The sequence below is a fragment of the Saimiri boliviensis genome, chromosome 10 (genome assembly GCF_048565385.1).
Source record: "Saimiri boliviensis isolate mSaiBol1 chromosome 10, mSaiBol1.pri, whole genome shotgun sequence".
Classification (NCBI taxonomy): domain Eukaryota; kingdom Metazoa; phylum Chordata; class Mammalia; order Primates; family Cebidae; genus Saimiri; species Saimiri boliviensis.
The window spans coordinates 27,180,454-27,314,742 of record NC_133458.1 but is presented as its reverse complement, the minus strand read 5'-3'; the positions used below and the strand labels follow the sequence as shown (position 1 = coordinate 27,314,742).

The 134,289-nt window shown below is 42.9% G+C and overlaps 3 protein-coding genes and 1 pseudogene across 6 annotated transcripts; 2 read left to right on the top strand and 2 right to left on the bottom strand.

Annotated features, from left to right (window-relative positions):
- Positions 1–25,012: 25,012 nt before the first annotated feature.
- Positions 25,013–67,672, bottom strand: TMEM209 (transmembrane protein 209). 4 transcript variants are annotated; one of them, XM_003921001.3, is made up of 15 exons: positions 67,597–67,672; positions 66,254–66,390; positions 66,075–66,133; positions 65,179–65,310; positions 64,488–64,729; positions 55,822–56,026; positions 49,083–49,258; positions 48,241–48,312; positions 45,611–45,707; positions 39,742–39,867; positions 37,311–37,408; positions 34,950–35,064; positions 34,756–34,853; positions 31,267–31,340; positions 25,013–26,670 (listed from the first exon to the last, which is right to left on the bottom strand). In XM_003921001.3, exons 2-15 carry the CDS (start codon positions 66,388–66,390, stop codon positions 26,616–26,618), a joined length of 1,686 nt encoding a protein of 561 aa, XP_003921050.1. In that variant the 5' UTR covers positions 67,597–67,672; the 3' UTR covers positions 25,013–26,615. The 4 variants fall into 4 exon arrangements, with proteins under 4 accessions (XP_003921050.1, XP_010341412.1, XP_074235163.1 ...); XM_010343110.2 differs by lacking the exon at positions 67,597–67,672 and adding an exon at positions 67,313–67,588; XM_074379062.1 differs by lacking the exons at positions 31,267–31,340; positions 67,597–67,672 and adding an exon at positions 67,313–67,588.
- LOC120365537 (U2 spliceosomal RNA) lies at positions 43,823–43,904 on the bottom strand (annotated as a pseudogene).
- A 2,774-nt stretch (positions 67,673–70,446) lies between the features above and the next one.
- Positions 70,447–78,825, top strand: SSMEM1 (serine rich single-pass membrane protein 1). The gene is made up of 3 exons (XM_003921293.4): positions 70,447–70,629; positions 76,085–76,139; positions 78,338–78,825. Exons 1-3 carry the CDS (start codon positions 70,447–70,449, stop codon positions 78,823–78,825), a joined length of 726 nt encoding a protein of 241 aa, XP_003921342.1.
- A 29,369-nt stretch (positions 78,826–108,194) lies between these two features.
- Positions 108,195–129,999, top strand: CPA2 (carboxypeptidase A2). Its single transcript, XM_003921000.4, has 11 exons — positions 108,195–108,259; positions 110,302–110,383; positions 111,049–111,183; positions 112,063–112,158; positions 114,779–114,880; positions 116,888–116,986; positions 118,660–118,770; positions 119,905–119,995; positions 121,542–121,741; positions 124,211–124,295; positions 129,776–129,999. The coding sequence occupies exons 1-11, from the start codon at positions 108,195–108,197 to the stop codon at positions 129,961–129,963; spliced, it is 1,254 nt and encodes a 417-aa protein (XP_003921049.2). The 3' UTR covers positions 129,964–129,999.
- The last annotated feature ends 4,290 nt before the right edge of the window (positions 130,000–134,289 follow it).

The following is a 134,289-nucleotide window of genomic DNA, read 5'->3' as shown; positions in this document are numbered from 1 at the left end:
TGGTCCTTTCCAGAAGACCCTTCCAGGGAGCAGCTCAGCCTGGGGACAACCACAAAGGTGGGACCTAAGACAGGTGCTGCCCAAAGACAGGTGCCGCCTGAAGCAGGCCGCTGTTGTCTGGCCGCAGCGTGCTGGGAGGATGGGCTCACTCTCTGCCCTGCGCCCCTGGAAGGAAGGCTGACTCCTGCTTTGGAGTGTGTGTGACTGCTGGAAAGGCATCCACACCTGTGGGTGTGATGGGACAGCAGAGTCACTCCTGCATGGGATTCTAGGGCTGGGGGTTCCAGAGGGGTGGCCCGCACCCCTCCTAGGGGCCAAGGACTGTCACCATGTCACTACAGCACTCCCCAGACTGCTGACCGAAGCCCTCACTGACCACAGCCCTGCCACACTCGGGTCTTCTTCCCTCTGCAGCATCGTGAAGAGACTGCAGATCTCTTCTGATTTCATTAGCAACTCATTCCATGACAGGAGTCAGCCTGGGCACTCGAGTGTGGGATGGGTTTCACCTCATTTAGCTTTCACCTGCATGCCCAGGGATAGGAGAAAACTGGGCACAGAGGGAGGTTTTAGGGGGTAAGCATCCTGCCCTGGCAAAGCTGAGTGAACGTGGGTTGGGTAGCCTCAGCCCAGAGAAGCAGCAGGAATGCCTGGGGGAGCCTGGGTGGAGGTGCCCTCTGACCTCGGTCTCTCTGAACCAAGGGGCAAATGCTTCTGGCAGTGGAGCTTCCAGGCCCAGAAAACCCAGGCCTCAGGTCGGGCGGGGTGGCTCACTCCTGTAATCCTAACATTCTGGGAGGCCAAGGCAGTTGGACACGATCAGCTTGGCCAACATGTTGAAACCCCATCTTAATTTAAAAAAAAAAAAAGAAAGAAAGAAAAGGCGCTCAGTGTACACTGTCAGGTGGAGGGGTGGAGGGAGGGCTACATGGAGCCTGCCTCCATGCGGGGTCAGTAGGTTGTGTCCTTCATCAGTTCCCCTTCAAACAAGTGGCAAGTGTGCTGCGGCCTTAGAAGAAGCTGGCAGAGTGGCTAACACAGTGGCTAACACACTCCTGGTGAGGCGCACAATAGGAGGCCCAGGGGTTACAACCAAAAAGAAAAACAGACTGGCCTTAAAAAATTAGCAAAAGTGGATGCTGCTAATTCCACCAGGTCTAGTAGCCCCAGCCAGGCTTTAAGAGTACTTCTCTGTCGGCCGGGTGAGGTGGCTCACACCTATAATCCCAGCATTTTGGGAGTTCCAGGTGGGCAGATCACTGGAGGTCAGGAGTTCAAGACCAGCCTGGCTAACACGGCGAAACCCTATCTCTACTAAAAATACACACACACACACAAAATTAGCCGGGCGTGGTGGTGTGCGCCTGTAATCCCAGCTACTCAGGAGGCTGAGGCAGGAGAATTGCTTGAACCTGGGAGGCAGAGGTTGCCATGAACCAAGATCCGGCCACTGTACTTCAGCCTGGGCAATAGAATGAAACTCCATCTCAAAGAGAAAAAAAAAAAAATGCTTCTACGTGACAACCCCTAGCACAACTGGAGAACTAAATTCATCCTGAGGCCAAGACCCTGCCCACTGGGACAAGCAGGGTGGAAGGCAATTGCCCAGGTGTGCTCCCAGCCCCTACCCCACACCAGGGACTTTTGGGGATTGTGCAGGGGCGGTGGCAATAAGGCAGCTCTCTGTGGGTTTAGCCCAAGTGGGAGGTGCAGGAGGCCTCCACCACCACTGAGAGGCTCAGCCTGGCAACACACTGGGAGGGGTTGGGGGAGAGGAAAGAGGGGAGAAGACTCTGTTAGAACCACACTAGCACTTCTCAGACAGGCAGCCCTGACTCCTCCACGGGGGGTGGGGGGGGGCTTCATGCGCCCCTTTGCTTCCTGTTCCTCGCTGTATGTAACCGGCAACAACAGGTTTTCACAGTTCCGTCCCTCGTCCCTCGAAACCCCCACTTGCAGTGTGAGTCACCTTCAATTTCCTGCCGGCCTGCCTCTTTCCTGATTGACCTGATAAGTTCAGGACAGCTTTTATTGCTTTTGGAGAAAAACTGCCATTAAGATTTACAGAGCCAAAAGCTGGTACAATGTAATCTGCAGAATAATTTACACAGTGAGTTTAAAAAGATGGAAAGTTAGCATTTCAGAGGTAATTTCATAAAAAGGATTATCAGATTAATCACTATGTCAATTTAATAGTGGTGTCTCAAATTATTAATTAGCTTTCTTCAAGTCAGCAATGCAAAAAAGGACTCTAAAAGGAATACAAATGGCTGTGTCAGACAGTAAGTATGTTTTGGGCAATCGATCTTGAGAGAATTCTTGGAATTACACCGATGAAATGTCAGGCGTGCGCTCATTGGCACAGAGACAAAATCAGAAAGTGAGAAGTTCTTGGTGCGCCCAGGTCTCCCAGAGAGCCTTGGGACGTGACTGCTGGAGGCTTGTCTGTACCCGCAGAGCAAAGGCTGACCTGCCACGTGTTGGATTGCCCTGTAACATCTGGAAAATGTGTCTAACCATGCAAGCTGCTTACAGTTTGCTCTAATGGGAGATCCACATGTGAATTGCAGCCCGCTTGTGAAATTACCTGTGCCCTGAGGTGGAATACCATCAACGCCTGGGCTGGTTATAAACATAGCCCCTCACTGTTTTATAGTAACCACACTCCAATCAGCTGCCACATGGCAGGGCAGGGCTGTGTCCTCCGTGGATGCTATGGATTGAATTGTGTCCCTCTTATCCCCCCCCCAAAAAATATATGTTGGAATCCTAACCTACAGCATCACAGATGTAACCTTATTTGTAAATCGGGTCTCTATAGAGGCAAATTAAAATGAGGTTCATGGCTATAGTCCCAGCACTTTGGGAAGCCTAGGCTGGCATATCACCTGAGGTCAGGCATTTGAGACCAACCTGGCCAACATGGCGAAACCCCGTCTCTACTAAAAATACAAAAATTAGCCAAGTGCGGTGCAGTGTGCCTGTAATCTCAGCTACTCGGGAGACTGAGGCAGGAGAATCGCTTGAACCCAGGAGGTAGAGGTTGCAGTGAGCTGAGATTGTTGCCACTGCACTCCAGCCTGGGCGACAGAGTGAGATGCTCTCAAAAAAAAAAGACCCAAAACAAAAAATGAGGTTATTAGACTGCCTTAATTTAATACAACTGGTATCCTTATGAAAAGGGAAATTTGAGGCTGGGCACAGGGGCTCACGCCTATAATCCCAGCACCCAGCACTTTGGAAGGCCGAGGCAGGTGGATCATGAAGTCAAGAGATCAAGACCATCCTGGTCAACATGGTGAAACCCCATCTCTACTAAAAATACAAATAAATTAGCTGGGCATGGTGGCGTGTGTCTGTAATCCCAGCTACTCAGGAGGCTGAGGCAGGAGAATTGCTTGAAACCAGGAAGTGGAGGTTGCGGTGAGCTGAGATTGCGCCATTGCACTCCAACCTGGGTAACAAGAGCGAAACTCCGTCTCAAAAAAAAAAAAAAAAAGAAAAAGAAAAGGAAAATTTGAACACACACACACACACACACACACACACACACCATTGCATGAAGATGAAGGCAGACATCTGGGTGACAGGTCTGTCTATAAGCCAAGAAACACCAAAGCTGCCACCAGACCACCAGAGCCAGGAAAGAAGCATGGCAGATTCTCCCTCACAGCCCTCAGAAGAAGCCACGCTGCTGGCGCCCTGACCTCGACTGCCAGCCCCCGGAACTGTGAAAGGATACAACTCTCTTGGATGAGCCGCTCAGTTTGCGGTACTTTGTGTTTGCAGCCCTGGGGAACTCACATGGCGGGGCCTCGGGGAAGGAGGCAACTTGGGTGCCTTTGTTCTTACCGTTCCTGTGTTTTTCTAAACTTTTTTTTAAACATAGGCTTGGGACAGAATGTAAAGATGACGCATCTCAGTAGTAGGTGCAAGAGTATTCTCTATGTTAATCACTTTTGTCACTTTTTTTTTTTTTTTTTTTTTTTTGGTGCCGTGACTCATTTTCTTTTTCTTTCTTTTTTTTTTTTTTTTGAGACAGAGTTTTGCTCTATTGCCTGGGCTGGAGTGCAGTGGTGGGATCTCAGCTCATTGCAACCTCCCCCTCCTGGATTCAAGCAATTCTTCTGCCTCAGCCTCACGAGTAGCTGGGATTACAGGTGCCTGCCACCACGCCTGGCTAATTTTGTTTTGTTTTGTTTTTGTATTTTTAGTAGAGACGGGTTTTCACTATGTTGGCCAAGCTGGTCTCAAACTCCTCATCTCTGGTGATCTGCCTGCCTTGCCCTCCCAAAGTGCTGGGATTACAGGTACGACCCACCATGCCCAGCCCACTATACTTTTTTTTTTCTTTTTTGAGATGGAGTCTTGCTCTGTCACCCAGGCTGGAGTGCAGTGGCGCTATCTCAGCTCACTGCAGCGGTGCGATTTTGGCTCTCCGCTTTCCCAGGTTCAAGCAATTCTCCTGTCTCAGCCTCTTGAGTAGCTGGGATTACAGGCACACGACACCACACCTGGGTAAGTTTTATATTTTTAGTAGAGATGGGGTTTCGCCATTTGGCCAGGCTGGTCTCGAACCCCTGACCTCAGGTGATCTACCCGCCTCAGTCTTCCAAAATGCTGGGATTACAGGTGTAAGCCACTGTGCCTGGCCCACTATACTTTTTCTTAAAGAACTAAAAGAGGGCTGGGTGTAGCAACTCACACCCAGCACTTAAGGAGACATGCTGGCAGATCAGTTGAGTCCAGGAGTTCGAAGCCAACCTGGGTAACATGGTGATTCCCCATCTCTATAAAAAAATACAAAAGAGCTTTCTGGGCCTGCCTAGTGATGCACTCTTGTAGTCCCAGCTACTTGGGAGGCTGAGGTGGGAGGATCACTTGAGCCTGAGAGGTCAAGGCTGCAGTGAGCCAAAATCACACCACTGCACACCAGCCTGGGTGACATGAGCAAGACCTAAAGAAAAAAGATTCCAGTTCTTTCTCCTGGGGTTGCTGACCTATGGTTCTCCGCCTGGAGCTGACGGGAGTGACCTCCGCTTGGGGACAGCCTGCCCTGAAGAGAACAAGCCAGCAAGGCAGAGCAGATTCTGATGACACATGCATACCTGGACCCACACCCTGGGCCAGGTGTTCTAGTTGCATGAGCTCCGCAGGAAAGCCTCTTTGGCTTTAAACAGCACTTGGGTTTGGGTCTCAGCAATTCTGCTTAGAAATGTAATATTCTGGCCTGTTGTGGTGGTTCACGCTTGTAATCCCAGCACTTTGGGAGGCTGAGGCGGGCGGATCACTTGAGCCCAGGAATTCAAGACAAGCCTGGGCAACATGGTGAAAGACCCATTTCTAAACTATATATATATACACATACATACACACAAAAATTAGCTGGGTGCAGTGATGCTCCTATAATCCCAGCTAGTAGGGGGCTGAGGAGGATTGCTTGAGCCTGGGAGGCAGAGGCAGTGGTGAGCCGAGATGGTGCCACTGCACTTCAGCCTGGGCCACAGAGTGAGACCCCGTCTCAAAAAAAGAAAGAAAGAAATATTCTGGGCCTTTCGTACCTTATTGCCAAAGAGAAAATCTACCCTCAAAAGGCTATGCAAATCAAGCACACAGATTAAAGTCAGGGTGAGCGGGAGACTGCCAGAACAATGGTACGTGCCTGGTTAGATCCCCCAGGCCACTGATGCCACGCTGAACAGCCTGAAAGGAGCCACGTGGTTCCAGCCTCCTGAGCGGCACCACCCACTCGGGCACCTTCAGCCCTCACTGCCTTACAGGGGCTTTTCCCAGGGTGCGCTTCCTCCCTTTTGGGGAGCTGGTTCTCACCTCACCACCACCTCTTCCCACCAGTTTGGCCTCCCCCGCCTGCCTTTGTAGCCTGGAGTGCTCCCTGGGAGGATGACGATGGTCCCTTCAGGAGGCGCACCTGAGGCCAAGAGGCCGATGAACCCCGGGGCCTGCATGTGACACCCAACCAGTGCCCAGCCTGAAGCTTCCATGGCTGGGAAGCTTCCATAGGAGTCCGAGGGGGGCAGCGGGGTGTAGGGGGGGCCAGCCTAGCGGCTCCAGGCTGCCAGCGAGCCTTTAAAGGGGAGATCTACCTCCAACGGCCTCCTCCCCATCAGCCCTCTTGGGGAAGAAGAGCCCAGCTGCTCCCTTGCTATGTTTCGGAGAGCAGAGCCCAGCTCCCAGCTGCGCTTTCCACTCTGCCATCCTATCCGGTCTTCCCGCCTGCCGGGGCCTCTTTTTTCCTAGGGCCACACCAGATGGGGCAGGGGCCACTCCACCACTGCCAGAAAAGAACGTACGGGAACCTTCCATGGAGACATTGCCCTCCCAGCTCCAGAAACCTAGGCTCCCTTGCAGCGGCTCCTTGAAAAAGGGCCAGCCAGCACGAGCCACGGAAGCTCTCTCCTCTGCTTGACTGTCACTGTGGACGGTGTGCCTTTTCCCCGCCTTTCCGCCACAGACTTGGGTTCAGGCTGTCCCTGGTGAGAGCATGGTGGCTCCAGGAAGAAGAGGTGTAAATCGTAGACTTGGGCTTCAAAGAAGAATTAGACCCGTTTTTTTGTCTTTTCTACCAGTGTAATTTTTAATTTTTTTTTTTTTTTTTTTTTTTTTTTGCGAAGGAGTCTCGCTCTGCCATCCAGGCTGGTGTGCAGTGGTGCAATCTTGGCTCACCGCAACCTCCGCCTCCTGGGTTCAAGTGATTCTCCTGCCTCAGCCTCCCAAGTAGCTGGGACTACAGGTGCGCACCACCATGCCCGACTATACCAGTGTAATTTATCTCCTGCTCCTGATGTCTGCACATTTCTGCACTGGGGCCTCCTGTGGTACCTTGACCTGCCGACCCTTCCTGAAGATGGTGTGTTGAGATGTTTGGCCTGGAATAGGGAACAGAGGAGGGCTGGCAATGGGACAATGAGATTTTAAACCTAAGCTGCTTAGGGGTATAACTATTCTTCATTTGCAAAGTCTTTTTTTTTTTTTTTTTTTTTAACTTGGGGTCTTTGAATGATGAAATTGCTCACTCTTCCCTGGGAGGAAAGTCAGGCCCAGAGGGTGTCATCCATTTCCCATCCAGTCTGGCAAGGTCATAGTAAGGGCCAGCTGGTGGCTTCCTTGTCGTTGTAAAGTTATTTTATATTATATATATATATATATATATATATATATATATATGCGCGCACACACACACATATATATATATATTATTTATTTATTTATTTTTGAGAAGGAGTCTCACTCTGTGGCCAGGCTGGAGTGCAGTGGCACGATCTTAAATCACCGCAACCGCCACCTCCTGGGTTCAAGCAGTTCTCCTGCCTCAGCCTCCTGAGTATCTGGGATTACAGGCATGCACCATCATGCCTGGCTAAGTTTTGTATTTTTAGTAGAGAAGAGCGTTCACCATGTTGGCTAGTTTGGTCTTGAACTTCTGACCTCAGGTGATCCACCTGCCTTGGCCTCCCAGAGTTCTGGGATTACAGGTGTGAGCCATTACACCCAGCCTATTTTTTTTTTTTTTTTTTAAACATTCTACTAATTAAAGTTTTGAAGTTTCAAGAGGCCAGATGGGAGCCAAATAATATGGCCCTTTTGGTTTTCTTTTAATGAGACCAGGTTTGGGAGAGAATTGGTGGAGCCGTCTGCTGGGTCCCTTGGTACCTGTTGCCCAGCGGGCTTGGCAAGCCGTGAGTACTTTCATCCTCCTTCCTACAGGGAGAGTTGTCTCTATTTTTCCAGAAGATTCTTGTAATGGTTTCTGTAGGACCGTGCACTTCACAGGCTTCAATTAAAATTGGACTCAGCTTGTGGGTGGAGAGACTAAAGCCCTATCAAGACATTTTGATCCTGTGAGTCTTCCAACCCTCCTGCTCCCCAAGCAGCGGTTGGTCACAGGCGTGTGCTGCTGCCCCTCCCAGTCCTGCTGCCTGGGGACCAACAGTGAAGCCCTCTCCCTGCAGAAGGCCACTCTCAGTCTTGCTGGGCTAGTGGAGGAAGCAGCAGGAGTAGTGGCGGCAAAGGGCTGGGCACAGAGACCTGGCGAGGTGACAGGGGAGGTGACCGGGCACACAGGCTGGTACCTGTTCCAACTCACTGTCAGCCAAGCAGATGGAGGGGTGGGGGCCCTGCCTGCTGCAGCCACCTGCCCCTTGGCCTCTGCTGAGCCCATTTTTGCTCTGGGTCTGCCAGGAGGCGCTCAGCCCTCATCCTCACGTTCATCTAGTGAAGTGGGGGAGGCAGTCATCCCGGGCAGGTGTGGGTGTGAGAGGCGGCCGCAGGTGTGGGGCCGCTAGTGAAGCGGGGGAGGCAGTCATCCCGGGCAGGTGTGGGTGGGAGAGGCGGCCGCAGGTGTGGGGCCGCTAGTGAAGCGGGGGAGGCAGTCATCCCGGGCAGGTGTGGGTGGGAGAGGCGGCCGCAGGTGTGGGGCCGCTAGTGAAGCGGGGGAGGCAGTCATCCCGGGCAGGTGTGGGTGTGGGAGAGGCGGCCGCAGGTGTGGGGCCGCTGCAGCGAGGGGCCCTGCCCCAACTCCAGGAACTCCCACAGGCTCTCAGAGTCTCTCCACGGTCTCAGAGTTGTCACAGTTTCATTTCCGCCTGCAGTTAGGCACCGGCTGTGTACGGAACACACATTGGAGCCCGGGGAGCAAAAAGGAAACAAAACCGGGAAATTCGTCTGCTCTCAAGGATATCATTAAAACGGTGAGAAAACACAAATCGACCCACAAAATGGCCAGAGAACAAAATGCACCCAGTGGCCATGATATTCACACTACTTATACCAGGAGGCTCCGGAAGGGACCGTGCAGTGGGGCTGAGGGTGGATAATCAGAGGTGATATTAAATTCTCAAGAACACTAGCATTCGAGGACAACTGTGACCCAGGGAGACATTTGCTTCTAAGTATCCTGTGGGGCCCCACCACCCTGGAAAAGGCGCATCAGCAGGTACTAAGGAAGACCGGGCCGGCTCCCCGAGGTGGGTGTTGTGTGAACCCACTGTATGTAGCAGTGGCTCTCAGGAGAGTTACCGGGAAAGCTTGTTAAAAAGGGCAGCTTAGGGCCGGGCGTGGTGGCTCACGCCTGTAATCCCAGCACTCTGGCAGGTCGAGGTGGGTGGATCATGAGGTCAAGAGATCGAGACCATCCTGGTCAACATGGTGAAACCCCGTCCCTACTAAAAATACAAAAATTAGCCGGGCGCGGTGGCTCAAGCCTGTAATCCCAGCACTTTGGGAGGCCGAGGCGGGTGGATCACGAGGTCGAGAGATCGAGACCATCCTGGTCAACATGGTGAAACCCCGTCTCTACTAAAAAGACAAAAAACTAGCTGGGCGTGGTGGTGCATGCGACTGTAGTCCCAGCTACTCAGGAGGCTGAGGCAAGAGAATCGCTTGAACCCGGGAGAAGGAGGTTGTAATGAGCAGAGATGGTGCCACTGCACTCCAGCCTGGTGACAGGAGAGCGAGACGCCATCTAAAAAGAAACAAAAAGGCAGGTTAGGAGGCCCTAGGTCTACAGCTTCTGATTTGGTAAATCAGGGTGGGCCTACATCTGCATTTGAAGGAAGAGCAGGTAGCTGTGGGAAGGGCTGAACCCATACCATACTTACTCTCTTTTTTTTTTTGAGTCTCCCTCTGTTGCCCAGGCTGGAGTGCAGGGACGTGATCTTGGCTCACTGCAGCCTCTGCTTCCAAGGTTCAAGTGATTCTCCTGCTTCAGTCTCTCGAGTAGGTGGGCTGACAGGCGCCCACCACCATGCCGGGCTAATTTTGTATTTTTAGTAGAGATGGGGTTTCACCATGTTTGCCAAGCTGGTCTCGAACTCCTGGCCTCAAGTGATCCACCTGCCTCGGCCTCCCAAAGTGCTGGGATTACAGGTGTGAGACACCATGCTCGGCCAAAACCACACTTTTTTTTTTTTTTTTTGAGATGGAGTTTCACTCTCATCACCCAGGCTGGAGTGCAGTGGCACGATCTCACTGCAACCTCTGCCTCCCAGGTTCAAGTGATTCTCCTCTCTCAGCCTCCCTAGTAGCTGGGATTACAGGCATGTGCCCCCACACTCAGCTGTTTTGTATTTTTAGTAGAGACAGGGTTTCACCATGTTGGCCAGGCTGGTCTTGAACTCCTGACCTCAGGTGATCCTCTCACCTTGGCCTCCCAAAGCTGGGATTACATGTGAGAGTCACAGCGCCGGGCCTTGACATCACACTTCTAAGAGAATTGCTCTTCGGAAGGCATCAAGGCCCTTCCCTGCAGCACCTCTAGGAAGTACAGTACGTCAGGTTTCCCTTAGGGAGCTCCACTGCAAGGCCATGCCAGGCACAAGCCATACCACATCATATCACACAAACACACACGCCACAGGCCACACATACCACATCACACAAACACACACCACAAACCACACACACATCACACGCGCCACAAACCACACACACCACAGCAAACATCACACACACCACAAGCCACACATCACAAACCACATACACCACATCACACACACCACAAGCCACAGACCACATCACACACACCACGACAAACCACACACACCACATCACACAAACACATGCCACATCACACACACCACAAACCACACACACATCACATCACATACACCACAAGCCACATCACATACACACCACAAACCACACACGCCACATCACACACACCACAAACCACATCCCACACAGAACACCACAAACCACAGACACCACATCATACATCACACAAACACATGCCACATCACACACACCAGAAATCACACACACTGCATCACACATACCACAAGCCACACACCACATTACACACACAGCACCACAAACCACACACACCACAGGCCACACACACATCACATATACACACATACCACAAGCCACACATACCCCATCACACACACCCACAGGCCACACACACATCACACAAACACACACCACACACACACACATACACACACACACTCTACAAACCATGCTCACACCACATCACATAAGCACACCACATCACACAAACACACCACAAGCCACACATGCCACAAGCCACACACCACATCACACATACCACAAGCCACACTCACCACATCTCACACACATCACATCACACACACACACACCATAAGCCACACAAACCACACACACAAGGCACACACACCATATCACACAAACACATCACAAGCCATACACACATTACACACACACAAGCCACACACTACATCACACACACAAGCCACAAAAACCACATTACACACATCATAAGCCACACGCACCACAGACTACAAACCACACACGTCACATACACATAGCACACACCACAAGTCACACACACCACATCATACACACACCATAAGCCACATGCACCTACACCACATCACAAACACCACAAGCCACACACATATCACACACAGACTACAAGCCACACACACCACAGGTCACACATACCACATCACACACATACTACAAGCCACACACACCACAAGTCACACACACCACATCACACACACACTACACGCCACACACACCACAAGCCATACATCACACACCAAAACACCACAAATAACATATCACATCACACACACACATTGCAAACCACACAAACATACCGCAAAACAAACACACCGCACAAATACACATCACACACCACAAGCCACACACACTGCAGAAAACACACATACAAGTCACACATACCACAAACCACACATCACACAAACACCGCCCAACACTCACCCACACACCCTGCTAACCTCACACACCATATACCATTCGTACACATCAGACCAACACATACCACATACACCACAAACCAGAAACACACACACACGCACACACACACACACACACACACACATACACAATGTACTCAGTCCCACACAGGCATCGCACACATCACATGCACCACACAAACACACCCTCACGCCCCTCCACACACCCCACACCTGCACAAACCACATATACCACAAACCACATACACCCCCCACAAACACACACACGCACCACGCGCCGCACACCACACCCACACACTGCACCCACATTCCCCAGATACACCAGAGGCCCATCACCCCCTGGCACAGGTGGGAATCTGTGACCAGGACTGAGGAGCTGTGACTCCAGGCAGGGCACATTTGCCACCCACACAGGCAGGCAGCGTGGGCAGGATAACAGTGGCTCCCTGAGCCCGTTTACGCCACTGGAGACAAACTGTCCCTGCCTCCCTCAGCCTCGGCCGCGCCGTGCGGAGAAGCAGAGGCCCCTGGCCGAGGCCCCGTGCCGGCTGTTTGGTGACAGGGGCACTGACTCACAGCTGGGACTTACTGATCTCATTTCGCAGAGGGAGAACATGGATGCCGGGAAGGAAAGAGATCAGCCAGAGGTGGCAGCCACTGGGCCCTGAGCAGACTCTGCGGTCCCTGCGCCAAGTGGCTCCGGCAGGGAAGGGCCTGGCGCGCTGGGAACCAGGGTCCTCCTGGGGGGCACTCGGGCAGAGTCCCCGGCCGGCCGGGGCCAGACCACACCAACTCCTCCCTCCCCACCCCAGCCAGGGCAGAGAAGCTTCTGGCAGGAGAGTGGCACCTTTTGTGACCACCACAGGGGTGCAACCCTCTCCGGCCTCTGGGGCCGTGGGCTCAGCTGGGAGAGGCTGGGCCTGGCACTGGCACCCGGGCACCGCCTGGCTCCAAAGAGCAGCTCAGAGAAGGCAGTGGAGCCAGTGCCTGACCAGCCACGGGCCCGGGAGGAGGACGGAGGAAGGAGAGGCCGCTCTTGACCTTTCCTCCGTCTCCCTGCCCGAGTCCAGATGCACAAAGCCACTGCCGTGTGGAGGGCGGGGTTGAGGCCCAGAGCCCCTCGCAGGCCCCGGGGTCTCCCTCAGCTCCAGGGAGGTGCCGCCTCAGCCTGCCATCTTGTCTGGGGCCTCGGGCCCTCTCTCTGGCCGCGGCCGCCCTGCCTCCCTCCTCCTGAGCCCTGTCAGGCCCTCTCTCCAGAGCTCAGAGAGATGCTGTGGGGGAGGAGACAGAGTGGCAGTCAATTCTGCAAAGCATCTTCTAGAAAGAGGCCACAGAGGCCGCGGGTAGGGCTGTGGGCATCCAGGCACCGCGGGCTGAGGGGTCCTGGCCACTTAGACCCCTCACAGCTCTGGAGCCGAGGGAGCAGGTGAGAAACAGTCACGTTTCTTTTGCCCACAACGCCTCATGTTACAGGAACTGGTGGTTATCGGCCTCCATGTCCGCAGAGAGGCAGGACAGCTGTGCAGTGTGGTCCTGGGCCGTCGGGGCCTCCTGGCAGGGCCGCCGGGCCTCCATGTGAGACGGAAAGAGGCGACTTCTCACGCCCGGCCTGGGCTCCTAGGTTCTACGTGGTGCAGGTTTGGCCTGGCTTTGTGCTGGGCCCGGGGGTTGTCCCGGGCCAGGCAGTGCTGCCAGAGCGGCCAGGGTGTGAAGGGGACACAGAGCCTGACTGCTTCTGCTTCAGTCACAGCACTTAGCACCTCAGAAGCCAGAACCCTCAGTGTGTGGTGGGGACGGGGGGTGGCAGGCAGGAGTGTAGGGGGTGGCGGGGAGGGCTAGGCCTGGTCAGAAGTTCGGAGGCAACCCAGGCCCGAGGCTGACACCAGCCAGCTCTGGGCTCCAGCCAGGAGCAGGTGGCCACTAGGAACCAGGCTCCCAGCCCCTCCTCAGGGGGCCCCGCTGGGGCCCTGGCACCTTTCCCAGCTCCACCTATGTGCCCGGCCGGGGTCCAGCCCCAGGAGGGCCCACAGCACCTGTGGTTGCCTGGGGACAGCATGAGTGACTGGCTGGCCACATGCTCATCCCGCTTCTGTCCTCCTCCTGGGCCTGGCTTTGTGCGCCTGCCTGCCCTCGGAGACAAGTGTGCCTATCTGACACCTTAGCACCTGCCTGCCCCCCGGGACGAAGCCATCTGGCTTCGCTGCTGCCTCTGTTCCATGCAACCCCCATGCCCCGGCCTGTCACCTCTTGTTCCAGCTTCCGCCAGGACTGTCCCGTGCGCCCATCAGGGTGTCCTTGGCACCTGGCTGGCAGGCTGTGTATAGCCAGGAAGTCCTCCTGTAAGCTCTCCCTGCAGCTCAGTGCCAAGGGCCACAGCCCTCTGCGAGGAGGTGGCCGCAGAGGGGATTATTAGAGCTCAGGGGCCCAGCTCTCCCTTTTCAGGCCACCATCAGGCCTTCCTGTGACCCTCCCAACAGGGTGACCTCTGGTCTCTGCTTTGACCAAAGGCTGGAAGAAGAGTCTGACCCAAGCAGGCAGCAGGAGGTGCAGGGAGGGTTAGAGGTGGGAAAAGCCCAGAGGAGTGGGCAAGCCCGCCTGCAGCGCCGCCAGGGGCTCCTGTTGCGGCAGCATCCTGAGGCTGCGCTTCTAGAAAGGCCTGAGACCCCCGCCCCAGCAGGGCTCAGGCACCCACAGGCCCACGCTGGGCTTCTGGGCCATCTGTAAAGCAAGACGGTCCAACTGTGTGATCTCCGAGACCACTTCTAAGTCTTTCAGAGCTGTGGCAAGGACAAAGTCTCGCCGAAAACCTGAAGCAGCCGGAAAAGCCAATGCTGCTGGCATGGGGTGCTTCGTAATAAAACGGGGTTTCACCATGTTGGTCAGGCTGGTCTTGAACTCCCAACCTCAGGTGATCCACCTGCCTTGGCCTCCAAGGTGCTTGGATTACAGGTGTGAGCCACCACGCCCGGCCCATAGTAACTGTGCCTGTTCGTGTGGGGAGGGTCACAGAGCTGGCTTCATAGGCCTGCAGCCTGGGAACTCTCGTGGGCCCCATGCTGGGCGTCATGCCCTGCTCTGGCTGTCCTGAAATTCTTGAACCAAAGTCCTGCATTTTCATTTTGCTCTGGGTCTCTCACAAATTATGTAGTTGGTGCTGGCTAAAGAGACTTGGAATGTTGCTCCGGAAGCACTGTGGACATGGCTGCAATGTTTCAGGTGCGCAGGATTTGGAAATGTTGACCATTCTATTTCCAGTGCTTGGGGAAGGGACAGAAGAGAAACCAATTAAGGAAGCGCTTGGTGAGAGTTGGGTGTTTCAAGGGGACTGGTGAGTCCTCCATCTGCAGCAGTGACCATCCTTGGACTCAGGTGTAGCCAAGGCTCCGTGAGCTTATTTAGGCATCTCCTGCAAGGGCCAGGCGCCATGGCTCACACCTGTAATCCCAGCACTTTGGGGGGCCAAGGTGGACAGATCACAACATCAGGAGTTCAAGACCAGTCTGACCAGCATGGTGAAACCCTATCTCTACTAAAAATTCAAAAATTAGCCGGGCGTGGTGGCACGTGCCTGTAGTCCCAGCTACTCGGGAGGCTGAGGTAGAAGAATTGCTTGAACCCAGAAGGCAGAGATTGCAGTGAGCCGAGATCGCACTGCTGCACTCCAGTCTGGGCGAGGGATTGAGACTCTGTCTCAAAAAAAGAAATCTCCTGCAGGGGTGGGCTGCAGCTCTTGTCTCATAGCCATCCTCTTCTTCCGTTGTGTTAGAATCTTAGCTGGACACGAGCACAGAGACCAAAATGACTTTTCCCAGGTTCCCCTGCAGCTAGAAGCATCTGCGTGATCAAGTGCAGGCCACACAGGATGTACGTGGAAGCATCTGCCACCACGCAGGAACCTTCCTTCAGAAAGAGCTGGTGTGGGCTGGGCAAGGTGGCTCATGCCTGTGATCCCAACACTTTGGGAGCCCAAGGCAGGAGGATTATTTGGGCCCAGGAGTTCAAGACCAGGCTGGACAATAAAGCAAGAACCCCATCTCTACGAAAAATACAAAAATTAGCTGGACATGGTAGCATATGCCTGTAGTCCCAGGTACTCTGGAGGCTGAGGCAGGAGTATCACCTGAGCCTCGGAGGTCGAGGCTGCAGTGAGCCATGACTGCACCACTGCACTCCAGCCTGGGTGACAGAATGAGACCTTGTCTCAAAAAACAAATAAAATTTAATTTTTTTTTTTTGAGATGGAGTTTCGCCCCTGTCACCCGGGCAATGGTACGATCTTGGCTAACTGAAATCTCCGCCTCTCAGGTTTAAGCCATTCTCATGCCTCAGCCCCCTGAGTAGCTGGGATTACAGGTACCCACCACCACACCCAGCTAATTTTTGTATTTTCAGTAGAGATGGGGTTTCAGCATGTTGGCCAGGCTGGTCTCGAACTCCTGACCTCAGGTGATCCACCCGCCTTGGCTTCCCTAAATGCTGGGATTAGAGGCATCAGTCACCGCACCTGGCCAAATTTTTTTTTTGAGACAGAGTCTTGCTCTGTCGTCAGGCTGGAGTGCAGTGGCGCAATCTTGGCCCACTGCAACCTCTACCTCCGGGGTTCAAGCTATTCTCCTGCCTCAGCCTTCCGAGTAGCTGGAACCACAGGTGCGTGCCACCACACTCGGCTCATTTTTGTATTTTGAGTAGAGACGGGGTTTCACCATGATTGGCCAGGATGGTCTCGATCTCTTGACCTCATAATCCGCCTACCTTGGCCTCCCAAAGTGCTGGGATTACAGGTGTGAGCCACCACGCCCGGCCCAAATTTTTTTCTAAAGAAAGAGCTGGTTTGTATTCTTCCTTCTGAGTTGTATGTTTGATCTATAACTTAGCAGGAATGTTTAAACCTTTAGACTAAAGGAGTCAGAAAAACGTATTACTTGTATCATTTCACAGTATAAATTTTGTTAAGAGTGAATTGGTTGCCTTTTACTTTTTTGTTTTTTAATCCTGAATATTCTTTTCTTTTTTTTTTTTGGTGTGGGTGGGGAGGACAGTCTTACTCTGTCACCCAGGCTGGAGTGCAGTGGCACCGTCAGAGCTCACTGCAGCCTTGACCTCCCAGGCTCAAGCAGCCCTTCCACCTCAGCCTCCGTGGTAGCTCAGACTACAGACATGCACCACCACAAAGGGGTCTTGCCACGTTGCCCAGGCTGGTCTCGAACTCCTGGGTGCAAGCGATCTGTCTGCTTCCACCTCCCAAAGTGTTGGGATTATAGACCTGAGCCACCGCGCCCCGGCTTTCATTCTGAATATTCTTGACATGGTTGCCTTTTAATGTTCAGTTCTTCAAACAGGTAGTTGAGACTAGTGTCCCAACTCTCAAGGCAAGGCTCAAGGAGGGGAGCAGATAAGAAGCAACATCTCAGGCAGATGCCGAGGAAGAACTGAGCGGGGCGAGGGCAGTGGTGCGTGTGTGACGGGGCATCACTGCAGGGTGGCAAGAAAGGATAAGAAGGGGTGCTTGAGCAGAGACCTTGCTGAGGAACGAAAGGAGAGAGCTAGGGAAGGGCACTCCAGGAAGATGGGATATGTTCCAGTTTTTCTTGGCGAGTCAAGATCGCGCCACTGCACTCCAGCCTGGGAGCAGAGCAAGACTCCGTTTTTCTGCCAAAAGTGGAGGTTTCGTCCTTAAGGTTAAAACACACATTTCCAACTCTCTATTTAATCTCCACGCTGATGTTCCAAAGCTGCTCGAATGCAACCCGTTTAAAATTTCTCTTCTGCTGCAAACCGGTTCTTCGTCCTCACTGCCCCGTTGCTGGTATTTGTGCCATTCTCTTCCTAGTCACCTAGATGTGTGCACTGAGCTCTCAAGTTGTGACCATTTGTCTTCCACGAATGCTCTCCACTCTTTTTTTTTTTTTTTTTTTTTTGCCACCTCTCACCTCTGCAGCCCAGGCAGGGGCCTCCTCACGGGTCTCCCCTACTTCAGCAGCTCCAGCTCTGCCCTTCTTCAGGACTGCCATCGCTCATCTGCCTCTAGCACTCTTTAATACTCTGCTCAGAAAGCTTCGGAGTCTCTCGGAATACAGTCTGAAATCCTGAGTCCAGTATCTGAGGCCCCCTCTTCCTTCCAGTCCTATCTGTGTGCTCCTCTAAACCCATCTCGGTTTGGATTATTTGCAATTTTCTAAAGACATCTCTTCCTTCCAGGCTGGGCGCAGTGGCTCACGCCTGTAATCCTAGCACGTTGGGAGGCCAAGAAGGGCAGGATCACCTGAGGTTGGGAGTTCGAGACCGGCCTTGACCAACATGGTGAAATCCCATCTCTACTAAAAAAAAAAAAAAATATATATATATATATATATATATATATATATATGTATGTGTGTGTGTGTGTGTGTGTGTGTGTGTGTGTGTGTGTATATATATATATATAAAATTAAAATTAGCTGGGCATGGTGACATATGCCTGTAATCTCAGCTACTCAGGAAGCTGAGGCAGGAGAATTGCTTGAACCTGGGAGGTGAAGGTTGCAGTGAGCCAAGATCGCGCCACTGCACTCCAGCCTGGGAGACAGAGCAAGACTCCGTATCAAAAAAATAAAACACCAAAAAACCCACAAAAACCCATTTCTTTCTTCCTTCCCTGTCTTATGTCTGTATGCCTGCTTCTTCCTCCTAGTGAAATCCAAATATCACCTTTTAAAATTTTTCTTTTTGAGACGGAGTCTTGCTCTGTTGCCCAGGCTGGTGTGCAGTGGTGCGATCTCGGCTCACTGCAGCCTCACCTCCCAGGTTCAAGTGATTCTCCTGCCTTGGCCTCCTGAGTAGCTGTGACTACAGGCACGAGCCACCACACCCAGCTAATTTTCTTGTCTTTTTAGTAGAGACGGGGTTTCACCATGTTGGCCAGCCAGGCTGGTCTCAAACTCCTGACCTCGGGCCTCCCAAAGTGCTGGGATTAAGATTATAGGCGTGAGCCACCACCACACCCAGCCCAAATTTCACCTTTTTAATAAAGTCTCTCCTACCAGCTTCCCACTCAGCGGCACTTTCTCTCCCTTTGACCTATACAATTTAATTTGCACCGTATTATTATTTTTTCTGTAACTTTTCAATTATAAAAGCAATATAACACTGTAAAGTACTTTAAAAAACTGTAAGGATAATCATGCATATTCCCATTTCAACAAGTGAGTTCACATTTGGATATTCTCTTCTAGTCCTTGGTGATATGCATGCATATTTTTACATAATTGTAATCACAGTAGACATATGACTTTGTTTTCACTTCTAGCCAACATTTCCCCCATCTTTCCACAGTTTTTTCAAAGCTGCTGAGAGTTTTAAAAAGAGGTCAAAATAAAAGTCCTTAAGTGATGATAGCATCTCGAGATTGTATCTCCTAGAGTTTACACAGAATTTATTAACCATCTTATCACTGGACATTTGGATGGCTTTTATTTTTAGCTATGATAGACTGGAAGCTGTTTGAAAGGAAGAAAAATAGATGTTATGTTTTCTTTGTATTCCTAGCATCTGGCAAAATACTTCAATCAATATTTATTGGATCGACCAGGCACGGTGGCGCACACCTGGAATCCTAGCACTTGGGGAGGCCAAGGTGGGCAGATAACTTGAGGTCAGAAGTTTGAGACCAGCCTGGTTAATATGGTGAAATCCTGTCTCTACTAAAAATACAAAAATTAGCTGGGCATGGTGGCAGGCACCTATAATCCCAGCTACTCGGGAGGCTGAGACTTGAGAATCACTTGAACCCAGGAAGTGGAGGTTGCAGTGAGCTGAGATTGCACCACTGCACTCCAGCCTGGGCAACAAAGCAAGACTCTGTCTCAAAAAAAAAAAAAAAAAGGTGTTGAATCTGTGGGTAAATAAATGAGTAAGTGCTCACAATGGATACCTTTAGGCATAATTATTTTTTTCTGTTGAATATTTTCCTAAGATAAATTTTCCTGAGATCAATGAGTCAAAGGGCATTAATATTTTTTTGACACTGCACATTATGGCAGATTGTATTTTCCAAAAATGGTCACACCAATAAATGTTCCATCTGACAGCTGTGATGTGGCACATTCCTCCATTGAGTGGGACGGTCTGTGTTCCTTCCCCTTGACATTGGACAGTTCTTTGTAGCTGCCTTGACCAAGAGAATGCAGTTACTGGAAACGTCACTTCCAGCGGGCATGATAGCTCGCACCTGTAATCCCAGCACCTTGGGGGGCTGAGGTGGGTGGATCACAAGGTTAGGAGTTCTAGAACAGCCTGACCAACACGGTGAAACCCCCGTCTCTACTAAAAATAAAAAAATTAGCCAGGCGTGGTGGCACGTGCCTGTAATCCCAGCTACTCAGGAGGCTGAGGCAGGCGACTCGCTTGAATCTGGGAAGCAGAAGGTGCAATGAGCTGAAATCGTGCTCCAGCCCAGGCGACAGAGCAAGACTCCGATCAAACAAAACGAAACAAAACAAAACCAAAACAAAACATGGTACTTCCAAAGCTAAGCTATAAATAAAAGGCAACATGCTTCTGCCTCTCTCACTTTTTCAGGACACTGACCCTTGGAACTCAGACACCATGTTATGAGGAAGCCCAGGCTGTGTGTGTGGAGGCCGAGTGTGGGTGTTCTGCCAATATCTCCAGTTAGGCTCCTAGTCAGCAGCTAGCATCAACTGCCAGACACGTGAACTTGCAGACATGGTGGAGCAGAGAGGAGCCATCCCCACTGTGGCCTGTCTGAATTCCTGGCCCATGGAGAGAGGTACTAAATGGTTATTGTGGTTTCGGGGTGCTTCGTTTAAAGAATTCACGCAGACCATTTAACTGGAAGGAGAGTGTCATACTAAATTTAATTTTGGGATAGAAGCCACGTAACACCTTCTCAAACTGCCAGGTTTGGGGCCTGGCAGCTTAGGTTCAGATTTCCTTCTGCCCAGTCTTTCCCAAGTCAGGGGACTCTTCAGGCTGTCCCGTGGATGACACTCCTCCCCACTAGGAACACAAGAGGCCTTTCTTTGGAGTTGGAGCTCATTAAGCTGGTGCCTGTATGCTGGGCCAAAACTATCACAGAGCTGCCTGATTCCAGTCTACACACCATGTGTTTGAGAAAGAATCACGCCTGGCTGCTGCTCCTGAGAAAACAAGCTTTGCCCCCAGTGGAGCTGATCACCACCTTCTGCCTTTCCCCCTATGGGCTGCAGTACATGAAAGCAGAGTCTGATTCGGGAGTGTTATTTTTTCCTTCTAGTTTAGAAACGGGAAAGGAAGGAGACTATGTTTTCTTAGTATGCCAGAAAACCCAGCCTTCAGGATACAAGGGTGCTTCTGTCTATGACTGGGGAATGAATGGCCAGGTCTCGGGAAGGGAAGGACAGAGGGAGCAGGAGACAGAGAAAGCTGGGCTAGCACAGTTGGGGTGGAGTGGGTGTCAAGGCCGTGAAGATCTGCAGCTCAGCGTGATCCAAGGATGAGACCGTTGCTTTACAGTGCCAAAGGGGCCATTTCCATTTTATACTAATCTGCTCTTTTTTCCTTCACCTAAAAGCAGTCCATTCATTATTTTCACTTTGAGCTTCTCAATTACCTCTAGGTATAAAGAGTATCTTTTCATTTATCATTTTTTTAAGAGATGGGGTCTCACTATGTTGCCCAAGCTGGTCTCCAACTCCTGAGCTCAAGTGATCCTCCTGCCTCAGTCTCCCAAAGTGCTGGGATTACAGGGGTGAACCACCACATCTAGCCCATCTTATCATAAATCAGTGTAGGGTGGGGTGCAGTGGCTCATGCCAGTAATCCCAGCAGGTAGATCACTTGAGGTCAGGAGTTCGAGACCAGCCTGGCCAACATGGTGAAACTCTGTCTCTACTAAAAAAACACAAAATTAGCTGGGTGTGGTAGCAGGCATCTGTAATCCCAACTACTCGGAAGGCATGAGAATCGCTTGAACCCAGGAGGCAGAGGTTGCAGTGAGCTGAGATCATGCCACTGCACTCCATCCTGGGTGATAAGAGCGAGACTCAGTCTCAAAAAAATAATTAATAAATAAATAAATGTGAAAGACTAGTTGTCCCCTCCCAATTAATGACAATGCTCAGTGCTTTGAGGCCAGTGGCTTTTCTAAGCAGACTGATTTTGAAATACTCATTTTGATTTGAGGCAGAAAAGGATTTACATACAAATCTCATCCACAGTAGTGCCTGGGACTGTCTGCGTGCAAGTTTGCTAAGAAATATCCTCAGGGTTTCCACTATCCGACGCAGGGCTGCAGTGCTGTTCTCCACACTCATCCACCTGTTAAGACTTTCCTTCCTAACTCCGACTGAGGTGCCGCCCTCTGTAAAATCCGTAACCTGTCCCATCCCAGGTCAATGCAGTTCGTTCAGTGGGAAAATGTTATTACTGATGAACATCCAGGGATCAAATTATAATGTGGCTCAGAGCTAATGCCTAAGAATCCTGCACACCCAGCAGAAAGCTACTGGTAATACCCAGTGAGATATGGCAATGCCACCGGGGTCCAAGAGGTGTAGGTGCTGACTGTAAAAAACCCTCATTCTAACTGGGCAGAGAGAGCCCCACATGGGTCCTTCCCTGAAACCTTCCTGCCAGAGACCCCAGCCGTGTGCTGCTTATCCTTGAAGACTTTTGACCTCACCACATCCAGGGACAGCTGTGACTAAAGCCACCCAGGACAGACAGGCCAGCTAGCCCTTCCTGCCCTCCGCCCCGCAGTGGTCCCTGTAGCATTAAGGGCAATGTTGTGCTCCTGCACATAAGTGCAGTGCCCTCACCCCCATTACTAAGGAAGACCCCCAGAAGCACTGGAATGAGTTAAATCATTTTCCTAACACCTTTACTTTTCTTTTTTTTTTTTTTTTTTGAGACAGAGTTTCGCTCTTGTTACCCAGGCTGGAGTGCAATGGCGCGATCTCGGCTCACCGCAACCTCCGCCTCCTGGGCTCAGGCAATTCTCCTGCCTCAGCCTCCTGAGTAGCTGGGATTATAGGCACGCGCCACCACGCCCAGCTAATTTTTTGTATTTTTAGTAGAGACGGGGTTTCACCATGTTGACCAGGATGGTCTTGATCTCTCGACCTCGTGATCCACCCGCCTCGGCCTCCCAAAGTGCTGGGATTACAGGCTTGAGCCACTGCGCCCGGCCACACCTTTACTTTTCAAGTAGTTTCCCTGCTGCAGCTGTCCAGGCCCAGGAGTGCTTCCTCCTTCTTAGGTCTAGCCACAAAAGGAAAATCAGTGTGCTTGCAGGGATCAAAAGGTGTCCTTTGGAGATGAACGTGAAGCTTTCCCAAAAAGTAGTTTTAGCCATTGACAAGTAAACTTGAACAGTGGCACAGCTCAAGACTAGTAAGAAACTCAGGTTCTAGTGCAAGGATGAGACAATATGAGGACCTAGTGTTCGACTCAGTCACTTCTGAGTCCATTCATGTAGCTGCTGAGTGCCAGAAGAGAGGCATAGATCTAATCACTCACGAGGAGAAATGACTGCCATCTGGAGTGGTCAGGACTAGCTCCAAATAGCAGGTTTAATTAGAGTGAAGTCTCAATGCAGGGGAAGACAGTAGATTGGGAGGGAGCATCCCCAGAGAGTGATCAGGATGGGCAGGAGGTAGCCATAGAGAGAACCCAGCTAGCAGTGAACAGCCTGCACCGGCTGGAGCCAAGGCTTTAGGTGCACGAGGCCAGGTTAGGGCCAGATTGTGTAGAGCTTTAAATGTCAGGCTAAGGAATTTATCAGGGGGATGAAATGATCAAACAGGTGTTTTAGGAAGATGAATTTGAAGAGAATGTGCAGGATGAACTGAAAAATCTGGAAGCATGGCAACAATTAGAAGACTGTGAGATTAATTAGGCTGTCGCAGTAGTCCTGTGTGGATTGATAACGGTGTAAATGAGCATAGTGGTCGCAGAAATGGAAAGGTACAGCTGCAAGAGACACTGTTAAGAAAGAATGGATGGGGTTTGCTGCCTGATTGGACTGGGGACCCAGGGAGCTCCAGGAATTAAGGATGACACCAGAATTTTGAGTGTGGGCAACTGGTAGTACAATGAACAGAACAGGATGTAAGAGGAAGAAGCTGATCTGAGCAGATGTGAACCCAGTTCCAGACATGGAGTTGCAGAATATCCAATGTTTGACAGGTAGATGGAAATTAACCCTACAGCTCAGGAGAGACATTGTGCTTGGTGATGAATTTGGGAATCAAAGGCGGAGAGGTGATAAATGAAGTAGAATGAATGAGATCGCTAAGGAAAAGCATATACAGTGAATCAGACAACCAAAGACTGACCTTTGAGGAATGTGTGCATTTCTATTACAAAACTGATAAACAGTGTTCTTGATGTCCTCAGACTCTTAACTAAAATCCAAATTAATTCTACCAGCTACATTTAATCCAAGGCCTGACTTTTTAAATGTCAATACTGTCAAACCTCCTTTAATAATATTTTAAAATATACATACACTTAATACATTACTTAAGCCACCCCGCATGCTGCGTTTTTACTGTTAAAATATCAGTGTCAAGTATATTTTCGTTTGAGAAAGCCACACAACATAACATTCATATGTCTCAGTAGAAACTAAATTATAAACACCTAATATGCTTCTAAAAGAAATCTGGCTTAAGGATGATATTTATAGACAAAGAAAATGATGAAGTGAATGTAATCGAGAAGATTAGTGGATCTGATCCCAAAAGAAGTCAAGTAATCAAAGAAAAACTTGTGACATATATCCGGTAAATAACGTCTGATCAGAGATATTAGTAGACATTTATTCATTTTAACACAAGGACTAAAAAAATGGCCTTATTTGCAGTGCACTGTCTTCCTGAGGGGTGAATTCAAATGAATCCACCGAAGTATTTTTAATAAAAGCTATATTTAAGTATGAACTGGCCCAAATATTTGGGAAGAAAAGTTAATATAGGAAAGCTACCCAGAGTACAGTAATCCACACTAGACTTATTAATAGTATGCAAACAAAACATCTTTTTAAGTGTGTATCCCTATGTATATATTTACTGTAGACTGCATTTTTTAATAGTCACTTTGAAAATAAAATATTATAGCTTTGAATTTTGAGACTAAAAGCTATCTAAGTCCTATAAAGAAAAAAAAGACCTTTTGTCTTAAGCATTACAATTTTTCTCCATAGTGCTTTTAAGAAAGTATATGCAACTGTATAGTTCAACAGTGTAAGAATTGTTATTCCAAGGCATCTTCAGTAACTTTTGAAATAGCAAATTTAAACATGTTCATATATTTAACCTGTTTGATATTTTATTCTAGAATATCACAGCAAATAAATGTTTAACATACACCCAAAGCACTTAATGAGTTTCCTTTGGATATCAACTTTTGAAAACAACTTTTTAAAAGACAGAATTTACAAAGAGAGAACTGTACTGAATGGAATTAGGAATTTACTCATTGCTGGGGATACTTCAGTGAGTTTGTGTATGTGTATTAATAATACATCTTACACTAAACCATACTGCAGATAAAAAAACTTACACTTCTCTTCCACAGAGTAATATGACTGTGTTCAAAATCTGAAGGTAAGACAAAATGGGATGCACATATAATATTGATATACAGTTCTTCAGAAAAGGTTGTTTCAGCTGCTTCCAGGATGACACAGATGATGGAAGCAGTTTCTAATATGTTAATCAAGAAAATATATGCAGTTGCCAGCTACTACATATACAGATAGAAAATAAAGATGGTGAGTCAAACAAAACAGACAAAGTTGGTAACTTCTCACCCTCCAGATATTTTGAACATATGAAAAAATTTTAAACAGATAGGATATCACTGTGATCTTAAAAAAAGAACTCTTTAGTAACATGGTTATTACGGAATAGTAAAACTGATTTGCTAAAAACCAAAGTGATAAACAGTTTTCTTGATATCCTCAGACTCTTAACTAAAATCCAAATTAATTCTACCAGCTACATTTAATCCAAGTGCTGACTTTTTAAAATGTCAATACTGTCAAACCTCCTTTAATAGTATTTTAAAATATACATACACTTTTTTACATTACTTAAGAGTTATCTCATTTCTTGGAATGTGGGCTTTGGGCTAACTTGCAGAACACTGAAGAAACATAAAAAACAAGTCAGCAATTTTCTTATTTTCTAAGTACTTACACTATTAAATAAAATGACTTGAGAGTGGGCACAGTGGCTCGCGCCTATAATCCCAGCACTTTGGGAGGCTGAGGTGGGTGGATCATGTGAGGTCAGGAGTTCGAGAGCAGCCAACATGGTAAAACCCTGTCTCTACTAAAAATACAAAAATTAGCCAGGCATGGTGGTGTGTGCCTGTAATCCCCGCTACTTGGGAGGCTGAGATAGGAGAATCGCTTGAGCCTGGGGGGAAGAAGTTGAAGTGAGCTGAGATTGTGCCACTGCATTCCAGTCTGGACAACAGAGACCCTGTCTCAAAAAAAGAAAAAGAGAAAAAAAAAAAAGACTGAAAAATGTTTCTGTGGTGGAAGAATCAGGTAGATGATTCTCATTTGGGGGTTATAATGAAAAAAGGACTAAAAATCTGTTTCATTAAGGGGAATCACACTGTTTTGAGTCAATAAAAATCTGATGGGTTGCAGTTTTGTAGCCAACTGAAATTCCTGAAAAAGATAAAAAATTAAAGGTAACATCTCTTAATATAGACGCTACAGGACATATTTTTAAAATGACATTTCATACTAGCTACATTTTTCATTAAATTTCAAGACTGTAACATACAGACATGTGTATTTTATTTCAGGAGAGGCAGTGACTCAGAGATATTTAGTTTCAACTTCTGGTTCAGTGAAATAAAAGTCCAAATGTCTGGAATTAAATATATGACTTGCTACTCGCCAAAGATCCACAATATATTCACGCCAGATAGACCAAGATTAACTCTCCTATAAAGAGAAAACAAAGTTTCATTAGAATTGCTTGCCAAGCATTTAAGCATTTTATTAATAACAAAAATCTTTATGAGTAATACATGTTTAATTGATATTTAATGTGATTCTGCAATGAATTATGTTATACATGGTTTAACAGGTGAATTCTAGTAATAGTAATTACTTTCTTAACTATGCTTAAAACCCAAATTTAGAATAAATATATTTATGGAGTGTTGAAAATTAGTTTTTCAGTAAACAAGAACTATTACACCAGGTAATAGCTAACAGAACAATTTTAATAAGACTGAAGTAAAAGTATCAATTGCACTTAAAGATGGAAGATATGGAGATGCCAGCCTCTCAAAGAACAGTATTGACTTGACTTCAATTAGGAATTAACTAACTACCGGGGATAATTCAGTGAGTTTGCTTATGTGGATTATTAATACGTCTTAACCTAAACCATACTGCAGCTAACAACAAAAACACATATACTTCTCTTCTAGAGAGTAATATGGTGCTATTCAAAGTCTGAGGGAATGAGAAGAGGGCTATAAGAGAAAGAAATTACTCACCTAACAAAAAATCAACAATGTCTGAAGCTGAGGAATCAAGAGAGCTGTATACCTCTATTATTATGAACTATGAGAGTAATAACAGAAGAAAAAGCCATGGAGGAATACAGTCTACTTTGGGAAGCAGACTTGAGGAATACAGGGAATTGCTCATTCCTGTCATGAACTTTTAGCCCTATGTGACTTTTAAAATCATGAGAATGTATTAACTTTGGTAAAAAAGTTGCCTAAAATGCTCTTCCAAACACTTAATTTCTATCAGTTTTCCACTTCTTCACACCCTCAGCAACACTACAAATGATAAATACCAATTGGATAGAAAACAAATTTTTTGACTTATTTGTGCATGAGTCTAAGCATCTTTTTGTGTTTAGGAGCTGTCTGCACACTTTGTGAAGAAACCTTTCATGTCTTTGTCCATTTTTTCTAATAAAATCATATATGTTCTTTATGTATAGCAAATATTAGCTTGGGTTTGCCATATTTGAAAACCCAATTACTACTGCTCATATTATTGCAGACTAATGCTGTGATCAGTTTGTTATTTTGCTTTAAACTTTATAGTGTCTTTTCCTGAACACAACATTTAAAGTCACCGTGCAGTCTATTCTGTCTCGATTTTTTTTTTTTTCTTTTTCAAGTAGAACCTTCATCTGATTCCAGTTACTGCACAAATATCTGGCATTAAATTGATAATGTATTTGGATCAATCTGTGGCTTTATGGTCATGAATCCAAATGGACTATATTTGAGCCACTCACATATTTCCTTTAAGTTACAGGAAAGTTTTTAACCATTTGTTTTAGAATGTATTCAAAAAATTATTCATGTTTGAAAGGTTAATAATTTCCAAGTATCCCCCCTCCCCGAGTTTAAAAACACTTACTAGTTTTAGTCTAAAATGCTTGATTTTCCACATATAGGTTGCTCATTAAGAGACAATAAGCATTTTAAAAATTGTATCAATTTCTTTTGGCCTTTCAGTAAATTTCATTACATTTCAGTAAATGAAAAAGTGCTGCTCCACTAAGCACTTTTTCATTTTAATGCATATGACAGACCCTATGTAGCACTCAAACCTCATGCTATCATGACAAACCATTTATGCATCAAAATACCAATTTGGATCAACAGAGGAAAAGACGTATTTTCAACTAAAACCAAAACTTAATTATGTATATTATACAGGTTGAGCACCTGTAATCTGAAAATCCGAAATGCTTCAAAACCCAAAACTTTTTGAGTGACAACGTGATGCCCAAAGGAAATGCTCACTGGAGCACTCTGGATTTTTAGATTAGGGATGCTCAACCAGTAATTATTGCAAATATTCCAAAATCTAAGAAAATCAAATCCGAAACACTCCTGGTTCCAAGCATTTCAGAGAAAGAATACTTGACCTGTGTTAACAACATGGTTATATCAAATTCCATCTAATATATATGTGTAAGTATATTTATAACCAAACATTCCTAGAAACTTTAGGGAAAATTTGACATGGGAGAACGTCTGAGATATACCATAAGACTAAAAATTAGATCATAAAGTACCTTGTTTGGATACAATACATTTTTAAGCAAAAGAAATAAAAATAAAGCCAGGTGGAGTGGAATATGCTTGTAACCCCAGCACTTTAGGAGGCCAAGGCAGGTGGATCACAGCCTGGGCAGTAGAGTGAGACGCTGTCTCTACACATAATCAGAAATTAGTTCTAGTTTATACACTGCTGTGTTATTTAAATACTTGTCTACTGAGTATGCATTATTTTCATAATTTAAAAATAAAAAACCCTGTTAGTTTAGATGCCTCACAAAAGTGAGTTTCCTAATCATTCCTACATTAAAAAATATATGATAAAAGATGCAAATAGCCAGGCATGGTGGCTCACGTCTGTTAAGTCTGGCACTTTGGGAGGCCAGGCAGGCAGATCACCTGAGGTCAGGAGTTTGAGACCAGCCTGGCCAACATGGTGAAACCCATCTCTAACAAAAAGACAAAAATTAGCTGGGCATCGTCGTGGGCACCTCTAGTCCCTACTTGGGAGGGCCCTACTTAGTCAGCTACTTGGGAGGCGGAGGTTGCAGTGAGCTGAGATAGCACCACTGTACTCCGGCCTGGGCGAGAAAGTGAGATCCCATCTCAAAAAAAAAAAAAAAAAAAAAAAAAAAAAGACAGCTAATAAATGTTCATATTTGTTTATAAATTTCTGTTCATGTCTGTTTGAATCTTTGCATCTATTTAAAGACAGGAGCTTTGCTTTCTCTAGAGCAGTGCTGTCCAATAAAAATACAGTATGATAGGCTGGGCGCGGTGGCTCAAGCCTGTAATCCCAGCACTTTGGGAGGTCGAGGCGGGTGGATCACAAGGTCAAGAGATCGAAACCATCCTGGTCAACATGGTGAAACCCCGTCTCTACTAAAAATACAAAAAATTAGCTGGGCATGGTGGTGCGTGCCTGTAATCCCAGCTACTCAGGAGGCTGAAGCAGGAGAATTGCCTGAACCCAGGAGGCGGAGGTTGCGGTGAGCCGAGATCGCGCCATTGCACTCCAGCCTGGGTAACAAGAGCGAAACTCCGCCTCAAAGAAAAAAAAAAAAAAAAAAAAAAACCAAAACAAAAAACAGTATGATATGAACCACAAATGCAAGCCACATAAATAATTTTAAATTTTCTAGTAGATATCTAATAAAGTAAAAAGAAACAGATGAAATTAAGAATATATTCCACTTAACTAAATATATCCAAACTAGTATTTCAATACGTAACAAATTATTATATATAGTTATTAAGGAGTTATCTTACTTTTCAGGGGTCATGTCTTTGAGATCTATTACACATTTTACACTTTAGTGCACCTCAAGTTGGACTAGTTATATTTCAAGTGTTCAGTGCCACATGGGGCTGGTGGCTACTGGGCTGGACAGCACAGTTCTAGGACATGTGTAAACCCTAAATTACAAGCAGGATGCTATCTAAAACTTAAAAGAGGCATGCATATTAGAAGGGGAAATGACTACAATCCCTTCTGCTCCAAGCCCATCCCCCTATTTTTTTTTTTGCAAGCCTAAGGCTACTTCTTATGGCAGAGCTGGACCCAGAAGCCAGGTTTTCCAACTCCTGGATCAGGCACTACACATATCCCTAGCTTTAGCTGGGGTCTTGATACATGTCACTTGATACACTAAAATTTGTAATCATCAAAATGACAATACAAAAATTTTGAATTTCTTGTAATATGTTAGCTTTGCTACCAACTATGTAAATGATTTCAACTGACTGCTTTTCCATTCCAGTTAATGATATTATGGAATGGGTACCAGCTTAAGTCTCTCTGGAAGTGTAAATACTTTGCAGAATGCTTTGTGTATGAAATGAAATGGCTTGAAAGAAACAGACTCCAGATTTAAAAAAACTTTTTTAAATGGTAAGAGCCTAATTTTTATTTTTATTTTTTATTTTATTTATTTTATTTTTTTTTTGAGACGGAGTTTCGCTCTTGTTACCCAGGCTGGAGTGCAATGGCGCGATCTCGGCTCACCGCAACCTCCACCTCCTGGGTTCAGGCAATTCTCCTGCCTCAGCCTCCCTAGTAGCTGGGACTACAGGCGTGCGCCACCATGCCCAGCTAATTTTTGTATTTTTAGTAGAGACGGAGTTTCACCATGCTGACCAGGATGGTCTCGATCTCTCGACCTCGTGATCCACCCGCCTCGGCCTCCCAAAGTGCTAGGATTACAGGCGTGAGCCACCGCGCCCAGCAAGAGCCTAATTTTTATCTATCTCTGAGTTATTCCACCAGGGAACACAACTATAATGCTAATGACGTCATCCATTTGCCTTTTACCAATGGGTTCTGAAGAGTTAGTTAATGGACTTGCCCAAAACAGCAGAGCTAGTCTGTGACAGGGCTGAAGTCATCATCTGTTGTTCAATCCATAAATTTTCAGTTACATGTTACTGCCTTCCGTAGAATCTTAAAATAGGAAGAAAATCAGTAAATAACTCCTTATGTTTTTAAAGCATAAAGACCTACCCAAGCATTCCTGACTCTTTGGTTTTTATGATGTAGAGAAACATCAACAATGTATGAAACATATTATTTCTGCCCTGGAACAAAGACAAAACAAAACAAAACAAGATTTAAATCAAATCAAAAAGATTCAATCTGGTAGGTAAATGCATATCTTACCAAGTCATAGCCTACTAACTCAGAATTCCATATAATTCAGACTTTTATTTATTCATTAAACAAAGTGCCTATGCTTTGTGCTAGGAAGTGGGAATATTGCAGTGAGTAAGACAGGAAGGATACATGTAATCAAGGACATAAAGCCTGATAGGAAAGGCGGATAGTAAACTAAGAATTACAACAAAGTATAAGGAATGCTATGGGAGGAGGTGTAGGTGCCATAGGAACACACGAAGATGCAATATCTGATTTAGGGTGGTTAGGGACAGAATGCCTCCCTGAGGGAAAGATTTTTAAGTTGCAACCTGAAAGATAAGCAGAAAGGTAACAAACTGGGACTTGGGGGGCGTGTTTCACACATGGGGAAAAATATTTACTAAGGCATGAGAGAGTTTGGAGAGCTATTCTGAGGTTGGAGTCCCTGTACACCACACACAAAAAATGCTCTATCCCTAAAATTAATAGCATAAACAAGTGTTGGGATGAAAAAACCTTTCAGTTATACTTTAAAAAACATCAGAGTATACTTTAGCATACAAATAACACATTAAATATAAATTTATTTTTTATTTATCGAGATGGAGTCTCACACTGTCACCCAGGCTGGACTGCAATGGTGTCGTCTTGGCTCACTGCAACCTCTGCCTCCCAGGTTCAAGCAATTCTTCTGCCTCAGCCTCCTGAGTAGCTGGGACTACAGGTGTCCACCACCACATCTGGCTAATTTTTGTATTTTTAGTAGAGATGGGGTTTCACCATGTTGGCCAGGGTGGTCTTGAACTCCTGACCTCGTGATCTGCCTGCCTTGGCCTCCCAAAGTCCTGGGATTACAGGCATGAGCCACTGCACCGGGCCGAAATATAAATTTATTTTACCTGCAAGGGAATACAAGGCAGCATTTTGCTAGCTCTAAAATCAAACTATGTAATTTTTAGTCTGTAAAAACAGCTCTTACTTTAGATTTTCAATTTACTAATTAACTTTTCCCCACTTACTCTGATTTAAGGTGTTTTTAACTCAAGAATCTGAGAGAATGTATGATTTTTAAAAGATAAGTGTTTATACATAAGAAAAAGGAAAAAAGATAGTGGTTAAAAAACAGAAAAAGATTGGTATGGATATTCACAAGAACTTCAATGGCCCAAAATATTTACACACAAAGTTAAAATATTCAACTTAAGCCGGGCGCGGTGGCTCAAGCCTGTAATCCCAGCACTTTGGGAGGCCGAGGCAGGTGGATCACGAGGTCGAGAGATCGAGACCAACCTGGTCAACATGGTGAAACCCCGTCTCTACTAAAAATACAAAAAATTAGCTGGGCATGGTGGTGCGTGCCTGTAATCCCAGCTACTCAGGAGGCTGAGGCAGGAGAATTGCCTGAACCCAGGAGGCGGAGGTTGCGGTGAGCCGAGATCGCGCCATTGCACTCCAGCCTGGGTAACAAGAGCGAAACTCCGTCTCAAAAAAAAATAAAATAAAATAAAATAAAATATTCAACTTAAAAGAAATTAAATTAATATATTTTTCTGAGAATCTGATAACACAATTTATGATTATAGCCAACATAAAAGTTTTCAGTAATGATGCTGGTAACAAAAATAACTGCAAAGGTTTTCAACAGAACTGATACTTGCAATTAAGACTAAAAAACCTGCATGTGCCTATAATCTTAGCTACTCAAGAGGCTGAAGCAGGAGGATTGCTTGAACCCAGGAATTTGACACCAGCCTAGGTGACACAGCAAGACTATCTCAAAGAAAGAAATAAAATACATCAGTGAAAGTATAAATTGATATAATAACCTTTATTATAAAGTAATTTGGTAATATATTATTTTTAAAGTTCTAAAAATATTTTGACCTAGAATTCCACAGTTAGAGCTCTGGGCTAAAGAAATGCAGACAACTATATGCATGAAGATACATTTTTAAGCAGTATTCATAAACTAAAAAATCAGAAATACCCAAAAGGTACAATAGGAGAAAAATGGTTGAATACATTATGCTAGTGAAGTTTTTTTTAATAGCCATTAAGAAGTATTTTTAGGCTGGGCGTGCTGGGTTATACCTGTAATCCCAGCACTTTGGAGGCCAAGGTGGGCAGATCACCTGAGGTCAAGAATTCGAGGCCATCCTGGCCAACATGGTAAAACCCCATCTATAATAAAAGTACAAAAACGGCCAGGCGCAGTGGCTCACGCCTGTAATCCTAGCACTTTGGAGGCTGAGGCAGGTGGGTCGCCTGAGCTCAGGAGTTCCAGACCAGCGCAAAACAGTGCAACCCTGTCTCTACTAAAATACAAAAAATTAGCCAGGCATGGTGGCAGGCACCTGTAATCCCAGCTACCTGGGAGGCTGAGGCAGGAGAAATCGCTTGAATCAGGGAGGTGGAGGTTGTAGTGAACCAAGATTGCGATCCTGTACTTCAGCCTGGGTGACAGAGTAAGACTCTGTCTCAAAAAAACAAAATAAAACACCAAAAACTAGCCAGGTATGGTGGTGGGTGCCTATAATCCCAGCTACTGGGGAGGCTGAGGCAGGAGAATTGCTTGAACCCAGGAGTCAGAGGTTGCAGTGAGCTGAGAATGCGCCACTGCACTCCAGCCTGGGCAACATGAGTGAAACTGTCTCAAAAAACAAAACGACAAAATTTTTATGATGATTTTTAATAATATGGAAAATTATGTTATAAAGCTAATATTTAAAAGCAGGATATAAAACTATAATTTTAGCCCGTAAGAAATACAAAGAAAGGGCCAGATACAGTGGCTCACGCCTGTAATCCCAGCACTTTCAGAGGCTGAGGTGGGAGGACTGCTTAAGGCCAAGAGTACATGACCAGTCTGAGCAACACTTTTTGTAGAGACTCTGTCTCTACCAAAAGTAAATAAATTAGCCAGGTTTACTTGTGCGTGCTTGTAGTCCTAGCTACTTGTGAGGCTGAGGTGGAAGGGCTTCTTGAGCCCGTAAGTTCAAGGCTACGATGAGCTATGATAGTGCCCCTGCACTCCAGTCTGGGTGACAGAGCTAGACTCTGCCTCTAAAAAAAGGAGGTAAGACCAAAATTAAATTTACCAAAAGGCAATACACCAATCAAAAAATCAACAATGGCTGCCTCAGGTAATGGAATGAGTGATTTTCCTTCTTTTTCTTTATACTTTCCCAAATTAAGCACATAATACTTTTATAGTAAGAAATAGATATGTACGAAAGACATTTCCCCTAATTTAAAACATTTACTACTTCTATTAACATGAGATTATAATTTTAAAAACATTGTCAAAGCAAATCACCCCAGACATTCTGTAATAGTGCCTTCCCTACATAGAAATACCTTTGGCAGGTTGTATACATGACGCTGGTAGATCAGCTCATAATGGGGAGGGTTGATGGCACTCTGATAAATGCAAAAAACATTCTCATTCGTGACATCTATAAAGGAAGGAAAATATGATGCATTAAAAAACCAAACCCCCAGAGATATTCTGTGGGAAAATCTGAACACATTCTTTTAGGAGAGGTTTATACCTGGCTTATTTGGTGTCTGAACAAAGTGCTGAGAAGTAAAAGTTTTTCCGTCGGGATACTTAGGATGTGGAGGTAATCTGGAATCAAGGTAGGTGCAAAATACATGCATGATGATCTGAGGATGAAGAAATAATTTTTTTTTTCTTAAATCAGCATGAAAATCTAGCATGGATGTAGCTCTTTAGAAACATCTGTATTTCTAACAATTCCAATTAAAATTTTTTTCTCTAAAGAGTAAATTATAAAAATGCTGTCATACAAACCACCGTGCTTTAAAATTTAAAAAAAAAAATGCTGTCAAATGGGTTAGATTTACAAGTTAAAATCTATAGAATAAAAAGATAAAAACACCGAATTCAGGTAGTACACCTAGTCTTTTTTTTTTTTTTTTTTTTTTTTTTTTGAGACGGAGTTTCGCTCTTGTTACCCAAGCTGGAGTGCAATGGCGCGATCTCGGCTCACCACAACCTCCGCCTCCTGGGTTCAAGCGATTCTCCTGCCTCAGCCTCCTGAGTAGCTGGGATTACATGCACGTGCCACCATGCCCAGCTAATTTTTTGTATTTTTAGTAGAGACGGGGTTTCACCCTGTTGACCAGGATGGTCTCAATCTCTCGACCTCGTGATCCACTCGCCTCAGCCTTCCAAAGTGCTGGGATTACAGGCTTGAGCCACCGTGCCCAGCCTACACCTAGTCTTTTAACTGAAAGCATTATTTCCTGTAAAGATAAGGAACTCACAAATTCTTCTCTTAAATCACAAAGAAATTCAGTGTATTTAAGACATAAAGCTAGGCATAATTCAAATAATCTACTCAAAATTTAAAATACAAAAATATATTTGCCATCAAATCAGTCTGTATTTTGATGGGAAGGTTTCCTTTTCAAATTGAAAAAGTTTAAATACTCCAGCCTACAAATTACCATTATCTGGTGGGGATGGGGGTGGAGGGTGGGGCTTAAACACCAGACTCCCATTCCCTACAAATTTGATCTTCATTTTCACTTTTCCACAGCAACCCCAGAAAAGAAGGGCATTATCAGTTTTCTGCTAACTGAATCATTCTTAACAATACAGTTAATAGCAAAACCAAGATAAAGTACATTCAATTCTCAATTTGAATCTCAACATTTAAAACTTAATTTTCACCCCAACAGGCACTACATAAAAACAAGGGAATATAATTTTGAAAAACACGTAAGCATATAAAAACATTTATGTTCTTTGATCTCCTAAATATAACTCTAGGAGTCTCTGTTAAAGTGACAATCCCCAGAAAGAAAGCGATGTGCATCACACTACTGCATACCACATTATTTAAGATAAAAAAATATGTGAAAATCCCTTCTCTACCACAAGTTTGTCAAACTTTGAGGTCCACTATAGGAGAATAGTTAAATGGCAGTGTATAATAATGAAAAAAAAAAAAAATCTAGGCAGGAGGAGGCTGCAGAAAAACAACCCTAAATATTGCAGAAGTGGAAAAAAAGAATATATAATTTTACACATAAAAGAATTACAACTATGATAAAAACACTAAAAAATAGTAGCAACCAGTAAAGGTAAAAAATACACAAAATATTAACAGTGGTTGGATGAACATGCTGATACTATTATAAATACCGTACTTTCTAAATTTTTTGAGACAGAGTCTCACTGTGTCGCCAAGCTGGAGTGCAGTGGCGCAATCTCGGCTCACTGCAACCTCTGCCTCCTGGGTTCAAGCAATTCTCCCGCCTCAGCCTCCCGAGTAGCTGGGACTACAGGCGCGAGCAACCATGCCCAGCTAATTTGTGCATTTTTTAGTAGAAATGGGGTTTCACTATGTTGGCCAGGATGGTCTCGATCTCTTGACCTCATGATCTGCCCGCCTCAGCCTCCCAAAGTGCTGAGATTACAGGTGTGAGCCACCTCTTCTGGCCCTAGATTATTTTTAATACTTAAAATAGGCAAACAAAAACACAAAAATCCAGTAACAAAAACATTAATCTGAAAAAATAAAAATACATAAATACATAAATAAATCTAAGGGTCAGGCACAGGAGCTCATGTCTGTAACCCAAGCCCTTTGGGAAGCTGAGGCAGGGGATCACTTGAACCTAGGACTCTGAGACCAGCCTGGGCAAAAAAATGAGACCCCTATCTCTACAAAAAATACAAAAAATTACCTGGGTGTGGTGGCGCAGGTCTAGTCCCAGCTACTTGGGAGGCTGAGCTGGTAGAAACACTTGAGCCCTGGGAGATCAAAGCTGCAGTGAGTCATGAATGCACCACTGCACTACATCCTGGGTGACAGTGAGACCCTGTGTCAGTCAAATCAATCAATAGTAAAGAAATAAAATGAATGAATCTAGGGGCTTACAGCAGAATCAGTGGGCAGGTCTGTATCCCATTTTCGTCCTTTGAAGTCGCCACCTCTGTTCCATCGAAATGAACTCATACAACCTCCCTGAGAAAGTTCTGTGGTAACAAGGTGAAATTTTTAAAAGCAAAGAGTATGCAAAAAAGAAAAAATAAATAAAAGGCTAAGAGAATATAATAAGGGAAGCAAATCATTTTAAAAATTTGATCAAAACACCCAACCTAAAGAAATACAAGATATAAAAAAGATAAACATCATCATGAAGAAATGAGAATCCAAAATGTGGGATTCTGGATTTATCTGACTACTATTCAGGGTTCTCAAAAGAAGTCGATGGGTAGGGAAAATCTGAATATGGACAATACATTCGATATCAGAAAATTATTATTTTTTAAGGTATGGTAATTGTATTATGGCTATGTAGGAGAATGTTGTTACTTGTAGGAGAATGCATGCTAAAAAGTAATGATGTCTGCAGTGTACTTTCAAATGGTACAAGTCGAAAAAAAAAATGTGTGTGTGTGTCTCTCTCTGTCTATATATATACACAGACACTTTTTTTTTTTTTTTTTAAAGACGGGGTTTCACCATGTTGGTCAGGCTGATCTTGAACTCCCGACCTCAGGTGATCCACCCGCCTTGGCCTCCAAAGTGCTTGGATTACAGGCATGAGCCACCACGCCCGGCTGACACTATTTTTTTTTTTTTGAGACAGAGTTTCACTCTTGTTACCCAGGCTGGAGTGCAATGGCGCGATCTCAGCTCACCGCAACCTCCACCTCCTGGGTTCAGGCAATTCTCCTGCCTCAGTCTCCTGAGTAGCTGGGATTACAGGCACGCGCCACCATGCCCAGCTAATGTTTTTTTATTTTTAGTAGAGACGGGGTTTCACCATGTTGACCAGGATGGTCTTGATCTCTTGACCTCGTGATCCACCCGTCTCGACCTCCCAAAGTGCTGGGATTACAGGCTTCAGCCACCGCGCCCGGCGGTTCTATTAGTTTTCTAAAGGCTCAGCTGGGCATGGTGGCTCATGTCTATAATCCCAGCACTTTGGGAGGCTGAGGTGGGAGGATTGCTTGAGCCTAGGAGTTGGAGACCAGCCTAGGCAACATAGCAAGACCCCGTCTCAAAAACAGGGGGTTGTGGCCGGGCGTGGTGGCTCACACCTGTAATCCAAGCACTTTGGAGGCCAAGACGGGTGGATCACCTGAGGTCAGGAGTTCAAGACCAGCCTGACCAACATGGTGAAACCCCGTCTTTATAAAAAATAAATAAATAAATAAATAAATAAATAAAAAATAAAAAACGCAGTTGCGGGAGGCTTATCTTTTAGTGATATACAAGGAAATATTTACAGATGAACTGATAATGACATGTAGAGTTCGCTTCAAATAATACAGGAAGAAAGTGGATGGGGTATGGATAGGGCAGGGCCCCAGGGACTAGTGACTGTGGGGGCTGGCTGATGTATACAAGATGATTATGTACACTATTTTGTCTAGCTCTGTGTTATGTTTGAAATTCTCCTTATAGAAAATGTTTTTAAAAGTCATGCAAAATGTTTATTTCTGAACCCTGATCTAACCTTAGGGGAAAGAGAGAACATTTCTAAAACCTGTCTTAGTGATGAGAACCTTTTAAAAAGTTTGTCCCAATTTTTAAAAATTCTAACTTTTGAACTGCTCTGTGAGTAGAGAGACATAAAGGGTGTGTCAGGGTGACAGAGAGGCTACATTTCCTGATTCTTTAGTCATTATCTCAGAAGCTCACATCTCCCACCAAATATAAGAATATAACAGATATATAAGGAAGCAAGCTATTAGACAGGAGTTATAAGAATTAAGAGAAATAGGCCGGGCACGGTGGCTCAAGCCTGTAATCCCAGCACTTCGGCAGGCCAAGGCGGGTGGATCACGAGGTCAAGAGATTGAGACCATCCTGCTCAACATGGTGAAACCCCGTCTCTACTAAAAATACAAAAAATTAGCTGGGCATGGTGGCGCGTGCCTGTAATCCCAGCTACTCAGAAGGCTGAGGCAGGAGAATTGCCTGAACCCAGGAGGCGGAGGTTGCGGTGAGCCGAGATCGCACCATTGCACTCCAGCCTGGGTATTAAGAGCGAAACTCCATCTCAAAAAAAAAAGAATTAAGAGAAATAAGGCTCAGCATACTGGAATTAGAAAGAATGTCATAGTGGCACCCATTCTTATAAGTTTAAAAGTAGGAATGAGTGAAATATTCACTGGAGACCACTTAGCTCATATTTAAGCTTCCTACACAAAATAAAACCATTAAGCCACAATTAGATATGTATTTATAAGACATAAAGTATACTTTTAATTAAAAGTTTTTTCTTGTTAATCTTTATTGATAAAATTCCAGTGTAGTAAAAAAGCTCTTATTTTTTCCTCTCCAAATCAATAATTACCTTTGATCCTTTCAAACAAGTATTCCTGATTTGGTGTAAGGTCTAGATACTGAACGATTGTGTTCAAAGTCGGAATGAGAGGGGCTTTAACCAGGGCAGCTTGTTTCAGGCTCGTAATACTAGCCTCTGTTAAGATAAAACAGAGAACACAGATTATTCTAAATGTGAGTTTCCAAAAGAACTTAAAAGACTCTTGTCATGTGTTCATACAGTTGGTTTGTTGCCTTTGGGTCTTTATATAAGCCAATGATGCCTCCACTGACCACCCCACCTCAAATTTCACCCCTCTCTAAACATGAATAACACCACCCTCCTGGGCTTTTGTTCTCCTTGACCTTGTGATCCACCCGCCTCGGCCTCCCAAAGTGCTGGGATTACAGGCTTGAGCCACCGCGCCCGGCCTCTTTCTTTTTTCCCTTTGAGACAGTGTCTTGCTCTGTCACCCAGGCTGGAGTATAGTGGTGCAAACACCACTCACTGCAACCTCAATCTCCTGGGCTCAAGCAATCCTTCCATCTCAGCCTCCTGTGACTACAGGCATGTGCCACCATGCCTGGTTGACTTTTTTCCTTTTTTTAAATTTAGTAGAGACAAGGTCTCACTATATTGCCTAGGCTGATCTTAAACTCCTGGGCTCAAGCAATCTACCAACCCTAGACTCCCAAAGTGTTTGGGATTACAGGTGTGAGCAACCGTGCCTGGCCCAATGTACTTTACCTCTTTTATTATCTGTCTCATCTACTAAATGAAAGCTTAATGAGTACAGGGACTTTGGCCATTTTGCTCATTGCCGTATCTCCCAATGCCCAGCACAGATTAGGCACTCAATGTTGAAGGAATAAATGAAAGAAAGCAATAATAGTTCATTTTAGTTTGCATGATCTACTTTACCTACAACTAATCTGGCAAGGTAGCCAGATTTACACATACAACATCCCTCTCCTTCCCCAGAGAAGCAGCCAAATCGATCTGGCAAATCTATGAACAACTAATATACAGAAAAATTTTACAGGACATGTATAAAAGGAGACATAATCATTTTCAAAGTAAGTTGAATTAGAAGTTGCCCATTATGCCAGGAAAGTGGAAGCTTTTTTTGGTAGTGATTTCTCTTTCTCTTATCATATCCTGCAAGGTAACTATCCATAGAAATTTAAAAACCAATTAAAAATTTCAAAATATCCAACCTTGCTAGCAATATCCAATGTAAGGAAAAGCATTCTTATATGTGTCATGGTTGCTAGAGTATAAACTGGTATAAGCTTTTTGAAGACAAATGTGTATAAAAAACTTTATGTCCAGGTGCACTGGCTCATGCCTGTAATCCTGGCACTTTGGGAGGCCAACATGGAGGGACTGCTTGAACTCAGGAGTTCAAGATCAGCCTGGGCACCCTGTCTCTACAAAAATACAAAAAATCAGGCAGGCGTGGTGGTGTGTGCCTGTAGTCCTAGCTACTTGGAGGGGGCTGAGGTGGGAGGATCTCTTGTGTCCAGGAGACTGAGCCTGTAGTGAGCTGTGATAGCACCACTGTATTCCCTCGTGGGCAAAAGAGCGAGACTCTGTCTGGAAAACAACAACAACAAAAAATCATAAAATATTCATATCTATTGACATACAACTCTAAGAAATTATTCTCAATAAATCATTACAAATGTACACAAAGATTTGGTCAAAGGATATTCACTGTAGCATTAATAGTAACAGTAAAAAAAAAAAAAAAAAACCTTGAATTTAGAAATTGGTTAAACATTGTGTGTATATATATATATATATATATATAAAATACAACCGCCATAAAAATAATGCTGGAGATTATTGTTAGACAGGTTAGTTAAAAAAAGAAAAAAAAATGCTGGAGACTATTTAACAAAATGGAAAAAGGGTGTGGGGAGCAGGTAACAAAACCATATGACCAATAACCTACAAATGAAGCTGGCAGGACTGGCAGTTGCTCTGGTTGAGTGGGTGAGTGAGTCAGTGAGCGGTGTATGAATGTGAAGCCCTAGGACATTACTGTGTACTACTGAAGACCATAAACTTTGTACACTTAGGCTAAATTTAGTTTTAAAAATGTTCCTTCTTCAATAAAAAATTAACCTTAGTTTACTGTAACTTTTTTACTTTACTTTTATGGTTTTAAAAAACTTTTAGACTCTTTTGTAAAAATTAAAAATGTTCCTTCTTCAATAAAAAATTAACCTTAGTTTACTGTAACTTTTTTACTTTACTTTTATGGTTTTAAAAAACTTTTAGACTCTTTTGTAAAAACAACTTAAAGCGCAAACACATTGGCCAGCTATACAAAAATACTTCCTTTGTATGTTTATTCCATAAGCTTTTCTTTTCTTTTACTTTTAGTTTTTAACTTTTAAATTATTTTTGCTTTTTAAAAATCTTTTTTGTTAAAAACTTAAGACACAGCCGGGTGCGGTGGCTCATGTCTGTAATCCCAGCACTTCAGGAGGCTGAGGCGGGCAGATCACCTGAGGTTAGGAGTTTGAGAACAGCCTGGCCAACATGGCGAAACCCCGTCTCTACTAAATATACTAAAAAAAAACATTAGTTAGGTATAGTGGCACATGCCTGTAGTTCCAGCTACTCAGGAGGCTGAGGCAGGAGAATTGCTTGATCCCAGGAGGTAGAGGTTGAAGTGAGTGCAACAGAGTGTGACTCCGTCAAAAAACAAAAACAAAAACGAAAATAAAACCCAAACAAACAACTAAGACACAAACACATATTAGCCTAGGCCTATATAGGTTCAGGATCATCAGTATCACTGTCTTCCACCTTTACATCTTGTCTCACTGGAAGGTCTTCAGGAGCAATAACAGGCATGGAGCTGCCGTCTCCTCTAAATTGCCTTCTTCTGGAATATGTCCTGAAGAAGCTGTTTTACAGTTGATTTTTTTTTTTTTTTTTTTTTTTGACATAGGGTCTTGCTCTGTTGCCCAGGCTGGAGTGCAGTGGCATGATCATAGTTCATTCCAGACTCAATCTCCTGAGCTCAAGTGATTTTCCCACCTCAGTCTCTTGAGTAAGTTGAGACTACAAGCTCACTTCACCATGCCTGGCTAATTTTTTTTTTTTTTTAATTTTTGGTAGAGTAGGTCTTGCAGTGTTGCCCAAGCTGATCTTGACCTCCTGAGCTCAAGTGATCCTCCCGCCTGGACTTTCCAAAGTGCTGGGATTACAGGCATAAGCCACTGCACCTGGCCTTCATTATTTTTTTTTTATAAGTAGGAGTGCACTCTAAACAATAGAAAGTATGGTGTAGGCCAGGTGCAGTGGCTCAAGCCTGTAATCCCAGCACTTTGGGAGGCCAAGGTGGGCAGATCACGAGGTCAAGAGATCGAGACCATCCTGGCCAACATGGTGAAACCCCATCTCTACTAAAAAATACAAAAATTAGCTGGGCATGGTGGTGCGCACCTGTAGTCCCAGCTACTCGGGAGGCTGAGGCAGGAGAATTGCTTGAACCTGGGAGATGGAGATTGCAGTGAGCCGAGATCGCGCCACTGCACTCCAGTCTGATGCGTAGTGACAGTGTGAGACTCTGCCTCAAAAAAAAAAAAAAGGTATGGTGTAGTAAATAGATAAATAGATGAACCAGTCACACAGTTGTTCGTTGTCAAGTATGTACTGTACATAATTGTATGTGTTATACTTTTATATGACTGGCAGTGCAATAGGTTTGTTTGCAACACATAACCACAAACATGTGAGTAATATCTTTTGCTACAACCGCGGGATGGCTACAAGTCACTGGGCAATAGGAACTTTTTTAGCTCCATTATAATCTTATGGGCCTACTGTTGCATATGTGGTCCGTCATGGACTGAAACCTCATTATGTGGCCGATGTGGCCTATATACTATGTATAAAGTCAAGTCACAGTATTTTCTCCAAAAATATAGAAATCAAGTATTTGAGATAACCACTATCAATTTTAATTAAAATTGATAGTGGTTCAAAATTGATAGTGGTTATCTCTGGAAGCAGAATTATAGGTGATATTCTTTTCTGTGGATTTCTGTACTTTGCAAATTTTCTACAATAAATGTATGCTGCATTTGTAGTGATAAGATAATGTTATTTTAATTTTTTTTAAATGATAGGAACAGATGCTACACTTGATCTTAGCCAAAAGGCTGAGAAGTGATACAATGTTTTTTTTTTTTTTTAAAGAGTATCACAGTGCTGAAATGTTGTGAAAGATATGTGCTTTTATAACTTATAAAGGATATGCACAGGTTTCAAATAATATTTCCAAGACCTAGAAAGTGCCCAATCTGGCTTTGGAGTCAGAGAATTCTGTCCTCAAATCACTGCTGCATTAGCCTAGGCCTATATACAGTCAGGATCATCAACATCACTGAGTCTCAGCAGCCTCATCCATACAATGGGGCAATAACAGCCAGCTTTCAAGGTTAATGTGAGTGCTGTGTTAATTACACATGAAACATTTGGACATTCAATAAACAGACACATTAGGGACGCACATTACTATTCTTAATTCAGATAATAAAGACTGATTAACAAAGATACCCAAAGTAAATGGAAAGTGCTAAGATGCAACCCAAAGTACTTCACATTTTTCAAGGAGAAATGTATTCTCTAGAAGGAGCTGGGGACTAAAATATTCTTTATACATTCTGAAAGGTAATTACTTAATAACTAAGTTGCAGTATATATCTTTTAGGCAATTTATATAGTACCCTAAAATTTTACCTTTAGCAGATAAGAGAGTTGAAAATAGGTGACGGAGAATTACTATTATTACATAGTCTTTATGCTTTATACAACTTTGTGATTAACATCTGCTAACAGTCTTGGTTTCATATCTAGAATATATAATGAAAACATCTACCACTCAACAAACAAATAACCAAATTTAAAAACGGGTAAAGGATCCAAAAAGACATTTCTAAGGAGATACACAAATGACCAATAAACATCAGTAGTCATCATGGAAATGCAAATCAAAACCAAAATGCGATTCCATTTCATGCCTACTACAGGATGGCTATAAAACATTTAACAAGTATTGCAAGAATATGGAGAAAGCGGAACCCCAAACACACTGGTGGGAATATAAAATGGTGCAGCTAGCTGCTTTAAAAGAGTCTGGCAGTGCCTCAAAAGATTACACAAAGTTACCATAAAGCTCAGCATATACCAATTCTACCCCGAGGCATATACCAAGAGAAATGAAAACACAAGTCCATATAAATACCTGTACATGACTGTTCACAGCAGTATTATTCATAGTAGCCAAAAAGTGCAAACAACCCAAATGTCAATCAACTAATGAATGAACAAGCAAAATGTAGATCTATTCTGAATATTATTCAGCAATAAAGGAAATGAGATAATGATAAATTCTACAACATGGACAAACCTTGAAAGCATTTATGTTCAGTGAAAGAAGCCAGTCATAAAGTCACATTCATATTCTATGATTCCATTCATAGGAAATATCCACAATAAGCCTATCTAGAGACAGAAAATAGACTGGCGCTTGCAAAGGGCTGGGAGGAATGTATAGAATGCGGAGCGACTGGTCAAAGGTGGACGGTTTCTTTTCCAAGAAATGAAACGTTTCAAAACTGACAACTGGTGATGGTTGCACAACCCAAGACTTCGGACTGTACACTTTAAATGGATAAATTATATGGTAGGTAAATTACATCTTGATAAAGCGGTCACATTAAAAAAAAAACAAACAGACTAGATTATAGACATTTGGATTCTTTTTTTTTTTCACCTCAAGGTAACAAAAGAAGTTAAGCAATCCATTACAGGAAGAAATTTTCCACCTGGCAGATTTACTGACAGAAACCCAACACAGGACTCTGTTGCCACATACCTCCTATCTGTAGCTCTGGACAACCCATTCGTCTCATCTGTGTGCTGACAGAATCAATCTCTTGAACAAGTGGCACTAATATTGTCTCATTGATCCACTAGGAAGAAATAAGGTACAGATTTTTGGATACATAATTCCAAAGCAGCTCTCAAATAATTACTTTCTTTTTTACAAGCAACTCTAAGAATTTTTTTTTATTATCTTATACTTGTATATTAAAAGAATCGTAAAGTATAGTGAAAAAAGAATGAAAGTAATCGCAACCTGAAATCAAGAGATGGTTAAATAAATAGGCCACTGGAGTGTAAATGAACTAAATTACATTCTTAATATTTTTCTGAAAAAAATATAAAACTTTTAGCTATATGTTAACTTTTTCTTAAAATTTCCTAATTATTATGTTTAGCTAAAAGGATAATCTTCAGTTTACATTTGTAGGGTAACTTTTCATACATTTATTAATGTACTGTTTACATTGGTTTGTGATCAGTAAGACAGTTTCTCAAACTAACATAACTGCTTAACTCTCAGCAGGCTCACCCAATTCCCTAACCATGTGGAAAAACAAACTTATTAAATTTGAAACTGGCTTGCGAATATTACAGTATTACTTTAGGACTGGGACTCTCAAATGCCTTTTCTATGGCTAACATAAAACTAATTCTGGGATGTGAAAAGACTGTCTAAGGATACATTCCATCTGGTTTGTGTGTTATTGTTTTGTGTGTGTGCCTGTAGCAACTTCAATTACCACTGCTGTTTCCATCTTTTGTTTATCCATAAAATGATAGGATGAAAAAATGTTTCAGATGAAATACGATATCATAAACAACTGAAATAAAAACCTTCTCGGAACGTAAAACACTTTTTGTAATCCGTTTAAACAAGCAAATTTTGATATAATGGCAAGACTTGATCTGAATTCACATGAAGCTATGTATAAACTTTATCCCACTGAGTGCGACTATTCATGTTTTTCTGCAGAAGTACTAATGTGGTTGATTATTGGGTGCTAACTAGACTCTGGTGTTACAAAATATATGGTACAGGTATACATGCATTGCTTTTTAAAAAAAATTCCAAAAACTCTAGCTAACTCCTAAGACTTCATATTTTAAACATATTAGCATTTTTAGACTAGCCTATAACTGAAACTACAACAAACTCCAGTTCCAGGACATGAGCTCACTCATTCATTCTTCCAACATTTACTACATGCATCTTAATTTGCCAGCCACTCTTTGGCTGTAACAAAATCATCTAACGTGTCCCAGAGAGAGGTCTAGGCCCCACCCTCATAAATTCTAATTGAGTAGGTCTAGGATTGGGTTCAGGAATGATCCATAAAATGCCATCCAGGTTTCTGGGTCAAGAAAGCAGGCTACCATTTTTTGCTCCTCTATTTTGATACCCTATTTAAATAACAGTAAAAGGATTAAAAATGAGCACAAGTCAGGAGGCTGAGGCAGGAGAAGTGCCTGAACCCAGGAGGCGGAGGTTGCGGTGAGCCAAGATCGCGCCATTGCACTCTGGCCTGGGTAACAAGAGTGAAACTCCGTCTCAAAAAAAAAAAAAAAAAAAAAAAATGAGCACAAGTGATTTCAATATAGTTCTTTTTTTGTTTTTTGTTTTGTTTTGTTTTTGTTTTTTTGAGACGGAGTTTCGCTCTTGTTACCCAGGCCGGAGTGCAACGGCACGATCTTGGCTTACCGCAACCTCCGCCTCCTGGGTTCAGGCAATTCTCCTGCCTCAGCCTCCTGAGTAGCTGGGATTACAGGCACGTGCCACCATGCCCAGCTACTTTTTTGTATTTTTAGTAGGGACGGGGTTTTACCATGTTGACCAGGATGGTCTCGATCTCTTGACCTCGTGATCCACCCTCCTTGGCCTCCCAAAGTGCTGGGATTACAGGCTTGAGCCACCACGCCCGGCCAATTTCAATATAGTTTTAGAAGATGCAGAATGGATGCATGAGTGCTGAAGGACGAAACAACAGAAGTAGCCCCTTCTGAAGCTAAGTAGAGCTCCACGTAGTAGAAGGAGTCCATATGCCTAACAGAACCCAGGACACAGGTGCTACAGAGGATGGGAGGAAGACATGGAGTTGAAAAAAGGAAACTCACTCATTATATATAGGGAAAAGTTGGCCCAAGATTAGAGGGTACTTCTCTAGAAAAAGAGAAATCATAATCTATTTTGAAATAGCTTCAAGCGTATGTGGTCTCATCTCTCTAAACTCTTAAGTTTTCTGAGGGCAAGGACCTCATTTTTGCTTCCCTCACAATTCTGAGTACATAAAAGGCTCCAATAGAAAAGCTCTTTGGATCTAAGTATATTAGAATTTAAAAAAAAGAAAAGCTCTTTGGAAAATAAAATTGAGAAGTGGAAAAGGAAGGATCTTAATAACTAAACATATTATTCTTTTATCTTCTCAAAGGGTATCAATTCAATAAACATGGAGAAGGAAAAATCTCATGAAAATAAGTTTATCCTTATAGATGTACCATTCATACTGTACCTTTATAATAACTCTAATATTCTAATTTATAATGAACTCTAAATGATATTCTAATAACACGCATTGCATATTGAGGCACTAATATCGTCCAAAGAGTAATGTCAGAACTTACATTTCTAAACTTAGCTGTCCATGAATCCATATGATCAAGAAGTTGTCTATTCATAGCCACTCTTGCCCAAACCTATAAAACCATGTTTAAAACGAACAGTGAGGAAAAATCTTGCCAGAAATCATCATTCTTTCTCCCACCCTAAAAAATATTTAATGAACTTAGGGAAAAAATTTTCCAAATACCAATATTCATCTAATTAATATTTGGTTATTTTTCTTATTACCCACTTATAAGTACTGTTCACACATAGTTATATCTTTAAAAGTTCCTTACATTGGTATGTGTAAAGAACATTTTTCTTGCTTTTAAGAACAAAATAAAAATTCCATATTTGGTATTAAAGTGATGAAATTACTGACAAATATTACAATCTAAATATATTTTAAAAGCAAGATTTCTGTATATGTTAAGTACAATTATATATCTGAGAGCCTTTTTATAATCAATGTAAAAATGTTTCAGGCAGGGCACTAAGGTGAACTGTGTGTCACAGAGTAAAATGTATAATTTATATTTTATTTATATATATTATTGGTATTATTTATATCATTTTATTATATATAAAATTACATATATATATTTATATATTATTTATTTAGTTACATTATTTTTATATTTATATAATTTATATATATAATTTATAATTTATAAATTATATAATTCAGTTTTTAGTTTTAGGTACACAAAGTAAGGCAGAAGCCTTCCCACTGCTTAATGTGTGCCAGATTTATGCTTCTGTCCAGCAGAATGGAAGATTACAGAAAAAATGTTCCAGAAGTAGAAGACTTTCTAGCAATGCACAAATCATAAATATTAAGTCTCTTTTATTTTTCACTTACCTCTTCTGCAGCTTGTTTAGCGGTGAGATCAGCTTCATCTTTGTTAGCACATGGGGCCTGAGACCTACAGGCAAGCTGATACTGATACTTCTTTAAGGTTTGTGCATAATCCCCCATAGAACGACTATAGTTCCAGAAAGTAGGACTGCTGGAAGGAGAGGTGGAATCTGGGCTCCCTGCAATTAATTGTTAAGGTAAATAGTATCAGTCTGTTGTAGCAATTCTGACATCTAGAGTTAACACTTGTATCTAGGCAATGGCAATCCAGGAATCAGAAGACAAACACCCTCAAGGAGCTTCTCTTCTCCCCAACATAATTTTCTCTTGAGAGAACACAGTCTACTTGTGATAAAAATGAAAAACAGTATTTTCTGAGCCGTATCAATTGAAGAGCCATAAGAACAACAAGTAGTCAAGGGCATCTGTCTAGTTTTGTTGAAAAATTAAGCTCATTTCATTCTGTAAGACTTTCCAATCATTCAGTAAGAAATGGCCAGGCATGGTGGCTTAGGCCAGGTACAGTGGCTCATGCTTGTAATCTCAGCACTTTGGGAGGCCGAGGTGGGTAGATCACCTGAGGTCAGGAGTTTAAAACCAGCCTGGCCAATATGGTGAAACCCTGTCTCTACCAAAAAAAGTACACACACATACACACACACACACACACAAACACATTAGCCAGGCGTGATGTTGGGCACCAGTAATCCCAGCTACTAGGGAGGATGACGAGGCAGGAGAATCACTTGAACTTGGGAAGCGGAGGTTACGGTGAGCTGAGATTGTGCCACTGTACTCCAGCCTGAGTGACAAAGTGAGACGCTGTCTCAAAACAAACAAACAAACAAACAAACAAAAGACAAATTTCTTTTGGAAATAAAGAGGCTAAGCAAGTTCTTTGCTTGAAGTATTTAGAGGCTCCTTCTGAATGGGATAACTATAGCCTTCTACTAAAGACCAGTCTCTAGGCTAAACTTATTTGCCCCTGTACTTTATTGTGTTTTATTTAATAGCCTGCGGTAATTCCTGAGTTGTATTAAAAGACTATCTGATGATTATACTCCTAAATTTATAAATTTACTTTCAAGAAACGTTAAAAAAAATTCTATTTAGGAATGTACTCCTACAGAGGCCTCTGAACCAGGATAGTCATCACACTTTAGGTGTTTTTGTCTGTTTTCCCAAACAGAATTTGAGCTCCTTGAAGGCAGGGAGTATTTTCTTTTTTTGCAGCATCTAGCATAGTGCCTAAATAAATAAGCACGTTCTTGATAACAATTATATGGTATTTATGAAGGGCTTATATTTTCCGAGTTTGACTGATATAAAAAGTATCAATTGATATTTTATACCCGCAAATAAAACTCATAAATAGAAACAAGTTTTTGTTTGTTTGTTTAATCTTAACAGAATTCTAAAAGGAATGACTAGAAAACAGTAAAACTCATTTTCCTGTTATGTTTACGGACACAAAGAATAAGAAATCATCAAAGAGATATGTAGTAATATTTCAATTCATCAAAAATTTGAAGGTTAGCCAAGGAGCTTTGGTGAATGCAGTATGTTTCATGCCAGCATAAAAAGTTATAAAGAAACATCATCTCACTTTATGTGAAATTCTGACAAAACTGACTTTAGGAATGAATTAATGTTAAGAAAAGCAGTTGTAAACCAACACAAATGATTTAATAAATAGAGACCAGAAATGGAAAGTAAGAAATATGGTTATAACAGAGCATAAAGTTACCCCATTTTGATTAAACATTATGACCATTAACTTTAAGAAAGGTAAGTTTTCTATGAAAAAACTTGAATTTGAGAAAAATTTCACTGAGAATTAAATTTTAGACGATGAACAGAAATAGAAAGTTCTAATATCTGTGGGCATTAGTCAAAGCAAAGAAAAAATATACATAGCAAGTAATGACAAAATAGGGCCTTTCCATGATGAATACCATCACCAGCACAATAGCACAAAATCTATAGCTGGAGAATCTCAAAGACCTCAGAGTAAAAGCATGGAGATTTGGAAACCTGGTAACACAACATACCAGATAACCTAAAACATCTCCCACCATAAATATCTAAAAACATTTATTAAATAAAATACATTATTTAGACCAGGGCAGTGGCTCACACCTGTAATCCCAGCACTTTGGGAGGCCGAGGCGGGCAGATCATTTCAGGTCAGGAGTTCAAGACCAGCCCGGCCAACATGGTGAAACCCCCAACTCTACTAAAAACACAAAAATTAGCCAAGTGTGGTGGCAGGTGCCTGTAATCCTAGCTACTCAGAAGGCTAGGGCAGGAGAACTGCTTGAACCCAAGAGGAAAAGGTTTCAGTGAGTCAAGATTGCCCCACTGCACTCCAGCCTTAGCAACAGAGCTAGACTCCATCTCAAAAACAAAACGAAATAAAAAAACATTATTTAAATGAATAATGGAGCTTGCATAAAAGTAAGGCTATGAATAGTCTGTGGTTAAAAATGAAAAAGGAATTAAAAATCAAAACAGCCGGCCGGGCGCGGTGGCTCAAGCCTGTAATCCCAGCACTTTGGGAGGCCGAGGCGGGTGGATCACGAGGTCAAGAGATCGAGACCATCCTGGTCAACATGGTGAAACCCCATCTCTACTAAAAATACAAAAAATTAGCTGGGCATGGTGGCGCGTGCCTGTAATCCCAGCTACTCAGGAGGCTGAGGCAGGAGAATTGCCTGAACCCAGGAGGCGGAGGTTGCGGTGAGCCGAGATCGCGCCATTGCACTCCAGCCTGGGTAACAAGGGCGAAACTCAGTCTCAGAAAAGAAAAAAAAAAAAAAAAAAAAAAAAAAAAAAAATCAAAACAGCCTGTAAGAGAATGCTGTGGCTGCTCTAGAGAATTGTGTAGGCCTTGAGAAGTATATCAGCTTGGAATTTATTGCCCAAGTGGGAAATGGACATAAGGATTTGGGCCCATAAGAAGTAGAGAGTTGGGCTGACACGGTTCTCCTACCCTTAAGTCCCTGCTTCTGATAGAGGACCAGGAATCTCAAAGGGCCACATTCTGAGCAGATAAGAAAAAAATCTGTTCACTGGGACCAGGAGATAATGGAAGCTTGTCTGTCATATGCTGTTGTGCAATTTGGAAAAAAACAAAAAAACAAAAAAAAACAAAACTCTGAGATTTAAAAATTATAGATACATCTTTGAATGGGTTTAGAGTGTCCATTTATATTAGCTTTGAGGTCCAGGAATCTCCAAGCTTAGAAATCACTTAAGTTTGCTAAAGGGCAATAATACTCCTAAGGCACCTGACAGAGGCAAAATAAAAACAGCTAGGAAGAAAACAAGGCTTCCATTCAGCCAAGATAAGCTTACCAGAAACACACAGAAATTCCATAAATCGCAAGGAAGCAAGCCTCCAGGCATAACAACTAACAAGACAAAAATGGTCAGTATTTAACCTCTAAGAACTTCAGATAACTCAACTATTTAAATAAGTGCTTTTAGGCAACTGAGATAGAAAAAAGGAACTGAAAACATAAGAATAAAGAATATTCTACAAAAGTGTGGCATATTTGAAAAGAACCAAATAAAACTATAAAATGAAAACAAGCGACTGAAATTTAAAAACTCAATGAATTAGTTAAAAAACAGTTTAGGCATTGCTAAAGAAAGAGCTGATCGTGAGTCCACAGTGACTAAAGCAAACAAGCTAGGGTAAGGGTAAAACAGAATAGGGGCGCGGGGGGGTGGTTAGCTCAAAGAATGATAGCGTCATGTCAAAAGAACAGAAAAGCCAGCTTACAGAGGATCTCACTAGTCAAATCTGGGACAATCTAATCGTCAACATAAGTGACATGACTAAGGAGAGAAAACCTTTATCTTACAGAGTACCAACAAATAAATGTAAAAGGTGGCTGTACAATAATGTAAATGTACTTAACACCACTTAATTAAATACTTAAAATGGCTAACATTGAGCCAGGCGCAGTAGCTCATACCTGTAATCCCAGCACTTTGGGAGGCCCAGGCGGGTGGATCACCTGAGGTCAGGAGTTTGAGACCAACCTGGCCAACATGGTGAAACCCCGTCTCTACTAAGCATACAAAAATTAGTCTGGAGTGGTGGCGGGTGCCTGTAATCCCAGCTACTTGGGAGGTTGAGGGAGAACTGCTTGAACCTGGGAGGCAGAGGCTGCAGTGAGCCAAGATCGTGCCATTGCACTCCAGCCTGGGTGACAGAGCAAGACTCCACCTCAATGGAAAAAAAAAAAAAAAAGGCTAATATTATTAATTTTATGTATACTAAATTTTATTACAGTTAAAAAAAAAAGGAAAAGTATTAAAGGAACACAGAAGAAATGATGAAATGGGAAAGCTCCCATGACAAGCAACAAAGAAATAATTTAGAAAAGAATCTTAAAAAAATGTTGAAACTACTAAGTCAAAGTCTTATGGGGTCGGGCACAATGGCTCATGTCTGTAATCCCAGCACTTTTGGAGGCCAAAGTGGGTGGATTGTGTGAGCTCAGGAATTTGAGACCAGCCTGAGCAACACGGCGAAACCCTGTCTTTACTAAAAACACAAAGATTAGCATGGCTCCGGAGGCTGAGGTGGGAGAGGCACCTGAGACCTGAATTCAAAGCTACAGTGAGCCAAGATTGTACCACTGCACTCTAGCCTGGCCAACAGAATGAGACCAATTCTACAAACAAAAAAACAAAAACAAACAAACAAACAAACAAAAAAGTAAGTCTGATGGGGAACAGGATATATACATAGTTTTAGAGTAGATTCCCATAAAACACTTATTAATGATTTATTAATTAATTTGCACAAAATACTTAATTTTCAAAAATCTATGGGCTCAGTAGGGCTAAAAGTATAGGGATAGAGACAGATAAACCAGCGAGATCCTAACCAAAAGGAAATTAATATAGATGTATCAATGTCAGATGAAATAGACTTTAAGGCAAAAAGCCTAAGAGATAAAGATAAAAGGCAAATCTACCAGAATGATATTCACAATTCTGAATTTACGTGCATTTAACATAATCTCATATGTATATTTAGCAAATCTGACAGAATTGTGAGAAAACATTTAACACAAGACAATCATTGAGAGCTTTTGACATACTTTCCTAATAATCGACAGATCAGGCAGATAAAAATTAGTAAGATAAAGAATTTAATTGGCCAGGCGCGGTGGCTCAAGCCTGTAATCCCAGCACTTTGGGAGGCCGAGGCGGGTGGATCACGAGGTCAAGAGATCGAGACCATCCTGGTCAACATGGTGAAACCCCGTCTCTACTAAAAATACAAAAAATTAGTTGGGCATGGTGGCGCTTGCCTGTAATCCCAGCTACTCAGGAGGCTGAGGCAGGAGAATTGCTTGAACCCAGGAGGCGGAGGTTGCAGTGAGCCGAGATTGCGCCATTGCACTCCAGCCTGGGTAACAAGAGCGAAACTCTGTCTCAAAAAAAAAAAAAAAAAAAAGAATTTAATTGATTTGCAGTAGCTTTGATCAAAAAAAAAAAAAAAAAAAGAGAATATAAGAATACCATCAAGAAGCGTGACAGTGAACAAATAGAGAGCTCCAAATTTAGAGATTGCATTCTGTTCAATATACCAGTCATTTACAGAAAGTGATCACATAGACTTGAAAGCAAGTCTCAAACAAACAAAAAGTTAATGGGTACAGATCAGATTCTCTAACCACAGTAAAATTAACTTAGGAGAAAAAAAAGGTAACCAAGCTGCTTCGGGCTTGAAAATTAAAAGCAACACACCACTAACACTTCCAAACAATAATGATATTACTTCTAAACAGCTCCTACTGGGTCAAAGAATAAAAGTGAAGTCAGAAAATATGTGGGTAATACAAAGATGTATAGAGGATTCATAGGTTCTTTGTATGATACTCTATATTAAAGTTTCAGTAGACTCAAAGTATTCCAAAAAAATTTTTTAAAAGCATGCTTCAAAAATAAGAAGATAATATTGATTGGTTTCTGTAACATCTGTGGCACTTTCAGGCAAAATTAGATTAAAAATCACTGGTGAGACTTCAAGCGACACAAAGAGCCATGGTCCAATAACTGGCTTCCTCACCATGGCCCAGTTAGCACCTAATATCCTTTCTGTGAATGTTTCTGAGGGGAAAAATCATTACTCAGTTCAATAACCTAATTCGGTTTCAAATAATTGACTCTGTAACAATCAAATCCAGCCCAAGCAGATTAAGATTTGCTAACACTCTTTCCCAAGGTAAACTATACCTTCAGGAAATACTAAAAGACAGTTTTAAAATGTTCTGAAAAACAGCAGTGCTTCTAGAGTAAATACACGCTCTCTCATCCTGCTCTGTCACACCAACTTTCCAAAGGACTACCTGAAAAGAGACAGCTATAATTTGAGTAAGTTCACTATGCACTGCTTCAAAACATTATTTTATAGCCTCAACTTTAAATAGAAATTTTAACTTACATTATGCAAAAAAGCTTTCAATCTTATCACAGACGAAAGTTTCAGGATTTCTTAGTTTATCTGTATTTCACTTCTTGAATTTTGTGACCTTAATTCTAACTGCATAAAATTATGTTACATTTAAAGTAAAACAAAATGTTTCCTCCAAGCTAACAAAGTAGATTAGTAAAAGAGACTTTAAATTTTATGTATGATTAAAATAATGAAAATAATAGGTTAAGGACTAAGTGACACCAAAAATACGTATAATAGGTATAAATAAAATATACGTACCCAGCTTAACCCTATGCTGCTTCTCTTCTTCACTTCTAAGGAAAGTATCCAAAGTTCGTAGGTCGGTCATGTAGTCTTCTTTGTCAGTGGGTGAGTTGTAGACGGTGGGTGAAGAACGGTAGCGAGATCTCAATCCACTGCTCTCTACTGGTCCAACAGTGGTAGGGTATGGAGGAGGAGGAGGAGAGGGGCTAAAGCTCGCCAACTATACAATATAAAAGAACTTTATTTTATTTTTCTTTCATTGAAATTCATTTTTGTTTTGGTTTTTGACTTAAGTAAAACACCTAGTAGAATGGCAAAAATCCACAACAATGACAACATCAAATGCTGATGAGGCTGTGGAACAATACAATCTCTCATTCTTTGCTGGTGGGAGTGCAAAATGATACAGTCACTTTGAAACACAGTTTGGCAGTTTCTTACAAAAGCCAATATTCTCTTACCATACGATCTGGTAATTGTGCTCCTTAGTATCACCCAAAGGAGTTGAAAACTTATATCCACACACAAACCTGTATGTTTATAGCAGCTTTATTCCTAACAGTCAAAACTTGGAAGCAACCAAAATGCCCTTCAGTAGGTGAATGTGTAAATAAACTGGCAAAATTAGGTAACGGAGTATTACTTAGCACTAAAAACAAGTGAGCTATCAATCTACAAAAAGACATAAAGGAATTATAAATGCATATTGTTAAGTGAAAGAAGCCAATCTGAAAAACCACACAGTTATGATTCTAAGTACGTGACATTCTAGAAAAGGCAAAACTATGGAGGCAATTAAAAAACAAAACAAAACAAAACAAAACCAGTGGTTGCCAGGAATGGAGGAAAAGAAGAATGACTAAGTGGTGCAGGGTTTTTATTCTGTATGATATATAATTGTAAACACATCATTATACATTTGTCCAAACCCACTGAACGTACAACGCCCAGAGTGAACCCTAATGTAAACTATGCATTTTGGGTAACAATGATGTGTCAATGCAAGTTCATCGACTGTAAGAAATATACCACTGTGAGAGGTATACTGATCATGGAGGAGGCTATGAGTGTTAGAACAGGAAATACACATAAGATCTCCTGATCTTGTTGTGAACCCAAAACTGCTCTAAAAAACAAAGCCCATCCAAAAAAAAAAAAAAAAAAAAAGTAACTAATGGAGCCCAGGAATTAGAGGCTGCAGTGAGCCATGCATTCCAGCCACTGCATTCCAGCCTGGGTGGAGAGAGCAAGACCCTGTCTCTTAAAAAACCAAGTAACACATGCATATTTTAAAAAATTGAAAGTATAAATAACATTTGTAACTTTGCCACCCAGAGATAATATAATCCTTTTTCATATTTTATATATTTCAAAATCTCTAAAGTGTACCTAGGTTTGTCAATGTTATGATAAAGATAGCTGTATATCAACCTTGGCTTGAATTTCTGATAGCTTCCTTTAACAGATTCCTAAAACCCGAAATTATTTGGTGAAAGCACAGTAACATTTACTTGATATACAAGAATTTTTTTTAAATGGCCATTTAATTCACATTTTCCTATATTTATGATGTTAAACACTTAAAAATAGAATTATTGGTCACTTGTATTACCTATTTAAATGTTTACTTAAGTACATTTACAATTTTTTTCTATTAGGGTCTTATGATCACTTCATACTAGTTTGCAGTAAGTTAAAGATTAACCAGTCTTATAATTGTTTAATGCTGCTTGAAAATAAAAATGTTAATCATCTTCCACACAGATTTTTTTATTTTTAAAATTAACATATTACATCCTTATATACACTATATTTGGGCTATTATTGCTTTAATTGGTCTGTTTTTGCTTAGGGGCCATAATATTTCACTTATTAAGTTTTAATGTCTATGGGGAAGTACCCTAACTCTTACGCAATTTTCTTGGCTCATTTATTTTTCTATATTAACTTTAAACATCAGTGAGTAACTTGCATAAATCTATTTTTAAAAATGGTAGACTGGGACTGATTAGAATTGCATATACCTTATATATTATTATGTAGGGAGAAAATCTTTGTAACAGTATCTTTTTTTTTTTTTTTTTTTTTTAGGCGGAGTTTCGCTCTGGTTACCCAGTCTGGAGTGCAATGGCGCAATCTCGGCTCACCGCAACCTCCGCCTCCGGGGTTCAGGCAATTCTCCTGCCTCAGCTTCCTGAGTAGCTGGGATTACAGGCACGTGCCACCATGCCCAGCTAATTTTTTGTATTTTTAGTAGAGACAGGGTTTCACCATGTTGACCAGGATGGTCTCGATCTCTCGACCTCGTGATCCACCCGCCTCGGCCTCCCAAAGTGCTGGGATTACAGGCGTGAGCCACCGCGCCCGGCCTGTAACAGTATCTTTTTAAGCTACTGACTTTGGATATTTATCGTGTATCCAGCCACGTAACCAAAGGTGTTTTTTACAGCTCCTCAGGGAGAACTACTTTGTGCTTTTAAGTTTTATTACATTCTATAAAGTGAACTAGGTAGTAACGTTCCCATCTTTTCTGTATTTGGTAATAACTCATATTGAATAACAAGTATTTAAACAGTTATTACACGTGTCAGGCAATGTGCTAATTATGCTTAATATATACACTGTCTTATATTTTCTTTTCTTTTTTTTTGAGACGGAGTTTCGCTCTTGTTACCCAGGCTGGAGTGCAATGGCGCGATCTCGGCTCACCGCAACCTCCGCCTCCTGGGTTCAGGCAATTCTCCTGCCTCAGCCTCCTGAGTAGCTGGGATTACAGGCACGCGCCACCATGCCCAGCTAATTTTTTGTATTTTTAGTAGAGACGGGGTTTCACCATGTTGACCGGGATGGTCTTGATCTCTTGACCTCGTGATCCATCCACCTTGGCCTCCCAAAGTGCTGGGATTATAGGCTTGAGCCACCGCGCCTGGCCCTTATATTTTCAATAACAGGCAAATATGATTACTATACTCACACCTTATGAGTTTAGGTAATCTGCTAAAGATCATACCAGGATTTCAAACTTGTTTTCTAACTTGAGTTTATGTTAACATGTTGTTTTACTGGATCAGAATTAGCTGTTCATACCCCAGCAAAATATTAGTAACTTTTAGAAGATGGGTAAAAGATACGTAGGAATTCACTATATTAAAACTGGTCTCTTCACTTTTGTTAGTCTGAGATTTTCCATAATAAAAAGTCTATAAAGTAACTGTTTCTTCAAAGTTTAAAAGAACTTAATAATAAAACTTAAAGGCTGTACAGCCTTCTGGGGATGTATTTTTTTTTTTTTTTTAGATGGAGTTTTGCTCTTGTTGCCCAGGCTTGGAGTGCAATGGCATGATCTTAGCTCACCACGACCTCTGCCTCCTGGGTTCAAGCAGTTCTCCTGCCTTAGCCTCCTGAATAACTGGAATTACAGGCCTGCGCCACCAGGCCTGGCTAATTTTGTATTTTTAGTAGAGATGGTTTCTCCACGTTGGTCAGGCTGGTCTTGAATTGCTGACCTCAGGTGATCCACCCGCCTCAGCCTCCCAAAGTGTTGGGATTACAGGCGTGAGCCACGGTGCCCGGCCAACGTATCGTTTTTAAATTTTCTCTCTCATTTTGGTTTTCTAATTCTTAGCCAATTTTTGGGGTTTTTTGCCCCACCCAAGAAAAGTAATGTGTTTCATCAGCTTTTCCAAATTAGTAGTTTGGTTCAATAGACACTGATGTAGCATCTGTCTATATTCCATATACTGTACTAAGGAAATAAAGATGAATAAAAACACATAATCCTGTGCTCAAGAGGGTTATAGTCTAAAGGAAAAAAAGTGAACATTATCATACACTGAATGTTTGTGTATTCCCCAAATTCACATGTTGAAGCCCTAACCCCCAATGTGGCTGTTTCTGAAGTAAGGGGGTAATTAACTTAAGTGAGGTCATTAGAGTGGGACCTTGTTCTGACAGGCTCAGTGTCCTTATACGAAGAGATACAGAAAGGACACGTGAGGGCAAAGCAGCTATAAACCCGAAAGAGCACTCACCAGAAACCAAACTGGCAGGGACCTTGATCTTAGGCCTCTAGCATTCAGAACTATGAGAAAATAATTTCTGTTACATCATACAGCCTGTGGCATTTTTTTATGGCAGCCCAAGCAGACTAATACAAGCAATTATTTTAAAATATTATGCTTTATTTGATATATCATTATGCATATATTTTAAGGTGGGAATATAAGGTGGCATGGTCACTACGAAACATGGTATGGGGCCAGGTGTGGTGGCTCATGCCTGTAACCCCAGCACTTTGGGAGGCAGGAAGACTGCTTGAGTCTAGAAGTTTGAGACCAACCCAGGCAACACAGCAAGATACCACCTTTACCAAAACAAATATACAAACACTGTACAGTGTTTCCTCAAAAAAATCAAAAATAGATATGTAAACTCTACTTCTTGATATATACCCAAAAGAACTGAAGGCAGGGACTCAAACAGATTATCTGTACAGCCATGCTCACCGCAGCATTTATTATCCACAGAAGCCAAAAGGTGGAAGCAACCCGAGTGCCCATCAACATATGACTGGATCAACAAAATGTGCTGTGTGCATACAGTGGAATATTATTCAGCCTTAAAAAGGAAGGAAACTGTAACACATGCTACAATATGGATGAACCCTGAGGACATTATGCTAGTGAAATAAGCCAGGTAAAGGACAAATACTGTATGACTCCACTTACATGATGTACCTAGAGTATCAAATTCAGAAAGACAGCATAGTGGCTGCCAGAGACTCAGGGAGGGTAGAAAAATAGAGTTAATTGTTCAATTAGCACATTGTTTCAGTGAGGAGATGAGAAGTTCTAGAGACAGATGGTGACAGCTGAACAATTTGAACACATTTAATGCTACTGAACTGTGCATTTAAAAAAGGTTAAAATGGCAAATTTAATGTTATATATGTTTTTTCACCATTAAAAAAAACAAAAAAAAGGATATTAAGAGTATTTTCAGCAGAGAGAATTAAAGATGAGTAACAACACAGAGACCTGAAACGTTTATGGCAATAACTATTCTCTGCTCTTACCATAAAACGTAAAAATATCCATTACGGTTTAAACTTCTCTGTTTCCTTTCCTAAATCCTCCATTTCAATTTCTCCTTAAGTCTACATCTTATTTGCCCTGTTGATATGACAGATTTGTCTATTTTATGGTATTTCCATGCACACAGAGAAAAGCTCTTAGATAACAGTTCCCTAACATTTGCTTTTATCATTATTTTTAAAATAGCTTGAGAAATGATTCACATACCATACAATTCATTCATTTAAAGTGCACAACTCAAATGTGTTTTAGCATGTTCACAGGGTTACACAGCCATCACAATCTAATTTCAGAACGTTCTTGTCCTTCCTTCCACTAAAAAAGAACTGATTAGCTATCAGTCCCTTTTTCTGCTTCCTTCCCATCCCAAGCCTAGATAACCACTAATCTTCCTGTCTTTATAAATTTGCCCATTCTGGACATTATAAATAGAATAATATAATTTGTGGTCTTTTGTGACTGACTTCCTTCATTAGCACAGTGTTTTCAGGACTCATCTATGTTGTATCATATATCTATCATTTTTTCTGTATCTTTCTTGTTGCACTCTTCTAATTCTGACCTGAATTCTTAGTACCTCTATTTTTATTTTTTAAAGCAAAAATGGGCAAGGTGTGGTGGCTTACGCCTGTAATCCCAGCACTCTGGGAGGCTGAGGTGGGCGGATAACTTGAGGTCAGGAGTTGGGAGACCAGCCTGGCCAACATGGTAAAATCCCATCGCTACTAAAAACAAAAAAATTAGCTGGGCATGCTGGCAGGTACCTGTAATCCTAGCTACTCAGGAGGCTAAGGCAGCAGAATCGCTTGAACGCAGGAGGCAGAGGCTGCAGTGAGCTGAGGTCGCACCACTGCTTTCCAGCCTAGGCTACAGAGTGAGACTCTCTCAAAATAACCCCCCCAAAACAAAAATAAAAACATTTAAGGTTAAGAATTTACCACTGCAGATAACTTTTACTATATTGATAAATTCTGATATTGAAGCATTCCTGTTTTCCTAATAGTAATTTTAATTTAACCTAATTTCTAATTTTAATCTAATTTCGAAATTTTAATGGTGTCTTTCAAACCTTTATTTTTAATTTCTAGTTTTATTTTTGTTTTGGTCAGAAAATACAATGTGTACAATTCCACGAACATCTCAAATAGAAAGGTACAATATTCCATAGTATTCTTATGGAGGCTATCTTATTAAATGTTATTGCTCAAATATTTTGTGTCCTTATTTGTTGCCTACTTTATTGGACACTGATAATGGTAAAGTCTTCCAATACAGTTATATTTACTGATTTCATGATACTAAAGGTTTCTGCTTTACATTTTATGATGCTGTATTATTCAATACACAGGGATTGCGATTGTAAACTATTATTTCTTCGTATGATTTTTTCCATCAACCTAAAATGACCTTTTGTCTCATATAATTCTTCCTCCTTTAAAGTTATACTTTGATAACACTACCACCTTATTTTTGTGTTTTCCTGATGTGTCTTTGTCACCTCTACTTTCTTTTGATATTTTCTTGACGCATCTTTTAAGACTTTTTAAGAAAAGAAAGATTAAGGTAAAAAATCATAATTCATTATTTTTTCCCTCTAATTTGTAAACAGAAAGATGTACAAGGCAGAAGAAATGACTGGAAAAGAGCAGGTAGAAAGGGAGAGTTAAAGTAAGAAAAATATTATTTCTTTAAAAATAAAAATTATACTTGATATTTTGGCGGTGTCACTTTTGTACAGACAGAATATAAGCTATGATTTCTCTGTTTTTTGAAGTAAAAATGCAATAGTGTTTGACAGTTTTTGTCAACTCTTCTAACACTGTCAGTCCACAATGAAACTGCTCTACACAGCACTAAAAACATATCAAGAGAACAGAATCAACCAGAGAAGACTCTAATATCTAAAATCACATGTAATAAAAGGAGGATCCAAGTCATCAAGACAAAAATAATATATGATATTGGGACAACTAATTATCAATTTTAGCACAACACAAAAATGAGAAAATTATCTATACTATGCGGGGGGGGCATCAATTCTGAAAGTGAAAAAACTTCTAAATTTAAAAATAGAGCAAACCATAGGAGATAAACAGATAAGATTATTAAACATTCAAAATTTCTATGTGTGTGTGTGTGTGTGTGTGTGTGTGTGTGTGTGTATATGTGTGTATATATATATATATATATATATATATATATATATATACACATTTTTTTTCAATCCTATAATTAAATAGCAACCCAAGAAAAAAATTCCGAGGATACAGACCCAAAAGACAAGTAAAGAAGAACTCTTGACTTAGCTATGTGGCTTTGAAAGAAATGCATGTTAAAAGTTAAAATACACTATAGTCATGTTTCTTATTAGCAGTTATTTATTTTTAAAAGAAATTAACTTGATGATCAAGAGTGTGGTAAAACAAATACTCATACATTTCTGTGACAATGTAAATTGGCACAGTTATTTTGGATAGACACTCCCATCCCAAATTGATCAAGAATTTTATGTCAGAGCTATTTAGTACACATTAAAAAGTTTATAGAAAATGAAAATGACTTAAATATTCAAGAGTAAATTATGGTATATCCATTAGCTGAGTATTAAAGAGTCATTACACAGATTATTTTTGTGTGGCAGGACAGTAAGTAATTTTCCTTCTATTTCACTTTTCCAATTTTCTATAAGGATCAGATAGCATCAACCTGTGAAAATTATTTTTAAAAGTTGCATTTACCTATGAGTTATGAATTTTTACCACATACTTTCTCACAAAAATCTAAGTTGTACAAAATTTTCAAAATTTTATTACCTGCCAAAAATTAATTTTAATATTGGATAACCGGTAGTATGGAATTTCATTACAAAGAAACATGTAAATGGATAAGGGCAGTGTGTTGGTTTCACCTCCAGAGTCTCCTCTTTTAACTAGCAGCTATAGAGATATTAGCCCAACACAATAGTGACAGCATCTGAAATGATCACTCTCCTTTTATGCCCCTCTCATATTAATAGTTTTACGCTTCAGGAAGGAGTAAAAATTTCAATTTGTCAATCCTGTTTCTATTAATCCTGCAAATTAGAACAAAGTTTCACATTACATGGGAGTGGGAATGACGGTTCCTACTATTCCATGGAAAGTGTCCATACTCGAGAATCACTTGTGCTCATTGCGGGGGGCAGGAGGAGGAATAAAAGAAACTATATGACAATCCCAACTTTTAGCTTAGAAGACACTCCAACATGATAAAACACACTATAACTCTAAAAGGGCGTACAAAGCCTTCACATAACAAAGGGAAAACAGGAGTAAAAGTAACTAAAGTAAAAAATCATCACAGTTTCAACTTGTTTTAAAGACCCCAGATGGTGAACCTAAGTGCATTATCTCTGCAAATGCTAATTTTTCCTCTTTCATTTGAGGATGTGTTTAAAATGTTGGGTTCTATTCTTGGTTCTTAAATGGGTGATCTGGGCAAGTCAAGTCTCAGTTTGCTCAGATAAAATAAGTTTGGCTCATTAGATGAATTTTAGTGTACCTCCCAATTCTAAAATCATGTGACTGGACAAGACAAGAGAGGTATTACCTTATTGTAACCACTGACGGGCGAGTAGGTCACTCCAGGGCTATAAGAACCACTGCCACTTGAGGACAGACTTTGCAGCTGAGGGCTGTAACCAGTCATACAGCTGGTGGTGAACTTGGGGCTGGTACTGGGTGAACGAGATGGGCTATAACTCAACACACTCTGACCCTGAATTGAAGGGGAAGGTGGAGAGGGAGGGATTTGCGTTGCTGCCAGATCATGTGGAGGAGTAGTCTGTACGACTAGAAGGAAAAAAAAAACAACATATGTGTATGTATGCACAAATAAAATTTCTATGAAAATATATTTAAGCAACTAAGTCAGTTTTTTTTTTTTTTTTCAGGGAAAAAAGTTAACAGAGTGACTTGGTTAAATCACAGAAAGTATTATTACCAAAGGACCACAGGACACAAATTAGGTGTTTACTATTTCCAGAGTTCAAAATTAGAAACTGGTTTCAACTCAGCAAGAGTCATTTAATTTTAATTATATCCGAACAATGGAACAAAATTCCATGAAACAGCTGAATGTATACGAGTAGGAAATGATGGTCATTGGTCATAAGACGATTGCATTGTTCAGGATAACTGATGTCCATTCCAGCTCTGAGTCTATGAAACGGGGAATTTAAATTGAGAAAGATTTACTGGCAACCTTTTCCCCACCTTTGCAAGAGATATAAAACACTCACCAGCTGTTTTCAACCCTAAAAGTGTTTGCTGTCCAGGACTAACAACCAGACTTGTTGGTGCCACAGTATATTTAAAATATCTCCAAAAATCAAATAAGGCATTAAGGCTGAAGAGAGATGCAAGGGCAAGCTCTGGAAGAGAACAATTTATTTTTTTATAAAAGGCGGGTGAGGAGGGCATCTGTTGCAGAACACAAAAACCTGCTATACTTAGCAAACTAAAATTACGTTCTTATTCTTACCTTATGCTCATAAAAGCTGTAATTTAATCAATGTCTACTATGTGTGGGGTGGTTGGACCCAGTGGCTCACGCCTGTAATCCCAGCACTTTGGGAGGCCAAGGAGGCGGATCACCTGTGGTCAGGAGTTCGAGACCAGCCTGGCCAACATAGTGAAATCCTATTTCTACTAAGAACACAAAAATTAGCCGGGCATGGTGTCTTGCACCCATAGTCCCAACTACTTGGGAGGCTGAGGCAGGAGAATGATTGAACCCGGGAGGCAGAGAGATGGTGCCACTACACTCTAGCCTGGGTGACAGAGCAAGATTCTGTCTAAAAAAAAAAAAAAAAAAAAAAAAAAGAAAAGGTACAGATGTAGAGAAGGCATTTCAGGAGAGTAACAAAACCAAATCTCACTGACCTCTAAAGTTATTTTTCCTCACGTAACTCATAATTACCTGATAACATGTTTACTGATTGTCTCTCTAATAAAATGTTCCTTTCATAGTAACAGGGTTTTACCTTGCTCCCTTTCTGCTGTATTCCCAGTTTTTACAACCCAGCAGGCAGTCACATAATTGTTGAATAAGGAAGTGCATACTAAGCTGAATTAAACCTGAAGGCAGTTTTTCACTGGTAGTAAATTTAAGTTACAGTGAAAATTAATTACTTACCAATATACCAGAGGGGCCAGTATGTCACATTGTAATATGAACTAATCAATTTTCCAGTCCTAAAAAATATCAGAAACGGTTTCCAATGAACTTATAGACACCAAAAATCGAAACAAACACAGAAACCTGTGGAACCAGCATTGGTTTCTTACATTTTCAATTTGGGCTCATTCACTTACATTTCAGTATATATCATACCAGCCATAGATACATTTAGGAGTCCCCAGGCCAAAACCACTTTCTTAGCCTCTGTTTCTTTCCTCATCTTGATGGTTCTGTCAATAAGGGAAGCACTAGGGTGTGTCTCCCCCTGCATCTATGAAAAAACAAAAAGCACAGGAATTAACCAAAATTTAAAACCAAATTTTGCATCTCGTATAAAGGTAAATGAAATTGCATATACTTTCTCTCATCTTTAAAATGTCTTACCAAAACTTCTTCCATTTTAGTATAAGTATATGGAAAGGGAACCAGAAATCATGCCTTCATTGGCATTACAGTGTAATCAACAGAGAAGCGGCTGGTTATTTAAAAACAATTTAAGGCCGGGACGGGTGGCTCACGCCTGTAATCCCAGCACTTTGGGAGGCCGAGGAGGATGGATTACGAGGTCAGATCAAGACCATCCTGGCTATCACAGTGAAACCCTGTCTCTACTAAAAATATATTTTTAAAAAGTTAGCTGGGCGTAGTGGCACTTGCCTGTAGACCCAACTACAAGGGAGGCTGAGGCAAGAGAATCGCCTGAACCCGGGAGGCGGAGGTTGCAGTGACACTGAACTCCAGCCTGGGCGACAGAGCGAGACTCGTCTCAAAAAAAAAAAAAAAAAAAAAAAATTAATACTTCCAATACGTAAAACAAGTCTTATTTTGTAATTTAAGGGTTGGTGATTATGTCTGCATATACTTTGTAGTTTGTCTTTGGAGGATGTTACAAGGAGTAGAGAAGTCTAATTTCAGAAACTCAAAATCAAGTTTTGGGAGAATATATTCCCTATCTGTTTTAAGTCATAAAGACTCTCCTACATCCTCATACAGATGCAATTACTATCTAAACAACTTTGCACGTGGACGGCTGTACTCCAGGGATCTCCCTTGTGTGTGTGGATAAAGGATAAGGATTTAAGTTTTAGTGATGCGGTGGTGAGGGGAATAGGAGGGAGAGGGAAAAACGTGCATTCCGTTTTGGTCCACGTTGGGATTTATAATTCCTTTGTTCAGCTAGGTTCAACTCTTACAGACAGTGCAAAACTTGTTCCAGCGACGAGTCGTATCCCACAGAGCACAGAGCAATGGCCTTCGCGCCACTCAGCCCCCGCGTCCCAACTGCCCATTCCAGAGCTTCCCTCCCCAGCTCCCTCCTCACGAACTTCAGCAACCCTATTACTTCTTTCTTCCCTTCCCCTGGACGCCTAATCACATCCTCCCTTGGCTGAACCCCGGACAGATCAGCAGGCGCGGAACTCCCACACCCCGCATGGACTCCAAGACAGGAAGCACAAACATGACCCCGAAAACGCACCGTGTCCTCCGGCCGGAAAACGGGGGCTCGAGCCACTCTCTAGTGCGCATGCGCGAAGCCAAGCGCAAGAGGGAGGCGACTGGCTGGCGGCTCTAAAGTTACCGGAAGAACTTGGGCAGTCTCTTCTCGCGAGAAAGGGAGGGCGTCGCAGGCCGGGTCGCTCGAACGTTACCAGGGAAACAGGTCTGGGTTTCGTGGCTCCCACTGAACTGCGGGAGAAAACTGAGCAGCAAAATTCAGACCAGGTTCTGAACCTGCAGTAAAAAGTAATGATTATAACAAGCTGAATTTTGTATCTATTAATATAAGTTTAGCTTCCCTAGGCCATTTATGGACTGACATGTGTAAATTGATTAGGCAGGGTGGCTCACCGTAGGATAGAGTGCGTGATAGGGTGGCCAGACACCATCAATGACAAAGCGGTGACAAAGCATTTCTTTCCCCTGTGTTAAAATGTCTGTATCAAGACTTCTGACCCCATGTAAATCCTTTTCTTTTCTTTTCTTTTTTTTTTTTTTTTTTTTTTTTCAGTAGAGACGGGGTTTTGCCGTGTTGACCAGGCTGGTCTCGCCTGATCTCAGGGGACCCGCCCGCCTCGGCCTCCCAAAGTGCTGGGATTACAAGCTTGAGCCACTGCGCCTGGCCTAAATTCTAAATAAATAACTGTGTAATAGGGTGCAGTAGTAACAAGCACACCCAAAATTTGTTTTATTGAAGTTGCTAGTGGTTTTGAGGTTATAAAAAATAACACACTTTACTGCTTTTTTTTTTTTAAGAACTTCTCATCCTGAGGAAAAGATTGAGCTTGGTTTTCTTTAGCACAAATACCTACAAATGTGCCGCTGAGCCAGGCGCGGGGATGTAGAAAATCAGAGCTCCCTGGTTACTGCCCACAGGAGCTCAACTCTGGTGGAGACCCACGAGTGCACTTCGAAGGCAGGTGAGGCGGGTGCGGTGCGCCCCAAGGAGGCACGTCCAGCCCAGCCCCAGCTCCCACGAACTTCCTGGGGGACATGACGCGTTAGAGAGCCAACAACCAGAAGCCCAGAGCCTGAGGATTGTTCGGAAGTGTGCCTCCTAATAAAAACATTAAGCCATGTCACAATAAGCTAGTGGATTATTACATCATGTATGTCCAATGGCCGAAGTTTTTCCTAAAATGATCCTAAGATTAATACCACGTGGTATTGTATAGTAATGAAAATGCTATGCTCTTAAAGAGCTAACTTTTTAAAAGTAAGTTTTATCATTTTTGGATTGCGTTAGCAGCAATGTTGTTTTGCTCTAGTTTTACATTTAGAGAAGAACGAACTTTAAAATTGTTAAAAGTGAAAGGGCTCAAGGTGCAGTCAAAATTAGAATACCGGTTGGGAGGCCGAGGCGGGTAGATTATTTGAGGTCAGGAGTTCAAGACCAGCCTGGCGATATGGTGAAACCCTGTCTCTTTTCTAAAAATAAAAAAGCCCGCGGTTGTGGTGTGCGCCTGTAATCCCAGCTACTCGGGAGACTGAGGCAGGAGAATTGCTTGAGCCTGGGAGGCGGGGCTTGTGGTGGGCCAAGACGGTGCCACTGCATTCCGGTCTGGGAGACAGAGTGAAACCCTGTCAAAAAAAAAAAAAAAAAAAAAAAATAGAATACTAGGTTCCCACCTACTTTATATGTGACTCTTTCCTTTTTTTTTTTTTTTTTTTTTTTTTTTTTTGAGACGGAGTTTTGCTCTTGTTACCCAGGCTGGAGTGCAATGGCTCGATCTTGGCTCACCGCAACCTCCGCCTCCTGGGTTCAGGCAATTCTCCTGCCTCAGCCTCCTGAGTAGCTGGGATTACAGGCACGTGCCACCATGCCCAGCTAATTTTTTGTATTTTTAGTTGAGACAGGGTTTCACTATGTTGACCGGGATGGTCTCAATCTCTTGACCTCGTGATCCACCCGCCTCGGCCTCCCAAAGTGCTGGGATTACAGGCTTGAGCCACCGCGCCCGGCTGACTCTTTCCTAAGAAGAAATTGTATGCATTTGATGTAGTTCATAAGGCACATCTGTGTTTTTCCCTCTTAATGTAATCCATAAGCTATTGTACATTTATTCAAGGTTTAAAAAAGAACACTACTGACCAATTGACAGTGGGAGTTATGTATTAGGGCTGCCATAATGAAATATCACAGACAGAGTGGTTTAAACAACAGAAATTGATTTTTTCATAATTTTGGAGGCTGGAAGTCTAATAACAAATTTTCAGCATGTTTGGTTTCTCCTGAGGCCGATCTCCTTGCAAATGACCACCTTGTATTGTGGCCTTGATTTCTGTGCTCATGAATCCTTGCTGTCTTATAAGGATAACTGTTGTATTGGATTAGGGCCCTATCCATACGATCTCATTTAACTTTAATTACCTCCTTAGAAGTCCTGTCTCCAAATACAGTCACCCTGGAGGTTAGAGCTTCAACATATGAATTTCAGGGAACACAGTTCAATCACTAATACATTAGAACTGTCTATAATAATTTGCAATGGCATGCTACATATAAAAGAGACTGAATTAGAGTGGATACCTTAAACACTTAGATGTAAAGATAGGAAAATATATACAAGTTTTAGGGGAAAAAAATTTAAGGTAGAATGCACCATGTTGAGGTATGGGGGAAAATACCATAAACATTCACAGAAGTAATTTAAATAAGCCTTCCACAAACTTAGAAATCCAAGAAGCATTTGTCAGTTCCTAGAACAGTTGCTGAAGTATGTCATAATAGGTTGCCAAGGAAATTATCATACATCATGGAGGGAGTAAAGTAGTTCCCAGTCATCTTTATCCCTTTGAACATGGTTTATTTTCTGAGCAAGAAGCCACCATGGGAGACCTTTTTTCCTTATTTTGGGAGGTAGATCCTCCCCCCATACCTTTAAGTTTTGCCATTCCAAGTCGGGATTATGAATGCCGGAAGGATGACTCTTGTGGGACCATAGGGAGCTTCCTGCTCTGGTATTTTGTCATCATATTTGTCCTGATGTTCTTCTCTAGGGCTTCTGTCTGGGTAGGATATCTTTTTTTCATTTTAAATAATATGTTTACTGTACACTAGGAAATGTTCCATAAAATACATTTACTGTACTTCGATGAAACTACTTTTTAAGAGTTGTTTAGTTTTAAAAAATAATACAATCTTATTCTAGAGAATCCAGAAATATAGAAAAGATTGAAGAGGAAAACATAAAACTACAGTTATCTTCTTTCCCAGAGATAGCCACTGTTAACATTTTGGAATATGTTCTTCCAGTTTGTTTTTTTTTTCTCTCTCTCCCTCTATCCCAACATCTCTCTCTCCATTTCTCTTTGATCTTACATGTTTGGCATTAGATTGTATATATTTTCATATCCTGCTTTTTAAGCTTAATAAAATGGCGGAAATGCTTCTCTATATTCACTCAGCAGCACTTTTAATGACTGCATAATTTTCTGTCTTTTGATTGTACCAAAAAATTCTACAAGGTTGAAACATTCAGATTGTTTACAGTTTGTCCATATGCTATGTAATGCTGGCATAAACCTCCCTGTTGGTTAATGACTTCCAAATCCCTTTTCTAGCCATGTGATTCTAATCAAAGACACAAAAGTTGTCATATTGACAGGATACATGCTGTAGGATTTGGGGATTTTTAGAATGAGGCAATACACTTTCTGCATAGAATAAGATGCAGAAGTAAACAAAACTAAAGTCACTACTAAAATGCCATTGTTTTAAGAATGAGCTATCCCACTTCATCAGGACTGTGATGCCTCCAACATATTATGAGTAACCAAGCTCTTTCTTTTTTTCTTGAGATGGAGTCTTGCTGTATCACCCAGGCTGGAGTGCAGTGGTGCAATCTTAGCTCACTACAACCTCCACCTCCCGGATTCAAGCGATTCTCCTGCCTGAGCCTCCCAAGTAGCTGGGACCACAGGCACAAGTCATCATACCCTGCTAATTTTTGTATTTTTAGTACAGATGGGATCTCACCATGTTGGCCAGGCTGGTCTGGAACTCCTGACCTCAAGTAATCCACCCACCTTGGTCTCCCAAAGTGCTGGGATTATAGGCGTGAGCTGGGATTACGGTGGGTTACACACCCAGCTGTAACCAAGCTCTTATAATTCGCTGACATGATATCCTTGCTGGCTTTTAATACCAGGCTGATGATTAAGAAAACCACCATCATTTAGCATTATAGCCAGAGCCCTGGACTGGCAGTGGTCAGTAAGGCTTAGTGCTCTATGAGCTCTGGATGGGGAAGGGAAGGTTTGTTACATCCATGCCAGCTGGATTCCATTCTAATAATCAAAGTCTCTTTGGTAACCACCACCTCCTGATGCAGAAGAGGTTTCATCTAAAGTCTAAACCAGGCATCCCCAAACTACGGCCCGCCCATCGCATGCGGCCCCCTGAGGCCATTTATCCGGCTCCCCGCTGCACTTCAGGAAGGGGCACCTCTTTCACTGGTGGTCAGTGAGAGGAGCACAGTATGTGGTGGCCCTCCAACAGTCTGAGGGACAGTGAACTGGCCCCCTGTGTAAAAAGTCTGGGGACGCCTGGTCTAAATGCTTCTTAAGGTAAATACTTTGCCAAAAGGAGATTTAGAATAGTGATAGCTTGTATGTGTCTTAGACTCCCTAGCTAAGTATATTGAATTTGTCTGGCCTGGCAAGAAAAGCTACTTTAAAAAATTAACAAAAAAAATTGAAATTGATCAGTGGCAATTTCATCAAGAATTAAGAGGCCTAAGCTATTTTTCTGCTCCCTTGCTTGCATCAGCTCTTTGGAGTCATAGAGCCTTGAGCTTCCAGGACCTCAAGAGAGCATGTGGTCCAGCCTCCTGTTTGTACGCAAGTGAGTTATCATTATCCTTCCCCACTCATTTTTTACTGATAAGGCCCAAGGAAATTAAGTGACTTGTCAATGTCACAAAAGTGGTTAGCAACAGAAGGAGAATAGACCCAGATTTCCTGTCATATTATTTGTTTGCTTCAAAGCATAGTTTGAAACGTCCAGTTAAATCTACTTACTCCTGATTAAAAACCTTAATTATTTTAGAGGTTTCGTCTTTCACGTTATACCCTTGTGGCAGCTACAATCGGCTGGACTGCTTCATCTGAAGGGTCCCAGATTTGAAATCTGAGAACCATATGAGAGCTAGTAAAGGAGGATGGAATTTTTCCTTCACTTTGAACTTCTTCATTTTCTCTGCTAAACTCTGAGGCTTTATTTACAAACCTTGAAGTAATGGTAAAAGCGCGATGGAAATGTGGTGGTAATTATCCTCCAACATGCAGCACGCCGATTTCCTCTGAATTAGCCACTTTTTAAAGCAGCATTTACCCTTTTGCTTTCAGACTATAAATACTATATTTAGTTTATATGTTTCTTTCGTGTTTATTCAGATTGCTAGTGAAGGTAATTTTCTGGACAACAGTAGTCCAAACTCCTTATTTTGCTTATGTGGAAACCAAACTTAAGAGGTGTTAAGTGGCTTGGAAAAATCACAGAGCCGCTTAGTGGCAGAAAGAGCCAGGGCCCACATTTTCTACTCTGCCCCTCAGGGCAGGCAGTTCTGCTGTTTTCACTCACTGGGTCACACACAAAGACAGTTAATAAAATGCTTTTCGGAACCACAGTTCATATGATTCCACTTAGCTTAATGCAAAATCTTGCTTTTGATTTTGTGGTTATTTTTTGATTTGACATCAAATGTGAGAGCTTTCTGTGGAAATGACATAAGCCTAATAAGTGTTTTTAAGCACCTTCTCTCATCTGTTACAAAAGTACACATTATATAGAAAATGTGGAAATTATAGGACAGAGACAAAACAAAATAAAAATCACTCTAGATTATGCAGAAATAACCAACTACTGTTAACTTTTAGGTTTATAAACTTCCAATCTTTTGGTTTCCTTTACACATGTTAAATTTATATTTTTTTCTTTTGTATACCTAATCTAAATGATACATATTAAATTAAAAATATTTAGCCCCTTCCAAAAGTATTTTTTAGAAAGCGGTATCTTAAAAGAAAACTCCACTTTCAAGATTTTTGGAATGATTGCTGTAACCCAGAAAGCAAAAAGGTACCTCATTAAAGATGCTTGCCTACCATTGCAGAGATCAGATACTAAGAAACAAATAAGCTGAGGCTCTTAAATTGCAGTTACAAATACCCAAGTACGGCACTTTTCAACCCAAAGAAATTTGACTTCCATGTACATTCATTTTGTTCCTTTTTCTTTCTTTCTTTCTTTTTTTTTTTTTAAATAGAGACGGGGGTTTCTCCATGTTAGTCAGGTTGGTCTCGAACTCCCAACCTCAGGTGATCCACCCGCCTCGGCCTCCCAGAGTGCTGGGATTACAGGTGTGAGCCACGGTGCCTGGCCTCATTTTGTTCCTAATTATAGACAGTTCGAAAAAATTAGAAGAGAAAAAGTCCATTTCACCACTTAAAGCCAACCATTGCTATCACTTTTATATGCTTCTTAAAATCTTTTTTTCCCCATATTTTTAGCTAACTTGTGCTCATACTGTATCTACAAATTTGCATCTTGATATTTAACCCAGTATGGTAGCACACTTATTTCCTCATGTTATGACATAGTTTTATTATAATAATTTTATAACTATTTATTATATAATTGGACCATAATTTACTTAAACCATTGTCTACTTTTGAATGTTATATTATCCTAATTATGCTGTGATGACTGTTTCTGTGCACAAAGCTTTCTTTCTTTTGAGGGTTATTTCTTGCTGATAGATTACTGGAGAGAGAATTATATGTCAAAGGTGTTAATGAAAATTGCTAGTTTTTGTTATTTTCTGAAAGAGTTGGTTTATATCTCTGTCTTTTGGCAAAAGTACTTTCAGCATCAGAAAGTGGGACGCTAATCTGAAAAGTGGGACAAATATATTTATGGAGTATTGAGGCAGAGCATTTGAAATTAGAACTATTCGAAGAAATACATTTCTTCTGGTTGCCATATTCACAAATAATATATTATGGTTCCATTTTGGAGGAAACTTTCAGGGGGATTAAGAAGATAGGAAGTTCGGCTGGGCACGGTGGCTCGCGCCTGTAATCCCAGCACTTTGGGAGGCTGAGGCGGGTGGATCACGAGGTCAAGGGATCGAGACCATCCTGGTCAACATGGTGAAACCCCGTCTCTACTAAAAATACAAAAAATTAGCTGGGCGTGGTGGTGCCTGCCTGTAATCCCAGCTACTCAGGAGGCTGAGGAAGGAGAATTGCCTGAACCCAGGAGGCGGAGGTTGCGGTGAGCCGAGATCACGCCATTGCACTCCAGCCTGGGTAACAAGAGCGAAACTCCATCTCAAAAAAAAAAAAAAAAAAAAAAAAAAAAGGCCGGGCGCGGTGGCTCAAGCCTGTAATCCCAGCACTTTGGGAGGCCGAGGCGGGTGGATCACGAGGTCGAAAGATCGAGACCATCCTGGTCAACATGGTGAAACCCCGTCTCTACTAAAAAAAAGTACAAAAAAAAAAAAAAAAAAACTAGCTGGGCGTGGTGGTGCATGCCTGTAATCCCAGCTACTTAGGAGGCTGAGGCAGGAGAATTGCCTGAGCCCAGGAGGCGGAGGTTGCGGTGAGCCGAGATCGCGCCATTGCACTCCAGCCTGGGTAACAAGAGCGAAACTCCATCTCAAAAAAAAAAAAGAAGATAAGTTCATGAATTCAGGTAAAGATCTCAGTGTATGTAGATGTCTTCTATCTTAAATAACTATCAATGATGTACCCTGATCAAATGTCCTTTAAAAACGAATCTGAGTACTATCAAATTTTTTTAAACAGTATTTCTCTGTAATATAAATAGGTACATGAAAACTTTATAAGCTACAGCTCCTTATCAGTTTATTCTCTCTCAAGTCTGTTCCATTTTGCTTGGTTCAAAACATTTTGGTAGATTCTGCTATCAAAGCATAGTCTTAAAGGGAAGTGAAAGTAAGATCACTATAACAAGAACTCAATACATACTTCATTAGCTTATTATTTAACTCAGTAAGTACTTGTTTAAACTGAATGTTTAAAATTAGACATTGTCAGTACAGGTATGGTGGCTCATGCCTATAATCCCAGTACTTTGGGAAGCTGAGGGGGGTGGATCACTTGAGGTCAGGAGTTTGAGATCAGCCTGGCCAACATGGTGAAACCCCGTCTCTACTAAAAATACAAAAATTAGCTGGGCATGGTGGTGGCATGCCTGTAATCCCAACTACTTGGGAGGCTGAGGCAGGAGAATCGCTTGAACCCGGGAGATGGAGGTTGCAGTGAGCTGAGATAGTGCCACTGCACTCCAGCCTAGGCAACCTCTGTTGACTTTTAAAAAAAGATAATAATAATAAAATGAAATTAGTCATTGTCAATGGGCCTTGGCAATAGTGTATTTTTAACAAATATTAGTGAAAAACAACTGCGATCACTCTTACTAACCTATATTTCTGAAACAGATGTCTGAGGATAAAAAGGATGAGGACAGTGAGACAAGTGCTTCAGTAAGGAAAGGTGAGAACCAGTGCATATTTGGTATTGGACTGTGGGGGGAAAATATGTGTGGTGTTGCACAGCTGTAGGCCCTAGCGACTCAGGAGACTGAGGCAGGAGGATTGCTTCAGCTAAGCAGTTCAAGACCCTAGCCTGAGCAACATAGTGAGACCTAGTATCTAAAAAAGAAAGAAAGAAAGAAAGAAAGAAAGAAATTTGTGCTGAGTGTGAAAAGCAAACAACAGAGATGAACAGCCAAGAGCCAAGAGTAAGACTGCACACTAAAGGCCCATTGGGATTAAGCGAGTTCTTGCTTTTGGACTCCGCAGTGCGGAGGGACAGCTTAGCTGCTTGGCTAGAAGCTATGAATTACTGGGAGGTAAGAGCTCAAGTTCTCTTTTCACTCCTTAGCACTCTCCTTTCACATTGCTCGCCTTCCCACACTCTCATTGTTAGTGTTATTACAGGATTATGAACTGTCTATGACATCTTTTCAACAATCTATAAGCTGTTGTGCGCCAGTAAATGTTTAACAACTGGCTGTCCCAAACTCGTGTGTGTACATATGTTTATTAAAAATTTTGGCCTGTGTGTACATATATTTATTAAAAATTCTGGCCTGGCGTGGTGGCTCATGCCTGTAATCCCAGCACTTTGGAAGGCCGAGGCAGGTGGATCACCCGAGGTCAGGAGTTCAAGACCAGCCTGGCCAATATGGCGAAACCCTGCCTCTATATTAAAAAAAATTTTTTTTTAACTAATAGAAATGTTGCATATCATCTCAGTACCTCTGGAGGCTGAAGCAGGAGAATTGCTTGAGGCCAGGAGTTCAAGAACAGCCTGGAGAACATGGCAAAACCCTATCTCTTGAAAAAAGAAAATTAGCTGGCATGGTTGTTCACACCTGCAGTCTCAGCTACTCAGGAGGCTGAGGCAACAGAATCACTTCAGCCTAGGAGTTTGAGGCTGCCAGTGAGCACGGTCGTGCCACTGCACTCCAGCCTGGGCAACAGAGTGAGTCCCTGACTAAAAAAATTAAATATATAAATAAAAGATATATATTACACTATTTATAAATAATAAAATACACGAGACTCCTTAGGGTCAATTTCATATAGAAAACCGATTCTCTCAAAACACTCTCCTTGATTTTTGTGAGACCCTTGAATGCTTAGCCAACCCCTGGCTGCAACTGATTAACAAGTATAGTTCCATCATGAAGTTAAGGAGTGAGATGAAAGTGAAGCAGAAGATGTATGTTGGAACTTAACTTGGTTGTCAGTGATGTAAGTGACTTCTTTACTGGAATGGATAATAGTTTTAAAATACTGGAAGAATATTTCTTCATTCTGGAGTGTTAGTCACAATGTTGTGGCTACAGGGATGACACTGAAATGTAATCTGCATGAGTAACATGTTCTCCATCATTTTCTTAAGCCTAGACGATCAACAAAGCCATACATCAAGCCTCGATGTTTAGTGTTTGCTGGTTTTCAAGGTATAAATACTTCCATCAAAGCAAGTTTTAAGCCACCCACATCATGTCACTGAACATGGAGTTGGGAGGAGATGTGCAGTAGGGCACCCTTAACACAGTATTTCCAACATCCAAATACAACAGACTTAAAAAACCAGAAGAGCACACAGCACAATCAAATTTAGTAAGATAATTAGGAAGTGATGGGTGTTGAGTACTTATTACCATCATTTTTAGCAAGTGAATTTATTGTAAGTTGGTATAATTTAATTTTTAATAATGCCTATGTTCAACCATCTCGCAAAATTCCTGAAAGTTTATCAGCTCTTCTGAGTGGGTACGAGCCAACTTCAGCACACCACTACATAAAGCAAAGATCCTTCTTAGTTCCTGCTCTGCAAATCACATTCCTAAGTACATGCTTGACTTTAAGACTTTCATTTTCAAAGGAAAAAAAAAGGTTCTTTCCTGGTAGAGATCTTTTCCTTTGATCTTATGTCTAGGATCCACAAAACTTCAAGAGTGGTATGTCAAGCATCTAGCTAAGCTTTCTTGTCTGCAGGAGCTGGAGTATGGTACTGGAAAACGCAGTCAGCTGCCAACACTTGCAGGCAACTGGAGAAAAGCAGTGGCTTGACAACTGCCACTAAGAGTGAGCTCACACGTGCACAGGCTTCTTAAGTAATATGAATTTATAGTAACCAACAATGTGACTAACTTGCTTTGTTTCATTGGCTATTAGCAGGCAAAGAGACTTCCTATCAGTGGCAAAGCAAAGATGGTGCCTGGGATTCCTCACAAACAATGAAGAAACCAAAGCAGAACCAACTTACTCCTGTAACCAACTCAGAAGTGGCTTTGGTCAGTGCCTATCTTGAACAAAGACGAGCCAGGTGCCAGTCTCAGTTCAATGAGGTGAACCAGGACCAACATGACAGTGATACTACGGAGTGTGGCAGTGAAGAATCTAACTCAGGAGCCTCCTCGTGGAAGGAGAGTGAAAGTGAACGCCACCCATCACCAGACAGTATTAAGCGGAGAAAAATGGCTCAGAGGCACAAGAACCTGGGAAGTTACCAAATGGGAGAAAGGCCCTGCCTCCATTGCAAAGCCATGAGAACCAATGAATGGTTGGTGCACCATTTCCTACACAAGGCTTCAGTAGCAGCCTCAGTGAAAGGAGACAGTCAAGAGGAAAGTTCCACACCTGACATTCATAAAATTCAGTAAAATTTGAATTTTATTACATTCTTCTCTTACTTGAAGCCAAATGAAAGAGATGAATAAAACATGAAAAATCGCCAGAGCTCTAGGTGAGGAGACTTTTGCAGCAAAGTCTCTCTAACAAACAAAAACATACTTGGAACCCAAGAGGTAAAATCTTACACAATTCTTTGTTCCAAAAAAAAAAAAAAAAAAAAAAAAGCCATCAAATGTGTTTATGGCACCATTGGAACACCGAAGATCTGTATCCACTATGTTTTTTTCATTTGAAACAGCACAAGACAGATATTTTATGCCTTGAGTGTATATATTTTATGTCTGTAATACAAATAAGAAAGCTCTTCAAAAATATCTATGTTGAGAAACTCCTGAAATGTACTCAGATGTTTTGCTTACTGACTGACTGAACTAGGTGAAGTTGGTTGGAGTAGAATTGCCCTATCCTCTCTAGGTTTGACCCTGCAAGAACTGTGTTGCCATACAAGTCAGCTAGGGGCTGGTGAGGAAGAGGAGGTCAGGAGGCTGGAATAAGATTTGATTTCTAGCCGGGCGCGGTGGCTCAAGCCTGTAATCCCAGCACTTTGGGAGGCTGAGGCGGGTGGATCACGAGGTCAAGAGATCGAGACCATCCTGGTCAACATGGTGAAACCCCGTCTCTGCTAAAAATACAAAAAAACATTAGCTGGGCATGGTGGCACGTGCCTGTAATCCCAGCTACTCAGGAGGTTGAGGCAGGAGAATTGCCTGAACCCGGGAGGCGGAGGTTGCAGTGAGCCGAGATCGCGCCATTGCTCTCCAGCCTGGGTAACAAGAGCAAAACTCCGTCTCAAAAAAAAAAAAAAAAAAAGATTTGATTTCTAGAGCAGGGAGGAGAGGCAGCATGACCCAGAAGACAGTTGGGTGGTGGCCTACCCACAGTTGTCGTCCAAAGTGCATGGTAAGTGTTAAAGGAAAAAGTATTCTCCACTCTAAATACAACAAGGACAAGTGGGGATTTACAGCCAAGGAGCAGTAGAAGGATGTCACAGGATGGGAATTACTAAAGGGAGACATCAAACGTAGGGCAACTCCTGCTAAAGTGACCTAACGGGATTCATGCTAAAGGCAGGACAAGGACTTATACATCGAAAGTGGGGAATGAGGCTGGGTACAGTGGCTCACACCTGTAATCCTAGCACTTTGGGAGGCCAGGGTGGTCAGATCACCTGAGGTTGGGAGTTCGAGACCAGCCTGGCCAATGTGGTGAAACCTCGCCTCTCCTAAAAATACAAAAATTAGCCGGATTTGGTGGCGCATGCCTGGAGTCCCAGCTCCTCAGGAGGCTGAGGCACAAGAAAAACTTGAACCCGGGAGGCGGAGGTTGCAGTGAGCCAAAATTGTGCCAGTGCACTCCAGTCTGGGTGATAGAGTGAGACTCAGTCTTAAAAAAAAAAAAAAGTGGAGAATGAAGAATTTATCAGTTATTAAGGATGGGGGTACTCTCGGTAAACTTATCCAGCAGGATTCTTGCCATAATTGGGTTGGGCGGGTCAAAGACAGGATGAGGCTAAGGTCGAGGCCTAGTTGAGAAGAGGGCTCGGAGGAGCCTGACTAAAGTTTGGCCAAAGAGAGGGTCTTTGTCACGAGTTAGGCACAATCCAGGCATAGTTGGGGCTAGGTTTGCCAGTTAAGTGGGAAACACAGCTGTGGGGAATGTAAGCAGGCCTCGGTAGATGGGTGGCCAATCTGGAAATCATCTTCCCAGAATAGGAATGAAAAATAGGGTGGATGGGCCGGGCATGGTTTCTCACGCCTGTAATCCCAACACTTTGGAAGGCTAAGGTGGGCAGATCACAAGGTAAGGAGTTCGAGACCAGCCTGGCTAACATGGTGAAACCCCGTCTGTACTAAAAATACAAAAATTAGCCGGGCGTGGTGGTGCATGCCTGTAGTCCCAGATACTCGGGAGGCGGAGGCAGGAGAACCCAAAAACCCAGGAGGCGGAGGTTGCAGTGAGCTGAGATTGCACCACTGCACGCCAGCCTGGAATGAGACTCTGTCTCAAAAAAAGAAAACTAAGGTGGATGGCAGGACCCCAGCTGGGACAGAAAACAAGGTCCAGATCCCAGAGGAGAGGGTGGCGAGGAAAAGATGAAGCAGCAGGGACCCTTAGCATGGGGCTACAGTTCAAAGCAGGGTTTGAGTCTTGGGGAAAGGCTGGGTGCAGTGGCTCACACCTGTAATCCCAGCACTTTGTGAGGCTGACAGGAGGATCACTTGAGTCCAAGAGTTCAAAGACCAGCCTGGGCAAAATGGTGAGACCCTGTCTCCATTAAATAAATAAATAAAAAGTCTTGGGTAAGGACTTGGGTGCTATGTGTGGTTAAGACTGCAGCCTAATACTAAGGACTGAGCATTTCATGGGAGACAGGGAGAGGATGAGGACAGAGACCAGAGAGCTGTGACTTTGGGCCCAGGAGTCATTCCTGATAAGAGCAGATTCTTCAACTGAATGCAACAAAGATCCCTGAGAGACAACGAGGGAGTCCCAACGACTGGGACTAGGCTACCAACTCCAGGAAATGGGGTAATATTTCTGAGCCTATTTGTGGAGGCTTTGTCTTATTCAGATGGCCTCAGGATTAGAACAGGTCTGAAGGAACAGGTGAGAAGCAGTGAAGCTGTCCTCACAGGGTTAACAAGAATTCTAGACAGAACTATAGTTATAAATAAGCACTCATCAGGCTACATTTTGACCTACTTCCTTGTAACACAAAGTCACCACAAATGGGGACCATTTGTATCCCCATTGTTCCTACAGATGGGATTTTTGACATTAGAATTTTAAGTCTTTTGTTTAAGAACTGCTTAAGACGTTTTTCAGATCCCAGATTCTAAGGAAACAGCTAATGCTAACCAGTTTGAAGAACCCCACAGAGGAATACAGTCAGCATGAGAATCATCATCTCCCTGTCCCGGGACTTCCTCTGCACTCTTTGACCCCTCAGTGATCTCCATACTTTGGCCCACTCCATAATCCTTAAAAACCTAGCCCCAAGGCCGGACACAGTGGCTCATGCTTGTATTCTCAGCACTTTGGGAGGCCGAGGCAGGTGGATCACCTGAGATCAGGAGTTTAAGACCATCCTGGCCAACATGGAGAAACCCCATCTCTACTAAAAATACACAAAAAAATTAGCCAGGCATGGTGGTGGACACCTGTAATCCCAGCTATTCGGGAAGCTGAGGCAGGAGAATCACTTGAACCCAGGAGGTGGAGGTTGCAGTGACTGGAGATTGTGCCATTGCACTCCAGCCTGAGTTAACAAGAGCGAAACTCCATCTCAAAAACAAACAGAAACAACCTAGCCCCTAAATCCTCAGGGAGAGGCGTTGGAGGTTCCCTGTCATCTCCTCATTGGGCAGACCTATGATTAAACCTTGCCCTGCTGCAACCTGGTGTTTCAGTGCTGACTTGTTGCATGTGAAACTGCCTTTGCAAAATTGTGACGGTGAGAGAAATCTGATATAGTTGACTCCATCTTGCTTCTGACCTTCACGCTGTCCTTAGCCATTCCTGGGCATAGGCCAAGCTAACTTAGGGAAGAATTTACAGTTTAACCTTAAAGCAAGGATAATACCCCTTCCCCAAATTAAACCACCTCTGTAAAACTGACGAAAGACCACAAAATTAGGATTGTGAGAGGATCCTGAATTCTGATAAGATGTAAGCATAGTTTCTGTAAACCCTTACTGCTTAGGAGCATGTGGCCTGAGATGACAAGGTTTGTGTTATCCTCATTGCTCCTATGTATAACATCACCATTGCTCCTATAAATAACATCATCACTGTAGAACCTAAAATTGGTTTTTTGAGATGTCTTTCAGACTGACCCCACCCAGATCTGTGACTCATGATTCGATTGGTCCTGTGACCCCACACAGAGGTAGATGGAGTACATGAGGACTATTTCCCACACTCCTGTGATTTCATCCCCAGTCAACTGGCAGCACCCATTCCCTAGACCCCTGCCCACCAGTTTACCTATAAAACCCTAGCCCCGAAGCCTTTTCGAAGACTGATTTGAGTGATAACTCCAGTTCTTCTGCATGGCCAGCCCCAGTGTCAAACTCTTTACTGCAATGCTGTGGTCTTAGTGAATTGATTTTATCTAGGCAGCAAGCAGGAAGAACCTGTTGGGTGAATATACACTTATCAGGCAGCATACCTATTATGGTTACAGCAAAACAACTTTGAGATTCAATTCAAGCATCGACCTTTTCCACAAAAACTTTCCTTGCCCCTTGACACCCTCCTCTACTTTGTTCTCTCAGACAGAACTTACTTTGCCCTCCCTTATCCTCCAGTGTGCCCTGAAAAGTTCTTTCTCAGCGTCTTTAATTAACATTTAAAATTTTTTTTTTTTTTTTTTTTTTTTTTTTTTTTTTTTTGAGACTGGGTTTCGCCATGTTGGTCAAGCTGGTCTTGAACTCCTGACTTCAGGTGATCCGCCTGCCTTGGCCTCCAAAGTACCTGGATTACAGGCATGAGCCACCACACCTGGCCTAATTAACATTTTGATGAATTCATTTGTTTGCAAGTCTCTGTCCCCTACGTATATTTATCCACCCTTTAAGGTAGTCCATGATTTGTCATTTTTGTATCTCTATAGCCTAGCACAGTGCCAGACAACATGACAGATAAATAATGCAGTTAAATCAATATATTATGCAAAGAGATTCATTAATATAAAACGGTGTTAGGGGAGCTGGGGAATCAATAGCAGAGGAATCAGGGCAGGGGCCAGTATCTACAACTTAGTGAATAATTCTATTTCCAGCCTGATATGATCAAAGTGCTTAAATTATCCTAAGTAGTACCCTCCCTCCAAACGGCAACAACCAAAGAACCAAGTTTAAAATACAGCGGTAAGTTGCAGAGGAAAGATTTAGACTCAAGTCATCTTGCTTGCTTCAGAGTTTGGACTCCTAATTACTATGACCTTAATAATTATCTGAAGATAGTATGATTTCAAGGTAAGTTAATCACCACTTCTCACACAGTCATAAATGATGTTCAAGCAGATAAAACCTCACCAGGATCTATTGGAAGATGTGGACAATGGTGATTTTTCAGATAACAAAGTAAGGCCCTGTGCCTCCAAACGTTTTGCTTGCAGATCTAGAATATAAAACAATGACACTATTACCCAAAGAGTCATTTACATCAAAGAGTGCTACTTTTCCTGGTCTCATTCATAGGACTAGAAGAGTTGGGGGGCTGAAGATGGCTGCCTATAGGAAAAAGGAATCAGGATTAAGTATGGGAGAATTATAAATCCTATAGTATGGGGAGAGGGGTTCGCCATACTATAGGATTGAGTACATGAAACTGTGAGTACATGAAACCAAAAACAGGTTAAACACAGCTGGGAGGATTATCCAAAGCCAAGGAGAGAATTGCACCAAGTAAAAGGGACAAGGCAGAAACGTGGTAGGATGAGAAGCAAAAGCATAGGCAGGTGCTTTGGAACTGGATCCGTGAACCAGGTGCACAGCTGGTCAGGTGGGAGTTGGCTCATGAAACTAGTGCTGCCAGTCAGGTGTGGTGGCTCACGCATGTAATTCCAGCACTTTGAGAGCCCAAGGTGGGTGGATCTCGAGGTCAGGAGATCAAGACCACTCTGGCCAACACAGTGAAACCCTGTTTCTACCCCAAATACTAAAAATTAGCCAGGCGTAGTGGTAGGTGCCTGTAATCCCAGCTACTCTGGAGGCTGAGGCAGGAGAATTGCTTGAACCTGGGAGGTGGAGGCTTCAGTGAACTGAGATCGTACCACTGCACTTCAGCCTGGGCAACAGAAGGAGACTCTGCCTCAAAAAAAAAAAAAGAAAACCAGATAGCAGCTACGACTCTTCCCCAGTGCCACTCCTTTATCTAATGAAGTAGTACTATCTTCCAGCATACTCTAGTAGTATTTTGAAAATGACAACCCATTAGCAGATTGTGAAATCAATTTAGTGGGTCATGACTTGCATTTGTTAAATAATAAACAGAATGTTGGCTGGGTGTGGTGACTTACAACTGTAATCCCAACACTTTGGGAGGCCTAGGTAGGTGGATTACTTGAGGCCAGGAGTTCGAAACCAACTTGGCCAACATGGTGAAAACCCTGTCTCTATTACAAATACAAAAATCAGCCGGGCATGGTGGCACACACCTGTAATCCCAGTTGCTTGGGAGGCTGAGGCAGGAGAATCGTTTGAACCTGGAAGGCAGAGGTTGTGGTGAGCTCAGATAGTGCCACTGCATTCCAACCTGGGCAAAGAACGAGACTCTTGTCTAAAAAAATAATAAATAAAAATACACAGAAAGTAACAGCATATCACGCGTAACAAGGGTAAGTATTATTAAGCATGTGTGTGTGTGCTGAATTGCAATGTAAAATGTATTTCTTATTATGTGTGGTAAGAGAAAAAGGCTGAGCATAGTTGCTCACACCTACAATCCCAGCATTTTGGGAAGCTGAGGCAGGAGGATTACTTGAGCCCAGGAATTAGAGACCAGCCTGGGCCACATAGTAAAACCCCTGTCTCTATAAACATTTTTAAAAATAGAAAAAAAAGATAAAAAGCAAAAGTCATGGCTCCAGAGTAGTTTTCTTGGTAGGCTTTCTCCTATCATCCAGCTATACCAGTAAATTGGTGAAGGCAGTCTCACTCCACGCATTCCCATTGTATGCTAGGAATTAGTAAATCCTCACCCACACTAGAGGATGGACCAACTGTCTAGATAAGTGAAAAGCTTGAATTACAGTACTTTAAAAGAACTTCAGGTTTATTATTTTCAAATACAGAAAGTGGAAGCAAGCTAACCAACTGTTGCCTGGTACACAGGGGTGGGTTTTGGCTTAGTGAATAGACATGAGTAATTTTTAATTGACATTTCAAAGAAGCCTAAGAAACAGGCCAGCTTTTGTTTAAATCATAATTACCCTGTTTGAATGTAAAAGAATACGGCTAAAGCTTTTCAAAACAACTGGTTCTTTTAAGTAGATAATGATTCCCCTTCCAATCTTGTTTACACTATTCAGAACTTCAGTGAACTCTTTTCTTCATAGATAGCACAGAGGTTAACTTCAGCCAGCCCTTCCTCAAATTATCACAAATTCCCAATTAGTGGATTCTAAACAGGGCTTCCCTGTAACAATATGCCGAAGACTTGTATGATGTGTTCTTTATTGCTTTGAATAACATCTGACAAGTTTCCAAGTACCAGGCCACCTGGATATTCTCTGTCAGGACCATGTGGTCAAAAAGGTGGGTGGGACGAGGGGAATATAAATCAGACCCATACATTCCTTTAGCATTAGAGGAAGACAAAAGGAAGAAAACGCTTTTTTTTTTTTTTTTTTTTTCCAAGTATCTATTACATACCAACTGCATCTTAAATGATAGGCACTTTTCGGTGTAAAGAAGAGTTGCACTTACGATCTAAATTTAACAAAACTACAGATGAAAATAGAAAATGGACCTTTTTTTTTTTTTTTTTTGTACGTAGACTGGCAGTTATGGAGAGGCCCAGGGAAGCTGGCAAGAGAAAGATACATTATGAATAAATTATACTTGTCATTTCTCATTATTTCTTATTGCAAATTTCCACTCAGCGCACAAAAGGACACCGCATGAAATCCTTTTTTAACAACAAAAACGTTATGATCCTGAGCAATACTGCATTCGAGTTCTTATCTTTTATCTTCTGAGCTCGACCTCTCCCACAAGCTGTTCCTCAAGCCGCCTTATTGCAGGGGCCTGTTGCCTATAATTGTCTTTGTTTATTAGGGGTCCTCTGTCACCATGAAGTTCCATGTGTTTAAAATCTTGATTTAGCAGTGAGAACACCAGGCTGGGAGCCACCTCTGCTACTAATTAGTGTAAATCACAAAAAGGGAAGTGGAGAGTTAAAAACCAGGTCCTTATGGAAGGGTCTACAGCTGGGGTTAGTAAGACTGACTGGCAGGTCAGAGAATTGAGGAAAAGACGAGAGGGCTCGGAGAATGCCATGTAGGGCCAGCGTCTTTTTGTCTGTTTCTTCTGATTGCACCCCTTCAGACAAAGAAAGGGTCTGAAGTAACCTCTGTTGATTGTTTTCCTTCCTTCCATTGTGTTCTATTGTTACCGCTCTCTAAGGGGACTTACGGTTGTGTTCTGATTGGTCTAAGCCAAGCATGGTGGTGCCATTCTTCTGGTCCATGAGTGGCTCAAGGGTGGGCATGTAATCTGATTCTGGGAAGGGAAGTTTGCTGGGGGGTGGAGTCTGAGAAAAACGTTTATTCAGTCTTTCTTTAAAAAGACACTGGAGAAAAGAAATAGTCCCTTTTCTTTTGGTAGATGCCCGCAAGTCTGTACATGATGACTGGAACTGTGTGACAGCCAGCTTGTGTCCATGGGGGCATTCGTCTGAGTATGACAGTGTGGAAATATGGAAAAGACTTGGTCCTGAGCTGCTGAATTAACAAATTCTGGAAACATCCTACTTTTAGATTTGTTGCTGGGCAGAATAATCCCTATTGTTTAAGCCTTTTAACTTGGTTTTCCTGTGACTTGCAGTTGATACAGGGTCTTAGTCATCTTCTTATGATCATTAATTTCTAGAGCAGCATCTTTTGCCTGGAAGGTGCTCCACGATGCCTAAATTGTTAAAGAAAAAAGTATGTGTGCTTGTTTGATGGCGGGGCTCGTGGCTTTGTGTGTGTGGTGATGATGATCGCGTTAGTCCTTTTTTGCACTGCTAGAAAGAAATACCTGAGACTGGGTAATTTATTTTGTTCTTGTTTTTGTTTTTGAGACCGAGTCTCACTCTGTCACCCAGGCTGGAGTGCAGTGGTGCGATCTTGACTCACTGCAACCTCCACCTCCCAGGTTCAAGCGATTCTCCTGCCTCAGCCTCCTGAGTATCTGGGTCTTCAGGCACCCACCACCACACCCAGCTAATTTTTATGCTTTTAGTAGAGATGGGGTTTCACCATATGGGCCAGGCTGGTCTCAAACTCCTGACCTCGTGATCTACCTGCCCTGGCCTCCCAAAGTGCTGGGATTACAGGCGTGAGCCACTGCGTCCGGCAGGAGGCTGGGTAATTTATAAAGAAAAGAGGTTTAATTGGCTCACGGTTCTGCAAGCTGTACGGGAAGCATGGCTGAGGAGGCCTCCGGAAACTTTCAATCATGGTGGAAGGCCAAGAGGAAGCAGGAACATCTTACATGTCTGGAGCAGGAGGAAGAGAGTAAAGCAGAAGGGGTTACATACTTGTAAACAACCTGATCTTGTGAACTCAGTATCATGAGAACAGCAAGGAGGAAACCCACCCCCACGACCCAATTGAAGTAGGGTATTTCCCTGACCCCCTTGCAGGACTCATGAAGGGGGTGCCCCGTGTACTCAGCCTGCAGCTCTCAACTCCTTATGGGAAGGAGTGCACGGGTGAACGAAGCAGGAACTGGGAGACAGGAGCACTGGAGTCAGCTGGCCATTCCAGCGCCAGCAGGAGTGAACTCCACTCACTCAGACCCACTGTGTTCTACCCCTTGCTGGAGGGGGTACACAGGGGAATGGGTGCAGGAGCTGGGGCAAGCGCTTTGGGGGGTCAGTAGGAACCAACTCCTTGCTGGCCCCATGGCAGCCTCTGTGGGGGGTGCTTGTGACCCCTGAAGCCCCAGAGGGTGTGTTACAGTGCTCTTTCAGCTCTGCCATCTGCAGATGGTGTAAGTGTTGTCAGCTAAGTGGGCCTTCTGACTTTTTGCATGAGGTGGCTGCCATCCGCCAGTGACAGGAAAGGGTCAGTGTGACAACCTTTTACATCCCCATTCATGGCTCCCAAACTCTTGTCCAGCATCCAGGAGAAATGAGGTCTCATGAACTGATTGAAGAATGGTAAGTGTGGGGAATTTTACTACACATGAAAGTGACTCTCCTTGGGAAGGGGAGCTGAATCAGGGATGGGGCGGGTAGGTAATCTCCTGGAGTCTGGCTGTCTCTGGCTGGATTCTTCTCTGAAGTTATGGTGTCAAACTGTCCCTCTGGGGCTGAGTGTGGTGGCTCACACCTGTAATCCCAGCACTTTGGGAGGTTGAGGTGGGCAGATCACCTGGGGTCGGGAGTTCAAGACCAGCTTGAACAACACGGAGAAACCCCATCTCTACTAAAAATACAAAATTAGCCGGGCGTGGTGGCGCATGCCTGTAATCCCAGCTACTCAGGAGGCTGAGGCAGAAGAATCGCTTGAAGCTGGGAGTTGGAGGTTGCAGTGAGCTGAGACCCCACCATTGCACTCCAGCCTGGGCAACAAGAGTGAAACTCAGTTTTAAAAAAACAAAACAGGCCGGGTGTGGTGGCTCACACCTGTAATCCAAGCACTTTGGAGGCCAAGGCGGGTGAATCACCTGAGGTCGGGAGTTCAAGACCAGCCTGACCAACATGGTGAAACCTCGTCTTTAAAAAAACAAAAACAAAAACATAACAAAACAAAACAAAAACACTTCCCTTTAACCCTTGCCTCTTTGCAGACAGCCGCTTTTCTGCTGTGCTGCCTGTTGCAAACTTGCAGCGTGTTTTCATACCTTCTCTAGTAAATCTGCCTTTCTTTACCTACGACTGTCTTGACAAATTCCTTTACTGCCTGTGCCACTGGCCCCACATAGTCACTACCTGCTACAACAAGCACACTGGTTTTGGTGAGCCGGTGGGAGATGGCGTGAGCACACTACTGCCTAAAGAGTACAGCACGTAACACATGCTAAATACAAATGATGGAAGCCATTGTTTTGGACTAAGTTTCTGCAGTAGGCCCCAACAGACCAGACCTAAGACCAAAATGGAATCATTCATGCTAAAGTTCTGGGTCACCCAGCCTACACTAAGTTGTTACCTGAACTTCAGAGAAATCAAGGGAAAGAGGTAACAGCCAGTTTTCCAAACAGGCCAGTTAAAAATCTTCAATAGACTGGATAATGAAGCTCCCTCTCTAATCCTTACACAAAAAAAGTAACCTGAAGTCACCTGACATTGATCAGTTATTTTTCCATTCTGTGTAACAGTAACGAACATACTCTTTTTTCTCTGTCTTTGCTTTCTTCAGCTCTGTGATGGTTACTACTGTCAACTTGATTGGATTGAAGGATACAAAGTGTTGGTCCTGGGTGTGTCTGTGAGGGTGTTGCCAAAGGAGATTAACATTTGGGTCAATGGGCTGGGGAAGGCAGACCCACCCTTCATCTGGGTGGGCACCATCTAATCAGCTGCCAGTGTGGCCAGAATATAAAGCAGGCAGAAAAATGTGAGAAGACTGGCCTAGCCTCCCAGCCTACTACATCTTTCTCTTGTGCTGGTTGCTTCCTGTCCTTAAACATCGGACTCCAAGTTCTTCGGTTTTTTTTTTTTTTTTTTGAAACGGAGTTTCGCTTTTGTTACCCAGGCTGGAGTGCAATGGCGCGATCTCGGCTCACCGCAACCTCCGCCTCCTGGGTTCAAGCAATTCTCCTGCCTCAGCCTCCTGAGTAGCTGGGATTACAGGCACGCACCACCATGCCCAGCTAATTTTTTGTATTTTTAGTAGAGACGAGGTTTCACCATGTTGACCAGGATGGTCTCGATCTCTTGACCTCGTGATCCACTCGCCTTGGCCTCCCAAAGTGCTGGGATTACAGGCTTGAGCCACCGCGCCCGGCCACGAATCTCTTAATTAGTTTCAAATGTGCAGAGACTTGGGGCTCAGGGAGTAGAGGAAGTAAGACTAAGCTCTGAAATCAGATTGAACAATTACTTTTGTCATATAATAATGCTTTTATATGTATTGAGAATAGGAGGGAGGCAGGGGTTTTGGGCTGAGGAAGGAAAACTAGCTGTGAATGCAGCTGGGAAGATGTGGAAGAAGGCAGACTCCAGACCTTGACAAAAAGGAGAGGATTACCTTCTTTAGGTGAGAAACAGCCTTCCAGGCTACCTGACACCCCTGGCTACCAAACAAAAAATGAACTCAGTTCATTAGCCATCTCATGTTAGATCTCCTGACCTGCTTTGCTTTTGTCTGAAGTTCCTTTAAGGACAGAAAACCCTTTTTTCTTTTTCTATTCTTTCTTTCTTTCTTTCTTTTTTGAGAAGAGCTTGCTCTGTCACTCAGGCTGGAGTGCAATGACATGATCTTGGCTCACTGCAGCCTCCACCTCCTGGGTTCAAGCAGTTCTCGTGCTGCGGCCTCCCAAGTAGCTGGGATTACAGGTGTGTGCCACGATACCCAGCTAATTTTTGTACTTTTAGTAGAGATATGCTTTCACCATGTTGGCCAGGCTGGTCTCGGACTCCTGATCTCAAGTGATCCACCCACCTCGGCCTCCCAAAATGAGGGAACTACAGGCCTGAGCCACCGCGCCCAGCCAGAAAACCTTTTGTTACACAATGAAAGACAAGGTGTAGAATGCATATTCAGAATTGGAGTGATATTTTTCTTGTGAATGAGGACAAATAATCAATTATTAGCAAGACTCACTTGGCTGGCAGCAGACCCTTCCCTTCTTTGATGAGGGGAGATTGGAGGGGTAGAGAAGAGGGTATCAGGGTCCGAAGGGAGCCTCTTCCGGGCTGGCTATCCCCAACTTCCCCCCCCACACACAGTTCCTCTGCCTAAAAAAGATGCCAAATCTTCAAGTGAATTCTTAAAGCCCTCTTCAATTTGAAGAGCAACTTACAAGGCCGGTCTTTCTAACCAACCTTTGTAACATTTTCTGCGGCTTTCTCAGGAAAGCCGGGTTCACAGTTCAGACCCCTGTGGTAGCATTGACCTCATTTTATGCAATTGACAGCCGTCTCTTCTCTCATCTGTTTGGTGTTCAAATAGAGTTTTTGGACATTATACATTGACGCCACTAAACCCCCAGAACTTTGGCTTTTGTACTCAGGCTCATGAATGAACATTTCAAATGACCGTGTTGTTTAGTTTTAACAGCACCAATATCTGTGTGCATTGGTATTTGAACGTTATTTGTGTATACATGAAAAAAGAATGTGTTGACGTTAGTGATAAGAAGAGTAAATCCTAGACTTAGTTCAGTTGACACAAAGCTGGAAATCATTAGACATGCTGGAAGGGGTGCATTTTAACAGCGGTCACATATTTGGGCTTAGGTCTGTTGATTCTGTTTGCTTGTGAAAAAAAAGAGAAAGAAAGAAAATGAAAGAACACATATAAAATGCTGAAAAATATATTCCTGAGGAGTATATCTGAAAGGTGACATGAACTAATTCCTCATAGAAAAATTAATTCCAGATGGAACAAAATTGAGAGATAAAACAAGGAAATCATAACAGTACTAGAAAAAAAGCACTCGTAAAAAGTTTCATAATCTCACTCAAAAATAGGAAAGACTTTTCCAAGCATAATATAAATAAAATCCAGAAGCCTTAAAGGAAAAGACTGATATTTGGACTGCATAAAAATATTAAAACTTTTATAGCATGAGACAAAAAAAAAAAAACCTCAGGAATAAAGTAAAAAAAAAAAAAAAAGAAAAAAAAGTTGGAACACAAAATTAGAGCAAACCCTAATTTTTGTCATATATAAAAAGCTTTAAAAATAAGATAAAGCGCCCCTGGTCCTGGCTACCTGGGAGAGTTAGGACGAAGGATCATTTGAACCTAGGAGATAGAGGCTGCAGTGAGCTATGATTGTGCCACTGCACTCCAACCTGGGTGACAGTATCACCTCATCACAATCAATCAATCAGATAAGATAAAGCCAAATAACTTAGTAGAAAAGTGGTCAGAAAATGTGAATGGAAAAGTTCAAGGGAGAGAAATTCCAAATAACTAATAAATACATGAACAATGGTCAACTTTACAAATAAAGATATATAAAATAATGAAATATTTTTTCTTATTTTAGATTGGTATAGATCCAATTTTTGATGCTATCAGTATCAGGAAGATGTGTGAAGCAGATCCTCTCAAAAGCATTGTTGGTAGGAAAGAAAATTGTTACATTTCTTTGGAGGGCAATCTAGGAATACTAAAAATGTTCATACTCTCTGTGACTCAGCAATTTCACTATTAAGAGTTTGTCCAGCAGGCCAACATGGTGGCTCGTGCCTGTAATCCCTGCACTTTGGATGCCGAGGTGGGCGGATCGCTTGAGGCCAGAAGTTTGAGACCAGTCTGGCCAACATGGTGAACCCTCATCTCTAACCACAAAAACAAAAAACAAAAAACAAAAAACAAAAATTAGCCAGGTGTGGTGGTGGGAGCCTGTAATCCCAGCTACTCAGGAAGCTGAGGTAGGAGAATTGCTTGAATCCAGGAGGCAGAGGTTGCAGTGAGCCAAGATCATATCACCGCACTCCAGCCTGCACCAGAGGCTCCGACTCAAAAGAAAAAAAAAAAGGAATTTGCCGAACAGAAATACAGATTCTTTTAGTAGCACACACAAAAAATTAAATACACAGCTAAGGACATTCAGTATAGTATTGTCTGTGCTTAGATTTCCAGGTTTTCAGAGTCTGTTTTTTAAAAATGACCTTTGTGTTATGTTGTTTTCTGATTAGAAGCACCCATGTGCATTGTAAGAAATTCAAATAACACAGTTATGTTAAAGCAGAAAGAAAATTCCATCCCCAAAGATAATTACTGCCAACAGTTAAATGCATATTATTTCCAGACCATTTTTGTGCATAAACACACACAGTAATCTGAATTTATGCTTTCCAAATCTTATAACCAGATTCAGATAAATATTTTGAGATACGTTTATCTTCATCCTAAAATGCTTGCTATATGCTATCCAAAACTTAAGAACTGCATACATTGGAAAAACTAATATCCTTCACTATCTGAATTTACTTCTCAAACTTTATCTCTCGGCTTCTCAATTTGGAAGTAAATAGATTTGAGACCCAAGGATAACTGGATAAACCTTTTTTCGTCTACAAAAGTTAAACTAATCAACAACTTGCCTTTTTTTCCTTACAAATATATTTTACACGTCATTCAATGTTAGTTCATAAATATCTATCTGAGCTGGGCATGGTGGTTCACGCCTGTAATTCCAGCACTTCTGGGGAGGGGGGGCCAAGGCAGGAGGATTGCTTAAGTCCAGGAATTTGAGACTAGACTGAGTAACATGGCAATATCCCATCTGTACAAAAAAATACAAAAATGCACACCTGTAGTCCCAGGTATTTGGGAGGCTGAGGCAGGAGGATTGATTGCTTGAGTCTAGGAGTCGGAGACTGCAGTGATTGTTTTGATCACCTTCACTGCATTCCAGCCTGGATAACAGAGTAAAGCCCTGTCTCTAAAAATAAATAAAAACAAAAAATCTATCTAAGTTCTTTTTAATGGCTGCATAGTACCATTGTATAGCTAAAACATAATTTTAACTGGTTTGTTATTGATGAGCATTTATTGGTAGCCTAAGTATATGTATTGACATGGAAAGGTGTTGAAATAATATTCGTAAGTTAAAAAGTAAATTGGACAGTTTGTATAGCTTATCTTAAAAAAGGACAAACTGGTTAATATATACACAGAAAAAAAACTTCTGGTGAAATATATACCAAACTGCTATCTATCTCTATTTATTTAGAGATGGAGTCTTGCTCTGTCACCCAGCCTGGAGTGCAGTGGCTTGATCTGGGCTCACCACAACCTCGGGCTCCTGTGTTCAAGGAATTCTGTCTCAGCATCCCGAGTAGCTGAGACTACAGGCACATGCCACCATGCCCAGCTAATTTTTATGTTTTTAGTAGAGATGGGGTTTCACCATATTGGTCAGGCTAGTCTCAAACTCCTGACCTAGGCAATCCACCCACCTCAGCCTCCCAAAGTACTGGGATTACAGGTATGAGCCATCATGCCTGGCCCTAACTGCTAACTATCATCAGAAGTACAGACTGAGACAGGAGAGGGGGACAATAATCATTTTTGGGGGTTATATTTTTCAGTGATGTTTGAATGATTTTACTATGATAATATTCTAGAAGCAGAAAAAAAGAAATAAAAGCACACATAGATATTGTCAAGAAACAATATTTCACCAAATATAGTTTAAAAATTGGATTGGCTTTTATTAGCAATTCATGAATTGGGCAGCTTCTCATCTATGAAACAGAAAGGTGCTTTGGTGAGCCAAGCAGAGAGCGTTGGTTTTATAGGCAGAAAAAGGCTGAAAAGAGCAAAACCAAGAAGCAAAAAGTACATTGATCATTTCAAAGTTACTTTCCTTATAGGGTTAAAGCCGAGAGGACTTTCGTATCAAGCTGGCTCAGGTTGACCGGCCCCTTGGATTAAATGCCGTGAATCTCTTGTTCTTTGGAAAACCAGCTGGTTTCTAAATTTGGTTTGATTGTATAGCACTTAGCATGAGTGACTCCTTTCTGGTTTGTTCTGGTCTGTTGGGGCTAGGTCAGGAGCTCAGTCCAAAACAATGACCTCTCACAAATTTTATTTAACAGTATGTACATGAATATTCTTTGTAATATATTTTGAAATAGTGAACAATTGAATGCAATAAATAAGAGATTGGTTAAATACCCACATAGTGGAATACAGCTGGGCTCCCCCCAAAATACAATATAATCCCACACATTGAAAAATAACCAATTATAGGTGGGTGGGCACGGTGGCTCACACCTGTAATCCTAGCACTTTGGGAGGCTGAGTATGGTGGATCACGAGGTCAAGAGATTGAGACAACATGGTGAAACCCTGTCTCTACTAAAAATACAAAAATTAGCTGGGTGTGGTGGGGTGCACCTGTAATCCCAGCTACTCAGGAGGCTGAGGCAGGAGAATCACTTGAACCCAGGAGGTGGAGGTTGTAGTGAGCTGAGATTGCGTCACTACACTCTGGCCTGGTGACAGAGTGAGACTCCATCTCAAAAAAAAAAAAAGAGGCCGGGCACGGTGGCTCAAGCCTGTAATCCCAGCACTTTGGGAGGCCGAGGCAGGTGGATCACAAGGTCAAGAGATCGAGACCATCCTGGTCAACATGGTGAAACCCCGTCTCTACTAAAAATACAAAAAATTAGCTGGGCATGGTGGCACGTGCCTGTAATCCCAGCTACTCAGGAGGCTGAGGCAGGAGAATTGCTTGAACCCAGGATGCGGAGGTTGCGGTGAGCCGAGATCGCGCCATTGCACTCCAGCCTGGGTAACAAGAGCGAAACTCCGTCTCAAAAAAAAAAAAAAAAAAAGAAAAGAAAAAGAAAATAACCAACAACAATAATATACCTGTATATAGATCAAACTATTAATTATCTCTAGGAATATTTTAACTTTCTTAGTAGTGTCTATACTATTTTAATTGTTAAGATGCCGCATGAATTACTTTTACACTTGAGATAAAAGGTTATTATTTAATGTTGGTTGAAATTGGGAATTTTATGATTTTTGTCTAGCTCTTGAGAAGTAACTACCTCACCCTGTTACATCAGGTAAGTCTGCTGTTTAATTTTTTTTTTTTTTTTTTTTTGAGACAGAATCTTACTCTGTCGCCCAGGCTGGATTGTGGTGGCTCAATCTCAGCTCACTGCAACCTCTGCCTTCTGGGTTCAAGTGATTCTCTTGCCTCAGCCTCCTGAGTGGCTGGGATTACAGGCATGTGCCACCGTGCCCAGCTAATTTTTGTATTTTTAGTAGAGATGGGGTTTCGCCATGTTGGCAAGGCTGGTCTTGAACTCCTAACCTCAAGTAATCCACCTGCCTTGGCCTCCCAAAGTGCTGGGATTACAGGCATGAGCCACTGTGCCCAGCCCTATTGTTTAATTTTTATGCATTAGGCTTTTCTATGCATTTCCAGGAACCTATTATGATATAAGTAGACTGTTTAGTGAGCTGAGATTGCGTCACTGCACTCCGGCCTGGTGACAGAGTGAGACTCCATCTCAAAAAAAAAAAAAAAAAAGAGGCTGGGCACGGTGGCTCAAGCCTGTAATCCCAGCACTTTGGGAGGCCGAATGGGTGGATCACAAGGTCAAGAGATCAAGACCATCCTGGTCAACATGGTGAAACCCCGTCTCTACTAAAAATACAAAAAATTAGCTGGGCATGGTGGCACGTGCCTGTAATCCCAGCTACTCAGGAGGCTGAGGCAGGAGAATTGCTTGAACCCAGGAGGCGGAGGTTGCGGTGAGCCGAGATCACGCCATTGCACTCCAGCCTGGGTAACAAGAGTGAAACTCCGTCTCAAAAAAAAAAAAAAATTTAAGTTAATATTAATTTAAAATGTCGCTAGCATGACCAGTCATACTAGCACATTTCAAGTGCTCAATAGCCATATTTGGCTGGTGGCTGCAGCCTTGGGTAGTGTTGATATAGAATATTCCATTGGACAGCTGTGGTCTAGACATTGAGCTCCAGGCAGATACAATTTCTTACTCATCTTTGGCGCTCTATGACTTAACAGTGCCCGACACACAGCAGGAACTCCATAAATGAAGAATCCATTCATGGATCCTGGACTGAGGTCATCATGAGTGGCACACTGATGAAGGGTGAAAAGCCACATCTTCACAGCACGGTCATGGATGGCCCTGTTTACCTCCTCCTGAGCAGGACAAATAGTTATTATATATGGAGGGATTTTGTGGTTGTTGTTGCAGACAGAAAATCATTTGTGGAATCTATTTGTTCTTGCCAACTGACTTAATATAAAAAAGAATTTATCTGATGAACTTTTCGACCCAAGATTGTCTTTGGTACGAGGCAGGAGCCCGGTGTACCCTGGGACCAGCTGGACTGACACAGTGGTTGTCAGCTGGGGGCAGGAGGGGGCAGCAGAGAGCCACCAGGGTGGTTGCTTCTAGGGAACCCAAAAGATGATGGATGAGTGGGAAAATGGAGTGTTAGGGTGAACCCAAATCACAAACTCATAGATCAGAAGGAAAGCCAGGCTCGAAAACACAGTATTGAGGGAGAAGCCAAGCCAGGATGGGACCAACGTAGAAAAAAAAGATGCTGGGAATCTGTGGTTTCCCTTATTGCTTCGGTAGGAGATTTGGCCTTTACTTTCTTTCTACTTAAATTATAAACAAAATGAAGAAAATTGGCCATGTGGGGTGGCTCATGCCTGTAATCCCAACCCCTTGGTAGGCCAAGGCAGAAGAACTGTTTGAGGCCAGGAGTTTGAAACCAGCTTGAGCAACACAGCGAGACCTCATCTCGTTTTTTTAAATAATAAAAGAAGAAAATTAAAATTACTGTTCTTCACATGGAAGTTTTGACAATTTGTATAGCCAAATCACATGATTAGCTCTTAGTTCTCTAGTTCTTTTAGTTATAATATTAGATTATTAAATTGAGATCTTTCTAGTTTTTTGATGTGGGCATTTAGTGCTATAAATTTTCCTCTTAACATTGCCTTAGCTGTGTCTCAGAGATTCTGGTGTGTTGTATCTTTGATCTCATAAGTTTCAAAGAACTTCCTGATTTCTGCTTAATTTCATTATTTACCCAAAAGTCATTCAGGAGCAGGTTATTCAATTTCCATGTAATTGTATAATTTTGAGCTATTTTCTTAGTCTTGAATTCTATTTTGATTGCACTGTGGTCTAAAAGAGTGGTTGTTATTATTTCAGTTCCTTTGCATTTGCTGAGGAGTGTTTTACATCAATTATGTGGTTGAATTTAGTATGTGCCACATGGTGATGAGAAGAGCATATTCTGTTGTTTTTGGGGTAGAGAGTTCTGTAGATGTCCATCAGGTCTATTTGATCTAGTGCTGAATTTAAGTCCTGAGTATCTCTGTTAAGTTTTTGCCTTGATGATCTAATACTGTCAACGGGGTGTTAAAGTCTCCCACTATATTGTGTGGGAGTCTAAGTCTCTTTGAAGGTCTTTAAGAACTTGCTTTATGAATCCGGGGTGCTCCTGTGTTGGGTGCATATATATTTAAGATAATTAGGTCTTCTTGTTGAATTTACCCCTTTACCAATATGTAACGCCCATCTTTGTCTTTTTTATCTTTGCTGGTTTTAAAGTCTGTTTTGTCTGAAGTCAGGATTGCAACCTCTGCTTTTTTCTGGTTTCCGTTTGCTTGGTAGATTTTTCTCCATGCCCTGTCTCATCACTCTTATTCAACATAGTATTGGAAGTCCTGGCCAGAGCAATCAGGAAACAGAAATAATGGGCATCCACATAGAAAGAGAGGAAGTCAGATTACCCCTGCTTACAGATGACATGATCCTGTATCTAGAAAACTCCATGGTCTCAGCTCAAAAGCTTCTTAAGCTGATAAACAACTTCAACAAAGTCTCAGGATACAAAATCAATGTACAAAAATCAGTAGCATTCCTATCCACCAACAACAGTCAAGCTGAGAGCCAAATCAGGAATGCAATTCCATTCACAATTGCCACAGAAAGAATAAAATACCTAAAAATACAGCTAACCAGGGAGGTGAAAGATCTCTACAATGAGAACTACAAAGCACAGCTCAAAGAAATCAGAGATGACACAAACAAATGGAAAAACATTCCATGCTCATGGATAGCAAGAATTAACATTGTTAAAATGGCTATACTGCCCAAAGCAATTTATAGATTCAATGTTATTCTTACCAAACTATCCACAACATTCTTCACAGAATTAGAAAAAACTTAAAATTTACATGGAACCAAAAAAGAGTCTGAATAGCCTAGGCAACCCTAAGCAAGGAGAAAACAGCTGAAGGCATTGTGCTACCTGGCTTTATACTACAGGGATACAGTAACCAAAACAGCATGGTACTGGTGCAAAGACAGATAAAGACCCATGGAACAGAATAGAGAGTACAGAAATAAGGCCACACACCTAAAACCATCTGATCTTCTACAAAGCTGACAAAAACAAGCAATGGAGAAAGGACTCTCTATTTAATAAACGGTGCTGGGAGAACTGACTAGCCAGCCATATGCAGAAGATTGAAACTGAACCCCTTCCTTCCACCGTATAGAAAACAACTCAAGGTGAGTTAAAGACTTAAATGTAAAACCTCAAACTATAAAAACTCTGGAAGACAACCTAGGCAATACCATTCTGGATGTAGAAATGGGCAAAGGTTTCATGATGAAGATGGCAAAAGTAATTACAACAAAAACGAAAAATGACATTGACTGGAAGTCTTATTGATAACAACAAAAAAAGAAATAAATGGACAAATGGGATCTGATTAAAGAGCTCTTGCACAGAAAAAGAAACTATCAATATAGTACACAGATAATCTACAGAATGGGAGAAAAATTTTGCAAACTATGTGTCTGTCAAAGGTCTAATATCCAGCATCTATAAGGAGCTTAAACAAATTTACAAGAAAAAAAAATAACCCCATTAAAAAACGAACAAAGGATATGAGCAGACACTTCTCAAAAGATGACATCCATGCAGGCAACAAGCCTATGGAAAAAAAACTCAACATCATTGGTCATTAGAGAAATGTAAATCAAAGCTACAATGAGATACCATCTCACACTGGTCAGAATGGTTATTACTAAAACATCGAAAAATAACAGATGCTGGCAAAGTTGTGGAGAAAAAGAAATACTTATACATTGTTGGTGGGAGTGTAAATTAGTTTGACCATTGTGGAAAGCAGTGTGGCAATTCCTCAAAGAGCTAGCAACAGAACTATCATTTGACCCAGCAATCCCATTACTGGGCATATACCCAAAGGAATAGAAATTATTCTATCATAAAGACATATGCACCAGCCTGACCAACATGGTGAAAGCTCGTCTTTATATATATATATATATACATATATATATATATATATGTATAAAAGACATATGCATGTGCATGTTCACTGCAGCACTATTTACAATAGCAAAGACATAAAATCAACCTAAATGCCCATCAATGGTAGAACTGGATAAAGAAAAGGTGGTACATATACACCATGGAATACCATTCAGCCATGAAGGGTGAGTAAGATGCATCCATCTTACATCATTTGGCTTTAAAAAAAAAAATCATCATTTTGGCAAAATAAATAACGGTGGAATTTCTAAAATTTTAACGTCTGAGTATATGCTATCAATCACAAGTAAGGTTATTATGTTAAGTTATTGTAAATCATGGAGATAACCAAATTTCTTTGTCAATCATGTTTCTGACTGTAACTACCGTGGATATTTTGTTATTCACAGATGATTGTTGTCTTGTTTTAATCCTCTTCAAAAGATGATTTATAATCAGGTGCTCTCAAATGGAGGTTTCTGATAACTTTGGAGATTATGACATTGGAATAAAGGAGAAGTGTACAGTACTCATGAAGAGCTGAACTGTTCAGGAATATCAAGTAAAACAGGAGTTAACTGAATGGACTGAACTAATCAAAAATTGAAGTAATCATTTTAACTTTTGCTTGGAAGATTGCCGATCCTTGCTTCTTCAGAGTCAAGGAAACTTATTTTAAACTAATGGCCTTTAATAATTGAGTAAGGTATACTCCTATAAACAAAATTTGGAGCATATTTGTCTCTCCCTGACTGGCTTCTCCAGATTTTTTTTTTTTTTTTTTTTGAGACGAAGTTTCACTGTCGTTGCCCAGGCTGGAGTGCAATGATGCGATCTTGGCTCACTGCAACCCCTGCCTCCTGGATTCAAGCGATTCTCTTGCGTCAGCCTCCTAAGTAGCTGTGATTACAGGCACCCACCACCATGACTAGCTAATTTTTGTATTTTTAGTACAGATGGGGTTTCACCATATTGGTCAGGCCCAGGACTTGAAAACTAGTTGTGAATATTCTTAACTTATGGCAATATAGTTGTTTGCATCAGTGCAATAAGAATTCATTTTGTTTTGCAACAGGATGCAATTGAAGAAACTGTTTTACCAAGGCTTTGACTGGATGGATATGCTTGCTTTTACGGAGTCAAGCTCAACTCGCAGAGCTGATAAAAGCCCCTTGGGAAAACTGGCCTCATACCTTGTCTACACAGTTCCTGTACAGGGTTCCTAACCTGTGGTGAGTAAAGAATGTCACATTCCAACAGGCCCAGGAACCAATGCTCTCGGGACCTCAAGAAGGGAGGAGTTTACCCAACTCACAAATATTTGAAGCTACAAACCTGTGACTAGGCTCGGCTTTAGAAAGTCCTGAGATTTCTTGTTGAACAGAGTTCCATCAAAGACAATCTAAAAGGGTTATGCAAAAATAATTATTCTTGCTGCATTTTATGCAAATAATCAGGCCAACTATCAGACTAAAATCTATTTTGCAAACAGCTCAGTCCTATCATGACTTTTTTTTTTTTTTTTTTTTGAGACAGAGTTTCGCTCTTGTTACCCAGGCTGGAGTGCAATGGCGCGATCTCCGCTCACCGCAACCTCTGCCTCCTGGGTTCAGGCAATTCTCCTGCCTCAACCTCCTGAGTAACTGGGACTACAGGTGTGCGTCACCATGCCTGGCTAATTTTTGTATTTTTAGTAGAGACGGGGTTTCACCATGTTGACCAGGATTGTCTCGATCTCTTGACTTCGTGATCCACCTGCCTCGGCCTCCCAAAGTGCTGGGATTACAGGCGTGAGCCACTGCGTCCGGCCTATGCTTTGTTTTTAACAAAATGAGGACTGAAGAGAAAGAAATTATGTTTAAAAACTCATACATTTGTCATTAAATTCTAGACTCATTAGTTGTTTTTAAGTTCTTGCCTACATTTTAGACTAACCCTGCTTATATTCCTGTGAACTAACCAGCAATCCCTGGCTGCAGCTCAGAAGAAACAAAAGCGACGGCTGATGTAAAAATCTGGATCAATATTCTAGTTCTGAGCAATTATCCTGTAAATCCTGCCAGGTAATGGGAATAAACAGAATGGCCATCACCCAGAGGTTTCTTTTTCCGGAAAGTAAGAACCAAAGGAGTTAACTAAAGCCTCGCCACATATACGCAAATCTCAGCAAGCATAACTATAGCCACCAATTATCTGGGCATGTCACGGGACATCCTTTCTTCTCCCTTGTTGGAGGAGAACTCAATCCCACAGCTTCACCTTATCATTCAACTTACGATAAGGAGTACAAGCAACACCACCTCCCGCTTCCAGAGACACATTTTTTGTTCCAAACTCAACTCCAAGCTTCGAGTTGAAGCCATAGGAAAGAAAACCGGGTCAGAGGGATCCAGAGGTAGACGATAATGGAAGTTAAAAGGCACAGCACAGCAGAGTAGGACTGATTCCTGCTGATTAAGCCAAGCTTCCTGTTTTATGGGTAAAGGTTATGCTAGTATCCGTGGCATAAATGAGGTCAAGAAAACTTGAGGATTATTGACAGCAGGAAAGATAGGGCATATGTGGGTAAGAGCGGATATTCCCACCCTCTAGGCTCCTCTGTTAACATGGGTGAAAACAACTTTGACACCCATGGGTGGCACCCTGTCATGGTTGCCAGGACTCTGTGATAGAAGAACGGAAGAAAGGGGAGCACTTTACTTTCTCTCCCTTAAGTACCCTGGATATTTTCTAGGAAGAGAAGGGAAGCTGGGATGCCTCACTCCGCTCTTTCTAGATGAGTAGACATTCATCTTCAGTCTGTACGCCTTTCAAATGCATCCTGAACCCCTGGGACTCCTTTGAAAAAAAAAAAAAAGCCTTTTTTTTTCCTTTTTCCTCCTCTGTCCTCTCTTCACTGATAGGTAATTGTGTCTCTGTACCATAAGACACTCACTCCCCTTGGATACATCTTCCAAATGGAAAAGAGTTAATTTCCCAAACCTTAAACTGGACTGGGCTTGAGGGAAAGAGAACCCTTGGCAATGCAGGCATGAGCACACTTCCCAAGCTTGTGTTGCAGAATTTTTGCTCCTTAGTCAGCTAAAACTGGGTTCTTGTCACATGACCAGGAAAGATTAGGCACGCAGACACATTGAAGGATGAGCAGAGTGCCAGCCAAAGGCCAAGGCCAAGGATCAAACCAAGGCTCAGGCTGCAGCTCCAGCTTCAGCTCCCGCTTCGGCTCCACAAGGTGCCCAGGCTCCCACAGAGGCTTCAGAGTAGAGACCTCTGTCTGCCGACCTGAGGACAGAAGGACTGGTGTGACCCTCTGGGCTGCCATCTGCATGGGCCTGGTGTCCTCCAGTGCTATTTGTACAAATAAACCCGAGGCAGGGGGCCAAAAAAACACTACAAACAACCGTGTTTCTACAGACAAGGCATTCAGAGTTTTGAATCTGAAGTGCTTTAGAGTCTGGTAACTCTACTGAAGACTTTAATCTGTGGTTCTTTCTCCTATGGCCCCATAAGTGGTCTATTCACCCTACTGTTAGGCTGTCTCGCCTTCTGGGGTTAAAGGGAGAGAAAGGCAAAGTGTGCCTAACATCATCTTCATAGGGAGTGATACGCTATTAAAGCACTTTTCTAAAGAGAGCTATCATCTTTCTCTTTCTGAACTACAGCTTCCCTGGGGATAGGTTGATGAAGAAGCATTTGGTCTAAAATGGTCTTTTCCTCTAGCGGAGTAGAATTACCTTGGTTAATTGGATGGAGCAGTGAATCAGGGTCTGGGGATGGAGCTCCTGGTGCCTGTGCTAGCCCAGATCAGCCCTGGGGCTTGGTGTAAGCTACTTCCCCTCTCGGGGCCTCATTTCCTCCTTTGCAAAGCAAGGAGGAGGCTTCAGTGATCTCTTTCTGGCTGGAGATTTTCTCAGCGATTCCCAAAAACGGATTTTATTGGGGATGATGGATCTATGATATGTGATACTGATTGTGGTGATGATTTCATCACGGGTGTATACCTATGTCAAAACATATCAAATTGCATGTCTTAAATGTATGTCGTTTACAGACTGAGTTTCTTAAGAGAATAATAAAAATTTAAAAATAAATATGTGCAGTTTATTATATGTCATATATACCTCAATATGACTGTTAAAAAAATAGATTTCACCCGGCTTCTATAACAGTGAGGCGGTAGAAAGGACGATGCCCTGTTCTGATACGGAACAGTGTATGTCGTCAGAGACAGAAAACAGTGCTTTCTTAAGTTTTTCTTATAACCTCCTACAAGGCTTGTGCTTTCTCCTTCTCTAACTTCCTTTTATTTTTTTAAATGACAGTTTTCACCTTTCAAAAGACAGAATTACAGCAAATTCAGGTAAAAGATCTCAACTGGCTTTATTTTTGATTCTGGAACAGGGCAACACTTCATCCCGTAAAACACAATGAGTGTTCTCATGAGCTAAGCAGAAGGGCTTGGTCTTACAGACAGAGAGCGGCTGGATAAAGCAGAAGCAAAGAACAAGACTGTGTTAGTCTTTCCAAAGCTACTTTTCTTTTAAGGTGGGGACAGTGAGACAGCATGATAGAAAAATAACTGGTTGGTTAACATCAGGTGACTTCAGGTCACAATTTTTGTGTAAGGATTAAAGCAAAGAAACTTCATTATCGTGCCGATTGAAGATTTAAACTGGTCTGTTTGGGAAACTGCCTGTTATCCCTTTCTCCTGATTTCTCAGGGCAGATAACAACCGATCTTGGGTCCTTAGCATGGGTGACTCCACTTTGATTTTTAGTCTGGTCTGCTGGGGTCTGGTATGGAAGTTTAGTCCAAAACAGTGGCCTTCTATAATTTTTATTTGACACATCCATTCAGGAATGTTTATTTTTCTCACTCAGGCATCATCTTAAGTCCTCTCTTGCCTTTGGACTCAGGAGTGAGGTGGGGGCGAGGCGTCTTTTGGACCCCCCGATATAGCTCTAGACTCGACACCCCCCCCATTGTTCTTCCTAGGAAGGAAAGAGCTATCTAAGTGCTATCGTGTTCCTAGCACTTAAGAGTAGATTGAAGAATTGAATAGTACTTCTCAGCAAAAATTCCTTTTTGAGAGCTTAACAGTAGGGGAGATAATCAAAACAAATTCTTACAGTGGAACATCACACAGTGTCACAATGGGTGGGGAAATGTTGTGGGGGCAGGCGTGGAGGTGGCTACCTGTCCCTCCTTTCACACCTGTTGGAACTTCTTTTCCCCACATTCTCCTTCTATATCCAGTCATGCAAAAATTACTCACCATAGCTCATGTTTCTTCCACTGAAATCTTTCTTCGAGCCCATCTCAGACATTTCCGCTGCCATCACCAAGTCCAGATGTGTCATCCTAAGTCAGGGTTTCCCCAGGAGGCTCTTACTTGGCTTTCTGCTTAGAGGATCTCTGCCAGGCACAATCCTGCAAGGTTCTTCATTTTCAGTGTTAACCTCATCAGTCAGTTATCTCCTCAGAAACCTTCCAAGGTTCCCATTTCATCAGGTGTAAACTCCTCTGTTTGGATTGTGAGATCCTTTGCCCTCTAGCCCACCTTCTGATATTTGACTTCCCCAGCACTCCCAAGGTCAAGTCTCTGCTTCGCTGGGCCAAGTTTCCTCCTTAACCCAGCTGTGTATCCTGTGCTCTGCCCTGGTTCCCTGTCTAGCTCATATTTTCTTACCACGAGAAATCCAGGCTCTTTTTTTGTTTGTCTTGGCAGATCCTGCCTGCCCAAAGGCTCAGCTCAAACTCCATTTTTTCCCAGAAGCTTTTATTGATTCTCCAAGTACATGCTTTCAATTTATTGAACTACTGTTTATTTAATAGCTGCTGGGGACATGAGTATGAATTATGGCCTCTGCCTCTTGGTTTGTCTTCTCTCTGACTCCCAAGAGAGTGAAAAACCAAGTTAATCCAGTCATTCTTGAAATCACAAACACTGTGTACACATCTTTCCCCTTCAAGCAGGTATTTGTGAATGCAAACCCAGAGATTTAAAGTGTGTGCAGATAAATTTGACACACAGAGGACAGATGAAAGTTTCCTCGCTGCTTGTTGTGGTTGAGTCTTTCCAGGTGTTAGGCCTCCAAGTCCAGGCCTGGCCATTTTAGCCTTGGTGACCCGCACATACACTTCTGAATGGTCCCCAGAAGCCAGAAAGTCTGAGATGAACACAAGTAACCAGCTGGCCACGGAAAGAAGTGAAATAACTTATTCCTGCCTCAACTAATTGCTCTCCCCCTGCAACCTGCAACCTGCAACTACTGTTCCTGCTCAGCCTTGTGGAATTTCCCGCCTGGACACTGGGTTTCTTAAGACCCCCACCCCTGTAACTACGTAATTTATCGTATCCTCCCCTCTGCTTGCAACTGATACCCCCACCCTTGTGACCATGCAACCGTAATGTCCTTCCCCTCCCTAAAATAGATTACCACCTTTAACTGACCACTTGCCCCAACCTATAAAACCAACTCCTTTCCCATCGCCCTCCACTGATGCCCTTTTTGGCCTCAGCTCACCTGCACCCAGGTGAGTCAACAGCCATGTTACTCACACAAAGTCTGTCTGCGGGCTCTCTTCATTCAGCACGTGCATTTTAACAGCAGGGTTAATATAATGTATATGAACAACTAAAATTAAATAAACTATGGTTTCTAAAAAAAAAAACCAGGTGTATTTTCTTCTTACGGAATGAAGAACAAAGTCAGATTAATGTAGCTCTATGTTTATGAACGAGAAAAGATCACCTTTGTTTAAAGAACAGTATATGCGATGTGGTCTAATCCTGGTTTAAGAAAAAAAATCTCTAAAGCAGAGAAAGAAATTTGGAAAGATATATGCCAAATGGTTTTCTTTGGATGGAAGAATTACTGATGATTAAAGAAACACTTCCTTTTAATTCATACTTTTTATAACAAGCAATTTCATTGTTGCTTGTTATAGGAAATGTCATCAGAAAGACATTGTCATTTTGGGAAAAAGCACAGAAAGAGGGACAGCAATTTGGTGTAAATGCAGATGGATCACTTTTGAGACAGTGCAAAATTAAATATTAAAAGGCCTTCTGTTTTGTTTTAATATGGGGTGAGGATTGGAATGGGCCACATCTACAGGGACACTCAGCAGATGTGGACTGAGTGATTGCACTGTTTCAAGGTAAACATTATAAAAATAAACAAATGAGCAAACTAATGGAATGTGATAGACAGGATGCCTGAGTAATTACTATAAATGCTCTGGCCTTTTTTTTTTTTTTTTTTTTTTTTTTTTTTTTTGTCAGATACCCAGAAAAGACTTTAACCTCTAGGTCTATTAATCTGGCTTCTATCACAGGGCAGAGTTAGTGGCATTTTATGTTCTCAATCATAACTATATTGCCCTTGGTATGCTGTAGCAATTTTGTTCTCTTTCTATCAAAGTTTTGTTATTTTACCCTAGGAATGGAAAATGTACAAATTGATGATATCACACAGGTGGGTGTTTACAACCTTGACAATTTTACACACAGGTGGGAATTTTCTCATGTGGGAATTCACTTGAGTTTGCAGAGGGCCAGCAGATCGCCCTCAGCTGCCGTCCTTATAAAGTTCAGGAAGGACTCTGAATTCTAGACTCCAGGAAAACCTGGCCATGAGGTTGATCCTGTTTTTTGGTGCCCTTTTTGGGCATGTCTACTGTCAAGAAACATTTGTGGGGTAAGTTATGCTTTCTGGTGCTTCTTTACATTTTACTAACCTGATGGATGGAGGCTCTCATTTGATTGTTATGAAATAAATGGGTATACACGTTCAGTGTTTTCAGAGAAGTTCTCAGATTTGGGGATAGGTCGATAGTGGGAAAAAGAGGAGTGGATGATCAAAAAAGAGATGAATGACACTTAAAGGAATGGACAAATGTGAAACCTGAACACACATAACCCTATTTCTCTCTGTCCGTATTAATTCCCCCCCCCACCCCGCCCCAACCCAGTGATCAGACTGTACGGATGCTAGACATCAGGGAAAAATACAGCTGTGTGGCCATTTGTTTTAGGCAACTCAGTGGATGTCAAGGCTACTCTCCCACGTCCTCCTGCCCTTTTGGGCTTTACCATCCAGTTAGCCCTTGTCCCCTACCACCGCCCCCCCCCGCCATCTTTAGATTCAGCATCTAGTTGGTGGAACCTCATGAAGTGGAAAGGCCAGGGCTGTAGATTTCAGCTCAACTCCTCCTCTCTTGGCTTGGGAGGACTCATCTTTGCTCCGAAGTACTTCGCTCCATGACTCTATGAATGGCTTTAGGCAGCATTTTTTGAAGAGTGTTCCAGAGAACTAACAAAGCAGTCAAATAAATTTGGTCCTAAAAAGCCACTGGCCAAACAAATGTTGGAATCACAGGGTTAAACAAACTATAGGATTTCTGGGAGCTTTGGCTAAATCAATGTACATTATAAATCTATAAGAGGCGATCTAGGTTGCCGCATGTACTTTTTTTTTTTTTTTTAAATCATCAACTACCCCCGCCCCGGGCTCACTTTCTTTCTCTTTCTTTCTTTCTCTCCTTCCTTCATTCCTTTCTTCTTTTTCTCCTTTCTTTTCTTTCTCTCTTTCTTTCTTTCTCTTTCTCTTTCTCTCCTTCCTTCCTTCTTTCTCCGAGTAACTCAAAGAACTGCTATTCTTTAGAACACACACCAAGAAATATGAGCCTATTGTATTACTTTTCTCAGTGCCTTCCCATTTTAAAGGAGGACTCCTGGGAGTCCATGCATCAACCAAAAGTAATGCGACTTGAATGGAAGAATTTTCAGACCATTTGTGGCAGACGAGCCTCAGAGAGCTCACATTCCATCACTTCTGTATTCCACCAGAGTTCACAGGAAATTGCAGGGGGCTGGGTTTCTGAAGACCCAGATTCTGGTCCCTGTACATGGCTCATTGTACTGATTCCTTCCCCAGTGCACAAGCAGATGGGGCAGTGACTTAGGAAGTCTGCTTACTTGGAGAATGGCTAGAAAGGGGAACCTCTGTTACCAGGGAAACTCCCCCTAAAGATACAAGCTTGATTGTTTTGAAATTTCTCTTTTCTGTTCATCCTTTATTCCCTATTAAGGGTGTGTGTGTGTGTGTGTGTGTGTGTGTGCGTGTGTGTGTGTGTGTGTGTAAAGACAGGCACAGCATAATTTGTCAAGGTCCCAACTATCCCTGGCCATGCCCCACAATGGACCACATGAATGGGGTCTGGGGATAGAACCTTGATACGTTTTCAGTTGACAAAAACAAAAAACAAACAAAACTCCCAAAACCATTTAAAAAAAAAAACAAAACCTTAGGTCTACCCACACATGAATTGTTTTCTCTTACAAGCACCAAGTTAATTATTCCACTTTTGAAAAAACTTACTTTTGAACAACAGGAACAGGCAAGTTTTAAAAGCCAACACTTCACGAGCAGCAGGTGTTATTTTACAAATACTCATTAGCTAAAGGAAAGGTAACTTTAATGGCAAGCTTCCTGCTAGGAGCAGGTACACCTCTTAATTATTATTTAGATAACATTTCCTGGGAGGAAATAACGCCATTCTATCACCTTCTCATTCTGGCGGTGTGGGTTAGTATACTATTGATTAGTTTCTGGATTGTCACAGAGATTATTGACTTTTGCATTAATCTGTTACACACAGAGACTAACAGGAGCAGAAAGCAACAGGATACTGTCCAGGTTTTGCTTTTGAGGTCACATTTGTGGTTAATTTTCTTTAGAGACCAAGTTCTTGAGATTGTACCAAGCAATGAAGAACAAATTAAAAATCTGCTACAATTGGAGGCTCAAGAACATCTCCAGGTATTTGATCTAGTGGGAGTTTCTGTTCCCAGAATGAATACGGTTAAACATGACTGAGATCTAATTTGGACTGTATTTTGACTCCCCTGACATAGTGTGAAATGCTAACTTGCGCAGCTGGGATTCTGAAACCCTGGGCTCTAGTCCCAACTACACGACATTGGACAAGTCACCTACCTTCCCTGTGTCTAATTTTCTCACTCAGAGTAGTGGCGATAAATAGACCCTTCTTCTATCTCTCAGGTTTATTGTAGGAATAAAAAGAGATATCAAATGTGAAAGTTACTTTCAAAAATTAAACACCTTTAGTGCATATTTCCCTTGTAAAATAAATTATAGCATTTATATCCTATTATTAGATGAATTGGATCACTGGAATCCCAGCTTAAAAAAAAAAAAACCTGCCATCATTTTAATAATCTTTTCCTTCTGCCAGTTTTAAAATCCAGCCATGGGGGGAGGGGAAACAATTCAATGCATTTGCTGACACGTGGATATTTAAAAACCCTTGTTGCAATATCATAGTGATTCCACAATGGTTCTGAACTTGTGGGCTCAAGATAAAATGGATGCAGATTGATTTCTTGAAATGTATCAATGCTGAACTGTCTATTCCCCAGAATAGTCCCATTCATTGCCTTGGGTTGGACTTTTATCCTTTTCAGCTTGACTTTTGGAAATCACCCACCACCCCAGGGGAGACAGCCCACGTCCGAGTTCCCTTTATCAGCGTCCAGGCAGTCAAAGTGTTCTTGGAGTCCCTGGGAATTGCCTACTCTATCATGATTGAAGATGTTCAGGTAATTATGCCACAGACTTGCCTTCCCGAGGCTTGCTGGGCCACATGAACGTCAGTCCAGTTCCATCCTCTTTGATGGCTGAGTACTCTCTGCAGGGAAGGGACCTGAGGGTGTCACCAGGACCTTCCAGCAGTCTGGGCTCCCCTTGCAAGGTGCGTAGGAGAGCATGTCTTTCTCTCTTTTGCATTTGGCACATGCCGAATATGGTAACAAAGAATTTAAGGGAAAGGGCAAAAGAGAGGCTACAGCATGAAATATAAAGTGCACACCAAAGGGTGTCAGACAAAAGAAGGAAAAGAAGGAGTCCCGCTGTTTCCCAGGCTGGAGTGCAATGGCACCATCTAGGCTCACTGCAACCTCCACTTCCTGGGCTCAAGCAATTCTCCAGCCTCAGCCTCTCCAGTAGCTGGGACTACAGGCATGCACTACCACACCCAGCTAATTTTTGTACTTTTAGGAGAGGCGGGGTTTCCCCATGTTGCCCAGACTGATATCGAACTCCTGGCCTCAAGTGATCCATCTGCCTTGGCCTCTCAAGTTGCTGGGATTACAGGAGTGAGCTACCGCGCCTGGGCTGATTTAGTTTTTATTTAGAGGTTAACTCAGACCCTGAGCTCCCAGAAAGGTAGGATGAGCCATAAGATCGTGCCTGCAAACCCACCCTGGTATACTGGCAGCATCTGGCTGGTAGGAAGTTCCATTAATGCTCCATCCTCTTTCATAGTGGGGTTGGAATGAAGGAAAGTCATGATCTCAAAGCCTACAGGGCGAGAAGAGGAAAGCTTGGTACTGGGGACCCGAGTGTTACCCTTTCCTTCACAATTACAGACTGAAATGCATTGATATAAACCAATCATAGATAGAATTGTTTTATCTTAGGTCCTGTTGGACAAAGAGAATGAAGAAATGCTCTTTAACCAGAGAAGAGAACGGAGTGGCACCTTCAATTTTGGGGCCTATCATACCCTGGATGAGGTAGGTGTTTCAAAATGAACATCGCAGAAACGGGCCATTCTCTAGTGACAAAGCTTATACTTCCACGTGGCAGTATCTTTTAATTTAATGGCCTAGAAATTATTCTCTTACTATTTTCTAACTTCTCCAAGATTCCCTAGGATTTCACAGCCAGTACCAATGTCACTGGCTTCACACTTACTCCTGCTTAATGTAGGACCTGAAGTCCACTTGCCCATCTCAACAGCCACCCACTGTGGAGTGTCTAAAGGGAACTCACAAGTAGCCTCCTCAGGATGCTGCTCTTGCCCTAAGTCCCCTTGCTGACTTCTGACCTGTGCTGCCCACAAAGCCAGGTAAGCCATCGTGGCTGCCAAGGATGATGCAATCAGGGCACAAAGCCAGGTGAGAGCTGTGCTTCCAGGCTGCCACTGATGATGGAAATCAGGGACCACTGTGACACCTCTGACTTCTGTCCAAGTGTTACTGGTGGAGGGTGTCCAGGTTCTTGGCGTCTTGAATGAAGAATTAGACAAAACGCACAAATAAAACAAGGAAGGAATGAAGCCACAAAAGCGATTTTTATCCAAAACAAAAGTATACTCCACAGGGTGGGAGCAGCCAGAGAATAGGGGCCCAAGAGCCCATTACAGAATTTTCTGGGATTTAAATACCCAGTAGAGCTTGTCCATCGGTTACTTGGTGTACACCCTGTGTAAATGAAACAGTAGCCTTCCATCAGTCTGATTGGTTGCAGTAAGTGGCTAATCAGAGGCTGAAGTGAAGTTACAAAGTTATACTCCTACCTAAATAAAGACTTGGCTTGCAACCAGCCTGAATGTTGCCGGAGGGGACCAATCAGAGGTACTTGGTACTTCGAATTTTTCATTTGCCCAGTCGAAAGAGGGGGTGGCACAAAGGGAGCAGCCTCTGGTCCTTTTGTTACATGGGCAAAAAGTTGGGGTTTTCTTTTTGATTTAGTTCTAGGGAGTCAGCCTGAATTGACCTTAGATTCCCTGCCTCCAGACCCTTTTTTTTTTTTTTTTTCAAATTTGTGAGACGGAGTTTTTTCTCTTGTTGCCCAGCCTGGAGTGCAATGGCACTATCTCCACTCACTGCAACCTCTGCCTCCTGGGTTCAAGCGATTTTCCTGCCTCAGCCTCTCGAGTAGCTGGGATAAAGTATAGGCACCGGCCACCACGCCCAGCCAATTTTGCGTATTTTTTTTTTTTTTTTTTTTTAGTAGTGACGGGGTTTCACTTATTGGCCAGGCTGCAAACTCCTGACCTCAGGCAATCCACCGGCGTCGGCCTCCCAAAGTGCTGGGATTACAGGCGTGAGTCACCACGCCCCGCTTCAGACTCTGTTCTTCTGCCTCACAGGGATGTTCTCTCTAAGACCTCATGGCAGCAAAGCCTCATGGAGTCTCTGCTGTCTTTCCTGGGCTGGCATCTGCTGCTCCATGCTGCTTGGAGACCTTGGGCCGTGCTGCATTTACTTCTGTGACACAGCTCTTCTCCAGGCCCACGGGAATCTATCCGCACTAACTGATTTAGGAGTCGCGGAATGGAAAGGGGCCAGAAGGGATGGCGATTGTAGGGTTAAGGGGTGGCATGGGGACCAGGAAAGAGCCAGGGAAGAGGTATCTAGTAGGTATCAAGTCTCCGAGTCGGCAATATTTGAATGCAAAAAGCTTTAAACATTTTTTTCTCCTATTTGATGGGAAAACCTGATTTGACCTAAACTCATTTGGGAGCAAAATCTGACCTGAACTGCCTCACTGCTCATTTGTTTCACTGCCAGAAATATTAATGTGCTTGAAGACGGAGCAATGTCCCATGTGTAATACATAATATATACTTCCAATTACCTTTCTAAAATTCTCCCCTGGAAAAAAGATTTTACTTGAAATATATATGGCCTCAAGGGTTTCAGATAGGGACTGTGGACCAGCACAAGAGAATAAGGAAGAAAAGGAAGTAGAGTAAACAAGATGCTCTCCCTCTCCCTCAGACGAACTGATGTCTGTCTCCCACGGACTGCAAATACTGGCAGCAGCTGGAGGGACTGTCTTCCTCCTGCTAGCTCTCCAAACACGTCTCAGTCCCAGCAATGGACGTCTCAGTCCCTGCTAGCGCCCGGACACGTCTCAGTCCCAGCAATGGACACAGCTCGGACTCCTCATGCACAAAATTTCAATCAGCCTTGAAAATAGGAGCTGGAGTAGCCGGTGGCTTTAGTGCGTCTGCGGCAAAAACCCCATTGTCCCCAGGCCTGACTTAGCCTGGAGACATTTTGTAGCGCTCCCCTCTACATCCGTTTTGGGGTTCAGGGGGCACTGCTATTTTTGTTCCTCTGCTAGCAAGGGTGAGAAACCCCACCTCAGGGCTGGGGTCGCCAAAAGCCACAAGTACGCCAGGGGAAGTGTGCCATTTTGCTTTGCACAAAACTGCGAAGAGCTGGCTGGGCTGCAGCCCCCGCAGACGCGGACTCAGCAGCACTCAGCTGGGATGCAAACCCTCAAGAGGCGCTGCCCTCTCCGCTGTGTCCCAAGGGAAAGGGGAAAATCACCAGGGGGTCAGATCTCCTGCATCAGATGGTTCACTCGCAAATGTCTATTTATTCACTTGAAACATTTCAGATTTCCCAAGAAATGGATAACCTCGTGGCTGAGCACCCTGGGCTAGTGAGCAAAGTGAATATCGGCTCTTCTTTTGAGAACCGGCCGATGAACGTGCTCAAGGTACACGGGGCAGGGGCGGTTCTTCCTCTCGGTGTTTCTAGAATCCCCCTCCTCCCAGGCTGGCCGGCAGTCCCAGCTCGAGCTACAGAGCTGCTCCTTTTTATTATTTATTTTATTTTTTTCTTTTCCTCCTAACCGGTCCTTGCTGGTTTTGAGCATCCACTCCCCCACCCCCGCCCCCTTCTTTTTCTTTCTCTCTGTTCCTGCGCAAGCTGACGCAGGTCTGCAGGAGGGAATTAATGCTTGCGTACTGAGAGATGCGCTTCGGAGGAACCGGGACGAACGCGCCAATAGGAGCCGAGGAAGGGGGAGGTGCGGGCCCGGGGAGGTCGGGGGTGGGGGTCTGTAATTCATCAAGGTGGGAGTTCTCTGCCTCCCCTTCTTCTCTTTTTTCTTTCCTCTTTAAAAACACACACACACACACACACACACACACACACACACACACACAGTTAAAAAAGAAAAAGCACTAATTGCCTAAGCTGCATTTTTTTCTTTTCTTTTCTTTTCTTTTCTTTTGTTTGGTTTTGTTTTTTAAAGAAGAGTTCTCGTAGTATGCAGAAGGATGATGGACAACTAAACCCTAAACCGCAAAGACAAATGCCCCGAACGAAGGTCTTTTGAAAAAGGATATAGCTGAAAAAAGGGGAGGGTTTTACGCCATCTCGTAATCTCTGACAGTCTTTGTGCACAGAATTTCAAGCTTTGCACTTTGCCTTAAAAACAGTGAAAATATTCCCCCAGATTTCCTAGAAAGAGTTTGTTAAGAGAGAGAAAAAAAAAAAAAATCAAAAAGAGGTAATGTCACAACTCCTGGCTAAATTTGGAAACGTTATGGCTGGGAACCAACTGACTAACCGGGACAGATGGATTTCTCCAGAGCGTTTTTCCCCAGAGCGTTTTTCCCGAAGCAGGCCTGAGAGGAGTGACTTGCCTGCTTTATACCACTGGGATACATTTGCCAATGTTTACCTCCCCCCTTTCTTTTTATTTCCTCTACCCCCTCCCCCCAGTTGGGTCAGAACATCCCAGATTCTCTTCCACTTTGGGCCTCCCTGGCTTTCCCTTTTCCTGGGTGGTTTGGCGGTGGAGGATGTGTTTTTGAAAGTTCCCTGCTTTTTACATTTGAGCTCTTTAGAGGAAAAGACACAAAACCCTTTTAACTAAAACTCCTAGAACCCATGAACTGTGATTTTTTTAGCAAGGACTTGCATTTCTCATTTACCTTATCTGCTGTGTTTAGAACGCTGCACAGAGATAGAAGTTGATGGTGCAAAAATAATCTTTTCCTCCCCATTTACTGATCCAATTGGCAAAGCCACTGTTTCAAATAAAACGAAGTCACTTAGATGATAAAATTAAAACTCTGGAAAGTACCTCCAGAGAGGCTTGCTATCGTGTTTTTATGAAGGTATCAAAAGGTTATCACAAGCATTTTTAGAACAAAACAGTATTATTGCATACATTTGGGATATAGAGAAACAAAAGAAAGAGAAAAGAAAAAAATCCTCATAATTCTAATTCCACAACTGTGGGATCATACTTATTAACAATCTGTTGTATATTTTTTTACTTCTTTCTCTGTTTTCTTTTTTCTTTTCTCTCTTCCTCCTCTCCTTTCCCTTTTTTTCTCCTCTGTGTTTACATAAATGAACTCGTTTCTTTAAAAATTAAAATGAAATCCTGTAATCCATTTCCCCCCAATTTTCAGCGTATGAAAATAATTTCGTGTCATTACATTGTCTACAAGGATTTTTTTACAAACATCGGAGGAGAAGTAGTCTATACCCCTCAGCCTGCATTGATGCTTGCATTCAAAGAAGGGGACAAAAGAAAATTCTTAAATGAGAAGAGTTAGTTGACATCATCACTGTGTGTATTTCCTTCTCTGTCAATCACATCAAGAACAGAAAGAGGGACCGAGAAGGATGGTCTGGGGTACAGAGGAGGCGACTGGGTGACATGGCGCCGGTGGGGCCGTTCACGTTGCCACGCTTGTTCTTGCAGTTCAGCACAGGAGGAGACAAGCCAGCGATCTGGCTGGATGCCGGGATCCATGCTCGAGAGTGGGTTACACAAGCTACTGCAGTGTGGACAGCAAATAAGGTCATTTTACCCAACATTCCTCACTTATTTTGCCTTTCTGGGATCAGGCCCACCGAGACCCACGACAGTCCCAGTGGTCTCGATGGCTGGCGCTCTCAGCCAAAGCCCTTCTCTTGTCGCACGGGCTGGCAACAAACCCGGGCAGCCTTTTTTGGTATTGCCCCATCCAGCACCCCAGTACCCTCCCCTTGGGCAGGCCACTGTGTGCTCTGTTAAAAGGCACCACGATGTGATAATGGCTGTTGAATGAGAGACGGGGGTTGGGGGAAGGCTCAGTGAGCTAAAGAGATCGAACGAGCGGGAGGCCAGGGAGGACCCTTGGGAGCCAGATTTCAGCATAAGAACCGACTAGAGAAAAATCTCTTTGCTGCCTGAAACCCTGAGGGCTGAGGCGTGATGTGCTGGAAATTTATAAAATCATGAAAGGGGCTCAGCTGGGAAATACAAACAGGTGCAAGAAGAGTTTAACCCACAGATCCAAAGTGAAGTTAGTTAAGGGTGTTCGGGTTGTTGTGAAGTTTTCCCAAATTTGATTTTGAAGGTAGGGTATAGTAAGACCTCTCTTCCACAAGTTTATTGGCATTAGAGTCAGGACATAGGGCTGGGTGTGACCTAGTCTGGTATTTCATAAGTAATTCAAAAATGACGTGCTATAAATCAGAATGTTAATTCATGAGCAGAGGAAATCAATCCACATCAGATCATTCAAGCATGTGCAACCACGTGCATACCGACTGATAAATTTTTCCCTTCAATTAAAATGCGGTTACCTTTAGGGTATTATGAAATGGATATTTAACAGTTGAATAATAATGCCTTAGGATGGCTGAGCACAGGAAATGAATAAATTTTAATCCAGCAGAAACTTCAACTCAACTGGAGTTGAAGGCAAGTAAAAGTGTAATTCCCCAAGTGGAATTTAACTGGTTCTCTGTGTCTTTAACAATTTCTCTAAATATTTAAGTAATCTGATGTTGGTTGTGAGTTCTTTTGGAAAGTTACCCCATGTGGGGATTAAGGAATACCAAACAAAATTTGTTGGTTGTGTAGGTCTACATAAGTAACATATATCATTGCCAGCTATTGCAAAATTAATAGGAAGAATGCTATTGCTTTTGAGAAAGAGTAGATACATGATATCTAATTTTTACTCAATAGAAGTAAATGATTCTGATCAGAAATAAAAGTATAGACGCTAGCATAGTCAACACATTAGCATTGCCGGAGGCTGGACTGCAGGGTGCCTGGAAGACCTTCCTTGACCAATAGTGATTCCTGGTTCACATCTGGAAAAGACACACTGCCTTACTATTCTGTCCTGTGTTCCCCACAAAAGGGGAGTGTCTGGCCAGGCGCAGTGGCTCGTACCTGTAATCCCAGCACTTTGGGAGGCTGAGGCGAACAGATCACGAGGTCAGGAGTGACAGTGCGTCAGCCTGACCAACATGGTGAAACCCCGTCTCTACTAAAAATACAAAAATTAGCCTGGCATAGTGGCACATGCCTGTAATCCCAGCTACTTAGGAGGCTGAGGCAGGATAATCACTTGAATCCGGAAGGCAGAGGCTGCAGTGAGCTATCATGCCACTGCACTCCAGCCTGGGCGACAGAGTCTGTCTCAACAAAAAAAGGGGAGGGGGTGTGAGGTTGACATGTATGTTGTTTTTGCTCAGATTGCCTCTGATTATGGAAAGGACCCATCCATCACTTCCATTCTGGACACCCTGGATATCTTCCTACTGCCAGTCACAAACCCTGATGGATACGTGTTCTCTCAAACCAAAGTAAGCCTGGATTTTTCCCCCCCTTCTTCAGCAAGGACCTAAGGAGATGCGTAGGAACTTTAAAAGCAAAATAAAAGTCATGATTCATTTCTTGATTTACTCTAAATGGAATGCCTAACTTCTCAGTAGTGGCCCAGAAATAAGGGATAGAGAAGTGGTTATAATCACATTTTATTCCAACACATGACGTCTTTACTTGTTGCCTCAGCCAGAGCTCATTTCAGCTGTTAGGCTGGGCTATTAGAGCTCAGTGTTCAGCGTGAGTCACCTAGGAGATTTGTTCCAATTATCTCTGCGTTTTTGGTGATAGGATTGATAGAAGAGAGGAGGCGGATGTTACCTGCTGACAGTCAGATTGCAGTAGGATTTAGGTGGGCAGTACAGTGCGTCTAGCATTTTACTTACAATCTGTGGAAGAAATCCTCCCTAATATCACTAAAAAGAGTTACGTAGTTTTTTTTTTTCTTTCCTTTAAAATCTCATTACAATACACTATTGTAGCAACCATGACCCCACATATATTCAAAATGAATGAGAGCTTCAAGTTTATTTTTAGAGATAGCTAATAACTACCATAGCATTTTCAAAGAAACTCATACTAATACTAGTACTCATCCCATGAGATAGTGTGTGAATCAAGGGTTCCACAGTTAAGCCTAAGAAACACCACCCACCATATCCATTTCTTAGAGGTTCGCAAAACAAAACAAAACAAAAAAAAAACAAAAACAAACAAACAAACAAAAAACAAACAAAAAAAACAAGACGTTAACAATCCTTGGAAGTTCTGAAGTAAGTTTACCAAGTTCGCCCCATATTTTCCGCAGAGTGTCATTGCAGAACCCTCTCTTCTGCTTTTTGTTGCTGCTCTTGGCCTCGGACAGAGCTAGGGTTCCATGGCACGTGTTTGGCAGGCGTTCGTTTGAGGAGATGGGGGCGTCTTCATGTCTCCCTTTGGTGAGATGGCAGAGAAACTCCCAGCAGAACCTGTATGAGGACTGTCCACCTCCTCCCCAAGCCAGGGGAAACGAGGGTCCCGGAGAACCAGGGAAACGGACAGAATTCTAAAGGAACCTTCTGATCAGGCTGAGTGACCTTCTTTTTTCCCTGTGCTTTTTGGGTGGGATCTGAAAGAACCGTATGTGGCGGAAGACCCGGTCTAAGGTATCTGGCAGCTTCTGCGTTGGTGTGGATCCTAACCGGAACTGGGATGCAGGTTTTGGAGGTGAGCGGGGACTCGCCCCCAGGGACGGTCAGCGCGTGGTCTGGCCCACAAGCTGGGTGCAAATGGCTCTGCCGTGCGTCAGCCGGCTAAGCCCATTCAGGATTCAAGCCATTTAAAAATCTCTTTGAAAAACACTTAACTAAATTCCCTTCATAGGAGCACGGTGCTGTCACAGAGCTCTGAGCAGCATTTAATATATTTTGCCTCACATCTTGGTTTTCCCACAAGCTGTCGCCCGGTGAGCCACCTGAGCAGCCGGCCGGAGGAATACTTAGCGCAATGGCAGGAGGACTCCGGAAGGCCGGAGCCCACCACTAGAGGGGGTTAGGATCTATTCTGGGGAGAAGCATTACATCATCTATGGATGCTTCGAGAAGGAAAACGAAAAAGCAGTACACACAGGATGAAGAAAGTGACTTCCAAAATAGATTTAAAAATCAGATGTGAGCTTGCTGCTCTGACTCTGTGACAGCTCTCGTGTTTTGGAGTTCCGTGGCAGGCCAGCTAGGGGCTTCTTCATGCCTTCAGCATAAAAAGGAAATAAGGCTACTCCTTATTTTTCAGTAACCATAAAATTAAATTTCTCCCCCCCCCCCTCACTAGGCTACAGTAAGAGTGAGGTCAGGAGCTGTGGCTTTTTCGCTGTGGTATTCCTAACACCCAGCACAGTGTCTGCAATCGGGAAGGCAATCACTACATGTTTGTAAGGCAAATTAATTAATTAAGAGTTGTGGAACTCAGACAGGACACTCTAGAGAACTGCTACGGGATATGGATGAGTGGCAACTGCATTCATTGCTTTTACGATTCTGCTTAGTGTAAGGGAAAAAATAAAGCACAATATTGAGCGATTCCCCACAGTTCAATGTCAGCCTCCTCCCAAATATTATTTTCATTAAATCATTTTAAAATAAGGTGATATTTTATCTGTATCACATGGGGAGCCTAGGGAATCTAACCCCTACTCATCCCCTGGAGGTTTCTCTAGCAGTGAGAGCCCTGGCCAGGCCTACAGTGGACCCATTTCAGTGGTCTTGAGCCACTCTAGTTGCTGAGACAATCAAGGCCAAAGGTAGCCTTGCTGTTAAATATAGTCATGATTTCCTCACTGCAGAAAGGGTGTCAGAGGTTCCTTGCATTTGTGGCTTTGTGCCTTGGAAGTACAGATGCATAGAATCTTCTACTTTTGGACTATAAGAATTGGATGAGATCCCAGAAAATGAATTTGCTAAACTCCCACCCAATGCAGGAATTCCATCTATGATATTAAACTAGTTTTTCTTCCAACAACTCCTATAGAGAGGAGATGATCTAATTAGATGGCTCTTTCTACTGTATAGAGGAATCACATTTTTTGAAAAAGAGATGTGTCCAGAATCACTTCAGTTAGGCTTTCTTGACTATAACCTTTGGAAGAGATTTGATATGACACAATGACAATCTTGCCCTGACTTCCAGAGGAAATTAGTGATGCATGGTGACCTCTTCCTTACAGTGCCTTCTTAGCATGCCCTGTCCTCACCGGGTTACTTCTGCATCTCCTCAGGACCTGGAGCCAGCAGCAACCCTTGCTCTGATTCATACCATGGACCCAGTGCCAACTCTGAAGTTGAAGTGAAATCCATAGTGGACTTCATTAAGAATCATGGAAAAGTCAAGGCCTTTATTACCCTCCACAGCTATTCCCAGCTGCTCATGTTCCCCTATGGGTACAAATGTACCAAGTCAGATGACTTTAATGAGCTGGTGAGTTTCTTTTATTTCAGCCCAGCAGCAAATATCCGTGGTGGGAACAAGTCAGTTTCAGGCATGAAGTCATGCCCTGAGGTGGAGGCGTACCATTCCAATGGTAAATGAGACATAAATTCAACCACTGAGAAGATGATGATGCAGCCAAAGGTTTGAATGACTGGTTATGAACTTTCCTAAATTAAGTTTCTTTGGGAAATAGAATTCATGAAATTATTGTTACCTTAATCTAGATGAGCAGGAGCCTGGTTTGATCATAAATTCCCGGAACATGCTTTCTGTTGCATGGGGCGGGGGGGGTGTGGTGGGGGGTTGGTGGGGGGAACCTTAGGTTTGGATATGAGGCTCTTGGATTGGTAGTTACATGCTCTAAGCTAAGCAATTCTGCTTCTCAGCAACTTGCCTTATACTTTCCTGGGGCCTTTGGCTCTTTGATCTACCATGATGATGCACTGATGTCTGACATTGGAGGTAAAAGACTCACTTCCCCAGCTTGATACGTTCTGTCATCCTTCCTGTTCAGGAATAAGCCAGTTGGCCCCAGCCTTAGGTCAGATGGTGATATCTCAGGAGGCTATTCACAATTGAGCAAGAGCTAGCCCCAGCTGAAAAGAATGTGCAGACATTTCCAATTTGGCTTTTAGGCTTGGCTTGTGAAACCCATGTGCTAGAGATAAGCCCAGAATTGGGACTTTTTTTTGGTCAATTTACCTTCAATTAGATTATTGTCAGCAGCCCCATGCAGAAATAGACTAAATTATTCCAATTCAAGTGTGCCTTTCATCTTGTCAGTTAGATTTGAGCTCCGTGAGGTTTTGATGGTGAGTATTACCATTCAAGGTCGTATCAGGGAAAAAGAATGTTCTAAAATGTTCTTTTTGTAGACCTAGATGACCTGAAATTATCTAAACCTGGTGGTCAAACCTCTAGCAGGTAGTCATCTAGCCTGTGATTAGATGGCTTCTTGCCTTCAAGGGAGCCTTTTCTGTGTTGGGGAAGGTTGTTAGGTTGTTAGTGTTCTTCTTCATAGAGAGCCAAAACCTCTGTACAGCAGTTTTCGCCCATCAGCCCTAGTTTATTGTCTGGCTCTACTAAGCAAGTTTATTTCCCTTTGAGAGGTGAATCCACTAATTGCTTGAAGACCACCAGCCTGCTTTTCCTAGCTCCTACTCCTTCTAAATAACCTCAGTTCCTTCAAGCATTCATATGATGGGTTCAAGTCCCCTTATATTCTGGTTGCTGTTTTCTGAATATGCTTTCATTTGTCTGTGTTCTTCAAGGGTAGTGTCTTCAGCTGTTTGCATTGCTGTAAAGAAATTCCTAAGACTGGGTAATTTATTAAGGAAAACATTTTACTGGGATTATGATTCCACTGTCTGGAAGATTGGGCATCTGGAGAGATCTTCAGGCTGCTCCCTACTCACGGATGTGAGCTGGCGTGTGCAGAGATCACACAGTGAGAAAGGAAGCAAGAGAGAGTGTGGGGAGGTGCCGGACTCTTTAACAACTAGCTTTCGAGGGAACTAATAGAGCAAGAACCCACTCCTAATTGTGAGGACGGCACCAAGCCATTCGTGAGGGATCTGTCCCCATGATCCAAACACCTCCCATTAGGCCTCACCACCAATACTGGGGATCAGATTTCAACATGAGGCTTGAGGGGAATAAACATCCAAACTAGAGCAGGTAGCTCCCAGAAGTGAATGTGAAACGTGTGTTGTGGGTTAACCCAGCACAGAGCAGCGTGTGATCCTAACTACCCTCAGCCAGGCCGTGCACTTCTGCAAATTCAGTTGAGGATCACATTAGTTTTTTGGCAGTAGCCCTGTGATGTTGACTCATGTCGGGCTCATTGACAAGAGTAACCGCCAGGCTCTCCGAGGATTCTACCAAGCCAGGTTTCCCCCATCTGGTAATTGTACAGTTGTTTTCCTGGACCCAAGTTCAAGACCTTACATTTATCCCTGACAAGGACAGTAAAGCCTCAATCAGTCAAAATTGGAACCCTCAAATAATGGAAAATATTTTTCTGGGCTCTGCTTCTTGGAAAAAGAGACAACCACAGGGAAATAAGCCAACGCAGGGACCTAGTAAAAGAAAAGTCAACTTCCCACGCATGTCCTGGGGTCAGTCCACATTCTCCTTAGCACCCTTAAATCTACCCTATTTCTATCCACATCCCTGAACGAGGAGAACCGGTGGCAGAATAACGAATCCTTGAGTGTTGCAAACATCGGGATGTTCAAATAGACAACGAGGACCTTCATGTTGTATCTCCGAAGCCAACAGAAGTGAACTTGGGCTTACTTCTTAGTGAAAATGGTTGAAATAAAAGGGTATTGTGTCATCATCTCAAGTAACTAGACAGTCTCGTTAACCAGAGCATTCGATGTTCTGCTTTTGGGCAACTGATGTCCCAAGAGACAAATGTTATCTTCCTAACTTTCTTTGGTTCTCTTACTCTAGAATGAAGTGGCCCAAAAGGCTTCCCAGTCTCTGACAAGCCTGCATGGCACCAAGTACAAAGTGGGACCAATCTGCTCTGTCATCTGTAAGTATCTAACGTGCTGGAAGTTTTTATGAATGACCCACTAAGATGGCAGGCACCATGTGGGTTTGGGCCCAAACTTTCAAATGCCTTCATGTGAAAGGGATCGGTCTTCATTCATGGAACCCAACCTTCTCCAGTTTCCCTCAGGGAATCTAGTGTCCTTCATGAGATACTTACTGTGCGAGGGCCAGAACAAAGAACTCCTTAAATATGTGTTTTCTGCCCTCTCCTGTGCTTGTTCAGATCCTTATAACTCATTCTCATTCCTTAGATTTTCTTTGTCTAAAAATGAGGCTTTATCAAGACCTTGCTCTTTTTTTTTTCTTTTGAGATGGAGTCTCGCTCTGTCCCCAGGCTGGAGTGCAGTGGTGTGATCTTGGCTCACTGCAACCTCTGCCTCCTGGATTCAAGCAGTTCTGTCTCAGCCTCCCAAGTAGCTGGGACTACCGGCATGCACCACCATGCTCAGCTAATTTTTGTATTTTTAATAGAGATGGGGTTTCACCATTTTAGTCAGGCTGGTCTCAAACTCCTGACCTCAGGTGATCCACCCGCCTCAGCCTCCCAAAATGCTGGGATTAGAGATGTGAGCCACTGCACCTGGACTAAGAACTGGCTCTTTTATTATCGTCCCTTTCCTGGCTAAGAGGGGCTCATGCCCTGAGAATTCCATGGACTGTGGGGACAGAATGGGTGTGACTCTTGAAGAGGAGCTGGGTGGTTTGGTGGATAGACTCTCTCACAGCCATGTGTTCATGCAGAGTATGTGGAGAGGGAGGAGGAGAATCAGGAATAGAGGCAGTGTGAGGAATAAGTCTGGGGAGCCTGCCATCACACGTTCTAGGCCCCCTTCTTCCCCAGTGGATTGAGGCAAAAACGAGAAACTACTGCAGTGTTTTGGGAAATCTCAGTGCACCCTTGTGCAGGTTCTGAATCCCTCAAAGGAATGGTCCTTTCCTTATGGACAAAGCTGGAAATTCAGGACCACACAGTTCCAGGCCCCGGAATTCCCTTCCCTAGTGCTCCGATGCCCAAGGATCCTTTGGAAACCAATGCCTTTAATAGGCACCCATTCTGTTTTTTTTTTTTTTTTTTTTTTTTTTTGAGATGGAGTTTTGCTCTGTCACCCAGGCTGCAGTGCAGTAGCGCCATCTTGGCTTACTGCAATCCCTGTCTCCTGGGTTCAAGCGATTCTTGGGCCTCAGCCTCTGGAGTAGCTGGAATTACAGGTGCCTACCACCACACTTGGCTAATTTTTTTTTTTTTTGGTGTGTGTGTGTTTTTAATAGAGATGGGATTTACTGCATTGGTCAGGCTGGTCTCGAACTCGTGACCTCAAGTGATCTGCCTGCCTCTGCATCCCAAAGTGCTGGGATTCCAAACGTGAGCTACCACGCCCGGCCACCCATTCTGTTTGACAGACTTTAAAATTAAGCATCTGTTACATGTTAAGAATTATGCCAAGTACTGGAGACATAATGTGCCCACAAAGAACTCTTTAATAAAAGAGATGAACAGGAAGGCAAATCCACTTTTGTATGATGTGTGCAATAGGAGGTTATCCATGGTACAAAAGTTGTAGAAAGTTGAGGGGATTTGATGGAAACGGAGTCAGGAAAAAGCTCATGTAGGAAGGGGGTAGGGTTGTAAAGACCGATCGGACTGATCACCAGGTAGCTAGAGAGGGGGAAAAGGATGGGGCATTCTCATGGTCAGCAGCCTATGCAAAGGCATAGAAGTATAAAATTGCGTGATGGGTTCTGGGAGCTACAAGCAGGTTGAGATTGCTGAAATGAAAGAGGGAGAGAAAGCAGTTGGGGAAGTTCAGGGTTTTGTGTGCCACGGTAAGGAATTGAGGTTTCACCCAGAGGATTCTGAAAGCCACTTGGAGGTGGGGGGTGGGATTCAGCAGGACAGTGAGGGAATCCAGGCATTGTGTTCAGCTAAAACATGTCGTGTGGCGGATGGAGTGATGAGGGACTGCAGTGGGGTCATCCCATAGGAAGAGGGGGCAGAGTTCAGGTGAGAGACGATGGGCTGAACTACCGCAGAGCCAGTGACGACGGAGGGGATTTGGGAGGTCAAGTCAAGAAGCTTTGTCATTTAGTGGATGGGGAGAGATCCTCACTGAAAGTCCTTCAGTGGTGCCACTCACTGAAGGAGAAGTCCAGGGAGGTGAAAGAGGGGTGAGGTTGCAAAGATAGTGAGTTCAGTTGCACACGTATTGAGGCTGAGCTCCTTGTAAGGTATTCACATGGAGATGGTCTGTAGGCTTTGGACTCCGTGCTCGGGGATTCTGTGGAGAGAGAGATTTGGGAAGAGTTGGCATAAAGCGGGTGGTTGGACCAGTAGTGCCGGGAGAACATTTGGAGTGAGAGGAGCTGTGGGCAGAGCAGGGAGCAAGGTGTTGGGCAGCAGAAGGGGTGAGCACGAGGGCAAGGCAGAAAGGCGGAGAAGCCTGGGTGTCAGAAACCAAGGGAGGAGCAATTATTAAACAGGAAGCAGCGGCCAACAACAGTGAAGGCCATGAAAAGTCAACAAAGATAAGGACGGAACATTTTCTGTTGAATTTTCATCACTAGTTTGTTGGTGACCTTAACCCGGAGCAGTTTCAGAAGAGCGGATAAGGGAAGGAGAGCAGAATGGAAGGCTTTTTTCTTTTTGAGATAAGAAATAGATTTATTGACTATGGGAAAGAACAAACAGAGGGGGAGGTGGAAGATAGAGGAGAGAGAAAAGATGACCAGTGAAGTGGAGTTTCAGAGCTGGGGACAGGAAGACAAACACAGGTGGGCCGGAGTTGTGGCTCAGGATGGAGTGAGAGGAGCATGACTTTGGAAGTGCTGTGGACATGGTATAGCGACAGCCACAGGAAAGGTGACGGTGGGAATCCGCGGGAATCCACCCGTGTTAGTCATGGTTTTCTTTTCTTTCCTTTTTCTTTTCTTTTCTTTCTTTCTTTGAGGCTGGAGTCTCACTCTATCACCTAGGCTAGAGTGCAGTGGGTGCAATCTCAGCCCACTGCAACCTCCGCCTCTTGGGTTCAAGTGATTCTCCTGCCTCAGCCTCCCGAGTAGCTGGGACTACAGGCACGCACCACCACACCCGGCTAATTTTTTGTATTTTTAGTAGAGATGGGGTTTCACCTTGTTGGCCAGGATGGTCTCAGTCTCCTGACCTTGTGATCCACCCGCCTTGGCCTCCCAAAGTGCTGGGATTATAGGCGTGAGCCATCGTGCCCGGCCTTGTTTGTGTTTTGAGATGTTGCCCAGAAGTTGTTCTTTGAATTCTTTCTCAGGGAAGTGTAGGGGAAAAACCCCACACAGCTTGGGTACAGAGTCCTGGGTCCGAGTTACTGCACTGCCACTTTGGAACCAAGTAGCCAATGGTCCAGTCACTTAATCTCCTTGGTTTCTTCATCTGTGAAATAGGTTGTTGAGAGGCTCAAAAGATATTACGTGCAATACAAGTGTTCCCTAATTCTAAAGCACTATATACACGTTGATTGCTAGTTTCCTGGTGAATGCCCTCCCACACATAACTCTGATCTTTAACATGGCCTAACTTTTTTGATCGGATCCTGGTCATTTATTGATGATAGTTAAAATCATAATTGACATTTATTGAATGCCTGTTCTACATACATTATCCTAGCTCCTTCCCTTAATATCTCTGTTTTTATTTTATGTTATTTACTTTATTTAGAGACAGGGTCTCACTCTGCTGCCCAGGCTGGATACAGTGGCAGGATCACGACTCACTGCAGCCTAGACCTCCTGGGCTCCAGCAGCCTTCCCGCCTCAGCCTCCTGAGTAGTTGGGACTGCAGGCATGCGCCACCACACCCAGCTCTTTTTTTTTTTTTTTTGAGGCAGAGTTTCGCTCTTGTTACCCAGGCTGGAGTACAATGGTGTGATCTCGGCTCACCGCAACCTCCGTGTCCTGGGTTCAGGCAATTCTCCTGCCTCAGCCTCCTGAGTAGCTGGGATTACAGGCACGCGCCACCATGCCCAGCTAATTTTTTGTATTTTTAGTAGAGACGGGGTTTCACCATGTTGACCAGGATGGTCTCGATCTCTTGACCTCGTGATCCACCCGCCTCGACCTCCCAAAGTGCTGGGATTACAGGCGTGAGCCACTGCGCCCGGCCCACCCAGCTCTTTTTAAAAAAAATTTTTTTTGTAGAGACAGGGTCTCACTATGTTGCCCAGGCTGGTCTCAAACTCCTGGGCTCAAGTGATCCTCCTGCCTTGGTCCCCAAAGTGTTGGCAGAGAGCCACGATGCCCTGCTACGTAATCTCTTAATCTCAGTTTCCTCATCTGGAAAATGGGAATAATGCTAGTACCTATCTAGAGATTCATGAACCAGTTTAACATAGTGCCTAACACACTAAGTCCGTGGCCAACTAGCGTCATCACAACCATTATGCCATTTAATTCTAACTGCCCTGTGAAACAAGTAGTAATATCATCCCCATGTGGCAGGTGAAGCATCTGAAAATAAATGACTTGCTTTAGGTCACCCAGATAACGATTTACAGGGTTGGGCTTCTATCCGAAGCCAGTATTCTGTCTACAGTGGACCTCTTAATGTGATTGGCTGTGTCGTGTAGCCACAGCAAAAGGTATGAGTTGGTAATTTTGGTCCAGGGAAGATTCAGTTCAAATCAGCAATCATTTAGAATTTATTTTTTTTTTAACCAGGCATTCATTTCCAAGCTGCTCTGCTGTGTGAAGGCAAAGACAAAAGTCATGGGAGTTGACAATATTAATTCACAGTATCAATCGCCAGCCCTACTCTTTCGTGGTACAACCTCCCTGGTCTTTCCAGCCCCATTCTTAGGAACTAGGTGGCTTCCACCATCTGTGCCCCAGTCAAGTCCTCATGTGACCTCTAACTGCCCTTCCTGGGAGGGACCTCAGGGGCGGTCCATTGCTCGGCGCTTGTGAGTCATGACTGACGTACAGGCTAATGCCATCTTCCTTCATCATCTGTCACATCAGCGGCCACACAGATCTCAGGTGCACATTAGTGTGTTGGCCAAACCCACCATGCACAGCAGAGCCTGCTCCACCCTTAATGCTGGTGGCGCCCTGAGGGTAGGGACCGAATCTCTTACTGCATTTGTAATCCCTCCACTCCCACTAGGGCAAACCATGTCTGTGCCTTCTAAAGAAGGAAGTGGTGTTGCCTACATAAGGTGGAGAAGATGCCACGTAGGATGGCGTGGGTAAAGCCAGAGGCTCCTAAGAACACAGAAGGAAGGCTCAGTTTAGTGTCCGCTGAATAACACCTTTTGCTTTTCAAATTATTCTTCTATTTTTTCATAAATGTGACCCTCTACTAAACTCTCCCCGCTCTTATAGTTCACACCTAGGGGCCTGGCTTACCTATGATAGTAGAATTTAATGTAGAGGTTCCATTGCTGTGAAGGCTAGTGGGAGTCGCGTAACCAAACTTGATTCTCATTTGCCCTTCAGACCAAGCCAGTGGAGGAAGCATCGACTGGTCCTATGATTATGGCATCAAGTACTCATTTGCCTTTGAACTGAGAGACACAGGGCGTTACGGCTTCCTCTTGCCAGCCAATCAGATCCTGCCCACGGCCGAGGAGACCTGGCTTGGCTTGAAGTCAATCATGGAGCATGTGCGAGATCACCCCTATTAGGCCCCTGGCGAATAAACAGGAGCTATTAAAATCTCTTTGGTCTGAAGCAAGTTGGGTTGTCTTGTTTATTTTTCTAAGCCTGATCTGGGAGCACCGTTTCTCTGGTTTCTGCTGCCCTCAAACGCAGCAAGTCATAGCATTGTACCCCTTTGTCTTTTTAAAAATCCATCCTGAGGCCAGCCGTAGTGGCTTGGACTTGAAATCCCAGCACTTTGGGAGGCTGAGGTGGGAGGATTGCTTGAGCCCAGGAATTTGAGATCAGCCTGGTCCACATGGGGAGACCCCATCTCTAAAAATAATAATATTAAAAAAAAAAAACCCATCCTGATCAGAGTGCTCCCAACATCATTTGACAGTTTTTTATTGTGTTAAATTACACATAAAGCTGCCTGGGGGTGGTGGTTCACGCCTGTAATCCCAGCACTTTGGGAAACCAAGGCAGAAGGATCACCTGAGGTTGGTTTGAGACCAGTCTGACCAACGTGGAGAAACCCTGTCTCTACCAAAAATACAAAAAATTAGCCAGGCCTGGTGGTGCGTGTCTGTAATCCCAGCTACTTGGGAGGCTGAGGCAGGAGAATCGCTTGAACCCGGGAGGCAGAGGTTGTGGTGAGCTGAGATCATGTCATTGCCCTCCAGCCTGGGCAACAAGAATGAAACTCTATCTAAAAAAAAAAAAAAAAAATACTATACATAAAAATTACCATTTTGATCTTTTTTTTTTTTTGAGACTGAGTTTCGCTCTTGTTACCCAGGCTGGAGTGCAATGGCGCGATCTCGGCTCACCGCAACCTCCGCCTCCTGGGTTCAGGCAATTCTCCTGCCTCAGCCTCCTGAGTAGCTGGGATTACAGTCACGCACCACCATGCCCAGCTATTTTTTTTGTATTTTTAGTAGAGACGGGGTTTCACCATGTTGACCAAGATGGTCTCGATCTCTTGACCTTGTGATCCACCCGCCTCGGCCTCCCAAAGTGCTGGGATTACAGGCTTGAGCCACCGCGCCCGGCCTCATTTTGATCATTTTTAAGAGTACAGTTCAGTGGCATGAAGTACATTCACAATGTTATGCCATCCCATCATCCATCTCCAGAACTTTCCAATCATCCCAAACTGAAACTCTTCCCATTAAACCATAACTCCCATTCGTCTTGCCCTTCAGCCCCTGGCAACTACTAGCTACTTTCTGTCTCTATGAATTTGCCCATTCTAGGTACGTCGTATAAGTGGAATTATATAGGCTTTGGCCTTTTGTGTCTGGCTCTGTTGCCCAGGCTGCAGTGCAAGTAGCACAATCTCAGCTTACTGCAACTTCCACCTCCTTGGTTCAAGTGATTCTCCTGCCTCAGCTTCCTGAGTAGCTGGAATGACAGGCACATGTCACCATACCGAGCTAATTTTTATATTTTTATTAGAGATGGAGTTTCAGCATGTTGGCCAGGATGGTCTCAATCTCCTGACCTTGTGATCTGCCCGCCTTGGCTTCCCAAAGTGCTGGAATGACAGGCATGAGTGACTGCATCTGGCCTTGTCTAGCATTTTTTTTTTTTTTTTTTTTTTTACTTAGCATAATGTTTTTAAGTTTCTTTCATGGTGTAGCATGTGTCAGCCCCTCCATCTTCAGAGTGTAGCTTTATAGGGCTAACAGTGGACTTTCAAGTTCATTTATTTAATAAATACTAATTGAGCAGCTGCACTGTGCCAGGCCTTGTGCCAGGTGCTATACCAGGTTCCATTGTTGCCTTTGGTTTTTCCTTTCCTGGTGTGCTGCTTTATGAAGACTGGTGGGGCAGGGCATGGCGGTGACTCAGGCCTGTGATCACAGCACTTTGGGAGACTGAGGTTGGAGGATCTCTTGGGGCCAGGAGTATGAGACCAACTTGGGCAACACAGTGAGACCCCGTTTCTACCAAAAAAAAAAAAAAAAAAAAAAAGCTTGTCATGGTGGCAAACACCTGCAGTCCCAGCTACTTGGGAGGCTAAGGTGGGAGGATCACTTGAGCCCAAGAGTTCGAGACCACAGTGAGCTATGACCACACCACTGTACTCCAGCCTGGTCAACGGAGTGAGACCGACCCTGTCTCAGAAAAACAAACACAAAAATACTGATGGGGACCCAAGCCAATGACATCCCTTCTTCCTGGTTGCCCTATTGAGCCTGGGTCTTAGGTTGCACGCAGTTTCTCTTTAGATACTGACTTTCATTAGGGATTTAAGTTTTCTTCATGTTGATGGTTTCCCCTGGGAGAAACAGGTAGGAACTAAATTTCAGCTTGCCTAGAATTCTGGGTCCTTGATTCTTGATTCTTCCATTTCACATCTCTTACAGATTTGGGGCTCAGTTGCTTTTGTTGCTAACTTCAAAGCTGACATTGATCTTCGTGACACTGAGTGCAGCCTTTGTAGTGGACAGGGTGGGTGTAGGAATTCAGTTTAAGTGCTGAGAAGACAAAAGGACCCTGAGGGAGCAATAGGAGATGATGGCCCCTAGCTCCAGAGCTCCCGACAGAGGCTCTCTCCAGACCACACTTGAGATTCTGTGCCTTTTTTTTTGATTGGCTGGTTCTTGAGCCCTGGCTAAGCCAACCTGAGCAAAGATCATGCTAAGTCATTCCTCCCACCTTGATATCTGATCAAGTTCCTCATTCCTACATTTGATGTCCAAGTCCTTGGCCTCCCTTTAGCAAGAATTCCTCTACCTCAGTGTATTCTCTTAGTAATCCCATGGATCCTCCCTGTTTTCTTTGCTGTATTCAGTGTTGAGCACAGTAAGTCTCTCCTATGGTAATAGCCATGGTCCCAATCATAATAATCTTGAATTAGGTCTTACATTTATTATTATTATTTATTATTGTTTTTCTTTTGAGACAGAGTCTTGCTCTGTCGCCAGGCACCAGGCAGCAGTACAGTGACGCAATCTTGGCTCACTGCAATCTCCGCCTCGTGGGTTCAAGCAATTGTCTTGCCTCAGCCTCCCTAGTAGCTGAGACTACAGATGCGTGCCACCACACCCAGCTAATTTTTGTAATTTTTAGTAGAGACGGGGTTTCACCATGTTGGCCAGAATGGTCTCCATCTCTTGACCTTGTGATCCACCTGCCTCAGCCTCCCAAAGTGCTGGGATTACAGGCATGAGCTACTGCGCCCTGCCTTTTTTTTTTTTTTTTTTTTAATTTTTGAGAGGAAGTGTCTCACTGTCACCCAGGCCGAAGTGCAGTGGTGCGATCTCGGCTCACTGCAACCTCCACCTCCTAGGTTCAAGCAATTCTCCTGCCTCAGTCTCCCGAGCAGCTGGAATTACAGGTGCCCACAACGCGCCTGGCTAGTTTTTTGTATTTTTAGTAGAAATAGGATCTCACTATGTTGGCCAGGCTGGTCTTGAACTCCTAACCTTGTGATCCACCTGCCTCGGCCTCCCAAAGTGCTGGGATTACAGGAGTAAGCCATTGTGCCTGGCCTAGGTCTTACATTTTAACACAGGTCAGAATAGTTTTTCATTAACTCTCTTAACTCCTCTTGGGTGGGTATTGAAAGCATGTAGACTGTAAGGAGGGTGGGATGGGAAAGGCTGTGGGAACTGAGCTCCCAGGACAGACACAATGGCCCCAGAGTCCCTGAGTAAGTTACGGAGATCATGAGCATCTTCCATTTATTCAGCTGTGACTTGGCAGAAAGGACACCAGACCCACTTTCTTATACTTCTAGGAAGTATAAGAAAGTCTTATTATGGTAATATCGTTTAAGCCTTCCCTATAGTTCAGACTCCAGGGAGCACTGATAGTTCATTGACACTAAAACATCCTTTCTGTATCATTTGCCTGATAACGTTTCTATTTTCTTAGTGGAGTTGTAAGAATTAGGCCTCAGATCCATAAAAGAGGCCACAAACCTCTTTCCTCATCCTGACCTGCCCTGGTGAAATTCTCTGGCAGGGCTTGTCAAGCATGTGGTCTTGGACCAGCTCAGGGTTGCTTTGACAGTTTTCATTTTTTTTTTTTTTAGACAGAGTTTTGCTCTTGTTGCCCAGGCTGGACTGCAGTGGCTCGACTTCAGCTCACTGCAACCTCTGCCTCCTGGGTTCAAGTGACTCTCCTGCCTCAGCCTCCCAAGTAGCTGAGATTACAGGTGCTTGCCACCACACCTGGCTAATTTTTTGAATTTTTAGTAGAGATGGGGTTTCACCATGTTGGGCAGGGCTGGTTTCGAACTCCTGACCTCAGGTGATCCACCCGCCTGAGCCTCCCAAAGTGCTGGGATTACAGGTGTGAGCCACCACACCCAGCCAACTTTTTTTTTGTTTTGTTTTTGTTTTTTTAAATTCTAGAGG

What these genes read in the sequence shown, in the direction of transcription:
- SSMEM1 (XM_003921293.4), top strand. Translation starts at nt 70,447, where the DNA reads ATGGGAGACCTTTTTTCCTTATTTTGGGAGGTAGATCCTCCCCCCATA. An exon ending in TCTCTAGGGCTTCTGTCTGG is followed by an intron (nt 70,630 to 76,084) that starts GTAGGATATCTT and finishes TTTCTGAAACAG; the next exon opens with ATGTCTGAGGATAAAAAGGA. An exon ending in AAGTGCTTCAGTAAGGAAAG is followed by an intron (nt 76,140 to 78,337) that starts GTGAGAACCAGT and finishes ATTGGCTATTAG; the next exon opens with CAGGCAAAGAGACTTCCTAT.
- TMEM209 (XM_010343110.2), bottom strand. Translation starts at nt 67,408, where the DNA reads ATGGGCAGTTGGGACGCGGGGGCTGAGTGGCGCGAAGGCCATTGCTCT. An exon ending in TCCAGAGCTACAGATAGGAG is followed by an intron (nt 39,868 to 45,610) that starts GTATGTGGCAAC and finishes TTATCTTAACAG; the next exon opens with AGGCTAGTATTACGAGCCTG. An exon ending in ACCTGCCCACTGATTCTGCT is followed by an intron (nt 35,065 to 37,310) that starts GTAAGCCCCTAG and finishes CTTCATCCTCAG; the next exon opens with ATCATCATGCATGTATTTTG.
- CPA2 (XM_003921000.4), top strand. Translation starts at nt 108,195, where the DNA reads ATGAGGTTGATCCTGTTTTTTGGTGCCCTTTTTGGGCATGTCTACTGT. An exon ending in CAGATGACTTTAATGAGCTG is followed by an intron (nt 121,742 to 124,210) that starts GTGAGTTTCTTT and finishes CTCTTACTCTAG; the next exon opens with AATGAAGTGGCCCAAAAGGC. An exon ending in ACCAATCTGCTCTGTCATCT is followed by an intron (nt 124,296 to 129,775) that starts GTAAGTATCTAA and finishes TTTGCCCTTCAG; the next exon opens with ACCAAGCCAGTGGAGGAAGC.